General features: G+C 45.3%; 2 protein-coding genes, 3 long non-coding RNA genes and 2 pseudogenes across 8 annotated transcripts in view; 2 read left to right on the forward strand and 5 right to left on the reverse strand.

The window, feature by feature from the left end:
- Positions 1-348, forward strand: part of LOC136487349 (uncharacterized) — a 2,736-nt gene extending 2,388 nt beyond the window's left edge. For both annotated transcript variants that reach the window (XR_010767225.1, XR_010767226.1), the window contains one exon: positions 38-348. This is a non-coding gene — a long non-coding RNA (uncharacterized lncRNA). The remainder of the gene's footprint in view (positions 1-37) is intronic.
- A 1,393-nt stretch (positions 349-1,741) lies between these two features.
- LOC136487358 (uncharacterized) lies at positions 1,742-4,128 on the reverse strand. The gene is made up of 3 exons (XR_010767227.1): positions 3,513-4,128; positions 3,222-3,349; positions 1,742-2,098 (listed from the first exon to the last, which is right to left on the reverse strand). It is a non-coding gene; the product is annotated as an uncharacterized lncRNA (long non-coding RNA).
- Positions 4,129-41,502: 37,374 nt separating this feature from the next.
- LOC136458928 (uncharacterized) lies at positions 41,503-43,057 on the reverse strand (annotated as a pseudogene).
- Positions 43,058-47,667: 4,610 nt separating this feature from the next.
- Positions 47,668-53,349, reverse strand: LOC136487361 (uncharacterized). 3 transcript variants are annotated; one of them, XR_010767231.1, is made up of 4 exons: positions 52,804-53,349; positions 50,241-52,389; positions 50,023-50,135; positions 47,668-48,433 (listed from the first exon to the last, which is right to left on the reverse strand). It is a non-coding gene; the product is annotated as an uncharacterized lncRNA (long non-coding RNA). The 3 variants fall into 3 exon arrangements; XR_010767230.1 differs by having other exon boundaries at positions 47,681-48,433; positions 50,241-50,304; XR_010767229.1 differs by having other exon boundaries at positions 47,682-48,433; positions 50,241-53,349.
- Positions 53,350-67,937: 14,588 nt separating this feature from the next.
- LOC136536377 (probable leucine-rich repeat receptor-like protein kinase At1g35710) lies at positions 67,938-88,993 on the forward strand (annotated as a pseudogene).
- Positions 88,994-89,127: 134 nt separating this feature from the next.
- Positions 89,128-94,724, reverse strand: LOC136536369 (probable leucine-rich repeat receptor-like protein kinase At1g35710). Its single transcript, XM_066528691.1, has 2 exons — positions 91,283-94,724; positions 89,128-91,042 (listed from the first exon to the last, which is right to left on the reverse strand). Exons 1-2 carry the CDS (start codon positions 94,575-94,577, stop codon positions 90,675-90,677), a joined length of 3,663 nt encoding a protein of 1,220 aa, XP_066384788.1. The 5' UTR covers positions 94,578-94,724; the 3' UTR covers positions 89,128-90,674.
- A 299-nt stretch (positions 94,725-95,023) lies between these two features.
- LOC136458937 (leucine-rich repeat protein 1-like) lies at positions 95,024-97,898 on the reverse strand. Its single transcript, XM_066458841.1, has 2 exons — positions 97,553-97,898; positions 95,024-95,034 (listed from the first exon to the last, which is right to left on the reverse strand). Exons 1-2 carry the CDS (start codon positions 97,896-97,898, stop codon positions 95,024-95,026), a joined length of 357 nt encoding a protein of 118 aa, XP_066314938.1.
- Positions 97,899-143,964: the final 46,066 nt, after the last annotated feature.

The following is a 143,964-nucleotide window of genomic DNA, read 5'->3' on the forward strand; positions in this document are numbered from 1 at the left end:
ATATGCTGGGTCTAACATTTTTCTTGATGATTCTTAGGAGGAAGAGTACTATGCAAACAATCCGGATGAACAACGCCAACATGAACAGGCCGAAAATTCAAGCGATGTTCAAATAATAGAGACTAAAACTCCAAACCCTGAGGCCAGCACGAAAGAAGGGAAAGGAACGAAAGGAGGGAAAAGAACGAAAGGAACCGGATGTGAAAAAGGAACAGGAGCTCAAAATAGGAAAAGAGGACGACCGCCAATGAAATTAGTTGTCAATACTCCTCCTACTGTCGCAGATGAATTTAGTAGCGAATCTATCGCTAAACGGGTTCAAAGGGCCAAGCATCCAGAGAAACAACAGACCAGCCCTTTTAGGCCGTTTTAGAACTAATGTGCTGTCTATTTAGTAAGTTATATTTGATCTTTAGTTTGTCCAGATGGCTAGAACGATGTGTGTTCAGACCTAAACGATGTGCTGAACTAAATTCATGTGTGTTCAGGCGCAAATACTTAGTCAAACATTTTCTTCAGCAATTCCTGCAAATATTTCCGGCGGTAGACAAGGCTACCCTCTACAACAAACATGTGCCCCCATGGGAAGAGGTGTAAGTAGATGCAAAACGTGCACAATCGCAAGCAACACAGCTGTATAAGAAAATATATTCCCAGCACAACTTCTAAGCTGTGTATAATTCCAGTGATACATTCAAGGCAAACAAAGTACTTCAAGCCTTTGCAGCTTTTGCTGGGGCATGATCACACTTTTGGTCTGGAGCTTGACCACAGTCTATACCATGCTCCAGTTCCACGGTAGCCTTTTCTACAGCGGGTTCACATCTTTCAGATTTCTGGTACAGTTCCTCAAGCTTCATTTCAGAAGCAACCTAAACAAGTATAACCGGTTTGTCAAGTTTCCTAACAACGACATTCATGATACAACTGACTTGGCTACAAAAATAAGATGGAAAACTCAACCTGAGAACAATATAGGAACATTGTTGTAAACTACCCTCAAGCTAATTTGGGCAGTGGCTAAGAATAATGGAATAAATAAATTCATTCCTTACCGTTCCAAGCAAGCATGACTCACTGGAGCTGGTACCTTCTGTGTCAAAGATCACTTGATGTGAAGAGCTCCGAGATTCAGGATGCTTCTCTTCTATTCAAAGATCCAATAAAATCATCACAAAATTGCATCAGAGAAAGAAATCATTCAATCTGTTTGTTGAGAAATCCAAAGAAGCTTCATGTTTGAGTTGCATAATTCAGTAAAATTAAATAAGCAAGTACTTGATCTGTCTTAAAATATCAAACAAGCTAACTATATAATTATTTTCATCTACTTATCTTCAACCAAGTAGCTACCGCTAGTACGTTATTTCAGTTGTATGCGGTCTCGGAAGCTAACCATTGTACGCACAGCAATGTGTTTAGGCTCTATGGGCTACAGTATTGACAATCATTGGCGGACAACTGCTAATGAAAAAAAAGAACACACAGACAGTCAGTTATGAGCCAGCCTGCCCTGACATGGTACCAATCTACTATCGTATTGTCCACAGATCATATCATACATTCAACCATGAATTTAAGAGGTCTGCTACCAAGATAGTGCCAAAAGATTCATTGCAGACTCATGACACAATACAAAGAAGTTTGCACTTGCATAGAAACTGCATCATGATGAAACAGAATGAAATAGTAAGCATAGTATAAAATGGGAAAGAGAAGGTCACCTCAGTGGCGGATGTGGGATGCGGGATAAGGGGGGGCTAAAACAACAGAGATGTTGATTTGCACGAAGATTTAACGGTGAAATCAAGCTTTTGCTACAGTAATTAGCATTGAAATCAAGAAATTAGGGGGGCTGGAGCCCCCCAGCCCCCCCTTTGGATCCGCCACTGGGTCACCTCATCTTCCTAACAACATTCGCCATCTCCTCTCTCTTCTTCTTTGCTCTCTTGTGAGTACCAAGCTTCCACTTAGCCAACTTGAGTGCACGCTTGTCCTTCCCAACTTTGAGAAGCTCAGTGATGCATTTCTCATAGGGAGCAAAACCAGCAACCTCCCTAATCAAGCTTCTGACGAATGTCACCCTCTTGGTAGCTTTCTGAAATAAAAGGGCCATGACAAAGATATAAGACCATGATGCTAAAAAATAAAAATAAGAAGTCATTAACAACCAGAAAACATTAAGAAAAACTAAGATAGCATCATGTCAAAATTCCATCAACTGATTCAGGAAGTTGCATTTAGCGAGATGTTTTAGAAACAAAATCAAAATGTGACTTAGCTTATATGTCATGTCTCGCCAATAAATATCTGCCTCTAGAACTAGCGACATGAAGTAATGAAATCCTCCGATTGCCAAAGGTGAGATGAGACATGATGATCAGTATGAACTTTGGGGTTGCTTATTAGTTACAGTAATGATCCTGGTATCATTTTCACAAATGTTTTTAAACTATAGTTTTGCCATTCCCAAAGCACCACACCTAGCTTAGTAGACTGACCAATTCAGATCATTCAGCGACAAACTCACATTATGCCTCAATTTTACAATCCAAACCAGTCATAATGTAAATTAGGTAAAACTTCTGCTTAGAAATCATGTGCTAAAAAGGTGCATTTAGTGAGAAGTTTTAGAAACAAAATCACAATGTGACTAAGCTTTCACGTTATGTCTCACCAATTAATATCTGCCTCCAGGACTAGCAACTTGGAGTATTGGAAAATCTCCAGATTGCCAAAGGTGAGATGAGGCAAGAAACACAACAAAGCCGTTTTAAAAAAAAGGACTATTCAATGTACAAATGTTTCTACGCCCATAGTTTTTTCGTCCAAAAGCAACAGGCCTGTTTGACCTAACAATTCGGATTATTCAATCATCAAACCTCAATTATCTAACATTAATGATACACCAAAAGTAACATTGCAGTTCAAATACGCAAAACCAAGCAAGTCATCCACTAGAGTATGTAATCCAGCAGAATCCACCATACCAAAATGCCAATCTCTTACCAAGTCAAAAATAAATTATTGCACAAAACAGTCAGCGTTCTTTTATGTCCAATACACAAATCATAAATTCATAACCTGCAATTCAACTAAGATATATACAAGAAGCACAACACAAAATAGCAGGATTTTGCTCCTTTAGGCTAGATTACACCTACAATTGAGATCGCAGAGCAGTATTAAGAGATCGGAGACTTCGGAACGGATATTCTTACCCCTTGCGATCGGACGGGTGAAGCGGCAGCACTCGCTTGGTGACGACGTGTCCCTTGTTTATGCCAATAAAGAGACCTGACTTGGCCTGCGTCGGTGCCATGGCCGGTCTCGTGCTAGCTCCGCTGATCTAAAACGAACGCAATCGAAGAAACCAAATCGAATTAGACACAAAATGAAGCTGAGATGAAACGAACGCATTCGAAGAAACCAAATCGAATTAGACACAAAATGAAGCTGAGAGACTTGTAGCTTCGGGTGCAATTGGGATTGAAGACGACGCTTGAGGTTACCTGAGTGGGGCGCGAGCGAAACCCTACGCCGCAGGGCCCGGATCTCGCCTCCTCCACCGCCATCGCCGGATCTACGCGGTGCCGGTGTAGGAGCCCGACAACCCTCCTCGTCCTCCTCCATGGTGTCGATCCCCGCCATGGCTGCTGCCCGGACCGCCGCGTCCGCGAGCGCACTTCGCCGCCAGCACCCTCCCGCCAGCGGGGACGCCCACCGCCACCACGAAGGGGAGCGCGGACGCCGTCGGGCCGGATCTCGCCTCCTCCACCGCCATCGCCGGATCTACGCGGTGCCGCCGTTCACCAGGGACTGGTGAGGAGGGATGGTATGCCGTGGAAGCCGTAGCCCTGCCCTCGCACTCGCCACCGCAGCCACTGCCCTCGTCCTCACCCCGCCCGCCGCCACAGCACACAGAGAGAAAGAACAGAGCGACTGAGAGAGTGGGGCCGACCTACGTTGGTCCGAAGAGAATTATACGTGAAAAGACTATAGTACTTCAATCATCCCTACTACTCTAAACATTATTTTTCTACCATTGATTTACTGTTCTACCCTCAATTACGTAAAATAATTTCAAAAATAGAAAATTTCCCATTTTTTTTCATGTGCTAATCCCACTTTTTTCATGTGCTGATCCGATCAATTTTAGTATGCACCCGGAGCGTATAGTCCCATAATTTAGTACGCACTTGGTTCCTCCCGGTACCTCTTAAATTGGTTCCTCTTGGTTCCTTTGCCTTTTTTAGCCGTCGGATCGGTACTCGTGAGCCGTCCATTTTATGACAACCATTGAAAAAATTCTCAAAAAAGAAACTACATGTAAATATATCTTTGAGATCTCATTGAAATAGAATGTCAAACAACAGACAGGACACCTGAAGTGCTAACCAGTTGATATTGTCCAACTCCAGTTTTGGCCTGTGCATAGTTCACAAATTATGGCGAGGTCGCTTTACACCCACAGCTCTGTACAGATTCGTGGATACCTTGGAATACCACGATATTTGAGGATGGAATTTAATTAGCACCACGGGAAAAGTGTTCTGATTATCTCCTTCCCTAGCTATGCAATTTGACCCATCTTCCTCCATTGCCCTGTTCGCTTGGCTGATAAGCTATGACTAAAAATACTGTTGGCTGATTTATTGTGAGAAAAAAATATTATTCGTTGGCTGAAAAAGTACGGCTTATAAGCTAAGCGAATAGGGCGCATATCTCCATTGCCTGAAATGAAATCCAACGATAGAAATCATGAAACATAAATCCTGCCCGCCACCACAAGCACCCACCCGAATAAAAGTAACTTTTTGACAGAAGTGTCAATGTGGTCATGTAGTCATGCTTCACCAGCTGTGACACCATCATCCTGCCTAACATTGTGGCCGCCTGCATTGATCGATGATAAGTAAGGTACCTTACATCCTAACAACTGATACAAATATGTTAGTTGCACAGATAATAGGAACACAGAAAATGAAATTGAAACATGGTGTAATATCAAAATTTTCAGCTTCATTGACATAGGATCCAGGATACTGAAACTCAATCAGTTTGGCATATCAAAATGAAATATGTTAGTTGCACAGGAACTGTTTGATGAAATGCCCAACCGAAATAATGTCGCCTGGAACACGTTGCTTATGGGGTATTCACGCAGCGGCAATGCTACCCAGGGCTTGCGTCTCTTCGACAAGATATGGAACGGCTGGGCTGACCTGTGATGATGCAACACTCTGCAGTCTGCACTCTTGTTGATGCTTGCAACGAGCTGCCCCACCCATCTGCTGGCTATGCAATTCACAAGATTGTAGTGCAGAGTGGATGGAATGCAATGGCCGAGGTCAGTAACTCCCTGATTTCCCTGTATACTAAATTCAGTTTGCTTGGTGATGCCATGCGGATCTTTGAGTCCATGGAGGTGCAGACCATTGTATTGTGGAATTCACTGATGGGTCATGAAGCTTGGTTATGTAGAATAAGCCACTTCTCTCTTCAGAAGTGTACCTGAGACTACTGTCATCTCATGGACTGCAATGATCAGAGGACTTGCAAGGAACAGCTATGCTGATGAAGCACTCACTCTATTTGTTTGGCACATGAACACATCCATTCGGATGACTTCACATTTGGGTCTGTGCTGCATGCTTGTGCTACTGCGGCAAGGATGGTCCACTGTAGGGTATTCCAAAGTGGGTTTGCATACTACTTGTATGTGGCCAACTGCTTGATGGACATGTATGCCAAGTGCGGGGATGTGGAGGACTGAAAGGTGGTACTAATGTGTTCAGTGCCATCGTCAACGAGGACCTGGTCTCATGGAACACAATGCTGTTTGGATTTGCTATAAATGGATGGGCCAACGGAACACTGGTGGTGTGTGACAGTATGAAAGCCCGGTGATCAGACAACTGTCAACTTGCATGAAGGAGATGAATCTCTAGGTGGCATCATGATGAAATGAGATCAAGCTCTGAGGGTTATTTAATACATCATGTTTTCTTTTATGCGCTTGGTGCATTACTAAACAAGCTTACCTTATTTCTTGCTTGTTAGCCATAACATGTAATTGCTTATTGCCCGTAACATGTAGTTCTTCTCGATTGATGGAGCACACATGTAGCACCAATAACATATGTAACTAAATGTTTAATGATATCAAAATTTCTAAACTGATTTGTGTTGGTTGATAAATGTATAATTCAAAAGAGACCACTGTGACATAGTTTATAGTAATCATCTACTTTTTGATAGGCATTTGTGAGCTTACATATGCCATGCTTAAGGTTCTAATCATATAGAAATCTATTTGAAGAAATTTATTGTCCACACTGATTTCTTTAATATATGATCATTTTCATACAAAATCTTCTCTTTGTATGTGTTCTGAATCGATGTATATCTTTTTTGTTCATATTATAACTAAATAACAATTGCTGAAAAACATTATATTTTGCTATTGTCATGTATAACACATTAACACATGTGCAAAATTGAATTACCATGATCTTGATTTTGGCTTGGCTACCAAACATATCATGGCATTTTTGTTGCTTCCGTTAAAACGCATGTCATGACATTGTTTTGTTCCTGTTGCAACGCACGGGTATCATCCTAGTTGTTAAAAAAAATAGTGCCCTGAACCTTGTGATTATCAGGTGATAAATCATAAGTTGTTCCAAAAAACATAATAATAATGCAGGTAAGCTTTCAGTCCTGTAAACAAACCTAAGGACCATGTATATTGCTACTGGAAATTAAAATCCATCAATTATAAAGCTATTCAACTTTAGAATACTATGGTAGAAATTAATGTATTTGAGTACTGACCATAAAATCGTAGAAAGAAGAGTAAAATTTGAACAAATATATTGAATAGAGCTAGCTAATTGGATTGCAAGTGCATTCCTGTATATTGAACCAAGGTGTAATGCAAGATAAATATATATGCTGAGTCTAATTTATAGGAGAGCATACCTTTCATAGCATCAAGAATGTCTTGGATGATGCAATAAGAGGAAACATGCATTGCCATCAGGTAAGAATTTAGCAGATCCCAAAAATGAACCTCATGCTCGTAGCATCAGCAGGTGGCTTTGTGCATCCAACATAATTCACAATAGCGAGGCTTGCAAACAACCATATCTAAGGAAAAACGAAAATACATCTGTACTTTCAGACAAATAAGTTTCAAGAAGATGTATTTAGTAAAACAGTTCAGCTATTATGGCATCTTAAAATTGCGGGAGTATCTTTTGCACGTTATTCTTGGTCTTTTCTCTCTCATATGGAATTCACCATTACAAAACAATATATATGAGGGGACTATTAAGCATTATATGACAAGATACATAACAGTTCTCTCCTTGATAACTTGGGCACTCATCAAGTTGCACTTTATTTATGCTGCTTCCGTGTGCCACGAACAGAAATGACACGTGAATTAGTTTACACACTGGAAAACTGTCCGCAGATTGACAATAGCTTCGAAAGATGTATTCTGTAATGGCTCATTAGCTAATCTAGAAAAATCAATAGAATCTCAAACACAGTTAGTCAGAGGCCTGTTTTGGGGCCTCGCGGGATTGAAAAGAAACAGGAACAGATCTAGAAACTCTTCAATTTGGCGCAAATGGAGCACGACCAAAATAAATCAAAGGGAAGGAGAACATTTCATTGTAAGGTAAAAAAACAAACTAAAAATTCTATAGATATTTTATGCATAATGTACCTAGACTAGAGTATTTAATTCTACAGGACCATATGGGTATTCTCAATAGTGCAGTTCCTAGTTTGGTCAGTAAATTAGTATTGACACTCATTTAATAATATATATTGTTTAGGGAAAAAGTAGAAACAAGATTTTTGGCTGGAATCAGATCAAATCGAATTGAACAGCTATCTTCGGAGCTTACCCCGTGATTACCGTCGATGGTGCAGTTCTCTAGACCGTGAGTTTGAAGGCTGCCGTGCGCGTGCTGGCGGCCATCGTTGTCTCCTTGGTAGCCACGAACAGACGAACTACCCCCGCCACGTACATCATGGTACTGGTAGCTGCCGCCAATACCACGACTTTTGGATGGCCGCCATAACCTCGGCAGCAGCTTGTGCCGTGGATGCCGCAGCTGCCCGTCATGGACTACAGGAATCGAGGTCTGAAGGAGGACGCCGCGAATCTCCTGCTCGATGGAGAATGTGATGAGGTCGTATCTATGCTGCCCCTACCGCCGACGCCCCCTCTGCAGCCCTGCGTGCCAACGCGGCGATGAAGACGCACGGATCCCAGGGCACTCCTGCTCTGTGTTGAGGAGGCGAAGGCGCAGACGAGGGCGGGGCGGCAGCGGCGGGGGCAAGTCGAAGCGGGGAGGGGGCTCTTTCTTTACTAGAGAAGGGAGTAGCGTCGGCTCGCCTGCTCTGCCAGGCTTGCCTCGTGCGTCGGCGACGCGGCGCGGAGGGCGACGTCCGGGCGATGCGGAGGGAGTCCCGGTGGGGGAGGGCAGCAGGGACAGGCGGCGCGGAGCGAGGCGCCCGGGCGGCGCTCCTTCTCCTTCTAGGCGTTCCGTCCTCGGAGCAGTGAACGACGGCGTCGCGGGATGTGGCTAGGCGAAGGCATCGCGGGACGTGACACGGCGGCGGCGGCGGCGCGGGCGGGCGCTGGGACCGGGCGGAGTGCGTGGGGCGCAGGGGAGCTGAGAGAATAGATTGGGGGCGTGGCCCACATGTCGGCGCAAATAGGAGTTACGGAGGTGGCCTGGCCTAGCACGGGGAGTGAACGAGCTCTTTTCTCTTTTTAGAAGTAGAAGAGAAAAGTTAATGAAACTAACTTTGCTCAACTTTACTCATATTCAGCATGACTTGATTTCACAGAAATCAACAATAATTGTATCTTTCTGAAACTTATTACAATCTACCTTCAATTCTAATGTTTTGTCTATACCTTAAATAAAAAAAAAATGCTTTGTCTATATGGCTTTTCGGTTGCTGTTATGTGCAATTAGGGAAAACATATTATTGGAGTTGGCTGGAAGGAGAGAAGGCAAAAGAAAATGTAATCTGAATCCACATGAAGTTAGCATAGTAGAAGTTTCATTTGATCCCATAATCTGAAAACATATTATTAGAGTTCCGGCTTTAATTTGTTCGTTTCTTATCGATCTATTAATCTCGCTCTAGTACTTGAGATTTATTCTGTGCACGACACGTGTGCCGCTCTTTTGTTTAATGATGATAACCTACCTTTGCTACTAAATTATTTCATTCCGCTTATCAATTCGTGCATGTGCGCAGGGCGAGTACCGCTGTCGAGGAGTGCTTCAACAAGTCGCATGGTGGCTCCAGTGGCGGCCAAGCCTACACAACATTTCTACCAGACCTGGACTTTCACGTCAACGTGACTATGGATCGCTGGATCCAGCACCATCCCGTCCTCGATACGGCGACAACCATGTTCAAGATCACCGTCACCACTGAGCCCGACGATCGCGTCTACGATCCTTCTTCGTCCGGTCGGACAACTTCTACGTGGCTGGTTTCTCAAACAAGTATGTCAGGTTGTTCTCCTTGAAGGGATATTAGTATAGCTTGGCCTCTCCTATGCTCACCAGCGGTACCCTACCCACAACTAGATCTGCCCCTGCACAGGATGCCCAATCCATTGAGATCACATGGTTTGGTGTCATCACGGCACAGGGCGCCCTGTCCACTGTCAACCCCATCCTTCAGCCCGCGCGCCTGTCCATTGTCAACCCCATCCTTCAGCCCGCGCGCCTGTCCATTGTCAACCCCATCCTTCAGCCCGCGCCCTGTCCACTGTCAACCCCATCCTTTAGCCCATGACATGCGACTAGTACTGTTGTGACTAATTATGCCGGCCTATGTTTGTGTGAACTCCACTAAGCGGATGATGAATAAAATAAAATAAAGTGGAGACTTGAACCAAGCATTCTCTTTGTCAATTTGGTTTATGCTGATTTGTTGTGAGAGAAAAAATACTATTCCTTCGCTGAAAAGTACTGCTGAAGAACAAGACGTTCCTTTTTTTTCTTTTCTGTTTTGCATTAGCTTTCATATTCATCAGTGTGCTCTGTCTTTTACATGCCCTTGACGATATGAGCCTTGCTGCATACAGCGGTGCTCCTAGCGTGATACTGATCTCTTTTGTCATGGCCAAAGAATCTATCGTTTGAATTTTCTCCTCCTTGCCATTTAAAACTACAACATACCAATGCATTCTATTGCGATTCATCGGAATGGTAACCTGTAGTATTGAGATGTATTAGTAATAGTTTATTTTATAATATATAAAATGACAACATGTAATATGCTAAGAAATGTCATCTGCCTGCTTGTATGCTACATGGTGTGGCCGTGTGCGATGGTGGATGGTGGGCATGGAAAAGAATGGGCTGGCGGCTAAGCCCAACGCGGTAGGAGTACCTAGGACTCACGGATTCAGCTAGAGAAAGGCAAAATCTTTCCTTTTTTTTTTAGTTTTTTTTAGCTTTTTAGCGTTTTTTAGTTTTACTAGTTGGGTGCCCTTGCGTTGCCATGGGGTTTTCAAACAACACATGGGATTTTAAAAGAACAAGGCACATACACATTTAGTGTAAATTCTATAAAACATCAAGAATTATTTATAATTTTCATTTCGCATCGGCCTTGTCAAGAAAATAGAATTGTTCAGATCATAATCATTTGTATCACTAATTTTCATCCACGTTTTCTCTCAAAGTTAACCGCTAGCTTATAATGGCATAAAAATCCTGGCACTACAAACATAATGGTATATCTATGACAAACTTGTCTTACCAAAGTTACAAAGAGCAAAGTGCATGAAATCAAGCATCTGATTATCGGGAACTTTTCACCAGACCCTCGCTGATTAGAAAGGGCCACTCTTGTGCTTTGAGCTTGGCCAACATCAATCATGTGATGAATCAAAATTATATATGGCCATGCAGCCCGAGCCCGTCGGCCCGGCCCAAGGCCCATTTTTTTGGCCCCGACCGGCCCGCGCGGCGAGCAGGCCTGGGCTGGCACGACCTGGAGGAGCAGGTCGTGCCTGGGCCTTACCCCAGGCACGTGGGCCGGCACGGCACGACCCGCTCCTGTACAATAGGCCCGGTGGCGGCCCGGCCTGCCACCGGCCAGCACCCTCCCTAACCCTAACACCCCGTTCCCCAAATCCCAATCCCCACACGGAGGCGCAGCCGCAGGCCCTCGCTCCCTCCCCGAGACCGTCACCCCTCCCCTCGCCTCTGAGCCTAGTATCATCGGGAGGCGCCACTCCTCCCCCCGCCTCCGAGCCTCCCAGCACTCTCATCCCCGGCCGTCGCCGGAGCTCAATGACGGCAGGCCGGCCGAAGGCAAGGACGACGGCGACTGGGTCTTCCCTCTTCTCCTCCCTCCTCTCTCTCTCCGAGTGGTGCTCCTGAGTTAGGGATTCTGGCCATGGTGGAGGTCTGCATGGGGCGGCGGCGGGATTCCTGCCCTAGCCATGACCGAATCCGTCGTCCCCTTGGCCGGATCCGGCCTGTCGACACGCAGATCTGTGGTGCCATGGCGGGAGGCGGCTACGGCGGCGCGGTGGTGCGGTGGCGGGGCTATGGTGCAGCGGCAGCGCGGCGGCGGCACAGGAGCCACGCGGGCTACTCCGGTGGCCCTACTGCGCTATCCGTGGCCCAGCTGCTCCGGTGCCCGTAGCTCATGGAGCTGCGGGCGGCATCGAGGCTGGACCGATGCGACTACGGCGGTGGCTCGCTACGGGCTGCCAGTGCGCAAACGCCGCAGCCTCTCCCCCTCCGCATCCCTCCCGGCCTCCACTTCGGCGGCCGCGACGGCGGGGGGTCCTAGATCTAGGCCCAAGGGCAAGGTCGCCGCGGCCACTGCATCTCCGACTACTCGCGCTTCCTCCCCTTCCCCCTCTCTCTTGCTGCTCGCGCTTCATCGTAGGCCCGGGCTGGCCCGGCACGCTGGACTGGCCTGGCCCGATAAACGGCCCAACAGGCCGTGCCTGGGCCGTAGGTCAGGCATGGTGCCCGCCTCGGCACGGCCCGGTAGGCACAACGTGCCGTGCCGGGCCGTTGGACATCTATAATCAAAATTACCATATCTAAGATTTGGCAAGAAAAATTTGCCAAAACCTAGATAAAAATAGTTGTCATAGATTTAGTATGCCAATTGCGAGATATTAGTAAGTTTTGGTACCAAACCAAAATGACGGCCAAAATCTTAGCTTTGCCTAAGTTTTGGCAACCGAATTTTGGCCACCAACCAATCATGCTCCAACCTTGAGTTCTGTGCCGTTGGCTCCGATTCTCCCCCTCTAGACGCCGTTTCGGTCCTCTAGAGAGGACCATCCTGGCGAACTGGGCCTTGGGCGTGGGCCCAATGAAGTCGAAGAAGAGGCCCACGAAGAGAGTTGCGTGAGCAGGCGGCTTTGTACTTGAGGCCGGGTAGACGGTGTAGTGGAAGAGCAAGAGGTGACCGATGAAAAAGCGTCGGTAGCGTCCTGCCCGGCCCGGGTGGTGTGGCCCATGTGGCGGGCCGGCCGCCTCGCTTCAATGCCCCAATGCCGATCTCCGCTGTTGTGCGGTCGAGGGCGCCGCCGCCACCACGCATGTCAACCGTGTCGGAAGCAAGGTCCGCAGACCGCAGGTGCTCCGCTCTCCGGTCGGCAAGGGTTGTCCAGGAAGGCAGGAACTAGGGCTCGCACTCCCGCATCATGGGCAATAGCAAATATGGCAGGGGCGGAGAAAGTTCTGAAGCTAGAAAGTTCAGTTGTCGTTGTCTGACGGAGCCAATCAAGAACGGGTGCTGTGGCTACTGGCTAGATAGTTTTGTACAAAGCAAATATATGGTTCTGATCTTTAAAACTGAGGAACTGCAACTATGGATAGGCTTCGAAGCAGCAAGTGCCGAGGTGGACAAAATTTTTGAAAAATGGATGTAATAAAGATACGATATAGGCATATGGCCATACAAAGAAGAACTGCACACATCTGAAGAAAAACTATCCAAACAGCCACCCTGTGGTTTTCTTGTGTTTCGAAAATCATGCATTTCAAAGGAGCATGTAAGGTCAAAATCTCTTCCTTTTTTACTCCCCACAGCAACGCGCGGGCCTTATTCCTAGTACTAAATGACTTGTGAGCATGTGGACTTTTGGATTTTCCTAAATACTAAGAAAATTCAGTGGTGCATACCAACCTATGCTCCACAGTAGTATGCATTTTGTATACGGAAGTCCTGGATACACAACTGAATCAGAGATTGTTATTTAATACTCTTACAGCATGAAATCAGCACAAGAGTCAGGCCACGAAGCGAAGTGCCTGAAGAACCAATGAAGAGGCTAGGAACATGTCATTTCTTTATCAGAATTTCAAAAGAAAAGGGATCTTGTTCAGTTTCCACCAGAGCCATCACATTTATACCCAGAGAGATATACTAATTAATAGGCCTGTAAAAGCCCACATTACATCAATGGTGCGAGAATGCAGCACATAGATAAATATTTGTAAACAACAATAGCAGCTTAATATTACAAGGTACTGTCAAAGTTATAGCATAATGGAAGGGATGGTAATGTTTGTCAAAATAGCCCAGAATCTCGTATATCCTTGTCATGCAGGGTAACAGGTAGCCCGTTTCACCACTTGTCGGTTTACGCCTGGGCCTGGAAAAGGGGCATGAGTAGAAGATCGCGTTAAATGAATGATTATAACAACTGAATCAGTACAATTGGACATAAAAGCACAAAAGCATTACTCCATACCATCAAAGCAATAAACTGTTTTAGGATCACTACTAGTTTTCACTATTACTATAAAGCATTTTCGTAGATTTGCAACATGCCACTAGACTCAAGCGTTGCTTCTTGCCCATTCCCATCACATATGGGCACACATCGTCGAAATAAGTGCCTGTTAGTGGATATATTCGAAAAAAGGTATAAACTAATTTGTAAATAATATTTTAGTGTTCTTGTCGGGTTCATAAACCCGGGGTCCCTCATGGATCTGCTTCCCAGCGAAAGCTCAGCCCAACAGACGACATTGTGAACGACGCGCAACTCCTGGGCTGGCCCAAAAACCTAACGACAGGCCAGAAGGGCGATCTAATTTCCGACCGGAAGGCCTGGCCAAGAAGGAACGCCGCCCGCTTCCGACTCTGGCCCGGCTCTCCGACCGAAAGGCCTCGCTTTCGACTCCGGCCCTCCTCTACAACCGGAAGGCCTGGCCAACAACGCTTTCGACTCTCACCCGCGTCTCTGACCGGGAATACACTGAACCTTTGCTTACAGCTCTTCTCCGATTGGCACAGTCGGAGCCGACTGAGACCAACCGACCGGAGACGCCCGCTCGGTGAGGACCAGGTAACAGGCGGAGCAGGTAAAACAGGACACTCAAGTCAAACCACAATACCAAGGGCCCTACCCTATACACCTACAGTACCGACATGACATATCAGAAGGGTGCCCTGCAACCTTCCAGGCATGTCAGAACTCGAGCAGTGTTGTGGGCGCCGACATTTGCCCTACAGTGTTGTGGGCGCCCTCAAACTCCCATACTAGGCAAACACGGTAAAACCCCCTACGTGCCTCCGAGCATCAAACAGTATAGTAGGCACCGACATCTGCCATACCAGAAGAAGACGATGCAACCTCCCACATACATTTGACATTAACAGTGTTATGGGCGCCTACAATCATCTTATACTCGACGGCATGGGCAACAAGACTTAGCATAGCGTACACTCTCCCTCTCTCACTTGTAAGGCCATCCCCTTCATCTATAAAAGGGATGCGCTCTCTCTCAACAGGGAGATCCATCAGTTCACAACTCAACCAACACACACACACACACGATCCGAACGACCAAGGATCCGAACGACCAACAGACGTTCGAACACTTAGCGCATAGCGGAGCTCCCATCACTCTCGGCCCTTCAGACCAGAGTGTAAGGAAAATGGATCCTAGGCCCATTTACTTTAGATTTTGGTGTTTGATGACCAACACAACCAAATTGAACTAATGAATTTGCAAGTGATTGTTTTGTAGTTCATTAGGGTGCAAGACGTGACTTGGACGAAGGCGACGTGATGATCCGATGATCAACACCATAAGCAAGACCTTAGAAGCATAAGAGAAGACCCAAGATATTAAGCAAAGTCCAAGCACGAAGATAGGAACCAAGTCGGACGCAAGATGGCGAAGAAACGAGCTCACAAAGGTGACCGGACGCTGGACTGGATGCTGGCATGTAGCGACCGGACGCTCCGATCAAGAGGCTCGACAACAGAAGGCATCAGCAGCAGCGACCGAACACTGGTGGCAAATCGACCGGATGCAGCACTGCAGCGTCCGATCGAGTACAGAAAGGTTCTAGAGCGGCGAAATTGCGACCAGACGCGTCCGGTGGCATGTGACCGGACACTGGCAGCGTCCGATCAGTTGATCGCGGGTCTAACGGTCGGGACGACTGGACGTGTCCGGTTAGGACGTGATCAGCGGTCGGTCAGTAGCAGAAAAGCGAGATTTCGTCCCCAACGACTACTTTCTCAGTGGGGCTTATAAATAGACCCCCAACCGGCCATTTAAAGGGTGTGGAGCTAAGGAAACATATCAAGGGTGTTGATACACTATTTTAGTGATCTCTACTTGCATAGTGCTTAGTGATTCATTAGGTGATTAGAGTATGTGCTTTGCGAAGTGGTTAAGTTGATTAGACCACCGCTTATGTGCTTGCTCTAGGTTTAGGCCTAGTGTTTAGTGAGGTTTGCATACCTCTTACCACTTGGTGCTTATGCGCACTGTTGTTGTACATCAGAGAGGCTTGTAGTCTTGAGAGATCACACCAACAGCGGTTGTGGTGTGGCCACCACTGTGTACCGGAGGGAACAAGGCCCGTGGTGTTTCGGCCGGAAGCTTGATAGTGAAGACGGCGGGGAGCATCTGGGAGAGGCTTGCCGGAAGGCACGTCGGAGACCCACTTACATGTGGGGAAGGCCTGAGGCTATCCATGGAGCTATCCGACCGGGAGCTTGGCCCTTGCGAGGGATTCCTTGCGAGGGGCTCCAACGAGGACTATGGGAAAGCTTACGTACTTCTCGATACCTCAGTAAAAATACCAGAGTCGTCAATGAGAGTTTGCATATCTCTACCTTGGTCTTTAGCTTTTGCATTTACATTGATTGTATTACTCTTTTTGCGGTAGAGATAGCAACACACTAGCAAAACCATAGGCGCACATTTAGATAGTTTATCTTTTGCATTTGTTTTGCTATAGTTAGTAAAAGAGGCCATAATTTAGAAGTAAATTTTTAAGTTACCAAATTCACCCCCCCTCTTAGGCGTCACAGTCCCCTACAAGTGGTATCAGAGCCGGTTGGCTCAATTTGGACCTTTGGCTTAACCGCCGTTGAGCCGACGCTATTTAGAGTAATTGTGATGGATACCTCTAGGCCTCCATAGTTTGATGGCACTAACTTCCCCTATTATAAAGCTAGAATGGCTTGCTACCTTGAGGCGGTTGATTTGGGAGTTTGGAGAATCACTCGTGATGGGATGAAACCCATTAAGAATCCCGATAAACCCACAAAGAGTGAAGAAAAGGAAATACATTTCAATGCTAGAGCTAAGAATTGCTTGTTTGAATCTTTTAGCATGGATGTGTTTAACCAAGTGTTCACTTTAAATAAGGCACATGAAATTTGGTTAAAACTCCAAGAGCTCCATGACGGCACATCTAATGTCCATGAGCAAAAACATTGTCTAGCTAAATAAAATTATGATTTCTTTACAATGAATGATGATGATCTTGTTCGTGATATGTATTCTCGTTTGAATCTAATTATCAATGAGCTCCATTCAATAGGACTAACAAAGCTAGATGATGCGGACATCGTGAGGAAGATCATCTCTGTGCTACCACAAAAGAAATATGCAAGCATCATCACCATTCTTCATAACATGGAGGACTTGAGCACCATGACCCCGACCATAGTTATTGGCAAGATAGTGGCATTTGAAATGTCACGCAAGATGGTCAAGAAGAAGCCTCTTCATCAAGCAAAGGCAAAGCTCTCGCATGTAGCGAAAAAAGAAGATGAAGGGCAAGCAAGTTGAGACAAGCTCAAGCTCAAGCTCCTCAAGTGAAGATGAAGAAGAAGATGATGATGATGATGATGACGATTCAAGTGATGATGATCAATCTTCCTCCTCCACCTCTGACCTTGATGAAGAATCAATCAAACTTATCAACAAGGTGGAGAAGATGATTCAAAGGCTCAATGTCAAGGGTGTGCCCATCCAAATTCAAGATATTATCTTCACCAATCAAAGAAATGAGCAAAGAAAGAGAGGATGCTATGAATGCGGCGAGTTATGGCACTTTGTGGAAGTTTGTCCAAACAAGCCCACACCCAAGACAAAGAAGAAGGCATGCAAGAACCACGCCCTCACATCAAGAAGGACATGGGATGATTCTTCAAGTGAAGAAGAAGACCATCACAAGAGGCGAGGGCGCAAGCACTCATCATCAAGCTCTTCTCGTGTGTGCCTTATGGCACGAGGTAACGAAAGCTCATCCTCTAGTGAGAGTGATAGTGATGATGAAATGCCTTCTTATAATGAAATTGTGCAACAAAATCTTAATTATACTAAAGTTTGCACTAGTCAACAAAAGAAGCTCGAAAAAATAAAAGAAAAGCTAGATAGTTCACAAAAAACATATAAAACTTTGCTTGAACAATATGAGACATTTGCTAATCTCAATATTGAACTATCTACTAAAATTGAGCAACTTGAGGTTAGTGCAACAACAAATGCATACACAATCAATGATGAGAAACTTGTAAAGAAAAATGGAAAATTAAAAGAAAAGTTAGTTAGATCACAAGATGCTTATAAAAGTTTGCTTGCTAAAATGGAAACCATGTGCAAACATTGTGATGATCTAACTAATAAAGTTGCTAATCTTGAAGCCGTCGGTACAACCCCCACCAAGGCATCTAAAAAGAAAAGTTCTATCTTTAACATATCTAAAAAGGATGCTTCTACTTCTTGTAATGATTTTTGTTTAGACTCACCCTTGTGCAACCAAGTTTGTGTTGAGAAAGTTGTTGTAGATATACGCACACAAGATGTTGCAAAGAAGAATGAGCAACTCAAGCAAGAAGTAGCTCGCCTCACCAAGGACTTGACTCAAGAGAAAGGCAAGGCGAAGCAAGCCCAACTTCATCAAGATAACACCATCAAGGGAGTGAAGAAGCTTGATGAAGGACAAACTGTGGTTTGCTACATGTGACACAAGGAAGGTCACAAGTCCTATGAGTGCAAGGTGAAGAATGGGGGACGAGCAAAGAAGAAATAGAAAAAGCAAACAAGTAAGCTCTCGAACACCTACACCAACAAGGTGGACAAGAAGGCATCCACACCATACTTGTCAAAAAAGAAGAAAAATGACAAGATGGTGGCCATCAAGGTGAACAAGCAAGCCAACAATGAGGTCAAATAATTTTGGGTGCCAAAGGAAATTATTTTCAACATGAAGAGCACCAAGAAGGTTTGGATCCTGAAAGGGAAGTGAGAGGTCAAATGGACTTCAGGGAATTTGGAGACTTGGCAAAGTATGGATGCATTACATGGGGTGTATCATGATGGACAAAATTATTGCCAAGTGGGTTAGTGAATACTATGGACCCGAATTCCCCTTCCCATTACTCTTCATGCCTAGGTTTGCATTTGCATGCTTATATCTTTTGTCATGCATACACAAGGTATATCTTATGGTAGGCTTGCTCGGTTTCATTCTTATCCCTTAGAGCAATCCTACATGGTTTAAAATTGTTTAGGAGCACAACACATAGCTTGTCTTTCGATTGTTCATCTAATATGTGCCAAAGTCCAAATTGTAGATAATTTCTCCCGAGTATCACCTTCGAAAATGACTCTCACATTCATGTGATGTCATCTTTCAAGTGGTATTTTTTTACTTGTGTGCACAAATTTAGGGGGAGGTTACTCTACAAGTTGGATGCTTTGAGACTGACACCTTTTCAAGCTTATCATGTGTGTAGTAGTCTCATTACAAGGAAAATAGAGTCCCCGGAGTTAAGCATCATACTTCAAATATCCACCACCTATTGCAAGTGGTAGAAATCAAATTGGTTTCCACATGTGGTATTTCTAAACTGATATCATCATGTTGATTTCATTTTGATATTTATATGCTTTCTCCATGCCTTATATAGATTAAATTCCCTTGAGCAATAATTTGCCAATTATGCATATGCTTTGCCTTCTACCATATGTATGCATATAGTTAGGGGGAGCTTAATCTATATAATGTGAGAGTTAAATTTTGTGACCTATTCTACTCTACACACAAAGGATCACAAAGTTTGACCCTCCCTTATGCTACTAATGTCTTCCTTTTCGGTGTTTGATTCCAAAGGGGGAGAATTTAGAGGACCAAAAGCAATCATTAATTTATAGGACCAAAAGCTAGATCATAATAATTTACAAGTGGTAACGGTCTACAAGTGGTAATGGTCCGAGAAAGGGAGGATACTGGATTATGGATTAGCCTATGCAATAGGGAGAATTTGTAGGAAGCAAGGCTGAAATCCATAATACCACATGGGGACATTTGCAAGGGCAAGATAAGTTTTTATGTAGTATCTTTTAGTCTTACAAGTAGTATCTTTTAGCATCATATAACCTTGCCCCTTGCATTGCATCCTAGCAAGTAGATAGATTTTAAATTCCAATTTTTTATTATTTACTTGTTTTGGTCGTGTTGTCATCAATCACTTGGGGGAGATTGTAAGAAAAATGGACCCTAGGCCCATTTACTTTGGATTTTGGTGTTTGATGACCAACCCAACCAAATTGGACTAATAAATTTGTAAGTGATTGTTTTGTAGTTCTTTAGGGTGCAAGACGTGACTTGGACGAAGGCGACATCATGATCCGATGATCAACACCATAAGCAAGACCTTAGAAGCACAAGAGAAGACCCAAGATATCAAGCAAAGTCCAAACACGAAGATAGGAACCAAGCTGGATGCAAGATGTTGAAGAAATGAGCTCACAAAGGTGACCGGACGCTGGACCGGATGCTGGCATGTAGCGACCGGACACTCCGATCAAGAGGCTCGACAACAGAAGGCATCAGCAGCAGCGACCGGACACTGGCGGCAAATCAACCGAACGCAGGACTATAGCGTCTGATCAAGTACAAAAAGGTTCTAGAGCGGTGAAATTGTGACTGGACGTGTCTGGTGGCATGTGACCGGATGCTAGCAGTGTCCGATCCGTTGATCGTGGCTCTAACGGTTGGGACGATCGGACGCGTCCGGTCAGGACGTGATCAGCGTTCGGTCAGTAGCAGAAAGGCAGGATTTCATCCCCAATGGCTACTTTCTCAGTGGGGCTTATAAATAGACCCCCAACTGGCCATTTGAAGGGTGTGGAGCTAAGAAAACATATCAAGGGTGTTGATACACCATTTATTGATCTCTACTTGCATAATGCTTAGTGATTCATTAGGTGATTAGCGTAGGTGCTTTACGAAGTGCTTAAGTTGATTAGACCACTGCTTATGGGCTTGCTCTAGGTTTAGGCCTAGTGTTTATTGAGGTTTGAATACCTCTTACCACTCGGTGCTTGTGCGCACCATTGTTGTACATCGAAGGGGCTCGTAGTTTGCGAGATCACACCAAGAGCGGTTGTGGTGTGGCCGCCATTGTGTACCAGAGGGAATAAGGCTTGTGGCGTTTCGGCCGGAAGCTTGATAGTGAAGATGGCAGGGAGCATCCAGAAGAGGCTTGTCGGAAGGCACGTCGGAGACCCACTTGCACGTGGGGAAGGCCTGAGACTATCCACGGAGTTACCCGACCGGGAGCTTGGCCCTTGCGAGAGATTCCTTGCGAGGGGTTCCAACAAGGACTAGGGGGAAGCTTGCGTGCTTCTTGATACCTCGGTAAAAATACCGGAGTCATCGACGGGAGTTTGCATGTCTCTACCTTGCTCTTTAGCTTCTGCATTTACATTGATTGTATTACTCTTTTTGTGGTAGAGATAGCAACACACTAGCGAAACCATAGGCGCACATTTAGATAGTTTATCTTTTGCATAGGTTTTGCTATAGTTAGTAAAAGAGGCTATAATTTAGAAGTAGATTTTAAGTTGTCTAATTCACCCCCCTCTTAGGCGTTACGGTCCCCTACACAGAGTCTGACCAGACCTCTTGCACCCCCATCTTTCTCCCTTCCATTTGTAACCCCACAACAAACTTCGAGCATATGGGCTTAGGAATAAAGTCATTGATCGACTCAAACTGGACGTAGGGCACATTGCTTGAACCAGTATAAACCCTGTGTCATTGAGTGCTTGGCCATATCCGATCACAACGTACGACAAAACTATAAATGTTTACATATTGGTCACTTTCTGCACCAACAGTTGGCGCTGTCCATGGGGAAGACGCCGTACGTTCACACTTTTTGGTCTTCGGATGGCCCATTTTTCCGTCACCTTCACCATGGTGGGCTCAAGCGATATGACTCGCTTCGGCTCGCTAGAGTTTCCCACGCTCCCACCTGTTGGGATGTGGATTCCTCCCATCTTCGAGCCATCCCAGGCCTTCCTCTTTGGAAGCCTAGACTTCGTCGCCGACCGGCTCGGCATGCTGCACCTCCACGAGGAGGCTCTTGTTTCGACGCCCGTCGGAGGAGGCACGTCCTCCATCGGCTCTGGGACACCCGATGACTTCAACGACGAGGTGCATGCGCTTCATTCCAAGCATATGCTCTGCTCAAACCCCACTGTGAGTAATATACACTTTGTTATTTACTCACTATTTACTATCTTTCACCGATTCTCCGGAAGGACCCTGTTGTCCCTACCACGACCGCCATGCGACCGGTTCCCCTATGGCCTCGCGTCCCCTACAGATGTGTACTCCTGAGGGCTCCGAAGGATGCTGGTGCCGCCCCTTCTCACATCCAAATTCATGGGGATGGCGAGCTACGCTCCCGCCTCTTTTCACGACCTCCTAGATGACGATGTTGAGAGCGACAGATCCAGCATCAGTGACGTCGTGGCACCTAGCCACCCTCTATCCTAGGAGTGCGCTATGGTGGACGCCCTAGGATAGCCGCCGGTGGTAGTGGAGTCTCTACAGACCCACAGCCCTCTAGACCCTCGTGCGGATACCCTCGCATGTGGGCAGGCGCACAGTGAGGAGCTACGACAAAGACGGCAGAACCAGCCACCACCTACGCCAGCGCATCGCCCCATGCGCATAACCCTGCGAGTGGCGCCCGGGGTCATGCCCGCTAGGTCTAGCGCAACATCATGGATAGGGGGAACGATCCCCCATAGTTTGCTCGGGCTGGCCATAATATCACCGTGGCTACGATGCTTCTACGCGACCTTCCTGAGCCGAACAACCCCTAGGAACAGGTGATCCACCAGAACCTCCGGGCACTGGTGGAAACCACTACCATTCAACAGGCGGAGACCTCCACATTGCAACACCGGCTCATGGCCTCTCTCTCCACCAAGGGACTAGGGACGCACTAGATGAATCGCTACATCCGCTCACCGCTACAGCCACTACGCGTGACACAGGAGGGCGCAACTGCGCCACAGCCTGACTCGGCACCCGCTCCACACCGATCACCTATGCACGAATGCCTCGGACCGAACCAAGATGCTCGCTACGTAATCAACAACCGGCGTCGAGCCTAGCATGATGATGACGTCCATCGGGAGACATTGAGAGCAGACGACATGAGCTTCGACCGGGCCATCGAGGAGACCGAGGAGACGCACCCCAGGCATGGTCGCTGACCGGACGACCAGAGTCCTAGCCTGGATGGCCCAGGACCACGGCCTTTGACCAGTGCATCCAGAGAGCGCCGTTCCCATAGCGCTTCTGACCGCCTACCAACATCGCCAAGTATACCGGAGAGACGAACCCCAGAATATGGCTCGAAGACTTTCGGCTCGCCTACCGAGCCAGAGGAGTGGATGATGATCACTTCATCATTCAGTACCTCCCCATCTACATGGGGGAACAAGTTCGAGCATGGCTTGAATTCCTCTCGCACGACAGCATCCGCGATTGGGCGGACCTCAAGAGGGTCTTTGTTGGGAACTTCTAGGGGACGCATGTCTGCCCTGGGAACTCCTAGGACCTCAAGAGCTACCAGTAGGAGTCCAACGAGTCCCTACGGGATTACATCCATAGGTTCTCAAAGTGGTGCAACTCCCTTCCTAATGTCATCGACGCGAATATCATCAGCGCATTCCTCTCCAGGATGACCTGTGAGTCCCTGATCCACAAGTTTGGTTGCCTGAAGCCCTGATCCACCCATGACTTGCTCGACATCGCCACGAACCATGCCTCTAGGGAGGAGGTGGTTAGAGCGGTCTTCAACAGAGGCCGGAACAAGGGCAAGGCCAAGCACGAGGACCAAGATGAGGGTCCCTCCACATAGAGGGGCAAGAAGAACAAGAAGGACCGGCGCCGAACGACCAACTCCATGTTGGTCGCCGCAGCTGATCGCATAGGCAAGTAGCCCCAGTAGGGCCTGCCTGACCACTTCAGCAAGTTCATGGATAGCCCCTGCACCAAACACGCTTACCCCATCAAACACCTCTACAAGGACTACGAGCTCCTCAAGTGCTTCCTGCAACTGGCCGATGGGCCGAAAGAAGGAAAGGGCAAGGAGGCAGCAGCCAAGAAAGGAGGTGCAGCAGGCAAGGATGGGGACGGCTTCCTCGACCCTGAGGAATGCATCATGTTCTTCGAGGGATCTGATGCTGTCTACTCCATGCGCCAACACAAAGTGCGATACTAAGAGGTGTGCGTTGCCGAAATGGCCATCCCCTCCTTCCACCGCTGGTCAGATTCTCCGATCACTTTTGATCAGAGGGACCATCCATCCCACGTCGCCAGACTAGGGTGCTACCCGCTTGTCGTCGACCCCATTGTCCGCTAGAAGCACCTCACCAAGGTGCTGATGGATGAAGGCAGTGGCCTCAACATCCTCTACATCGACACCCTCGACGCCATGCGCTTCCCCCGGTCAGAGCTCCATCCGGTGAGCTCTCCCTTCCATGGCGTGAACCCAGGAGCGCAGGCATACCCGCTTGGGTAGATTGACCTGCCCGTCACATTTGGCGACCAAGCCAACTTCCGCTCGGAGGTGCTCACCTTTGAGGTGGTGGACTTTCTGGGGTCTTATCACACCATCTTGGGGCCACCATGCTACGCCAAGTTCATGACGGTCCCCAACTACACCTACCTAAAGCTGAAGATGCCGGGACCGAACGATGTCATCACTATGGGTAGCACCTTCTCACATGCCTTCACATGCGACCATGAGCATTTCAAGCTCGCCACTGCCGTCCTCAACTTGTTCAAGCTCCCGCAGCTCAGGGAGTTGTCGACCCCAGTAGTCCCAGATTGCGACAAGCCAAACTCTTCGACTGCCTTCCGCCCACTTGAGGAAACTAAGGCGGTGGGGATTGACCCTATACGGTGACCGAAGTGATCCGACCGGACGCCTACCGACTGAAGGACGACAACAGTGACGTTCTCACCAACACTTAGAACATCGAACAGTTATGTCGTTTCTTCCATTAAAAATTCGGTCTTACCGCTTTTTCATTCAACGTTCGCTCCTACAAAGCACCTCGGCCCGAACACTTTCGGCCTAGGTCGCTCGGGGGCTCCACAGAGGTGCCGTACCACCTCTCTTCTTGTTTACTATCATATGGTAAATACATTTTTTACCCCAATAAAAGCTTAGTCCATTCCTTTAATTATCTTACGTAACTTTGCTTCAACATTCCGATCGATCGCACCCCGCCTCTACCTATGGTTACGAGCAGCTAAGCCTCGCGGGCCACGCTCGGGCTCTTAAGGTTGTAGCATATGGGACGAACGGGTAGGTGCAAAAAAGAAAGAATAAAAATAAAGCTATGCTAAGGTAAAAATAAGGAACGAACGGGACAAGCTTCCTCGAACGAAGTAAATTCATCACTAAACAAAAATTGATGTATTCGTCAATACTAACTGTTCACATAGGGGCTCCCCCATGAACTTAAACTTTTACATCTACTAAACTACTGTTACTCTAAATTCCAACTGTGGCTGCCCGACAGCATCGACTGACGATGCGACCGGCTAAGGTAGGGGCTGCTCACTCTTCGGCTGGATGACACTCGGCTCGATCGGAGGCGGGGCGACATACGCTTCCAACCTAGGCTCCACTCCATCCATAGGCTGGGCAACATCCTCCTGGTGCGTGCCTTTGTTTGCACGACGGGCATCCATCACCCACTACACAGAGACTTGCTCGGCCACCAACTATGCGTGTGGTAGCAAGCCTTCCCCGAGTGAATGGATGGCCTCCGGGCTCTAGCCGTTGGCGTACCCGATGCAGATGGCGATGAAGTCTAGCTCCGGGTGGTGCGTCGCCACTGATGTCAGCACCCCCGATGTTCCGTAGAACATCCCATCGGTGATGAGCACCCGCACTTCGTCCGAGACCTCCGCCAGTCGGACGGCGGGCGAGCTGGTGCTCGGCGCCGTCCCAAAGACCTCTGAGACGATGACCTAGGCGACATTGCAAAGTTGGTCAAGCTCCCCCTCGAGAGCATGTTGCTCTTCAAGGGACTTGGCCAGTGCCTCTGCATTCTGGCCAATCATCGCCCTGGCTGTCTCTAGGTCCTGCTCCAGCGACCCAACCTTTTTGCCCAACTCTGGAAGAAGGATGACAAGCTCAGAAGCAGGCTAAAGGAAAAAACCAAGACATCAAAAGCAAAATGGATACATACCAAGGTGGGTGTTCTCAAGGATGGAGAGTCCCTCCTCCTACCGAGACACCTGCTCGCGCAATTGGGCATTCAACTCCTTAGTCCCATGCACCCAGCCCCAGAGCACGAGCACTTCCTGGTCGACTTCCGACCGGGCCTTCCGCTCTGACTCCAAGGTCTTCTGATCCATCTCTAGGGTCTCCAGGGTACTTTGGAGTGCCACCTTAGTCTCCGCCAGGGACTTCTGCAGTGCCACCTCGGTCTCCGCCTAGCGGATCTTCGCCACTTCAATGCCCCACTCGACGGCGGTCGCCCGCTCCGCCGCGAGCAGCTCCGCCACCCGTGCCTCGGTCACCTACACCGCTCGGTGTTGGGACTCATGGCAGGCGGACTCCAGCTTGTGCTAGAGCTCGGTGACCCGGGCATGCTCCATCTAAAGGAAATGAGACTTACGGCTCGATATCTCCTCTAGACCCTACAGAACAAGAAGTAAGCATGCTGAGGCAATCGACGAAAGACTAGGAGTCAAGGATGAACACAGAAAACTCACCTCTGTGACATGGGGTAGGTCGACCATGACTGCCTGCTGGATGGACTTGACCTGCTCCAAGGCCTCCTCTAGCTTCACCCTCGTTTGGGTGAGATCGGACTCCATTGCGAGTCCTCTCCCCCCAAGCATGTCCTAGAGCTGACACTCCTACTCATCTCGAAGGATGAACTAAACCTTCCTTGGGTCCTCGTGATAGGGCACACCAGGTTGGTAGCCCCTAGCCCGCTAGAAGGCCCGGCCGATGACCGAACCACCGCCAGCTCCTGCACCAGCGTCGGTGGCTCCACCTCATCACCTGCTTCGCCATCAAATGGGATCTCCACTACCTCGATTTCACGGGCCACCGGTAGACGTTCTGCCTTTGGCCTAGCCGCATCCCCCCTGGCACCTCCAACTCCGACCGGGAGGGTGAGCCGTGCGGCCCTCCACCCGACAAGGTAGGGAGCCCCATCTCCTCCTCCTCTTCCACCGCAGCCAGTGGGGGAGGAGCTACAAGGGTCACTGAAGGGTCGAGATGGCGGACTAGAGGGGGGGGGGGGGGTGAATAGTCTTTTCTAAAATTAATCGCGTCGGCTAACCAAAACAAGTGTAGAATTATAACTATCGGTCTAGCCAAGACTACACCCCTCTATCTATGTTCTCTAGCACCTTCCAAAGATACTAATCAAGCAACAAAGGTGCCGGGCTAGCTAGAGCTCACTTAACCAATTCTAGGAGCAAGGTTACGCAAACCTATGCCACTAGTACTTTAAGCAACAAGGGAGCTCCTACACATGCTAGTAAGCAAAAGCACAAAGCTAACTAAGCTCACTAGCAATGCTCAATAACAAGGCAACCAATGCCTAATTAAAGAGCGCAAAAACTTAGCTACACAAACTAAGCAATGTGACTAACAAGGTTACTAAAACCAAATTAGCCACGCAAGGGAGCTACTTCTATGCTACACAAGCAAGAAGGTAATTAGCAAGCTACATAAGCTATCTAATTACAAGAGCAACTACACAAGCTTAATATGTATAAAAGTAATTGCAAGCTTATGTAACGGGGATGCAAACCAATGGGAAGAATAAGGTTGACACGATGATTTTTCTCCTGAGGTTCACGTGTTTGCCAACACGCTAGTCCCCATTGTGTCGACCACTCACTTGGTGGTTCGGCAGCTAATTAGCATCACCCGCTAAGCCCGCACGTCGGGCACCGCAAGAACCTACCCCAGAAGTGAGGGTAGCTCAATGACACGCTTTACTAGAGTTGCTCTTCGCAGCTCCCGCGGGGTGAGCACAATGTCCCTCACAAGCACTTCTCCGGAGCGCCGCACAAGCTTCTTGCGCACTTCGACGGAGACCACCACCAAGCCATCTAGGAGGTGGCAACCTCCAAGAGTAACAAGCACCACTGGCTTGCAACTCGATCACCTAGTGCCACTCGATGCAACCTCACGATGCAATCGCACTAGAATTGCTCACTCACACAATCGGATGATCGCTATCAAGTATGTGTGAGATGGAGGGCTCCCAAGCACTCTCAAGCATGGACACAAAGTCCCCCAAGGTGCTCCCCGCCAGCCATGGCCGAAGGCCACTTCTATTTATAGCCCCAAGGGCTAAACTAGCCGTTACCCCTTCACTGGGCAAAAATCGGGCCGACCGGACGCTCCGGTCGTGTTGACCGGACGCTGAACCTCAGCGTCCGGTCACCTGTAGAAGACCACGTGTCCCGATTCCAACGGTCACTTGACCTGACCGGACGTAGCAGCTTCAACTGACTGGACGCTGAACCCCCAGTGTCCGGTCGTTTCCAGTAAGGTACCGACCTCGACCGAACGCGTCCGGTCACACTTGATCGGACACAGCCTAGCGTCCGGTCACACTCCAGCTTCTGCATCACCGTACGTCAGCCTGACCGGACGCAGCCTGCCAGCGTCCGGTGCTTTCAGACCCAGCGTCCGGTCAGTTGACCGACGCCAGCGTCTTCGAGATCAACTCGTTTTCACTTCTAACTTCTTCACCCTTGCTCCAATGTGCTAACCACAAGAACTTGCATCCGGCGCAATAGAAAATAGGCATTCCATTTTCCCGAAAGCGCCGAATCCCGCCGAGCTTGCAAAGGATGTTAGCCACTCAACTTGCCACGCCACTCGATCCTAGCGACAATGCAAAGTTAGATCACTCGAGTGGCACTAGATGACCGATATGCAAACAAGTTTGCCCCTCTTGATAGTACGGCCATCTATCCTAAACCCGGTCATAAACTTCTCTACACACCTATGACCGGTGAAATGAAATGCCCTAGGTTATACCTTTGCCTTGCGCATTCCATTCCATCTCCTCCAATGTCGATGCAACACATGCTCCAACATGATCAACAATGATATGATCCACTTCATATCATCACATGATCATATTGGTTCATCGATCTTGACTTTACTTGCTCTTCACCGTTGCCATCGTCCATCGGCGCCAAGTCTTGCTCAAGCTTCACCGCCACGCGGTCCATCACTCCAAAGCCTTCGACTTGCCCTTCACGCTTGCAACTAGTCCATCAAGCCAAGTCTTGTCTTGATCTTCTCCACCTTGATCACATGACTCAATGTCATGTCTCATGTGCATTTAAGCTCCTTCATCATCACATGTGTGAGCTTTGCAACATTTCTAAGCCATTTTCACCTTCATGGCATATGTTGCTCACACACATGTACCTGTGGACTAATCACCTGTGTATCTCACATAAACACAATTAGTCCACCTAAGTTGTCACTCAATTACCAAAACCAAACAAGGACCTTTCAGTCACCTCTGACCCAACCTCTACCACGGTCACCGGGATCACCGCCAACACCGTTGTCGCCGCTGCCATACTTGCGACCGGCTGTGAAGGCGCCGCCCCCAGAGGGGAAGGACGCACCGCCACCACCTTGCTCTCCCCACCACTTGTCATAGTGCGCTACAAGGTGGGCCTCCACTCCTCCCGCATGGAAGTTGGGGCAACACTCAACCCCATCAGCATCTGGCCCCTACCAAAAGGAATAGGTCAGTCGCTCAAAAACTCAACTACGAGATCGAAAAGAAACAAAGAAAGCATACCAGGGTGTAAGCGGTAGGGCTCTGAAGCCCTGACCCACCGGCGATGGGCCCGCTAGACAAGGACTGCTCTCAGGCCATGACCCATGCCCCCTGACTTCGACCGAGGGTGAGTCGACCCGACCGGCTCCCGCTTGGCGCGCGCGTTGTCATGATTGCTGGCTCAGGGAGCACCGACCAAAGCAACTGGTGGAGCATCCCCCCATTGTGGGTCGTGTGCTAGCGCCTGCCCCGACGATGTGTGGGTGCAAGGCCACTCCTTCGACTGCCTAGCCTACCCCGCCTCGCTCGAAGCAGGTGTGGACAAGGCCAGCGATGCCTCCGAAGAGCGCGATGACCGTGTTCGCTTTGCCTCCCGTTCGCCGACAGCGTCCGAGCTCGCGACGCGCTTCCTTGGCATGGGAACATCGCCTCGCCTCTTCACCTCACACCCACCGCTAGTAGACGTGGTCGTAGGATCACGATGCACCACCAAAGTCATGACCTCCTGACCCCTCTCATTCTTGGAAGAGCTTGCGTCGTCCCCCGCCTTCGTGGGGTCCTCCGACTCAAGCCTCAACTCAACGTCGCTCCTGTTTTCTAGGCCCGCACACGCCAAGCAATCTCCATCTCCTTCTCATGCTTCCATCAAGCCTTCTTGGCTTTCTTCTTCTTCCTCTCAACCGCCGCCTCCTTCCGGCCGGCCTGTTGGCCCGTGCCCTCTGGCCCCTTCGGAAGATGTGGCCAGGACTTGTAAACTCTGAGTCCCTATGAAACGATCAACTCAAAATCAAGATACAGGAGAGCAAAAGCGGAAAAGAACATGGAGGAGAGGGGAGCATACTAGTTTGGATAGCTTTGCGATGTGAAAAGGTCTGGGCTTTCCATCAAGGGTCTCTTTGGCCCTCAGCTGCAGCACCCGGTCGAGGCGACTCTAGAACTCATCGTTCGGTAGCTCCTCCAGTGACGTGCGGTTGGGGTCCGTCAGGCCGTTGTACATCCACATCGGCCGTATCCTTTCTGCCAGCGGGGTGACTCGATGGCAGAAGAAGGTGTGGAACACCCACACCCCGTCAAGGCCCTGCTTCACCAGCTTCTGGAGCTCTGCCCCAATGATCTCTAGCTTCTTCTCCTCCCGGCTAGAAGGGCCCCATGACCAACTATCCTACCTCTCTGGCCTCCTACCAGTGAAAGACAGGAATGGTGCCTCTGCCAGGTTCCTGATGTAGAACCATTCCTCGTGCCACCCCCTATTGGAATCGCAGGGGGTGTACACGGGGTATGATCCCAATGTGCTTGGTTTCTTCTGCAGCATGAAGCCCCTCACTGGTGTGACCCTGAGCAGCTTCCCCTCTGACAATGCTTGCCTAGAGAACATCCTCCAGAAGAAATCCACATGTAGCTCCATCCTGAGGAAGGCCTCGCACACGGTGATGAATCCGACGATGTGCAGCACCTAGTTGGATTGAGGTGCTGCAGCTCCAGGCCCCACTCATTGAGGAGCCCACATAGGTACCAGTGCGCGGGGTATCCTAACCCATGCTCATGGAAGGCAAGGAAGGAGACAACCTCACCGTCCCGAGGTCATGGGAAATCCTCCCCCACAGGAGCCCTCTAGTGCGCCACCTCCTTCGGCGACAGCACCCCCTTCTCTGTGAAGGTGACCAACACTGACTCCCTCACAACGAATGACCTTTAGCTCGACATTGCGCTCTAGATTCACGAATGGATCTGTGAGTTTTCTCCTCTCCCTCGCTCTCTCCTTTTCTCTCCTAGGAACCGCCAGGGCACTCAAATGCTCTTGGCAAGAAGGAAGAAGGAGAAGGGACGGCAGATGAGGAATAGGCAAAGGAACAGACCAAAAGCCCTCTCCCCTCCCCTTTTAAAAGGAGAAGGCACAGCAGTTGGGGAAACATGAGGGATTAGGGCGAAAAACCCTCTCTCTTCCCCCATTCAATGCGGATGGGAAACGATAGGATGCGCCCTGACCGATGGGACGCACCCTGCTCGATGGAACAACGCCTAGTTAGACAAGACGTGGCCTAGGTATGGCCCACCACTACCGCATGCTGGGTGTGAGAAACAAGGCGCCACTGCACGTAGGCGGCCCTTCACCTTCTAAGGCGGGACTTGGAAAGGCCCAACTATGGGATCTCCACCCAGGAGAAACCAACGGGCTTCCTGAGTCAACTGGATGACTCAGGCGAACACCGAGAGACAGGTAAGGAGCAGAGGGATGCCCCATGTGGGCCATGCCGACTCCGTCACGAACGACAAGCATAGATCCCGGTCGAACATATCCGATAGGAGCTCCTCAAACACCATCACTCGAGTCATCAAAGTAACATTACCAACCCCTACTATTTCTTTATATTTTCATTCATTCATCTGCTGTCATTCATACATTTATGCATGCATTCATCCCATACATCCAAAGCATCGCATATGCAGTTAAATGCATCACAACGCTCTGTGTTGCATCACGAAGCGGAAGTTGCCTCATTCAACATGAGCAACGACCGACCAGGGTTTCAAGGCCGGCCCATGAAGGGCTTGAGGCCACCTCGCATCAAACAGAGCCAAGGGAGAAAATGCAGACGAGCCCTGAGTGGCCCTCGCTCAGTTTGCTCCAAAGCAGACAGGGTCATCTCAACCTTCTCGTTCGATCCTAACCTCGAGCCATGCCCATAGAATATCCATTGAGGGGAGGCCAGTGGGCCACCTGGGTCAGTCTCCGGAACGACCCAGGCATCTGCCGGGTTGCGGGTTAAGGAGCAGTGGAATGCCACATGAGGGCTATGCCAACCCCGTCATGAATGACGGACCTAGATTTCACTCGAACGTGCCCGTTAGCTAGCTCACCAAGTGCGTCACTCAAGCCATTGAGGCAAGCGATGTTAGCTCAGCCCCTCCGGTTGTGAGAAACCACGGACGGGGTAACGCATGAAAACTTAACCAACCCCTATCAAGCCCAACAGGGCTCAAGGGCTCAAGACGCCCAATGCCTCGACACGCCCGACACCTAGATCCGTGACTTTGACTCGCCCAATCCCTCGGCACGCGCGGTGCCTGGGTCCATGACTCCGACTCGCCCAATCCCATGGCACGACCAACACCTGGATCTGCGACTCCGACTCGCCTGATCCCTCACCGCGCCCGACGCCTAGATCCATGACTCCAATTCGCCCGATCGCTCGGCTACACGCCTAGGTCCATGAGTCCATCTCGCCCGATCCCTCAACTATCCATCGGCTATGTGCCAATGCCTCGGCTGCGCCTGGGTCCGTGATTCCGACTCGACCGATCCCACGGCACGCCCGACGCCTAGATCTGTGACTTCAACTCGACCGATCCCTCACCGTGCTCGACGCCTGGATCCATGACTCCGATTCACCCAATCCCTTAGCTGTATGCCTAGGTCCATGAGTCCATCTCGCTCGATCCCTCGACTATCCATTGGCTACATCCAATGCCTCGACTACGCCTAGGTCTGCGACTCCGACTCGTCCGATCCCACGGCGCGCCCGATGCTTGGATCCGTGACTCCGACTCATCTGATCCCTCAGCTACGCCCGATGCCTAGATCCACGAGTCCATCTCGTCCCTTCGTGCGCTGACGCCTTGGTTAGCGACTCTGACTTGCCTAATCCCTAGATCTGCGACTCTGACTCGCCTGAGCCCTAGGCGCACCCGATGCCCCATTTGACGAAACTCTGTCTCACCCAGTTCCTTGGCTGCGACCAAACACCTGGGACCATGCTCCCAGAAACGATGGGTCAGAAACTGGAAAAGAAGAGGTTACGCCCATTAAGTACACACACACTCGCCCATCGAAAAAACCCTTCCAGGTGATTCTGCCCGAATTGCTCGGGGGCTACACCCGTGGGTGCGCTCATGCGCACCCGCTGTCAAAACAAAAACTCCATCGCTGGCAACACAAAAAAACCCTAGACGACTCTACCCGAATCGCCCGGGGGCTCGGGGGCTACACTAGCATGTGCGCTCGCGCGCACCCGCTGTCAAGACAAAAATCTCCTAGACGATTCCACCTAAATCACCCAGGGGCTCAGGGGCTCCTGTCGGGTTCATAAACCTAGGGTCCCTCATGGACCTGCTTCCCAGCAAAAGCTCAGCCCAACAGACGACGTTGTGAACGACGCACAACTCCTGGGCTTGCCCAAAAACCTAACGATAGGCCAGAAGGGTGATCCAATTTTCGACCGGAAGGCCTGGCCAAGAAGGAACGGCGCTCGCTTCTGACTCTGGCCCCCCTCTCCGACTAGAAGGCCTCGCTTCTGACTCCGGCCCACCTCTCCAATTGGAAGGCCTGGCCAACAACGCTTTCGACTCTGACCCGCGTCTCTGATCAGGAATACACCAAACCTCTGCTTACAGCTCTTCTCCGACTGGCACAGTCAGAGCCAACTGGGTCCAACCGACCGAGGATGCCCGCTAGGTGAGGACCAGGTAATAGGCGGAGCAGGTAAAATAGGACACTCAAATTAAACCGCAATACCAAGGGCCGTACCCTGTACACCTATAGTACTGACATGACATATTAGAAGGGTGCCCTACAACCTTCCAGGCATGTTAGAACCCGAGCAGTGTTGTGGGCGCCGACATTTGCCCTACAGTGTTATGGGCGCCCTCAAACTCCCATACCGGGCAAACACGGTAAAACCCCCTACGTGCCTCCGGGCATCAAACAGTATGGCAGGCACCGACATCTGCCATACTAGAAGAAGACGACACAACATCCCATATGCATCTGACATTAATAGTGTTATGGGCGCCTACAATCATATTGTACCCGACGGCATTGGCAACAAGACTTAGCATAGCGTATACTCTCCCTCTCTCACTTGTAAGGCCATTGTAAGGAAAATGGACCCTTGGCCCATTTACTTTGGATTTTGGTGTTTGATGACCAACACAACCAAATTGGACTAATGAATTTGCAAGTGTTTGTTTTGTAGTTCAATAGGGTGCAAGACGTGACTTGGACAAAGGCGACGTGATGATCTGATGATCAACACCTCAAGCAAGACCTTAGAGGCACAAGAGAAGACCCAAGATATCAAGCAAAGTTCAAGCATGAAGATAGGAACAAAGCCGTATGCAAGATCATGAAGAAACGAGCTCGCAGAGGCGACCGGACGCTGGACCGGACGCTGGAAGAAGCGATTGGACGCTGGACCGGAGGCTCGACAGATAGGCATCATCAGCAGCGATCGGACACTGGCGGCAACCGACCAGACGTAGGGCAGCAGCGTCCGATCGAGTACAGAGAGGTTCTAGAGCAGTGAAACTACGACCGGACACGTCCGGTGGTAGGTGACTGGACGCTGGCAGCGTCTGATCAAGTGTTCGTGGCTCCAACGGTCGGGACGACCAGACGTGTCCGATCAGGACGACTCAAGCATCCGGTCAGTAGCAGAAAAGTGAGATTTCATCCCCAACGGCTACTTTCTTAGTGGGGCTTATAAATACAACCCTCAACCAGCCAAATGAGATGTGTAGAGGTGTGGAAACATACCAAGGGTGTTGATACACCATTTTAGTGATCTCCACTTGCATAGAGCTTAGTGATTCATTAGGTGATTAGCGTAGGTGCTTTGCGAAGTGCTTAGGTTGATTATACCACTGCTCATGCGCTTGCTCTAGGTTTAGGCCTAGTGTTTAAGTGAGGTTTGCATACCTCTTACCACTCGGTACTTGCGCGCACCATTGTTGTACATCGAAAGGGCTTGTAGTCTTGTGAGATCACACCAACCGTGTTTGTGGTGTGGCCGCCACCGTGTACCAGAGCGAACAAGGCCCGTGGTGGTTCGGCCGGAAGCTTGATAGTGAAGACGGTGGGGAGCATCCAGGAGAGGCTTGCCAGAAGGCACGTCGGAGACCCACTTGCGTGTGGGGAAGGCTCGAGGCTATCCACGGAGTTACCCGACCGAGAGCTTGTCCCTTGTGAGGGATTCCTTGTGAGGGGCTCCAACAAAGACTAGGGGGAAGCTTGCGCGCTTCTCGATACCTCGGTAAAAATACCAGAATCGTTGACGGGAGTTTGCATATCTCTACCTTGCTCTTTAGCTTCCGCATTTACATTGATTATATTACTTCTTTTGTGGTAGAGATAGCAACACACTAGCAAAACCATAGTTGCACATTTAGATAGTTTATCTTTTGCATAGGTTTTGCTAGGGTTAGAAAAAGAGGCCATAGTTTGGAGTTAGATTTTTAAGTTGCCTAATTCACCCCCCTCTTAGGCGTCATGGTCCCTCTTTAATTGGTATCAGAGCCGGTTGGCTCAATTTGGACCTTTGGCTTAACCGCCGTTGAGCCGACGCTACTTAGAGTTGTTGGGATGGATACGTCTAGGCCTCCGCACTTTGATGGCACTAACTTCCCCTACTATAAGGCTAGAATGGCTTGCCACCTTGACGCGGTTGATTTGGGTGTATGGAGAGTCACTCGTGATGTGATGAAACCCATCAAGAATCCCGAAAAACCCACAAAGAGTGATGAAAAAGAAATGCATTTCAATGCTAGAGCTAAGAATTGCTTGTTTGAATCATTTAGCATGGATATGTTTAACCAAGTATTCACTTTAAATACGACACTTGAAATTTGGTTAAAACTCCAAGAGCTCCATGACAGCACAAGTAATGTCCGTGAGCAAAAACATTGTCTAGCTAAACAAAATTATGATTCCTTTACTATGAATGATGATGAGCTTGTTCGTGATATGTATTCTTATTTGAATCTAATTATCAATGAGCTCCATTCAATAGGATTAATAAAGCTAGATGATGCGGACATCGTAAGGAAGATCATCTCCATGCTACCAAAGAAATATGCAAGCATCATCACCATCCTTCACAACATGGAGGACATGAGCACCATGACCCCGGGCATAGTTATTGGCAAGTTAGTGGCATTTGAAATGTCACGTAAGATGGGTCAAGAAGAAGCTTCTTCATCAAGCAAAGGCAAAGCTCTTGCATGTAGCGAGAAAAAGAAGATGAAGGGAAAGCAAGTTGAGACAAGCTCAAGCTCAAACTCCTCAAGTGAAGATGAAGAAGAAGATGAGGACGACGATGATGAAGAAGAAGATTCAAGTGATGATGATCAATCTTCCTCATCCACCTCCGACCTTGATGAAGAATCAATCAAATTAATCAACAAGGTGGAGAAGATGATCCAAAGGCTCAATGTCAAGGGTGTGCCCATCCAAATTCAAGATCTCATTTTCACCAATCAAAGAAATGAGCAAAGAAAAAGAGGATGCTATGGATGCGGCGAGTTGGGGCACTTTGTGGAAGTTTGTCCAAACAAGCCCACACCCAAGACAAAGAAGAAGGCATGCAAGAACCAAGCCCACACCTCAATAAGATCATGGGATGATTCTTCAAGTGAAGAAGAACACCATCACAAGAGGCGAGGCCACAAGCACTCATCATCAAGCTCTTCACGTGTGTGCCTTATGGCATGAGGTAACAAAAGCTCATCCTCTAGTGAGAGTGATAGTGATGATGATTTGCCTTCTTATGATAAAATTGTGCAACAAAATCTTAAATATGCTAAAGTTTGCACTAGTCAACAAAAGAAGCTCAAAAGTTTAAAAGAAAAGCTAGATAGTTCACAAGAAGCATACAAAACTTTGCTTGAACAATATGAGAACTTTGCTAATCTCAATGTTGAACTATCTACTAAAATTGAGCAACTTAAGGCTAGTGCAACAATAAATGAATGCACAATCAATGATGGGCAACTTGTAAAGAAAAATGAAAAACTAAAAGAAAAGTTAGCTAGCTCACAAGATGCTTATAAAAGTTTGCTTGCAAAAATGGAAACCATGTGCAAACATTGTGATGAGCTAACTAATAAAGTTGCTAATCTTGAAGCCGTTAGTACAACCCCCACCAAGGCATCTAAAAAGAAAAGTTTTATCTTTAACATGTCTAAAAAGGATGCCTCTACTTCCTGTAATGATTTATGTTTAGACTCATTTTTGTGCAACCAAGTTTGTGTTGAGAAAGTTGTTGTAGATACATGCACACAAGAGGTTGCCAAGAAAAATGAGCAACTCAAGCAAGAAGTAGCTCGCCTCACCAAGGACTTGACTCAAGTGAAAGGCAAGGCAAAGCAAGCCCAACTTCATCAAGATAACACCATTAAGGGAGTGAAGAAGCTTGATGAAGGACAAACCATGGTTTGCTACATGTGCCACAAGGAAGGTCACAAGTCCTATGAGTGCAAGGTGAAGAATGGGGGAGGAGCAAAGAAGAAAGAGAAGAAGCAAACAAGCAAGCTCTCCGACACCTACACCAACAAGGTGGACAAAAAGGCCTCCACACCATACTTGTTAAAGAAGAAGAAAAATGATAAGGTGGTGGCCATCAAGGTGAACAAGCAAGCCAATAATGGGGTCAAACACTTTTGGGTGCCGAAGGAAATCATTTCCAACATGAAGAGCACCAAGAAGGTTTGAATCCCAAAAGGGAAGTGAAGTCCGATGGACTTCGAGGAATTTGGAGACTTGGCAAAGTATGGATGCATTTCATGGGGTGCATCATGATGGACAAAATCATTGCCAAGTGGGTTAGTAAGTACTATGGACCCAAATTTCCCTTCCCATGTTAGGTAACTAGATTCAATTTACTTCAATTGGTATTTGATTTAAATTTTCCTACATTTGGTATCTTTTAGCATCTAGTTACTATTCATGTCTAGGTTTGCATTTGCATGCTTATATCTTTTGTCATGCATACACTAGGTATTTCATATGGTAGGATTGCTCGGTTTCATTCTTATTCCTTGGAGCAATCCTACATGGTTTAAAATTGTTTAGGAGCACGACACATAGCTTGTCCTTCAATTGTTCATCTAATATGTGCCAAAGTCCAAATTATAGATAATTTCTCCCGAATATCATCTTCGAAAATGATTCTCACATTTATGAGAAGTCATCTTTAAAGTGGTATTTTTTATTCTAAAATCAATGCGCATGTTTCCAACAAGTATTCCATACTTGTATGCACAAATTTAGGGGAAGGTTACTCTACAAGTTGGATGCTTTGAGACTAACATCTTTTTTAAGACTATCATGTGTGTAGTAGTCTCATTGCAAGGAAAATGGAGTCTCCGAAGTTAAGCATCATACTTTAAAGATCCATCACCGGTTGCAAGTGGTAGAAATCAAATTGGTTTCCGCATGTGATATTTCTAAACCAATATCATCATGTTGATTTTATTTTGGTATTTATATGCTTACTCCCTGCATTATATAGATTAAATTCCCGTGAGCAAAAATTTGCCAATTATGCATATGCTTTGCCTTCTATCATATGTATGCATATATTTAGGGGGGAGCTTTATCTATATAATGTGAGAGTCAAATTTTATGATCTATTCCACTCTACACATAAAGGATCACAAAGTTTGACCCTCCCTTGTGCTACTAATGTCTTCCTTTTCGGTGCTTGATTCCAAAGGGGGAGAATTTAGAGGACCAAAAGCAAGCATTGATTTGTAGTAATGGTCCAAGAAAGGGAGGATAGTGGATTATGGATTAACCTAAGTAATAGAAAAACTTGTAGGAAGCAAGGCTTAAATCCATAATAGCGCATGGGGACATTTACAAGGGCAAGATAAGTTTCTATATAGTCCTACAAGTAGTATCTTTTAGCATCATATAATCTTGCCCCTTGCATTGCATCCTAGCAAGTAGGTAGGAACATTTGCAAGGGCAAGATAAGTTTCTATATAGTCCTACAAGTAGTATCTTTTAGCATCATATAGTCTTGCCCCTTGCATTGCATCCTAGCAAGTAGGTAGTTTTTAAATTTCAAAATTCTATTATTTGCTTGCTTTGGTCGTGTTGTCATCAATCACCAAAAAGGGGGAGATTGTAAGGAAAATGGATCCTTGGCCCATTTACTTTGGATTTTGGTGTTTGATGACCAACACAACCAAATTGGACTAATGAATTTGCAAGTGTTTGTTTTGTAGTTCAATAGGGTGCAAGACGTGACTTGGACAAAGGCGACGTGATGATCCGATGATCAACACCTCAAGCAAGACCTTAGAGGCACAAGAGAAGACCCAAGATATCAAGCAAAGTCCAAGCATGAAGATAGGAATCAAGCCGTACGCAAGATCGCGAAGAAACGAGCTCGCAGAGGCGACCGAACGCTGGACCGGACGCTGGAAGAAGCGACCGGACGTTGGACCAGAGGCTCGGTAGATAGGCGTCATCAGCAGTGACCGGACGCTGGCGGCAACCGACCGGACGTAGGGCAGCAACGTCCGATCGAGTACAGAGAGGTTCCAGAGCGGTGAAACTATGACCGGACGCGTCCGGTGGCAGGTGACCGGACGCTGACAGCGTCTAATCAAGTGCTCGTGGCTCCAACGGTCGGGACGACTGGACGCGTCTGATCAGGACGACTCCAGCGTCCGGTCAGTAGCAGAAAAGCAGGATTTCATCCCCAACAGCTACTTTCTCAGTGGGGCTTATAAATACAACCCCCAACCGGCCAAATGAGATGTGTGGAGCTGAGAAAACATACCAAGGGTGTTGATACACCATTTTAGTGATCTCCACTTGTATAGAGCTTAGTGATTCATTAGGTGATTAGCGTAGGTGCTTTGCGAAGTGCTTAGGTTGATTAGACCACCGCTCATGCGCTTGCTCTAGGTTTAGGCCTAGTGTTTAAGTGAGGTTTGCATACCTCTTACCACTCGGTGCTTGCGCGCACCATTGTTGTACATCAGAGGGGCTTGTAGTCTTGCGAGATCACACCAACCGCGTTTATGGTGTGGCCGCCACCATGTACCGGAGGGAACAAGGCCCGCGGCGGTACGGCCGGAAGCTTGGTAGTGAAGACGGTGGGAGCATCCGGGAGAGGCTTGCCGGAAGGCACGTCGGAGACCCACTTACATGTGGGGAAGGCTTGAGGCTATCCACGGAGTTACCCAACCGGGAGCTTGGCCCTTGCGAGGGATTCCTTGTGAGGGGCTCCAACGAGGACTTGGGGGAAGCTTGCGCGCTTCTCGATACCTCAGTAAAAATACCGGAGTCGTCGATGGGAGTTTGCATATCTCTACCTTACTCTTTAGCTTCCGCATTTACATTGGTTATATTACTTCTTTTGCGGTAGAGATAGCAACACACTAGCAAAACCATAGTTGCACATTTAGATAGTTTATCTTTTGCATATGTTTTGCTAGGGTTAGAAAAAGAGGCCATAGTTTGGAGTTAGATTTTTAAGTTGCCTAATTCACCCCCCTCTTAGGCGTCAGGGTCCCCCCTTCAGGCATCCCCTTCATCTATAAAAGGAGATGCGCTATCTTCCAACAGGGAGATCCATCAGTTCACAACTCAAACAACACACACGATCCGAACGACTAAGGATCCCAACGAACAATAGACATTCGAACACTTAGCGCACAACGGAGCTCCCGTCACTCTCAGCCCTTCAGACTAGAGTCCGACCGGACCTCTTGCACCCCCATCTTTCTCCTTCCGTTTGTAACCCAATAGAAAACTTCGAGCACCTGGGCTCAGGAATAAAGTCACCGACCGACTCAAACTGGACATAGGGCACGTTGCCTGAACCAATATAAACCCTGTGTCATTGAGTGCTAGGCCATATCCGATCACAACGTATGTCAAAACTACAAATATTTACGTGTTGGTCACTTTCTGCACCGACAATCCTTTTCTCCAACAACCTAAACAACATACAGACTCATCGTCGGTCATCATGCAAACAGCTCTGCGTATCTGAAGTCAAATAGTTAAACCTAAAATGCCACAAGTCTCAATAAAACACAACAAACAAAGAAAGCACACAAATAGCATGCGAATTGCAATGCACAGCAACAAAAGAAAAGCCATTGTGATCTTGGAATTCAGAATTTAAGGAAACAAGGGATGAAGGACTACCTCTTTTTTTTTTCGAAAGATCTGTTACCAGCTTTCATTTATAAGAGAAGAGCAGAGCAATTACATGTCTAAAAGGCGCAAGGAGCGCCCATTTGCATGGCTTCACAGTTCATTGAAGGCCACACCACCCCTACAGTTCAATAGCTCAATTTACACGATGCTTGTAACAGCTAAAAATAAGATAAACATCTATACTATTGGTCCAAACGGCGCAACTCCTGGTAGCTGCGCCGGCGATGGTAGCACCATTTCCACGCCTTTGTTTCCAGCGCGTAATGCAAAAAATTAACAGCTATCGGCCCAAAGTACAAGACTAATGGTAGCGAGACCCAAAGTACAAGACTGATCGATGGTAGCGGGAAAGGGTGTAGAAAGGAAATGAAGCAAAATACACCTAGGCACATACCACGGATTACGAATGCAGCAGCTGAAGACGTACAGGACGAGGGGACTAGGTCCCGGTGCACGGCCAAACAGGCTGCAATTATCGACTGCCGTTGACAAGCTGTCACTACCGAGGTGGTATTGCACAATCCTGCTGCCAGTGAAGTAGACAACATTGTCACCCTTGACCGTATGCAGTATCTTGGAGGAAACACTTATGTTCCTCTGTTCCATGAACAAGGTATTGCCTCCGAGGCTTTTTATTGGGACAAACCTTTGCAGCACAAGGTCTGCTAGTTTGTAAACGAAGATTTACGTCCCAGATAAATCAAAGTAGTTACCAAGCACCAGGATCTCTGAACCACACTCTACCAGGCCTAAATTAGGATTGGGGAGATTGTCTTTAGGGACTGTGGCGATCAGCTTTGGCGGTGGCAGCGCCCGACCTCCGCCCGCCCCATCCTGCTGCACAGGTGGGTCGATCTGGAGAACCTGGTGTACACGTTCTCCGAAGGGAGTGTGCAGCACGTACAGCTTGCCTTGGCCGGAACGACAATGGAAACCTCATTTCGTGTTCCCAGCTCGACAGAGTCCATTGCTGGTCCAGGGGGTAGCAAAGGCCGCACGGCCTACCCCAGGAAGTGCAAGCATGACGGTCATGGCTCCGGCGGCGTCGAAGGAAACGGAAGCCTCCTGATCCTGTACTGAGGAGGACAGCCGTGGAGCTGCGGGCCCAGGTGCGGGAGGAGCGTCCCTAGGGGTGGAAGCTCCGCGAAGTCGCCGATGAAAGGGTGGAGGAGGCGGACGGCGCCGCCGTAGTCCGGGTCCGGGTCCCGCACTAGCAGCAGGAGGCCGTCGACCGAGTCGACGCCCCAGTAGCTGTCGCCGAGGAGCGGGACCCGGGCGCGGACCAAGGCACCCGTGTCGAGGTGGAGGAACCGGGCGCACCCGCCCAGGGCTGGGTGGCCGGGGTAGATGCGGTGGCCCTCGGGAAACATCATCCAGCGCCGCGGGTGGAAGCGCCGGTCGGCCAGGCCGCGGCCGCGCGGGGAGTCGGCGCCGGAACGCCAGCTGGTGCAGACGGCCCGCAAGCGGACGTAGTCCAGCAGGTCGCCGCAGGCCAGCACGCGCCACGCCACCGCGCGGATCAGATCTTCGGGCAGCGACGCCCAGTAGCGAGGCCCGATGTCCCAGGTGCGGCGGCGGCGCTTCCGCGTGCTGGTGGCTCCCGGCGCCGCCGGAGGTGACGACATCTTGCTTGAGTTCGTCGATCCGATCCGATCCTGGCCCCCGTGTGATCACCGATCCGATGCACCAAGACGGCAATCGGGATCGGGACAGAGAGAGAAGAACACAGGACTGAAATTCTCGCTTACGACTTGAATCCCGATTCAAACCTCAAAGCACCGTGACCGATCGATCGGCCCGGCAGGCCGACCAGCCGTGACAAACCCTAGCTAGGCCTTAACGGCAGAATTTGCAAAAATATTAGATGAGGCCATCGCTCATTGACCGGCCTATGCGCCCCGTCGCTCGATGTCTGACGCGTGGCGGTGAAAGAAATCAACGATCTCTGCACTCGTCCGCGGCTCCTGAAGCAGCTCGCTCCTCGGCGACAGCTTTATCATAAGCCTGGTTCTCTGATTGAAAAGTCATTCCAACTTTAGGAGTCATCAAATTTTGCGCAGCTTTATCAATCACCTCCTGTACATATCAGTTGTCAATTAAAGTTGTACTATAATAAAGCAAAATATCAGATATTCTGTCAACTTTATTATGTATAATTTTATTATTACCTCATCACGTACTTCATCCTCCATTAATCCAGACGTGTTATCATGGCCATGAACACTGCCGTCGCCATGGGCTGCCATGGTAGAGGTGTCCCCTCCGTCCTGGTGTGCCTCTAACGGGATGTCGAGCTCCTCGGTGCCGCTACTGGCATGGCCGTGCCGCACCTGGTGCTCAATACCCTCGCCTAACGTGCGCTCGTTGGGATGCACGGAGGAGCTCGTGCCGACGTCGTCCATATGGCCATGGCCTTGCCTCCGCAGGAAGCTAGAGTACGCGCCCTTACGGAGGAGTTCGTGCCGACGCCGTCCATGGCGTCGCAGGAAGCTGGACGCGCCCTTGCAGAGGTCGTGCGGACGTCGTCCATGGCGTCGCCCTCGCACGAAGCTGGACGCGCCGCCATTACGGCAAAGAACTTCTGTGCCCTAACTCGATCTGTTGCGACTGCGCTCGTATCGGCCAGGCAACCGCCCCGGGTCGTGGACTTCGCTCGTATCGGCCAGGCACTCGGCGAGCCGCTTCAGGAGCCGCGGACGAGTGCGGAGATCGTTGATTTCTTTCACCGCCACGCGTGACATCGAGCGACGGGGCGCATAGGCCGGTCAATGAGCGATGGGCTCATCTAATTTTCCCCCCAGAATTTGGGGAAGGGAGCTAGAGATCGAGGTCGTCCGGCAAAAAATTGTTTTGTATTTTGTAGGACGCAAAAAATGGTGTCTTTTGATTAACTACAGGTTGTACCTGCAGAAAGCTACAACGCACTGGCATATGCGTTCTACTGTTCGCCGACGCTCTTCGCGCTCCTCCCCGTCGCCCCAAAGCACAAGGCGGACGGGACTTGCGACGGCAGCCCAGCCCCGTATCATTGCTGGTCAAGTCGGAGGTAGTTTTGCGTAATGGCACGACCGCGGGACGCCTGACCTTCGCGTCGCGGACCGAGGCTGCTGGACCTTCGCGGCCGGTCGGAGACCGTTGGGACCCTTGGCTTGCCGGGGTAGCTAGGTCGTGACAAGTTATCTGGCCAAAGGTGCACTGGGCTGGGTTTCGTTGGAGCTTGGTTGAAGACAAAAAGACTTCGATTCTAGGCTAGACGAAACTCTTTCAGCAGCGTGGTAGCTGGCGAAGAGTGTCCTCAGGTGCGCCAGTGCCTGCTCTCTGTTGATCAGCAGTCTGAGTAGGCCATGATATCCATCGCGAGTTCTGAAGAAATCCAGGCACCCAGAACCAAATGACACCAGAGTGGATCGTGATCTCCATTGAAGGCTGAAGGAGAACAACATGCCATACTTGTTGGAGAACCCGACCAAGTAGAGTTTGTTCGACCAGACGAAGGAGATGCGGTTGTCGGGCTCGGCGGTGACGGTGATCTTGAACATGGCCATTGGCGCATCGCTGAGCTGCTGGCGCTCGAGGACGGGATGGTGCTAGATTCAGCGATCCGCGGCCACGTTGACGTGTAAGTCTAGGTCGGCTAGAAGCGTCGCGTAGCTTTGGCCGCCATGGGAGCCACCATGCAATAGGTTGAAGCACTCCTCGATGACGGTACTCGCCCTGCGCGCATTCATGAATTGATAAGCGACAGTGGCGGCCCTAGGGGCGGTGGAGGCCTGGGAGTCCGGGCGGAACAAGATATCCTCAGCGGCAGCGATAGAGGACTCCGACAGAGGCGACGACCATGATCCCAATGACGGCGGCTCCCTATGAGCGGCAGAAACCTTGGAATCCGATGAAGCGGAAGCGGGTCGTGTCGGCTCACGTCTGATCGGCTAGTGTTGCGGAAGCGGAAGCGGAAACCTTGGAACCTTGAAGAAGCTTCTGACTACCGCAACTGTTCTAGCTCAGCCAGACATTGAAAAGCCATTTTATGTTTATTGTGATGCGTCTAGCATTGATATTGGGTGTGTACTGATGCAAGAAGGCTGAATTATTGCTTATGCTTCTAGACAACTCAAGCGTCATGAAGAACATTATCCTACTCATGACTTGGAGTTAGCAGCCGTTGTTCACGCACTCAAGATCTGGCGTCATTATCTGTTGGGAAGTGCTTGTCATATCTATACTGATCACAAGAGTTTGAAGTACATTTTTACCCAGTCTGAATTGAATTTGCGTCAGAGAATATAGTGAATTGATCAAAGATTATGATCTAGAAGTTTATTATCATCCAGGCAAAACGAATGTGGTTGCAGATGTTCTCAGTCGTAAGTCTCATTGCAATTGTCTTATAGTAAGGCCTTTTGATAGTACTTTGTGTCAGGAAATGAAAAAGTTAAATTTAGAGATCATTCAGCAAGAGACTTTAGCCAATATTACTGTTGAATCCACTATTCTGAGTCAGATTGTTGCTGCTCAGAAAGAAAATAAAGGGATAGCTCATATTAGAGAAAGAGTTGTAACTAGAAAGGCTCCGTGTTTTTGGATTGATGATGAAGCAATTCTGTTGTTCAAGAATTGTCTGGTAGTACCAAAAGTTCCTGAGTTACGTTTCGGCAGATCCTCGATGAAGCTTCTCTATACATCTAGGAAGCAACAAGATGTATCAAGATCTGAAGCAGATATTCTGGTGGACTAAAATGAAGATAGAGATTGCTCGATACGTAGCTAAGTGTAATACTTGTCAACGTGTGAAAGCTGTCCATCTGAAACCTACATGACCACTGCAACCTTTACCTATTCCATCTTAGTAGTGGGATGATATTAGTATGGACTTTATCGTGGGTCTGCACAAGACGTCTAAAGATTTTGATTCCATTTGAGCCATTGTTGATCGTCTTATCAAGATAGCACATTTTATATCCTGCCGCAACATATGCCAAGTTATATTTGGATCGAATTCGAATGCGGAAACCTTGGAATCCGATGACATAGGAAGGAGAAGCCGATGACATCGGAAGGAGAAGCGGAGAGGCCCGGTGCATCATGTCGTAGTACGTTATGATGAAGGATTATATTGAGTGATTAACAGTTACTAGTTCGTATCGGGCACAAAGTAGGTCCAAGAGTTACAACGTATAAATAATGAGCTCAGTCAGCTATGTATCACTTTGGACCAAACAGAAATTTCATCAGTGTTATAAAAAATCAAAAGATGCAATCATATAGGCACACAAAGACATGTCAGCCAAAATTAGGGGGAATAAAATGACAGTTAACAGTTAGGTCCAAGAGTTACAACTATAAACCATGAGCTCAGTCAGCTCTGTCTCACTTTGGATCAAACAGAAACGACTTTGGTGTTATAAAAAACAACAGTAGCAATCCTATATGCACACAGAAGACATATAGTCTCAGGAGGGGCAGTTTCTATAAACGTACTGTACTGACTCTATAATCGCATTCGCTGTGCCTTTCCCAAGGCTAGGATGCAAATCCACCATAAACTGATCCTTCTGTATCTTCAACAATCAGAACAGTACGTACATCTCCATTCCTATAAAACAAGATACATATCCAAGAATTACATATATTGTTATGAACCTTAGTACCTTAGTTCATATCAGGGAAAGGGAGGATAACTATTGCCAAGAGGAAGGCCGGGTAAAGTCGGTGTGGAGGGATATTAGAATATTTGGAGATAACTAGATTGTTTCTTGTTCATTCCTTTTTTTTCCTCTCTCGGCCGTTTACAAGATATAAATAGAAGTTCCTGAGTCCTACCTCCTCGATTCTCTCCTAGCCATTAACTTCTTACAGTACTCCCTAACCGGCAGCCTACTGCCATTGATTGCATGTAGCTGGCTGTGCATGCGCCTCTCTAGTTTTTAACCCCTAACTGGCAGCTTAACTGCCATTGATTATAGCATGCACCTCCTGGATTATCGTTCTGGCTGCATCTTGAGCCCTGGGATGCCTTTGGTACTAGCGCCCCCACATCACATATATAGTTCCAAAATTATTAATATAGAAAGCATGGGCTGTGAGAGGGCAAGTATAAGGACTCTCATGAATCATGATAATAGGCTCTTAAACAGACAAGCTTGTGCGCATTATTAGCAATGAGAACTGGCACCAATGTGGCCACTATGCCGTCAAAGAAATTAACTGAAACCATGCCATGAGGGTGGAATTTTAATTTCATTATGCTATTTCCATATATAATAACACGCCATTATAATTATGAATAAGTTGAAGTTCCACTTCAGAAGATTTACAAAATTGAAATATAGTTTCATGACTGGACGCCAAGACATATTCCAAATCAGACCTGGCAGTGCACGAGAGAGGTAAATGCAAGAGTAAATCTATCTATACTCTATACTATAAAAGAGCGAAGGAATTGAAAAATATCTGTTATCTGAAAATTCCTACCCACCCTATATTTTAACCCTTAGATGTGATTTGAGATCTTGATCTAAGGCATAATAAACATCATTACCTCCTAACAAGTGGGCCACATGTTACAAAACGTAAGATTTTTACGTTCCTGCCATACAATTCCATCGCCAGCGTTGTTTTTTTTTCACCGAGACAATTTTATACCCACAGGTACCCACTTCCGAACGGTCACAGCGTCTTTCACCGAGACAAAATTCTACCCGAGACTAAATTCTACCCACCTACGCTTCCTGCGGCGTCACGTTCGTTGGTTTCCCGCGGCACGGAGTCACGCATGCGAGATCAGAAAGTTCGTCGGGTTCCCGCGGCACATCGATCAGGGCGTCACATTCGTCGGTTTCCCGCGGCACGGAGTCACGCACGCGTGATCAGAAAGTCCACCACATCCTTCCGGGCCTCGGCATACAGCACGTGTCGTGAATGCATGTCCAGCAGTAGCTTCATCTGTGGGTCTCCAGCGGCCGGCACCGCCTTCACGTCTGTAGCTGTTGACCTGCCGTCGTGGACACCTACAGCTCTCTGCCTGACACATCAGAAGCGAGAAGTTTGATTAATGCAGGTATACAATTTTTTATTTTTGTGTTGATATGATCTGATAAAGATTGATTATGTTCTATTAAAGATTGATTAATATAATCTGTGTTGCATGTTTATTAAAATTATTTTGAACTCTCTTTCAACTACATGTTTCTAAAAAGTAATAATCTACTCTTTTTCGACTTGCAAGTTGCAAATTATTCTGAACTCTCTTTCAACTACATGTTTCTAAAAAGTAATCTACTCTTTTCTGACTTGCAAGTTGCAACTAAACCTGAATTGCTTAAATGCATTTATCTTTAATTTTTTGTTTCACCATTGCTTTAAAATTCCTTGTTTGCAGTGCTCCATATTAATATAAACAAGACAACCCAAACCTTGTTATGGCTTTGACCACAAGACAAGATGGTAATCTGACCACAAGACAAGATGGCAAGGTTCAAGGTGATATGTTATTTGTTTTTTTAAAAATCAGTCTATGTGGATTTTTTATTTCAAAATCAAATAACATTTTCGTATATTTGTTAGAGGATGGAGTCGGCTTGGAGAATAGAAATTCAATAGGATGTAAAAGGAAACGTGAAGCACAAGCTATTGATGTAATGACTTGATGTCGAAAGACGGGTTAGAAGCCGAGAATATCAGCGTAACTATCGTGCACGGTTACGGGCTAAGGCTGTTGGTAAACAAAAAAACACTCTGATCCTAGCATGATAATAGCGAAACAACCAGGTTTGATTTAAACTTATGTTAATTATGTTACTACAATACTATTATATATTATAAATGTGTAATAGAATTAATTGCAATGTGAAACAGAACAGACTAATGTGCAGTCTAATGATAAAGAGGCAGAAAGACGGGCTAGAAATCAGGAATATCAACGTAACTATCATGCAAAGTTAAGGGCTAAGGCCAGTGCTAATGAAGAATATCATCCTAATACAAACATGATGATAGCAAACAACAATGTTTGATTACAAATTTGAAATATTACTGCAGTACTATTAAATGTTATATATTTGAGGCAAAACACACTTAAATGTGAAACAGAACATACTGGTGTGCAGCGTAATGATAAAGATGCAGACGCAGAAAGACGGGCTAAAATTCGGGAATATCACCGTAACTATCGTGCAAAGTTAAGGGCTAAGGTCAATGTTAACGAACAATGTCATCCTAATCCAAGCATGCTGATCGCAAACAACACAAGTTTGATTACAGATTTGGTTACTGCAAGATTATTATTAAACTCATTGGTCTAATGTTAATAAAATATTCAGCTATTTATAATAATATATTATTGTGTTTAGGTACGATTGAAATTGTGAAACAAGAGAATCTTGCATATAGCAACCAAAAACCTAGCTGTGCCACTCAGTTCGCCTCTCGCACAGTTTTTCTCTGACTTGTTAAACCAGAATGTTTATTTGGTCAAGCCAACGAAACGAAAAAAACCTTATAAAGAATAACACAGGGACAAATTGGAAGTAACGTCGTGAAGCCACAAAGAATCAAGGTAGGGAGTTTTAGATTTCAAATGAACAAACAATATGCAAGAGACAGAATGCACACCTTTCCAAATGTATCATGGTCACATAATTCCACCATGAGCAAATCATGCAGTGCATCTTGTACAATGAATCAAATGTCTGGTTTCATATTGGATTTAGCGTGCCTATCACAACCTGCAATAATACTAAATTATGAGAGCCTTGAAAAAAAATATATGAACGTACATAACTCTAAGATTGAAAAAGATAATAACCCTTGTCTTCTTTTTGGTTTCTCACCTCTTTAAGTACAGGACCACAAATGGGTCTGCCTTGCCTCCAATGTACATAGGTGGCAAGTACTCTGCAGAGATGACCGTTACAGAAATGACTCCTCAAATAATATCATTTTTTCTCTGATTAGGTAGCGTGCCCGTGCGTTGCTACGGGATAACTAACAATTTATACTAAAAACACATGGATCGCACGATAAGATAACAATACTGTAAAAATTAAATACCAACGTTAAAGTGACATTTAATCCAAAAAGCAAAGTTTATGAATTTAACACAGTTACGGAGTGCGCGGCGTCGCAGGCTCACAAGCTCTACTTTATAGACTTTTCCGTGATGCGGCTAAGATAATGTTTTATATTGGCAGGAAGAAATCTCCGATATCCATTTCTTTCATTATAATCTATTTATCTGGACAATGTTTGTAACCGTACCCTCACCTCAAACATATATGTTTATTCAGACAATATTGCAAAGCTACCAAAAACTGTAACCGTGCCCTCACCTCAAACATTGTCCAGATAAATGGATTACAATGAAAGAAATGGATATCGGAGAATTCTTTCTGCCGATATAAAATATTATCTTAGCCATATCATGAAAAAGTCTATACAGTAGAGTTTGTGAGCCTGCGACGCCGCGCTCTCTGTGACTGTGTTAATTTCATGAACTTTGCTTTGTGAATTAAATGTCACTTTAACGTCGATATTTAATTTAACAGTATTGTTATCTTATCGTGCGATCCGTGTGTTTTTAGTATAAAAGATTTAGTTGTCCCGTAGCAACGTACGGGCACGCTACCTAGTTGAATATAAAAGGAGAGAACTGGCTGCATTCATACATATAATGGACGTCAGTTAAGGTTTTGTTTGAATTAACTCAGTTCGTGAACTAATAGTAATAACTAAATGTGGCATATATCGAATTCTGTGTTGCTACGGGAAATATTCGTTTATGAAATTATAGAAGGTTCACCAGTCTCACCATGTATAACCTGCACATTTTTTATTTGGCACCACTGATGTTCTCAAGGAGCAGCCACTTTTTAATTTCAGGTCTGCATGCTGGAAACACTAAAATTAAGGGCCAACCTCATTGAGTCGTCTTACTTGATCTTTGCCAATTTTCTTGCTTGAGCTTTGCGAACAAATTATACCATTGGCAAAGACTAACACATAAAGAGGTAGAAGTTGCAAGAATAAAGCTAGGTGGCCTACTATGCACCCAGCCTAAATTTAATACCCTCTAAATTATGGACAATACCATATGAACTGTTGTAACCGACATGTTAACTCCATCATGTAGTACACCTAAGTATTGAACATGCACATGCATAGTTTTTTTTATCATAGAATATATTTTTGTCCTATGAGACAACATAATTTTTTTTCTAAGTGACAGCATAGAGCCCCAAAATATTAGACAGAAACTCTCATTTTACTATCTCTGCATCTGCTAAAAATTTAACTGAAGTTTAGTTAATCCATAGAATAATTTGGATTGTGCCTTTTGTAATGCCCCAACAATTCTTTTACCAAGCATGATTATTGTTTCCATGGATGATTATTGTTTCCTTCCATGCATGTGGCCTTAGGTGATCGATTTGTTTCCTTCAAAGCAGGCGGGGATCGCAGGGATGACAGTTTCTTTTTCTATCACGCGGGGTATCGCACGGCCGGAAGGGAGGAGCGACCCAAAAAAAAGTCGCACCAAAAGAGGTTGGCCAATTTGAATTCTGTGTTAATTCTCTTTCCTTTTGCTCGTTGCCATGTATGCTGGTGCATGCAAACATGCAATGTGTATATGGATAGCACAATAATTTTCTACTTCCTATTTTGCCGTGATTCCTCTATCATATGACAGGCAATATTCAATCAAGGAGAATGGCATGCGGGAGATGTCGTGGGATCGCAGGCGTGGGCAGACGGACGAACCAAAACAAATGTCACACAAAAAAATATCCACACTTTGTTCTTTTTAGTTTCAGGAGATTAACATCATATCCATTAGACTCGGTGTTGAGAACCTTCTCCAATGAAGTTAGTTGAATCTGATTACCAAAAGGATTAGGAACCCCTACATGCTTAGCATAAGGGTAGTAGAGGTTCACCAGGTGAACCTGAGGAACAAGGAAACATGCAAAATCATTAACTTCACTGCAAGAAAAAAAATTGAGTTCAGTATATACAGCTTGAATGGCAGGTGTTGCATGTGTAGGAGCTGGCCACAGGAACCACAGATGTTAAGAGATAAGTTTTGCAACTGTTACATGCTTGAGGTACATGACATTATTAGCTACAAAGTTTTACTCTATTTACCCTCCATCCAACACAGATATATCAAAAAGTGATGATGGTGCTAGGTTCTGATTCTATAAGACATCCTATCCATACCTACATATACATGTTCTATGTATCTCTATAATCTACTAATTCTCGCGCATAACTTCGCTTTCAGTTTGACTAGATTAGTGACCAAATACAAAAACTGAATATGGTAGGCATATTATTGCTAACAAAAAGAGATTAAAGGGGGGAAATGGACATTTAAATGAAATTAACTGAACTTACTACGAAATAGAACGCGGCAAGAAGACACGAGCCGCTGGAGCAACACTGGACTCGCCGAGTAGGAGCCGAAGGCGCCCTCGTCACCTCACAGACGAGAAGGAGAGCATGCCCTGGCGGCCTTCGGACGACGCAGCCAGCAACGACAACCTGCCCAATGGCGCGGCCCTGTACCGGCGGCCAGCAGGCAACGTGGCCAGACCCGGTTCAGATCTACCCCGGCGTCCTGCAGGCGGATCCACCAGCTCCGGTGGACAGCCCTGGGCGACGCAGCCAGACCCGGCGCAGCCCTGCCCCAGCAACCTGCGGGCAGATTCACCAGCTACGGCGGCCAGCTATATGGGCAACGCGGCCAGACCCGGCGAAGGAGCTCTGCCCGGCTCAACTTCTTCACCGGCGGCAAGAACTGGGACGCGCGGCCAGCCTCGGCGGTGGTGCTCTACAGAGCAGGGTGGAGTACGGGCAGAAATGGAGGAGAGGAGGTGGAGAGAAATGGAGAAGACATTGAATTGGGATGCGCTGCTGTAGAAAAATTAGATGCTGACAGAAACAATTATGGACGCTTGCCACTTGCTCGCTGCTACCAGGGTCTATGGGCTTTTGGTCCAATTAGAATTAGAAAATAAAATATATACAAATACAAAGTTGGTAAAAAAACGGAATAAAAAAATCATTAATAAGGAAAAAAACATGATTGGTGTGTCTAATAATACCTTACCTGAACGATATGAAATTCTACTCTAATGCCCCAACATACGCACAATATAAAAATTAGCGACGAATTATAAATTATAAAAGTTTATAAAACATAAAATTTTTAATATAAATAAAAACAAAAAATGCAAAAATAAAAAATGTTGGTTTTTAAAAAAAAACATGGAAATAATATGATAAGATGATAAGGGCAAACAAGCTAGAAAATGGCAAATAAAAACAACAAATATCTTCTATACACGTGCCGCACGTGCATGCTAACTAGTAGTAATTAATGCCTACAAATTGAATAAAAATTCCAAAAAAGCAATAGATCATACATCTTGTTCAAACACAAAGCAATCCAAGCAATAAGCGCGTGCACTTCTTCCTTACTCCTTGTCCCCACCGATGGTCCTCCTAATGCCGTGTTTTTCAAATTCCACAGCATGATAGCTATCTGCACTTCTTTGTTGACTCGAAGTCAACAGCTCGTGACGTTCCACTAGGAGATCAAGCGCTGCACACAGCCATTTATTAATTATTCCAGAAGGAACAATGCAAGAACTTTCAAGATTCATCGACGGCACAACACTACGGCTCATGTCCTAGCCATCCAGGCATTCAATCATTCGAACACAACTAGTTCTCCAATGCAGATTACCTGTACTAATGCATCTCATGTAAATGGCTGTCCTTTGATGACGGCTTTGCAATCTGTATCGGGTGACTCATTCGCCCTCATTGCAGCACACTGCTGTTAATAAATTTGCTCTTTATAAAAAAAAAAAGTCTTGCCGGCCATTCCACTGACAGTCCTAATGCCGTGTTATCCATGCACAATGTGAATGTGCTCCAGATTCCATGACCACGAGTCCACGGTCGTCGTCGTCAACCATGCTGCACTTGTTTTTTCTTAAGCAAAACTCATCTTTATTCAAAAGCATGAGATCAGTGATATCACTATCCACAAGAGAAGTTACAAATCGAAGTTTGGAAGGGGATCAGACCGGACACATGGCTTACTCAGGTTCATTCACAATACTATATCACTACAATAGAACAGGCAATCACTATTAGATCATCACTGTCGGATATGCGATAGTGATTCAATGATGGGTCATAAGCCTAGGATCCGGAAAATATTGGGGGAAGTCATTTACCCAGCAGGGATCCGCATAACCACCAATTAATTGCTTCTCCACTGTTGGATCCACCTACCACCGTTAGTTCTGGTTACAGCATCTTCAAGGGTTTCCAAAACATACTCTCAGTCTTTTTTTTTGGCAAGATTGAAAAAATTAATCTCCCTATCTCAACTCTCAGTCTTTGCGCACTTGGGGAAATCATCCAATCGCGCGGAAATATACGTGTGCTTATCATCAGCCAACCGGAGGTGGAATGATGTGAAAAATAATAAAGAGTGGAACAGGGTTGTTAATGCAAATGTACAAGAGAGAAAGAAAGTATAAAAGTGGTTGGGGGTGATTTAGAAATAGTATGGGATTTCTGATGCAAAATTGTCTTCTATATTTTAAGAACCCAATAAAAATGGCAACATATCATGTGCAAACCAACTAACTTGTGCAAACTTAGAAACTACCAATCAGGACCACTTGATGCTGATCCAATGAATGGGGTGAGGGGGCTTGAGCGCAAAAAAGGATGGCGGGTGGAGGGCTTAAGCGTAAAAAAATCTCACCTCTCACCCTATTTATTGGATCAGTCTCTAGTGGTCCTGATTGGTACTTTTCAAATTTGCACAGGTTAGTTGGTTTGCACCTGATACATTGCCAATAAAAATACTCCCAACTTTGTTTAGGCACCGAAAAACTCATTGATGTACCAGAGTGCTTTTTTGAAACTATTAGAGATGCTCTTATAAAACATGCATCTGGACGCATCCCCTACTGGCCACTAGTAGTCCCACACAACTATCGCGCTGTACGGCTTGACTTGATCTTAGGCAGCCGATATGTTTATTATATGGTTAGTATTGTTAAGATTAAATAAATTGTGATCAATTAGTTAATCCCGTCAATAGCAACGGTTAATTACGGTTTAATGTAGAGACACCTTTAGATCCTGTAGAGACACCTTTTCATCAACAGACAACTGCCCATTGGGCTTATATAAATATTTGTATACTGTTCATCAATCAATACACAGTCATTTTCATCCATCGTCATTTTTCCTTTCAACACGTTGTCCGCGCGCTCACCACTGACGTTGAGAGGCAGAAAGGAAGGAAAGGGACTTCACTGGAGACTTCGCCGGCGTTGCAGTAACTCAAGGTAGAAGATGGCCAACCCCATACCTTCCACGAATGCCATGGTTGACTCCATCACCAACGCGGTGGAGTCCGCCATCCACCGTGGTCACCAAGCCGGAGGCCTTCGCCGCTACATGCTCAAGGCGCCATCCAGCGTGTCCTTCGGGACGTCTCGGACCACCGTATCCCCCCTCGCTGCTTCCATGGCGTTCGCACTGGAGGGAGCAGTGGCCGTCGTCCGTCATCGCCGCGCCCGGAGCCCCATTCCTCGCCGCGCCCTTCGTCCTTGCTGCAGTTCGCCCCCGGTGTCTGGCCGACGCATGGCCTTGCCATGTTCATCAGGCGCGTGGGGGCGCCGCCGTAGATGCCACCGATGCCGTCGTCGCTGCCAAGGCCACCGGTGACGCTGCTGCCACCACCACCACCTTTGTCGCTGGCCACGCTTGTGCTGCCATGGAACGGAGGTGGTGGCTCCATGGCCGCACGCCATGGCGCCCCTACGCTCCCCACCCGTAGCGCCGGCACGGAGGCTTGGCCATCCGGCTTCGCCTATGACATCGACGTCGCCCTTCCACCACCACCTCCACCGTCCGGGTGCTCCTACGCCGACATGGCGGCCAACCGCCGCCAAGCCCAGCACTGGAACGCCCTCCCGCACGGCAACACCCTCGGAGCCGGGTTCGTCTCCTCCTCGAATGAGGGGGAGGCGGTTCCCCGCCTCTGAGCAGCCTCGGAAGGACCGGTGGGGGCGTATCCGCCATTCTCGGCTCGCAGCGATGGCCCTTGTGGCCGGAGCTCGCTGGGGACAAGCGAGGTTCGCCCTGCCGGGCGGCCTCCATGGCCGGAGTATGGGCTTCGGCCCCAATTCACCATGAGAGGAAGGGGAGGAGGGAGAAGAGGCACATGACGACGTACGACACCAGCTGGAGCGGCACCAGAGGCGGCGGCTGCGGCGGCGGCTGGTGGTTGGGTCGGTTAGGGTGCCACCTCTTTATAGGCCATTGGCAGGGCCGGGCAGGTGGGCCGAAACGACGGCCCAGGCCCAGGTTACGGCCTGGTGCCGGCGCGCCCCTCCCCTCCCTGGCTCGCAGGGCCGCGCCTGGCTGGCCGCTGGTCTACGTGCCTGGCCGGCCGGCTGGGCTGCGCGCCCTGCTAGGCCAAAATTGCCTAGGAGATTTTTATTTCTTTGTTTTTTTTGTTTTTCAGCAGTAGTACAATTAATTAGCATATGATTTAGCTAATTTATTTTTCTGCAAGAACATCAGTTTACCTGTATTGTTTGATGTTGCTCTGTACCTGCTGTACATTGTCATTGTATATAAATGTGGTTTGATCTTATTATATTACAATGCAATCTATGATTCTATTATATTTTGGAGTATGTTGGTGCACCCAAACCCAATTTTGCACCCCATAGATATTACACTTGTGACTTTGATTATTAAATTAGAATATGTTAGTGCACCCAAACCCCCTATTTTGCACCAACATATATGTTGCATTTGTAATTTTATAATAGAATTGGGTATGTTGGTGCTCCCAAACACCTTTTGCATCACATACATGTTAAATTCGCTAGTGACTTAGATGCAATTTAACAAAATTATCCACAAAATTAGAAAACTTTAATTACTTTAGGTTTAAAATTGCAATATATATTTTGATTATTTTAGTTAATTAACACAAGATAATGGAGTCTATGGCATTTGCTGCATTTAATTCCTTGTGAATTGTCCTGCCTAGAGACCGTACCATAGCAGTGATCAAATCACCCGTTACTAAGAGGTCTACATCTTGTTTCTCTGAAACTTGATGATTACCTACACTGTATTTTTACCCAAAATAATGGTTTTGAATTGTTATAAATGGTCTACATCCACATGATGATTACCATTTTCATCATATTATTTTGCTATAACACAAGATGGTAGACTCCTAAGCAATGGCTGCGTTTAATTCACTTGTGAATTATCCTGCCCAGAGACCGTACTTAGGCAGCAATATATTTGCCTACCATAAAGATCTACTCTTTGTCTTTGACTTAGAGACTATCTGTCTTGTGTATATCAAAAATTTATGATGATTTGTTGTATAGTCTTTGTATGGTGTAGAATGTTGGCCTATGAAAAGACGACATGTTCAACAGATAAGTGTCGCGGAAATGCGTATGTTGCATTGGATTTGCGGTCATACAAGAAGGGATCGAGTTCGGAACGATGATATACGTGATAGATTAGGGGTAGCACCAATTGAAGAGAAGCTTGTCCAACATCGGTTGAGATGGTTTGGACATGTCCAACGGAGACCTCTAGAGGCACCGGTGCGTAGTGGAATCCTAATCCAGGATAGTAACGTGAAGAGAGGCAGAGGAAAACCGAAGTTGACTTGGGTAGAGGTAATAAAAGGAGACTTGAAAGGATGGAAGATACCCAAAGACTTAGCCATAGATAGGAGTGCTTGGAAGACAACTATTCATGTGTCTGAACCTTGATTGCTTCTGCTGGGTTTCAACTCTAGCCTACCCCAATTTGTTTGGGACTTAAAGGCTTTGTTGTTGTTGTTGTTGTTGTTGATTTGTTGTACGGTCTACATAATTTTGTGATTACCTACAACACTCCAAAACTATGATAAGATATAAACTTTAAAAATATTGCATTTAGTATTACAACATTACCATGTTGATTTTAATTTACCATACGGTAAATTAATTCATCCATGTTTGTCCACGTAGGATCATGGCCACTAAGGGGTTCGAGGAACTCGCGTTAAATGATAGCAATTACCCTACATGGGCTTCTGATATCAAGATAGCGCTTGCATCTCATAGTCTTTTGGCTACAATTCAGGAACCCCAAACCGGGGTTGTCCTGCAAGATAAGCATACCTATACTGCTTTAACTCTGCTACGGTTTTATATTCATAATGACCTTAAATCTGAATACCTTATGATTGAAAATCCTCGTGAATTATGGATCGCTCTTAAAGAACGATATGAACAGCAAAAGGAACTTATTTGGCCTGAGGCCAATCATGAATGGAATCATTTATGTCTCCAAGATTTTAAATCTATGGCAGACTATAATCACGCTGTTCATAGGATTTGTTCTAAGTTGAAGTTTTGTGAGAAAGAGCCAACGGATGCAGACAAGATAGAGAAAACACTCTCTACTATGCTTCTATCTGATAGTCTTGCAACAGCAATACAGGGCTCATAATTACCACCTTTATTCCTAGCTTATTCATACATTGACTCAGGCAGAAAAACATGATGAACTTCTTTTAAAGAATCATCATAAGCGCCATGTTGATTCGACGCCTCTGCCTGAGGTTCATAACATACAGAAAAATACAAGGAATAAGTTCAATGGATCTTTTCTAAAGAACATAACTGGTAAACACAAACATAACAGGAGACAAAGGCCTAATTCAAATAAGAGGAAGAAGGACAATGCGAAATCAAAAAATGACAATAAGTGTCATAGATGTGGAGATTTTTCATATTTTGCCAAGAATTGCCGTGCACCTAAGCATCCGATTGCTTTGTACCAAAAGTCCTTAAAGGAGGTCAAGCCAGCAGGAGACACAAGATATGAGGCACACTTCAATCTTGCATCTAAGGCTGTCCCGAAAGAGGGTTGTTCCAATCAGGCCCCAAAAGTACAAGTGAACAACAATTCTCTTAACATTGAAGAGAACCTTCCATCGATGGATAACATGCTCCTAGACTTTGATTCTGGAGACATGTTTGGAGATTTAGAGTAATCTCGGTCCAACATTTGATATCTCACTTGATAAATGTTGTAATAGTTTAAGTCATACAAACATATAGTTGTTTTTGGGTTGTATTATTTAGTGTGCTTGAGAGTTGTACAACCTTCTTTATATTGTTGTTAAGTTGTACCAACTCATTGATATTGTAATATCATACTCTTGTATTTGATATTCAATATATTGCATGTATAACTCTATATATTACATTTGAGTATTTTAATTTTATTTGTTTTACATATAGATGTCTATTGATCTCAATCCATAGGAGGAAGAATTATGCCTTATGTACTCATGTACCTAATGTTTTCCTAAACGGTAAACGGTCTTTACACGGTCGCCCTTCGTTTAGCGTTTAGGCTGTTTACACGGTGTTTAAACGAAGTTAAACGGTCTAAACGGTTTTATACTTTTAAAAAAAATACATATAATTATATATGTGCATGTAAAAAATCAAGTATTCTAGCATTTATACATATTTATCCGAGTAAAAATCAATTATTTTGGTATGTATATATATTTATGCATGTGAAAAGAACCAAATATAGATATTTATGCATGTAACATATCAAGTGTACACATTTATAAATATAATAAACTTAAGTGTACAAATTTATCCATACAAAACTGAACTAGATTTACCTCGTGTTCGCCTAAACGGCCGTTTAAACAGCTGTTTAGCCCGTTTAATGCTGTTTATCTCCGTTCCATTTAGCCCGCTCAGGCCGTTTTTTTCCTTTTTCGACCATTTAAACAGTCAACCGTTTAATTTCCGTTTACCCCCTAAACAAAACAGTTACCACCGTTTATCGTTTACTGGCCGTTTAATCCGTTTAGGCGAACACTGCATGTACCACAAACTCTATATTTAGAGAGATAAAATATTTCTAGACTCTTAAGAAAAGAGAAGGAAATATTATGACCATTGCTGGTCGCGATGCGTTAATAGTTGGTTCAGGAAGAGCCACTATTACCCTTCCTATAGGTACACAAATTACGATGGAGGATGCCTTGTTGTATCTCGACTCAACTCGTACCCTTCTAAATTTTAGAGACGTTTGTAAGAATGGTTTCCATCTGGAAACACATATGGATAATAAAGAGGAATTTCTTCTCTTTACCAAACTTACTGGATATGACAAATAAATCTGTGAAAAGATTTCTTCACTCCAAACTGGATTGTACTTAACATACATAAAGCCCATAGAATATGTTGCTTATAAGATAATTTTTCAAGATGTCGATACATTCCGAAACTGGCATGATCGACTTGGGCACCCTAGAATAGGGATGATGAAGAAAATTATCGGCAATTCCATTGGTCATGATATAGAAAATGCAAAATTTCCCTAAAATAAAGATTTTTGTTGCACTACTTGTGCAACTAGGAAATCAATTTTAAGACCATCATATCTTAAAATTCGAGCTGAACCACTCAAATTCCTTGAAAGAATTCAAGGAGATATTTGTGGTCTGATCCAACCATTGTCAGTTCGTTCAGGTACTTCGTGGTATTGATAGACGCATCTACTAGATGGTCTCACATGTCTCTTTTATCGACACGCAACCATGCTTTTGCCAAAATAATGGCTCAACTTATTAAGTTGAAGGCACATTATCCTAAACATCGGATTCAATCTATCCGAAAGAACAATGCTGCTGAATTCTTATCCCATGTTTTTAATAATTATTGCATGGCATTGGGAATTCAGGTTCAGCATTCCGTTCCATATGTACATACTCAAAATGGTTTGGCTGAATCGTTGATTAAAAGAATCAAGCTCATTGCAAGACCTTTGTTGATGAATTGCAAATTGCCTACGTCGTGTTAGGGTCATGCAGTTCTGCACGCTGCCGACCTGATCCAACTACGACCAACTGCATATCATGAAACATCCCCTTTACAGTTAGTACGTGGGAATCCTCTGAGTATTTCCCATTTGCATAAGTTTGGGTGCGTAGTATATGTACCCATCTCACCACCATAATGTACATCGATGGGTCCTCACAGGAAACTGGGGATCTATGTGGGATATTCATCTCTGTCGATCATTAAGTACTTAGAACCTCTAACAGGGGATCTATTTTAAGCCCGGTTCGCTGATTGTATTTTTAATGAGGATCATTTCCCGGCATTAGGGGGAGAATTGTACCAAAAGGAATGCCAGGAAGTTGGTTGCAATGCAAAAGGTATTTCATTTTCTGATCCACGTACTACAGAAACTGAACTACAAGTTCAAAGAATTATTGATTTGCAAAATATTGCAAACAATCTGCCAGATGATTTCTCTAATTATAAAGGTGTTACAAAGTCTCTCCATCCCGCAAGGAATGTGCCCGAAAGAGCGGAGGTACCTAATAAAACCACTCACCCCCAAATTAGCAATAAGAGGGGGAGAAGCACTTCCAGAAGGCAAGATGTCGTTGCTGGCAAGCAAAAGAAGACTGGAAATGCAACTCAACCTTTAGTTGAAAGATACCTAGAGGACATACAATGTCCTGTGGATAGAAGTGATCCACAATCTAGCTCAGTTATGCACATAAACACTGAGGCTAGAACATCGGAAGACCCTAGATCCATCGTTTTGGGAAGTCATGATGAATCTTTAAGGGTAGACAAAATCGCTATAAATTTCGTAGAAACTAGAGAGTCTTATAATCGTAAGTCCATAATAGTCGACATTTATTTTTCTGAACAAATTGCAAATATCCTTCAAACTGATTCAGATCCTAAGTCTGACTGAGTGCCAGAAGCGCTCGGACTAGGATAAGTGGAAGGTAGCAATTGAAACAAGGATTGCCTTGCTTTATAAAAGGGAAGTGTTTTCGGCTGTAATGCCAACACCCCCTAGTATCTTCCCTATGTGATACAAATGGGTTTTTGTTCGTAAAAGGAATGAAAACAACGAAGTGGTGAGATATAAAGCAAGGCTTGTGGCACAAGGTTTTACGCAAAGACCTGGTGTTGATTTCAATGAAACTTACTCTCCGGTAATGAGTGGAATAACGTTTCGATACTTAATATCGCTGGCAGTACAAAATCGTCTATCGATGCAATTGATGGACGTAGTGACCGCATATTTGTATGGGTCATTGGATTCTAATATATACATGAAAGTTCCTGATGGAATCAGTATACCGAATCCCAAGGCAAATCACAACATGTATTGCGTAAGTTACAGAAGTCATTATATGGCTTAAAGCAGTCGGGTCAAATGTGGTACAATCGGTTAAGTGAATCCCTTAAGTTGAAGGTATACACAAATAATAATGACGGCATATGTGTCTTCATTAAAAAATCATCAACATGATTTTGTATCATATCGGTGTACATTGATGATCTTAATATCATTGGCAACAAACCCGATATTAATGAAGCACGTCATCATTTAAAGACAGAGTTTGAAATGAAAGATTTGGATCAAACCAAAATTTGCTTGGGTTTACAACTTGAGCATTTTCATTCTGGTATATTTATATACCAAGCTGCCTATTTTCAAAAGGTATTGGAGAAATTCAATATGGACAAGTCATATCCAACAAAACCCCTGATGGCAGTGAGATCCATAGATATTAAGAAGGATCTTTTTAGACCATGGGAAGAAGAAGAAGAGATATTGGGACCCCATGTCCCATATCTTAGTGCTGTTGGAGCACTAATATATCTTGCTAATAGCACCCGACCGGATATTGCATTCGCAGTAAATTTGCAGGCAAGACATAGTGCTGCTCCTACCAAACGTCATTGGGTAGGAGTGAAAACCGTTTTGAGATACCTCAATGGCACTAGAGATCTTGGATTATTCTATAGTAGAAATCAAGATCCAATTTTGTTAGGATATACAGATGCTGGTTATTTATCGGATCCCCACAATGGCAGATCACAAACAGGCTTTGTATTCTTGCAAGGTGGAACAACAATATCTTGGAAGTCTTCAAAGCAGACTTTGGTATCTACTTCCACCAATTATTCTGAAATAATTGCTTTATATGAAGCATCACACGAATGCGTATGGCTTCGCAGAATGATAAACCACATAATACAATCATGTGGTATTGGTGCACTTGAGACACCAACAATTATCTTTGAGGATAATTCAGCATGTGTTACACAAATGGAATCATGTTATATTAAGAGTAATATGAATAAGCATATTATTCCCAAGTTATTCTATCCCCATGAGCTCTAAAAGAATGGAGAAATTAAAATCTTGCAAACTAAGTCATGTGATAATCTAGCAGATTTATTCACAAAATCTCTACCATACTCCGCATTCCGTAAATGTGTTGAGGGCATTGGTATGAGAAGACTTAGAAACTTGCAAGAATCAGGGGGAGAATCCCTCTAAAATATAACATGTTTTCAACATCACATTACACTCTTTTTTCTTTATATGAGTTTTACTCTTCTAGAGTTTTCTCACATAAAGTTTTTAATGAGGTAATGCTAACACATAGTAAATGTCATATTATCTATTTTTCCTCATAGAGATTTTTCGAAGATAATATTTATGACATATTGATCTCTAATCAAACTGTTTTTAGACTATGTCTTTGGGAATACCTAAAGGGTCTATTAACATTGGAGTTACATATATCATGGTGTTTCTCCTTATTTTTCCCACTAGGTTTTAAGGAGTTTTGCCTGGTATATCGGTATACTTTGGTTTTTTTCCACAGGGTTTTCCAAAGCTTCAAGATGATGACTTATGAACAAACAAAGACGTCTATGGGAACCAATTGATCAAGGGGAGTGTTAAGATTAAATAAATTGTAATCAATTTATTAATCCTGTCATTAGCAACGGTTAATGATGGTTTACTGTAGAGACACCTTTAGATTCCATAGTGACACATTTTCATCAACAGACAACTGTCCATTGGACTTATATAAATATTTATACACTGTTCATTAATCAATACACAAATCATTTTCATCCATCGGCATTTTTCCTTTCAACAAGTATGATACATGTCCTAGTAGAACTTAGTACATAAGAGCATCTGCAGGAGTTTCCAAAATCCATTCCCAATCTATATTTTTTGAGAATATTGAAAAAAAACTGCTCTACAACAACTCCCTATCTCAACTTCCAATCTTTCACTTGGAAAAATTTTATCCATATGCTCGTTATTCAGCCCATCAAGGAGAAATTGAGTGCTTGACTGTTCATGGTCTTGAGATGGTAGCCCGTTTGGTTGTCTTGGATTGTTTTATTTTCTTGCTGCTATTGTTTCTCATGATTTACTTATTAAACAATAATTTACATGGAAATAATATTTGATTATCTTCTAGTGTACGAGAAGTTGTAGGCGGAAGCAAATTAGAAATTGCAGATGAAATAATTTACAAAACTTCCAACATTCAAACATGGTCATCGTCTAAGAAGTGTCTTTTTCTTACTCCACTTGCCTGAAGCGGTCGTCGCGACCATGGAATCTACTAGGGGTGTGTTTGGTAGAGCTTATTTACCAGTTTCACAAAGCTATTTTCAGCTTTTCCTACCAAACGGGTTCACATGAAATAGATTTTCTCTAAAACCTGTTTTTTCAGCTCCTCTCACATGCACAATTCTCTAGGTGAAGCTAGATAAAGCTGAAAATACTAGCTTCTTCTAGCTTTCTCTCTACTATCTTTCATGAAAAGTTGTTTTACTAAACGTTTATGAAATTAGATTCAGCTCTTCTGATAAAACTGTTTTTAGAGCTAAAACCAACAAAAACTAATTCATTACTAAAGCTAAGCTGTACCAAACTCTTGACCGGAGTCCTCATGACTGAAGGCGATCGAGGCCAACCCAGCGGCATGAATCCACACTCAGCTTTTACGCTGCTATTGATCGACTGGCGCACCAGCCCGCCAGCAACGACCACTCCACATGCACGCTCGTCGGTCATCGTTCATATACACCGTGCCGCGGGGCCCCTGGAGTGACTGATGACTAGTGAGCTCCCTTCCAGCTACTCAATCAAGATCAACATGACGAAGCCAACCAGGCACCTCACCGTCGTTCTCACGGTCCTATTCATGCTAGTAGACCGGGAATCTGCTCGTGGAAATGGAAAGTAAAAACAGCAGCTGAACAGTCTGGGAGCATGCGGGCGGCAGCTGTACCTGGGAGCATGGGATGGGGACGCTGGCTGAATTTCCCGTCCACGAATCTAACTCTTATAAAGATAAACCCCACTAGCAATTTATCTTACGATACAGTGTCCACATCAACATCCACTAGAACATTCCAATAGCACATTTAACTATCTCGCCATACAAAATATCCACATCAGCATCCACTGACACATCCAACTAACACATACTATTATGTCTTTATTTAAGCTATTTACATTACCAAACCATATTATTTACTAACATATATTTAGTTATCCATATCAGAATGCTAAAAATAATCCACTAACGTATATTATGATATTTATTCAATTATATTAATAAATATAAGTAGTATAATGTCACCAACGATTTCCACAACAACGCGCGGGACGTTCTTCTAGGAATTACAACTTGGGAGACCATCATTCCGCATACAACAAAGCGTGTCACTGCATGTCCAGAGGAACGACGTAAGATGGTGGTTGGGTTAGGTCATTAGGCGTACGTTAAGAGGTAGTTACGGTTTTTTTAGAATTTTTTTAGAATGGGCCAGCGAATAACACTACTGTCCGCCTGTCCGGTTCCTGTGTCAATGGATTTTTGTTTCTAGTACTTTTCGAACATGATCACATGATGAAGTATGTAAGTTGTAAGACATGCTGGGAACTAGTTTATTTGTGCTCGTCCTGGCCTGGGCCGGATAAACTAGTAGTAGTATAACTACCAAAGTCCTTCAAAGATTTTTATCTCAAGTCAAACAACCGTAAGTTTAACTAAGTTTATATAAAAAACAACAATATTTGTGATATTAAATAGATACAATCAGATTCATGCATATAATGCAATATGTCTTTAAATTTATTTAGTGTTATATGTGTTGATAATCTTCCCTTCAAAAAATATGCATGGATAATCTACTCTTTAAAGTTGGTTAAACCTAAAATATTTTAGCTTAGAACAAAACAAGAACTTCACTCTTTGCTGGACGAGGGTAGCTAGAAGTACTACCGCATTAGGCCCTGTTTGATTTCCCCCTCCTAAACTTTAGTCACCTTTAGTCACTGGGTGTTTAGTTTGATTGACTAAAAGAGACTAAAAGAGACCTTTTACTCCCTTTTAGTCAGGGTGTTTGGCTCCAATATGATTAAAATGTGAGGTTTAGTCCCTTTTAGCAACAATTTGGTGACTAGTTGATGAAGCCCATTTAGTCCTATTTATTTATAGTGTTTGGGTGAAAAGTGACTAAATGAGGCTAGATTAAGCTGACTAAACTTTAGGAGGGGCTGACTAAACATGCCCTTAATCATGCATCCACAGATGCCGTTCACGATGGTTCGCTGCTTGTGCACCTCAAGCAATACCATAGCCCTCCCTTTCGTGGGTGGACTAGCACCGCGACCATAACAACCGCAAATCCAGAATGGGATGACAAATCGAGCTTTACCAAGGCTTGCCATTTTATTCCATGTCAAAAATCACGTAATTGAACCATCATACCTTCTCAGCACACCAATATACCTTATATACGGATTAGGTTTAAGCCAAACTTAGAATAATACTCCCTCCATTCTAAATTATAAAAATATTTTGACTTTTCTAGATAAATTGGTTTTGCTATCTAAATGCATAAAAAAGTCATGTATCTGAAAAGTCAAAACGTCTTATAATCTGAAATGAAGGGGTAGTAGAAGTTAGAGTATGTTTTTTTTCCTTAGACATGTTGGTTCTCTGCGAAATCTAATCAGTTCGGTATGTTTATCATGATAAATAGTTGGTTTGATTTCGATGCAATGATTTTAACCTATTCATTTTGTTTGTTCTATCTATGACAAGGTTTGATTCTCCAACAATTTGTTCTAGTGGTGGAAAACCATAATCTTATTTTGGGGGTTTTTGTTAGCCGTTGTTTTTTTCACTCGTTACTAGATATAATCTAGCGGCAAGTGGATTTTGGGGCCATAAAAGTCTCGCATCACAATGGTGTTTGTAGGTGCCCTTTTTATCTCGTTGTTCTTTGATTGCGATTTTCAAATTCTGACAGACGACGGATAATCGAAGAAAGAAGATAACTATATCAGTTTTTGATGTACTCTATTTTTATGCTCATTTTGTGACAAATTATCCATCTTTTATAATAGTATAATCATTTTTCTTGATAAATAGCCGATATAAGACATTCTTTTAAGCGTTTTATTAAAGAACTCGGAACTTCCCTTTTATCGAGAATGAGAACCGGCATCGCACGCTATACTTGACCAAAATGCATGTGCACGCCGCGCTCCGCTCTGCCACCCGGCCAATGCCGACGCCACCACCCGCCCACGCCCGCCTCCTCCTCGCGGCCCCACTCCTCGCCATCCTTGCCCTCGCCGTCGTCGCTGCCAATGCCAATGCTGCGACGCCGCCGTCGCCAGCCGACGTGCTGCTGTCGTGGAAGTCGAGCCTGGGCAACCCGGCGGCGCTGTCCACGTGGACGAACGCCACCCAGGTCTACATCTGCACCACCTGGCTCGGGGTCTCCTGCGACGCCGCCGGCCGCGTCGTGTCGCTCCGTCTGCGCGGGCTCGGCCTCACGGGCGGCCTGGACGCGCTCGACCCGGCCGCGTTCCCGAGCCTCACATCCCTCGACCTCAAGGACAACAACCTCGCCGGCGCCATCCCGGCGTCGTTCTCGCAGCTGCGCGCTCTGGCCACGCTCGACCTGAGCAGCAACGGGCTCAACGGCACCATCCCGCCGCAGCTCGGCGACCTCTCGGGCCTCGTCGAACTCCGCCTGTTCAACAACAACCTCGTCGGCGATATCCCTTATCAGCTGAGCAGGCTCCCAAAGATCGTCCAGCTCGACCTGGGGTTCAACTACCTGACTAGCGCCCCGTTCTCACCGATGCCCACGGTGGAGTTCCTCTCGCTCTCCCTCAACTACCTCAACGGCAGCTTCCCGGAGTTCGTGCTCAGGAGCGGCAACGTCACCTACCTCGACCTGTCGCTGAACGGCTTCTCCGGTCCGATCCCGGACGCGCTGCCGGAGCGGCTGCCGAACCTGCAGTGGCTCAACCTGTCAGCCAACGCGTTCTCCGGCCGGATCCCAGCGTCGCTCGCGAGGCTGACGATGCTTAGGGACCTGCACCTTGGCGGCAACAACCTTACTGGCGGCGTCCCAGATTTCCTCGGGTCCATGACGCAGCTGAGGGTCCTTGAGCTCGGCAGCAACCCGCTCGGTGGGTCGCTCCAGCCGGTTCTTGGCCGGCTCAAGATGCTGCAACGTCTCGTCGTCAAGAACGCCAGTCTGGTATCCACTCTTCCGCCGGAGCTCGGCAGCCTCAGCAACCTCAACTTCGTCGATCTCTCAATTAACCATCTCTCTGGGGGATTGCCGGCGTCTTTCGCCGGGATGAAGAGGATGCGGGAGTTCGACATATCGTTCAACAACCTCACCGGCGAGATCCCAGGGCAGCTGTTCGCGAGCTGGCCGGAGCTCATATCCTTTCAAGCACATACGAACTCTTTGACCGGAACCATTCCACCTGAGGTCGGCAAGGCGACGAAGCTGATAATCTTGTACCTCTACAGCAACAACCTCACCGGCGAGATCCCGCGGGAGCTCGGCGAGTTGGCTAACCTGGCTGAACTGGATTTGTCGGTGAATTGGCTCAGCGGACCGATACCAAGCTCGTTGGGCAACCTCAAGCAGCTCACAAGATTGGCACTTTTCTTCAACACGCTTGACGGAGCGATCCCATCGGAGATTGGGAACATGACAGAACTGCAGATCTTGGATCTGAACAACAACCAATTAGAAGGTGAGCTGCCTTCCACCATCTCGTCTCTCAGAAATCTCCAGTACCTCGCCTTGTTTGATAACAACTTGAGCGGAACCCTACCTCCGGACCTTGGCAGAGGGCTGGCCCTGACCGACGTGTACTTTGCTAACAATAGTTTCTCGGGTGACCTGCCACGGTACCTCTGCGATGGCTTCGCGCTGAATAACCTCACAGCGAACCACAACAACTTCAGCGGCACGCTGCCACCATGTCTACGGAACTGCTCTGAGCTGTACCGGGTGCGATTAGATCAGAATCACTTCACCGGCGACATCTCAGAGGCGTTCGGTGTCCATCCCATCTTGGACCACTTGGACGTCTCAGGGAACAATTTCACGGGGAGCCTGTCGTCAGATTGGTCACAGTGCACCCGTCTCACATCTCTATTCGTCAATGAAAACCGCATATCTGGCAATATTGATGCATCCTTCTGTAGCTTGTCTTCTCTGAGGTCACTGGATCTCTCAAATAACCAACTGAGTGGGGAGCTCCCAAGCTGTTGGTGGAACTTGCAAGCTCTGGAATTCATGGATTTGTCTAGCAACATCTTCTCTGGAGGATTTGCAGGCTCAGCGACCTATGATTTGCCTCTCCAATCGCTTCATCTTGGTAACAACAGCTTCTTTGGAACTTTTCCACCTATCGTTCAGAAATGCATGAAGCTAAGAACACTTGATATTGGGGACAACAATTTCTTTGGTGACGTCCCGTCTTGGATTGGAACAGCTATTCCTCTTTTAAGGGTTCTCATACTTGGATCTAACAATTTCACTGGTATTATTCCGTCGGAGCTGTCCCTACTTTCTAATCTTCATTTACTTGACATGGCCAATAATAACTTCATTGGATCCATTCCGAGATCAATTGGCAACTTATCATCAATGGAACAACCATTCATGGTAGAAACTCTTCAAAATCACGATATTCGTTTCCAGCTTAAATTGGTACAGCAGAGCCGGGTTTCCGTGTTTTCAAGGAGGACTACTCCTGAACCTCCGAAGTCTCAGGATGAGTATCGAGCTAGAGTTGGCGTACTCTGGAAAGGCAGTGAACGAACTTTTCAGACAAGTATTGACTTCGTAACAGGCATTGATTTATCTGGCAATTCACTTTCTGACAGCATCCCCGAAGAGATAATGTACCTTCAAGGTCTCATATTTTTGAACTTGTCAAGAAATAATCTGTCAGGCAGCATTCCACAAGGAATTGGCAGGTTGGATCTCTTGGAGTCCCTTGACTTATCGTGGAATGAACTTTCAGGTGTTATTCCTCGGAGCATTTCAAATCTGTCTTGCCTTAGCACGTTAAATCTCTCGAATAATCACTTGTGGGGTGAGATACCCACAGGAAGACAACTTCAGACACTTGATGATCCATCGATTTATGGAAACAATTTGGGGCTCTGTGGCTTCCCTCTGAGCGTAGCATGTTCCAACAGAGATAAATCTGAGATGACCAAAGGCCGTAAAGAAGTTACATGGTTATGTTACTCTGTAATTCTTGGCTTCGTTTTTGGTTTTTGGCTTTTCTTTGGAGCTCTAGTTTTTCTGGAGTACTTGAGATTTTTGGTTTTTCAGTTTGCTGATAGCTTAGGAAAGGTTACGCAAAGGTTTGTCTACTCGGTGTCCGGATGAAAAATCTTCTCTTTCACACCTAAATTTTTTGTTTTCCTTTTATTTCTCTTTTTTTCATCCTGAAAATAGCAAGAGAATAAAATTAAGAAAGGGCAGAAAGCAGATGACGTGCCTTCTGATTAACAATTGCCTACCAATATTTTTTGTCACTTGATGCAGTTGTGTCGATGCCATACCCCCGGTACCCCGACTTTCATATTGCCGACTACCTACTCCGGATCAGAGACGGCCCGAAGGCCCACGACGACCCTATTCAAGGAAGAATATCTCCGAATTGCGCAAGACTCCGACTAGGGCACGACTCCTTAGGTTGTAGCGCAAGTTGGTCCCAGATATAAATAGCTAGCAATTCTCCGTATTGTAATCATCGATTCTTTCATAGACCTAGCCACATTGTAATCGCAATCTCGCCGAATACAAGCAACACAAACAAGTAGCAACTGGACGTAGAGCTTTTACCCGCTTCCCGGGGGCACCGAACTAGTATAAATCTCGTCTCCATCTGTGATTGTTCTTCACACCAAGCGGGGTTCCCCAAGAACCAAATATCTTCCGGTAAAAAAATGGACAGAGGCACACCAGGTAGGGAGATCTTGCACGAAGACCGATCATGCCGATCATCAACAAGGTTTGGTACCCAGATCCGGTGCATTCCGACGCCGCTATGGCACCTTTCTCTGTCAGATCTGCGATTATGGGCAACTATTACTCATATTCACAGATCAATTCTCTGTCCCACGATGTGTCACCGACTATCCACTTCAGGAGTTTGGTGTTCGAACACTAGGGAGATTTCAATCTACAGCTGACAGGGAACTATGATCCCGACTTGACTCGTGCTGGCCACGAAGTATTCACGTCATTCAGCCATATTCCTGAGGATCTTGTCGATTATGCCGCTCTTCTCGATCTTGACTACGACGGCGCAGGAAGACAACATTCAGATCAGGATGCTCCTAGGAACTATGGGGGCCCTGGCACAAGAAGGAACACCATTGGCGACCATCATCAAACAGGCACAAGACCTGGCCGATCAGGCTAAACAACGCCTGGAGGCAAAGGCGGACGCACCTTCTAAATCGACCAGATCCCAATTGTGTAACTGGAATCCACGCCCCGAGAGATCTAACCGATCAGTGGGCAACCGGTACAATGCCCCTCCTGGACGTCGAGACCTCAGGCCCGAGTTGGATGCGATCCGAAGAGGTCGGGATGCCCAAGCGATGCTCGATGCAAATCGGGCTCAACATTACGGCACCAACCTCGAGTCTCGGTGACTGATTATTGCGCATTCGCCCCGAATCTACGGAGGGTCGTTTGGCCTCATAAGTTCAAACCTGGCTCGATTGAGAAATACGACGGGACCACCAATCCAAAGGAGTGGATCAACATCTACTCTATGGTCATCGAGGCAGCATACGGTGATGATTATGTTAAAGCCAATCACCTCTCGACTGTCCTATAGGGCTCGACCCGAACATGGTTGATGAACCTACCCAAAGGTACCGTTCAGTTCTGGGCTCATCTGTGCCAGATGTTTGAGGCCAACTTCCATGCAACATACACCTGCCCCGGTCAGGAGGATGATCTGTTCGCATGCATACAGAGACCTGATGAATCTCTTCAGGATTTCATTCGACGAGGGATATCTGCAACACGATTCCCGACATGATTGAAGATCGGGTGATCGTAGCCTTCAAGCAAGGCTGCAAGGATGAAAAGACCGCCGAGAAGCTAGCCACTAAAACCCCTAAAACAGTGACTGAGCTCTACAAGATCATCGAGGCAATGGCCAAGGCAGCTGATGCCCGAGCACGAGTGCACAGACAACTCAACGCCTCTCGATCAGCGGAGGATAAGAAGAAGCGCAAGAACGAAGACACCAAAATCCTCACCGCCGAAAAGGGAAAAGCTCTGCCCCGATGCCAAGGTAAACCCGATGACCTCCCTGTTTATTGTCCTGATCATCGTTCCACCAAGCACTCCTTCGTGGAGTGCTCAGTGTATAAAAAGCAAAAACAGAGGAGGAACAACAGCGTAGTGTCAAAGCACCCGGCCATCAGCAACGGCACGATCAGAACGTTCACGTGGCAGAAGAAGACGAAGAGGTCATCCTGCCCGAGAACGAAATACTCACCATCTATGGTGGCACAGCCACCCCGGCTTCCATGACCAAGCTGAAACAAGTCCAGTGGCAGATGAGCAGTACCCAACCATCGGAAAGAAGGCTCAAGTGGTCAGAAGTCCCCATCTTGTTCGACTTTAGGGATCATCCCCGGAATCTATACGATGGCCCACTGCTCCCATTGGTTATTAAACCATACATCAGGAATTACAAGGTCGGACGAACCTTAATCGATAGTGGCAGTGTGCTCAATCCGCTCTTCGCCAATACATACGACAACCTCGCGTTGCCTAGGAAGGCTCTAATCCCAGTCAAGGAACCCTTCTATGGAATAATGCCAGGCATGTCAGCTTATCCACTTGGAAGGATCGACCTCTAGGTTACCCTACATGATGGTGAGAACCTAAGGTCTAAAATCCTTACTTTCGAGGTGGCCGACTTTGAGTCGGCCTACAACTGCATTCTGGGAAGACCATTCTTGAAGAAATTTATGGTTGTGGCCCACTTCGCCTACTCGGTGCTGAAGGTGCCCAGGCCCCATGGTCCCCTCACTATATACGATGACCGGAAAGGTGTAGTTGCATGCGACATGAAAACTCTCGACCTGATCAAGCAGTTTAGGCGGGTTCTCGTAGACCCGGCTGAGCCACCATCAAAGCAGTTAAAGACCACATACTCGACTGTTATGACAACACTAGCAACAACACTACCTGCACCTGCCATAGCAGTCCCGGTTGTGGCCAAGCCATCAATTCTAGAGGCCGAGAGTTCTAAAGTGGCTGAAGCCAGGTCCAAGGCACCTATCCTACCACAAAATCAGATCTTGGCACTGTCTCAACCTCAGGCTCCAATTCCCTCTGAAGTTCCGATCCCAATGATCTCGCAATCCCAATCTCCAGAACTCTCGTAGTCTCATACGCCGAAGATCAACGTGGTCAACTCTAAACAAGCGGCGGTCGTGGACAAGCCAGATAACACTCCTCAATCTAACGAAGTCACAACTGGGACCAGACTACCAAGCCTATCACCATTGATCCGACAAATCCCGATAAGGTCACCCATATCGGGACCAACCTTCCTCCTCAATAGGAACTCGAGCTCATTGCTTTCCTCCGGGCGAACAAGGATGTGTTCGCTTGGGAACCATCAGACATGCCCGGAATCCCTAGGGAGGTAATCGAGCACAAATTGGGTCTACCAACTGGCGCATGACTAGTCAGACAAAAACAAAGACGCTATACACCCGAGAAGCGAGCCGCCACACAAGATGAAATCAACCGACTACTGAAGGCCAGTTTCGTACGAGTGGTCCCCTTCCCACAGTGGTTAGCAAACCCCATCATGGTCAAGAAGCCTAACGACACATGGCGGATGTGCGTGGAGTACACCGATCTAAATAAAGCATGCCCCAAGGATGAATATCCCCTTCAAATGATGGATCAAATTGTAGATTCAACCTCCGGATGCGAATTGCTATCTTTTTTAGATGCCTATTCAGGGTATCACCAAATTAGCATGTGCATACATGATGAGGAAAAAACTATATTTGTAACTCCTTTTGGTGTGTACTGTTATATTAAGATGCCTTTTGGCCTTAAGAATGCTAGTTCTACGTATCAAAAATTTGTTCATATTGTTCTTGAAGGCCAAATCGGCCGCAATGTGGAAGCATATATTGATGATATTGTTGCTAAAAGCAAATTCCAAGGCGATCTGATCACTAATCTAGAAGAAACTTTTAATAATTTATGTAAGAACAAGATGACGCTAAATCCTGACAAATGTTCTTTTAGCGTTTCATCGGGTAAGCTGCTCGGGTATTTGGTGTCTCATCGGGGCATAGAAACTAACCCAAAAAAGGTCAAGGCTATCGATGATATGCAGTCTCCATGCAACAAAAAATAAGTCTAGAAGCTAGCTGGCATGATGGCAGCCCTAAGTCGATTCGTATCCAAGTCAGGCGAACGAGGTATGCCATTTTATAAATTATTAAAAAAGCATGACGATTTTCTTTGGAGTGAACAGACCGAGGAAGCATTTCAGGCATTCAAGCAATACTTGAAACAGTTACCTATACTTATTCCTCCGAAAGATGGCAAAACCATGCTCCTCTATGTAGCTACAACTCCCACAGTTTTTAGCACGGTCCTGGTGGTCGAGCGTTAAGCCGAGAAATCAACAAAACAACACCTTGTGTATTTTGTGAGCGAAGTGCTACATGATGCTCGATCCAGGTACCCTAACATTCAAAAGTTAATCTATACCATATTGATATCTTCTCAAGAGCTTAAGCATTTTTTCTTAAGTCACAAGATCAAAGTAGTTTCTTCGTATCCACTTGGTACCATTGTTCATAATCGAGCTGCCATTGGTAGAATCGCTCAATGGTCAGTCGAGTTAGGCCAATATGACATAAAGTTTGTACCTAGAACTGCGATCACATCACAGGCTGAAAGGTCTAAATATGGCTAGAGAGGGGTGAATAGCCTATTAAAAATCTACAAGATCACTAGAGCAATTTGATTAGTATGACAAATAGCGAATTGCAAACTTGCTCTAGCTCTACAAGAGTTGCAAGCCACCTATCCACCAAGTCTAGTTACTATGATCACTAGGCACATAATTTGCTAAGTCACTACTCACTAAGAGCTCTCATACTTGCTACACTAAAGATCTCCACTAGATGAACTTAAACTACAAAGCAAGCTCTCAATTCTAGCTACACTAAAAAGCTTGCTACAACTAGTTTACGGGAATGTAAATGAGTGAGTAGGGTGGTTATACCGCCGCGTAGAGGAGTGAACCAATCACAAGATGAATACCAACTCAATCACTGGGAGAATACCAAAGGGCAAGAGACAACCAATTTTTCTCCCGATGTTCACGTGCTTGTCGGCACACTAGTCCCCATTGTGTCGACCAACACTTGGTGATTCGGTGACTAAGAGGTGTTGCACGAACCTTGTCCACACAATTGGACACCGCAAGAACCTACACACAAGTGAGGTAACTCAATTACACGAGCAATCCACTAGAGTTACCATTTGGCTCTCCGCCGGGGAAGGCACATGACCCTCACAATCACCAGGAGACGCCCACAAATAATCACCAAAATGTGCCAGTCCTCCTCCGCTGCTCCAAGCCGTCTAGGTGGCAGCAACCATCAAGAGAAATAAGAAATCCGCAGTCACAACGATCCCCAAGTGCCACTAGATGCAATCACTCAAGCAAATGAACTTGAAATCAATCCCAATCTCACTATGATGATGAATCAAATGATGGAGATGAATGGGAGGTGTTTGCTTAGGCTCACAAGGTTGTTAGGAATATCAAAGTAAGAGAGTCAACCCCAAGCTGGTACCTATCTATTTATAGAGCCCCAAGACTCAAAGAGCCGTTGGGCACTCTCGGACTGACCAGACGCACTTACCGGACGCACCCATACGTCCGGTCGGCCAGCGTCTGATCGCACCAATGGCCGCCACGTGTCCTCGTTTAAACTTCAGCCATCAGATGCCAATGGTCACTTAACATTCAATGCGCAATCAAACAATCGACCGGACGCGCCGCTTCAACGCACCATACGCAGAGACACGCCGTGTCCGTTCGATTATAGTAAGAGTCCAGAGGCATTTTTCATCGACCAAACACGTCAGGTCACGAGTGACCAGACGCGCCTGGGAGTCTGGTCAGCTCCCCATGTCTCTACCTGCGAAAAACCTGCCGACGTCAGTGTACGTCAACCGCGAACTGACGCAGCCCCTACGCGTCTGATCGCGCGTTGACCTCTACGTCCGCTCGCCAGAAGAAGTGACCGGACATGCCGGTCAGGGCCAGAGCCAGCATCTGGTCCTTCACCTCGCCCTCAGTCAGACAGCGCTGCTTCGCTATAATTGACCAGACGCGCCCGGGGTGAGTTCGGTCACTCCGCGGCCAGCGTCCGGTCATGGACTGTCTCCTCTTTTTCTTTTTCTATGTCCACAACCACTTCACCCTTGCTTCCAACTTGCTAACCACAAAGTGTAGAGCTAGTGTGCATGAGTGTTAGCATTTTTCAAAGCATTTTACAAGGGTCAAGGTTAGCACACTAGGTTCCTAAATGCATATGCAAAAATCAAGTCACCTAGTGGCACTCGATAAACCATTTAGCCAAAGATTTCTCCTCTTTATAATATGGCTATCGATCCTAAGTCACTCACACCCTCTATGGTGTCTTGAGTGCAAAACAAAAATCTATCTTATACCTTTGCCTTGATCTTCTCGGTTTTTGTTTTTCTCTTTCTTCTTTTCCAAGTTAGAGCTTGATCATCATCAACACTTGTCCATCTTCATCGCCATGGACCTCACCTTGCTCACTCACTTGGATTGCACCAACCTAGCTCATCTCACCACTCATGACAAAGGTTAGTGCTAGGTTTCATCAATTATCCAAAACCAAACTAGTGCTTTCACATGCTCTAGCTGATTTTGTTGCATAATGGACAAATCCAGAACCCGAGGAGGTGGCTCAAAACCCCGAGCATTGCCTAATGCTCTATGATGGAGCAAAGTGCAAGAATTGCGTAGGGACTGGTGTTGTCTTAATATCTCCTAAACGGGATGCCATGAGGTACGCAACTCAAATTGAATTTTATAGATCCTACTCCAACTAACAACATTGCCGAGTATGAAGGTCTGTTAACTGGTTTACGAATTGCCATATCCTTGGGTGTTAAGCGACTGCTTGTGAAAGGGGATTCGGAAGTAGTCGTTAAAGAAACCAGCAAGGATTATTGAGCAAGAAACGAGAACATGGTCGCATATCTACTATCATATAGACGATTGGAATCTAAATTTGATGGGCTCGAGGTCCAATACATCTCGAGAAAACTAAACTCAGATGCTAATACGCTCGCTAGCCGGGCAGCTAAACCACAGCACCTACTAGGAGACGTCCTAGTCAAAGTGCTAACAAAACCATCTATCCCGATGTCAAAGTCAGGTCCAAACCCCACGCTTGATCCGTCAAGCGACGAGGCAATACTCAACGAATTCCTTGGGAAGTCTATGCTGGGCGATACGGCTCCTGCTGTCGCTCTAGTTGGAAACGAGGAGAACTGGATGGATCCAATCTGGGCATACCTCACAAACTAGGCTACTCTGGTCGATGATACGAACATAGAACGAACCAGCCATAAAGCCATGGGCTATCAAATGGTAGATGACAACCTCTACAAGCGAGGGCAAAATGGGGTTCTTCGCAAGTGTATCACCTAGGCCAAAGGCATTAGTTTGCTCCACGACATCCACGAAGGAATTTGTAGGTCCCATGCCTCTCACAGAACGCTGGTCGGGAAAGCTTTTCGACAAGGATTTTACTGGCCTACAGCGCTCGCAGACGCCACTGAGTTGGTTCAAACATGTGAAGCTTGTCAGTTTTTTAAAGGGCAGATTCACCAACCTGCTCAAGCATTAAATACGATCCCTTTGTCCTTTTCCAAGTGCTCGGGGTGGCTATAGATTTCTGATTGTAGTGATCGATACTTTCACAAAGTGGGTTGAAGCTGAGCCAGTAGGCCGGATAACCAAAGAAAATATAGTCAAATTTTTGCGGAGCATTGTACTGTGTTTTGGCGTACCGCACCAAATACTTTTGGATAATGGTACACAATTTACCAGCAAAAAATTTGAGAATTTTTGTGAAAGACATGCCATCATGCATCATCGGTCCTCAGTCTATCACCCGATGACCAACTGTCAAGTAGAGCGTGCTAACAGAATAATTCTGCAAGGGATCAAGACCCGTATTTTTTATAGGCTTAGTGCCTACGATAAAAATGGGTCGAAGAACTCCCCACAGTTCTATGGGCAGTGCGCACTACAGCTAACCGAGCAACGGGTGAAACGCCATTTTTCCTTGTGTATGGGGTTGAAGCTGTCCTTCCCCCTGAAGTCCGACTAAACTCGCCCCGAGTAGCAATGTTCTCTGAAGAAGAGCAAGTTGACTGTCGTTATATCGACCTAGAACTCCTCAAAGAAAACCGTGATATAGCTGCATTCCGAGTCGAGAAATACCAGCAAGCCCTTCGTAGATATCATAGCCAGCGCGTACATGGCCGGGCGCTTAACATTGGCGATCTGGTACTCAAACGAGACCAACGCACAAAGGATAAAACAAATTAACACCCCTTGGCAGGGTCCATACATCGTAGTTGATATAGCCCGACCAAGCGTATACCAACTAGTAGAGATAGACAGGGATATGCTCCCGAATACGTGGAACATGGATCAGCTACAACACTTTTATGCATAATAAACTGCGTTCCTGATGTTCTGTTTCTCAGCATACAACCCATATAAGTGTTTCATTTGTTGTTGATTTTATTTCTTTGTTAGTAGTAGTTTTCTTGAGCATATATGCTCGGGGGGGCTGGGGTTAAGGCTGTTCAATTACGGCTACCTTTTCTCGACTAGTCTTCTACTATTTATTCAGTTAACCTACTCATACCCAAATAAATAGTCAGGAGCTATCATTTTGCTATTCACTGGTCTGCAAAAATTCTCAATCATGCTAAGCCTAAATCATGCAAATGGCATCGACTCACGGTGCACAAACCACTCGAGTTTAGCTACTACAAGTCTGAATGTTTGCATAATGAAGGATTTAAATAACAAAAGAAAGAAGAATTGTGCAAGACTAACAAAGTAATCTTACAATATTGTAGGGACAGGTAAATGTTTTCATTTTTTTCTTTTCCTCGCCACAAATTGACAGGTCCAGCTTTGTTAGTCTATTCAAGTATTAAAAATAGCTTGACAGCCGCAATGTAAGTTAGTCACAAAGCAAACTATCACTTTTTTATTCTCAAAATAGAATTGATGATTTAGTACACTGTGAATAATTTACAAACACCTTGTACCCGAGTTGTGAGTAAAGTTCTAACCTGACTCGAGGCTATGAATCAACTCAGTAACTAGGACGGCACTGCTAAAATTATCCCGATTTCGGATTGTGTCCACGTGTAAAGCGTGTCGTGGCTCTGATCGCGGTGACTCGAATACGGGACAGTTTGAAAAAATGCGGATAAACAACAAGATACTCATCGGGAACTAGTCATTTCATTGATATAATTCGTGAACACGGATTTACAAATGATTAAACTGGAACCCTACTCTAAGGCGGATGAAGCAGGCGCCACCTTGGATTGTCACCAAGCTGCTTACAGGGCATGATGATGAGATGGGAGTAGCCTAGCTCCTCGACGGCGACCCACCGCCTGCAGGCTCGTCCTTCGCCTCTTCCTCCTCCCCCTCGTCTACCTCCTCCTCCTCGGTGGCCTTGTCCTCATCGTCGCTGCTGAGGACCACCAGGCCACCATCCCCTAGGATGCCAATGGCTTCACGATTCAGCTCGACAAAGAGCTTCTCGCAATCTCCTTGTAGCGGCTCGTGTCTGGCCAGTCGGCGGCACAAGGAGTCGAGGGCCCGGGGACGACGGAGATGGCGGAGGCGACATGAGCGGTGGAGGCAACCAGGGCGGCAGTGGCAGTGCCCACCGGTAGGGTTGAGCCTTCTAGCTCGTCCTCGTCGGAGAGCTCGATCACCACCTCCGGTGCAGATGGCGCCGGCTAGGTCAGGACCTTGGCCAGAAATCCCGGCAAAGCGACTTCATCGACCCTAGCTTCCCCACCTGGGACCGCTGGGGTTGGAGCTACCGGCGTCATTACCAGCGGCAGTGCTGCCACCGGGACTGGGGCTTCAGAGGACGTTGGGGATGGAGACACGGGAGCATACGTCGGAGGTGATGGCGTACTACTCGCCGCCGCCGCCGTAGCCAATTGGCCAGGTGACTACGCGAGTAGCAGATGCGTCACCTTGTGAGGACGTTTGAGGCCGGCGGTTTTCTTCCTCATCTTCGCTATGAGATTTCAAAATAGAGGTTGCAGATTCATCATGAGCAGGCCTAATTAAATAGGACCAAGCCGCCTTTCTAGAAATCTCAACCGCCATCTCAATTAAAAAGGAATTAAATCTCCACCACACACATTCACAGGGAACTGAGCCGACGCAGCGCTTCGACTGACAGACGACTGCGCGTCCCCTGGCTTGCATGTGAAACGGTATTGGCAAGATAGGATGACCCAGGGATGGCACTAGAACAAGCTCATCTCCCAACAACGCATCTCTCTCGGCCTACCCAAGATTGGGTCTTAAGTCGCGATCGGCAATTTTGGGTGGCATCTAATCACCTGGATCTCAAGCCAACCGACTAAGACAATCCTGACTACACATAGACGGTCGAGTTGCATTTGACAGACAAGCTTGGGGGCTTATATCGATGCCATACCCCCGGGTACCCCGACTTCCATATTGCCGACTACCTACTCCGGATCAGAGATGACCCGAAGGCCCACAACGACCCTATTCAAGGAAGGATATCTCCGGATTGCGCAAGACTCCGTCTAGGGCACGACTCCTTAGCTTGTAGGGCAAGTTGGTCCCAGATATAAATACCTAGCAATTCTCACTGTTGTAATCATCGACTCTTTCATAGGCCTAGCCATATTGTAATCTCAATCTCACCGAATACAAGTAATACAAACAAGTAGCAACTAGACGTAGGGCTTTTACCCGCTTCTCGGGGGCACCAAACCAGTACAAATCTCGTCTCCATCTGTGATTGTTCTTTGCACCAAGCGGGGTTCCCCAAGAACCAAATATCTGCCGATAAAAAATACCGACAAGCTGTTACAGTTTTTTTAAAGGAAAATACTTGTGTGAACCAAGCAAAAATGATTTTTTTTAATTTTAACACTTTTTGGAAACTAATTTTAAATATAACAGAGTCGGGGTTTTTTAAAAAACTAACACTTTTGGCCGCGCCTATTGCCCTGGTGCGGCCAAATGCCTGTGCCGCGCGCATGCATGGTGGCGCGGCAGAGGGCTGGCGACCAGAATCGCTGACCGCTGACGGGGCAGGGCCTGTCGTGCCACCAATCTTGGCGCGGCAGTGCCGCGCCCTGATCTGTGGTGCGGCAGAGGCAAATAAAACCCCCGCCGCGTCCCGCGTCCGCTAGTGGCCGAGTAGCTGCTGTTGCCCGAGTAGCGCAGCAAGGCCGCCTAGCCGTCGCGCCAGCCCTCCGCCGAGCATGCCGGCCACCGCGGCCGCGTCTAGCCGCGCCAGCCATCCAGCCTACCAGCCTACCAGCCGCGTCTGCCCACGCCAGCTAGCCCACCGCCGAGCACGGCATGGCCGCCGTGCCCACATGCCGGCGTGCCACCCCCTTCGGCCACGCACGGTGGCTGCCCGCTGAGGCCTGCGCCCGCGCCTCCTGGCCCGGTCTAGCGCGCTGCAGCGAGGTACTCCCCTAATATAGTTAGTATAGTTAATAAAGTTAGTAAAATTATTAAAGTATAGTTAGTATAGTTAGTAAAGTTAGTTAGTTTAGTTAGTATAGGTAATATAGTAAGTTAGTATAGGCAGTAAAGTTATAGATGTTGTAGTTAGCCTTGTATAGATATTAATATTAGATTAGTTAGTATAGTTATAGTTAGAATATGTATTAATATTACTATGGACATTACGTACGACGATTTCGATGACTTGATGAAGTTTCTTGAAATGCTTTTGCAGATGGATTGTTGTGTTAGAGTTTTGTATGGAGGAAGTGTTAGGAGAGAAGATGGTATGTTTGAGGATATGTGAGAAGAATTGGAATGGTTTGATGAACCTCCTAGCTTCAATGACCTTTGTGTCCGTTTGAATGCAAAGTTTGGCGGTGATTTCACACTATGATCATGGGCCAGAATTAGCGAAGCGCAACAGTATGTTCCACCACCACCTTACACAGTGACTGAGCTTGAGCATCTAAGGTCCAAGAACGTACCTTTCAGGGCTGTTCCGAACTATAGGGATGTCAGCATGACGGATATGGCAGTTTGTGACACCGGTCTCTAGATGTGTAGGAATTCATTGTACAACCATGACAAAGAAACCCTTAGGAAGGGGATGATATTCAACACAATGTCAGAGATAAAACTCTTCCTTCAGGACTATGCTGTGTACCACCATAGGCCATACACCGTCACTCATTCGGACCAGGTGATTTCATATTGTGTTCGTATTGCATAACAAGTAGTTCAAATTTTGCAATGCTACATAATGTTAATCTGAATATTATTAATTTGAATACTCTAACCCTTTGTTTATCAATTTGTAATAGAATGGCCCCTCCCACGCCGCACCAGCTATACCCCCTTCTTGAGGTGGAGTACGATGACCCCCTTATTGCACCAGACGACGAGGTTTCCAAGAGGCGTTCGAGGGATCCTTACATTCCTGGGACTTAGTTCATTACGTCGAACTTATGTCGAATGAATATTATCGTCGAAAACTTGCAGACTCATAAACCAATGAAAATGTTATGTGGCAACTTGTCGTCCATTTTTTTGCTTCATGTTCGTTTCAACTTGCGCACGATCGCGACAGCACTTGTAGTTTTGTACAGTACCGACAACAACTCAGTTGAAGTTGGATATTGTCTGTCCGCGTCACTGCCGCGCCGTGGACTCTGGCGCGGCAGAACCTAGGCTATGGCGCGGCCGAACCAGTGGGCTACGACGCTGTATTCGAGATAATTTCACCCGATTATGTTCGTTTTAGAAATTTTGAACGCATGATACAAAGAGATGTGATCACTTAAGATCGATCATGGGTAATTCGAGTACATGATACATGGGTACAATACATCAGTAGTTCAAATGGAATATAAGACAACACAATGGAATTTCTACTACATAGCTACATTGATCATTAATAAAGCATGGAACTAACAGACGGTGCAATAAAAAACCCTCAGTTAGAAACACACTGAGTAAGCAACTCGTCGTCCGAGTACCAATCCTCAACCACAACCCTGTTGCTGTGGCTAGGCTCACCTGCATTGCCCTGATCTGCCTTTCGCCTGTAGTAAGCGGCCTCCGCTTCATCTGCAGCCTCTACGGCCTGAGTGAAGAACACGTCGTCATCCTCCCTTGCCTCCTTTCTTGCCCTCTCCTCCTCTAATGTCATCCGTCTCTCCAATCCCCATTTGACAAGCCCAATATCGATCAGGTTACAAATACCGTGTTGTATAGCAAACTCACGCATCTTGTCTTTGTGATGTTTAACGAAAAGGTTGACGTAGTCAGGTTCATATCCCCTCTTTCGTGCAATTACTTGCTTCCCCTTCAGTTCATCCAAGAACTTAGCTTGACCATCATAACATTCCCACCTGCATTTTCTAGTGCTCTGTTCAAACGATAAATTATATCATATATGTCTTAGCAAAACAAAAAGAAAGTACGATTTCATGGTTACCACATAAATAACCAACCTCATCATAGTCAATCATATGGCCGCAATAATGGCCTATTCTAAGCTCCGAAGGGACTAGACCGTAGTTGGATTTAACACCACATTCGCACTTGACTGGCGGTGCTTTGTAAATTAATCTTTCTTTCTTCTTTTGCTTTATTTTTGGAGGTTCTTCAGGCCATTTGTTCTTAGGACCATACAACCACTCCTTGAAACGACACTTCGTCATTGAATATACCTAAATAACGTGACATTAGTACATAACACATATAGCTCAACATTTCACCACATACACTTTGCACTTACTTCATGCTTGTTTGGATACACAAACTCCAATGTATTGTCAGGGTTTATCACGGCTCGGTCTCCGCAATGGCACAGAGGAGGTTCCTCGAGTTGTCTGCGGCTAAGTGCTTCTCCTTAGCCATCATTGGAGGGGGGTTAGGGGGAGGTGGAACCCACTGCTCGAAGTGCTCTCGTGGATGTCGCCCTCTCCACCAATCGTCGAAAAGGAGGTACCTGGGGTCAAACTTGTCTGCACCGTCGATCCACTGAAAGAAAAAGCACCTCTCATGGACCTACACAATAAAATTCCAACAAAATATTAGTAACCTAGTAATACCAATGAAGAAAAAAAATATACAGAAATAATTACTTACATTAAAACGACTGCATGTGTAGAAGCAACGAGCCGCTGTGTCCGGATGTCTCGATTGAAACACGTCGGCCGGACGACCACAGTCACAGTTAGGGATAGGGAGTTCAGGAGGGACGAGGGCATCTTTGCTAGACTCGTCGGGGTACAATTCTCTAGGACGACCTCGTTTTCGCCATAACTGCTCCCGAAACATGTCTTTCATCTAATAAAACGGTTCAAATTAAACATAAATCAAAACAACGCAAATTAATGTAAAATATAATCATTTGCAATGCAACTAAAATAATATAACCGACAATTATAACAACAAAAAAATACATGGTATACATACTTCTAACTAAATAATTAACCTTAATATTGACAAAATCAAACTAATATCTTCCTTCAAACCGTAGACCATAGTTCCCAAACATAATTTTTCTCTCATAATATTCTATCCATCATTCAAAAGAAAATAAAATGTGCGTCATTACCTTGAACGAGGACGAGGAGAGGCGGAGGCGGCCGGGGAACGGAAGGGAAGGGAGGGAGGCGGCAATGGAGGGCCGGGCGGGGGGGGGGGGGGGGGGGGGCTGTCGGCGTTCGTAGCGCGGCGGCCGGCGTGCTAGGCGGCGGGCGGACGCGGGCGCGGCGGTCAGGCGGCTTTGCTGCTCGGGCAGCGGGACTGGCCGCGGGGGGTTTATTCGGCTCTGCCGCGTCACGGATCCAGACGCGACACTGCCGCGCCAAGATCGGTTCTTCGACAGAGCCCTGCCACGTCACCGGTCGCGATTCCGGTCGTCGCCACGTCAGCCCGCTGCCGCGCCACCATGCATGGCGAGGCACAGGTATTTGGCCGCGCCAGGGTAATATGCTCGGCCAAAAGTGTCAGTTAAAAAAAACGACAGTGTTAGATTTAAAATTAGTTTCCAAAAAATGTTAAAATTTAAAAAAAAATCGCAAAAACTAAGGTAGCGTTTGGTTGAAAGAAAAGGTGGAGCGGGATGGTCCTGACTCTGGTTTCTGAGATGGGACGAGAACGAGACGGATACATTGTCTGTTTGGTTAGTGGAATGCGATGATCCCTATTTTTTGTTTGGTTGGAAGGATAAAGTGAGATGGAGTGATCGTGTCTCGTGTTTGGATGAAGAGATAGGAATAGGATATCTTGATATTGTCACCTTCCACATAAGCTGGTAAAGTTACCTCCTTTCTTTTATATTGACAGCACAATGGTAATAAATAGAATGACTTACCATTGCCGTGCCTAACCATTGTATGACAAGAAACGGGCAATGTTAATATGCAAGGTGGGTTGTTCATGAGCCCGTGAATAAGTTTAATTTTGCAGAAAATCTATGTAACAACTGAATAATTTATGAACAATCATCATCACTTGATAATTTGAGCCAAATAATAGGTCTAGATCAAATATGTCTCTCTCCGTCTTCTCTTCTATCTTCTTCTTCCTCCGTCCAACCTTGATTCCGAGAAGCCGCTCGTGACAGATTGACAGTGGCGAAACGACCGAGGGAGTTGATGAGGAAGACATCCAGAGCTTCAATCGAACACTGCTGGGTTGTTTACAGTATCCATCGTTCTTAATAAGGTACACGAAACCACTTCCTAAATTCATTTTCTTGTGTGTATGTTATCAGCCTGTTCGCTTGCTCGTATCTTGCCTATAAGTCATAGTTTATCAGTCAATAAATGATATTTTTCTCTCACACCAAACCAGACAACGATATTTTCAACCATGACTTATAAGCTAAACCAGCCCAACCAGTGTATATTATGGGTCACCGTCAGGCGATCAAACCAGTGGCAAATCGTGCGGCCGTGCACTTCTTTCCTGGAGGGTCCCCACCGATAGTCTTAATGCCGTGTTTTTCAAATTTCACAATGTGCTAGTCCATATATGCACTTGTTCCTTGACTCGAAGTCAGTCTTGCCAGCAATGTCCATTCCACTGACAGTCCTGCAGATGCCGTGTAATCCACAAAATCCATGACCGCCAGTCCACGGTCGTCGTCAACCAAGCTGCACTCGGGTTTCTTAACCGTATGTCAAGTGGCCTTCAAACTATCACCTTTTATATATATATAAAAAAAGAACAAGAAAAAAAAATCCTTCACTGGTTTCCAAGGCTGAAACCGAGAGGCGAGAGTGCCATGGCAGATCTCGCACGAGGATCCCAGACCCTTCTCACATACCTCTGCCTCTGTCTCCTGCTACTATCATCCTCAGCCCACCTGGCGCTGGCGATGAGCATGGACCTCGACAACGCCGACGACTTGGACATTGATGACAGATTCTCTGGCGAAGTGGCACCGGCACGGCGCCTCTACGGCAACGGCTTCACCGTGCAACAAAACAGTAACACCTTCTCCAACAGGTCCGGTTCGGCCTTCTGCAGGGCTGTTGTCCCTGCAGATACTGGACCTGTTCAACAACCAGTTCACCGGGGAGCTACCGGACTGACTGCTGGTGGGAGATGCAGGCTCTGCAGTTCATGGTCCTCTCAAACAACTCCTTCTCAGGTAAGATCCCTGAAGCCCCATCGACCCACAACTGTTCTCTAGAATCGCTCCATCTTGCCGGCAATAGCTTCACTGGAGAATTTCCAGCTGTCGTCCGGGGATGCCAGCAGCTGGCCACTGTAGATATTGGGAACAACAGGTTCCATGGTGATATTCCTGGCTGGATTGGAAGCGATGCTCCAGCACTGAAAATCCTTAGACTTAGTTCGAACAACTTCACTGGTCAAATTCCTCTGGAGTTATCACAGCTTTCACAACTTCAGTTGCTAGACTTGGCCCACAATGGATTGACAGGATTGATCCCAATAGAGTTGGGAAACTTAGAATCCATGAAGCATCCGAAAATTAATTCCAGTATAGGATCGCTAGATGGGTCCACCTATCAGGATAGAATTGACATCATCTGGAAGGGACAAGAGCTGATATTCCATAGAATACTTGAGCTGATGATAGGCATCGATTTGTCAGGCAATTCACTGTCGCACTGCATCCCTGAAGAGTTAACCAATCTCCAAGGCCTCCGATTTCTGAACCTGTCAAGAAACAATATGTCATGTACCATTCCTAAAAACATTGGTAGCCTCAAATATCTTGAGTCCCTTGATCTTTCCTGGAATGAACTTTCAGGACCCATTCCTCCAGGCATGAGTAGTTTGCAGTCCCTTAACACATTGAATCTCTCAAACAACCATTTGTCAGGCAAGATACCTACCGGGAATCAACTTCAAACACTCATAGACCCATCGATTTACGGCAACAATCCTGACCTCTGTGGACCTCCTTTGAACATTTCTTGCCAAGATCCGTCACACGCATTTGATGAGGGAAATGGCGGAGAATGCCAGGACCAATGGCTGTACTACTGTTTGATCGCTGGAATTGTTTTTTGATTCTGGCTGTGGTATGGGATGCTCTTTTCCATTACGAAGTTGAGGTATTCTGTTTTCTTGTTTGTTGATCGCATGCAATACAAAATTATGCAAAAGGTGCGGCCTATCAATCATTTTCTTTCGAAAGAAAAGAGTGATCCATCTTCCGTACCTATGTTTTCTACAAGTGATACAAGCTGAAGAATGGAGTAATGATGTCATCTCTACTATACTTAGCAATCCAATCTTCTCTTTTTTTTTCTACCCTAGTACAGCAGGAGATTTGCTGCCTTTCTTTGTATGCTTTAAGATGTAATGCTGAGAGGAGGCCAGAAGGATTATAGTCAACTGTTGTATGGCAATTTCAGTAAAAACCTCATTATATGTTTAAGGAGATTTGCTGTCTTTTTTTGTATGCCTTTCTGATATGATATGTTTAAGAAGTTCTTACTTTTTTGTACTTGATTCATTTCTACTACTGTTATGAAAAGAATATGTATATGAAATTATTTTCAAGAAGTGGCATAGATATACCCGTCATCCATTCAGGGAAAACTTATGCTGGGAGCTGTACTTCCATCGTCGAAAAGATTCAGAAAGAACTAAGAACTTATCATGCACAGCCAGAAAAGGGTAAGGAAAATAAAGTGGCAATAGTTTATCTTAGCTTGCTGCCTTCTGATATCTATATTCAGTTACATATTTAGCCCTTCCCATTAAATGGAGCAATAAATAATAAGTATGGCAATAAAGTAAAACACCTAAGTTCACTACAGACTAATTCTTGCAATTGGCGACTTCCATAATAATTTCATAGTGTATCTACCAGTTCTACCAATAAACTTTCCGAGTTCTTGTCTTTGGTACTAGAACTTGAGAAACTTAAGGCTCTAGAACTGTTGGAGTTTCTGCGCAGGTATATATTGCTTCTGGTAGTATGTTAGTTTGCTTACTAGGATCTGTCGGGACGGTCCAGAAAGATATGCCTGAGTATGCGACGAACATGTACAGTTTCTTCTGCAATGTCCAATATGTCCTGTAGTAACAAATCATCTTCTGTTGAAGAGGGGATAGCAAGCAGAGATGTTAAGAGGTCACCAGGATGCGAGGAGCACAAGAGGTACTTGAGCATTCAGACATGTTGAAGAAACAAACAGTCAAACATAGAACCCTAAACTACCCTGGTCTTCCTCCTCCTCCCAAAATTCTAGCTATCTGATTGTGCCTTGCTGTTATCCAGCTAGTTGGGCGCTGCCAAACGAAGCTAGATCGTTACAGGCTGGCAGCCGATCCTAGCAGATGCACCACAAAAAGGTACTCTCACCTGCTGATAGCAAACTGGATTCCTCAACCACGTTGAGCACCAGCATGATAGATGTTGGGAAGAAGTTCAAAAGAATTATAGTCGGTGGTTGTACTGCAATTTCAATAAATAAATATAGGTCACTTTATATGCACCTGTAGGGTCTTTTTTTTTCTACCGGTAATGACCATTTTCTAATCGCCGCTACCCTACTTGGTTCTACAATTATGTGGGCGCTGTAGCCAGCAGCACTTGTCCTGATTCCTGACTTCCATGGAAATATTGATGCAGCATGTACATGAACTGTTCAAGTAGTGAGACATCTGTGCAGTTTTTTTTTTTTGTATGTGTGTGTGTGTGAAGGAAAATGGCAAGAGCTCTGCCTTGCATTTAAGTAGGAATAGAAGTAGAAAAACACAATCTGGTCACAATGTGCGGTATCATCTCAGAGAAAGCACTTGTCATATTTGAGAAATAATAAGCAAAGTGGCTGTAGAACACCTCTTACAAGTTACAACTTGTGGTTTTCCACTATCTACCCTACAGTTGCATGTTTAGCCCCTTGACAGGGGGGAAAACGAACATCAGCATAGTAACAAATTTAATACAGCTAACTTTGTGTACATATAGACTTCTAAGTATCTCCAGAATAGTTTCGTGGTCTATCACTATGCAGACTGAGAGAAAATTAGTCCTCTCAAACTGTATCAAAAAACAATACATTAACTACAAATTTCACTTGTTGAGCTTCAAACCTTTGCACAGGCAAACATCACTTCTGGTAGTCTGTTAGCTTGCTTACTGTGATCTGTCTGAACGGTTCAGAAAGATAAGCCTGAGTGTGCGCTGATATCTCTTGAGCAACTGATCGCATGGAAGGCCGCGATTCAGGATTTGCCCGTGTGCAAGCGAGCACGATTCTGACAACGAACACAATTTCTTCTGCAAGGTCACCCGTTGGAGGTTCCAACCGCTGGTCTAGTATGTCCTGGAGTAATAAATCTTCTTCTGTGGAAGAGGAGATAGCCGACAGGGAGGTTAAGAGGTCACCAGGATGCTTCCCCATCATCACCTCCAGAGCAACCACTCCAAAGCTGTAAACATCGCATTTCTCTGTGACGTTCATTGTGTATGCCAATTCTGCAAGAGTAAAACCAGAGCTGCCACAAGTTAGTATGCTGCGTCGTGATACATCATCAAGCAAAGTGCCTCAGTAGTTAGTGCTAATGTAAACATCTAAATTCATAACATTACTTTTCGGCAATAGGAAGGATCTTAGTTGTTACTGGTGTACTTAATAGCTCAGATCAGGTGTTCTGTATTCAAGTAAAATCTGTAAAACTATATGCTCCATGAACAGTAAGCAGATGCAAGATTTACCTGGAGCCATATAGCCATATGATCCTGCTACAGAAGTCCAGTTTGTAGAAGCAGAGCCAAGCAGCTTCGCCGTGCCAAAATCAGACAGCCGCGGCTCAAATTCCGACTCAAGCAGGATGTTGTTCACAGTGATGTCACGGTGAACAATGGGCTGGCTACAGTCATGGTGGAGGTAGGCCAGGGCATGAGCAACTCCCTGGACCACCTTCACCCTCCTGCCCCAGTCCAGCTTCTTCTTGCCCTCTTCCCCGTACAATGTCTTCCCCAAGCTGCCCCTCTCCAGGTACTCATACACCAGGTACATGTAGTCTCCACTCGTGCAGAAGCCATGGAGCTTGACGATGTTCCGGTGACGGACCTCTGTCAGTGCCTTGATCTCGTTCTCGAAGCTCTTCCTGCTCACTTCTGATATGTCTCCTGTCTCAGCCACATGGAAGCGCTTCACGGCCACGACCTGCCCACTGGGGAGCTCAGCCTTGTACACGCTCCCAAACCCGCCTTTACCGATGCAGAAGAATTCATTGAAGCTGTCGGTGGCATTCACGATGTCGAGGAATGTGAATTTCACTTCCTTCTCCCAGATCACGGATTCATATGGATCGTTTGTGCTTGCCTCCAACACTTTCTGTTCCCTGGGTCTCCTTCTGTATGCTAGGATGAGGCAAGCAACAACGCCTGCCAGCAACACTGCTCCAACTACTGAGAAAACTATTTCAATGACCGTTCTCTTGTGATGCCCTGAAGCGGAGCTGCGGTCGCAAGAAGGAATGCCTTGCACATTGCCGCAAAGCCCTAGGTTCCCAATGTAAGCCTCAGCCGAAGAGTTCTGGAAAGCATTGCCCAACGGTATTTCACCAGTGAGCTGATTGTAAGAAAAATCAACAATCTCCAGGCTCGACATGCGAGAGAAACTTGCTGGAATTGAACCATTGAGCTCATTGTGTGACAAATTCAGTTTCTGTAGGTTCGCCAGCTTCACAAGATTTGAAGGGATAGGACCGGACAGTGAGTTACTGCTCAAATCAAGCAGGGTCTGCAGCTGAAACAGGTTACCGATCTCACTTGGTATCTGCCCTGATAAATTGTTCTTGCTCAAATCAAGATAGGTTAGTGAACCAAGATTGCCAATGCCCACTGGTATGGTCCCATTAAGCATGTTCCCTGACAAATCAACTTTCTGCAGTTTGGAATTGTTGCCCAAACTTGTCGGAATCGGCCCGGAAAAGGAGTTATGGCTCAGGTTGAGATTGAACAAGAAGTTGAGATTACCCAGCTCAGGTGGAATAGCTCCTGCCAAGTTGTTCGCAGCCAAGCTGAGATCCTTCAAGCTTGTCATGTTCCCAAACGCCGCTGGAATGGCGCCTGATATGCTGTTGCCATCCATCTTCAGGCGTGTGATGTTGGTGCATTGTCCCCAATCATCTGAAAGCCGACCAGTCAGCTTGTTCCCGGAGATGTCCAGGTAGTCCATGCTGGGGTGGACCCCGAACACCTCCGAGATGTCGCCGGTGAAATGGTTCCCCTCCAGCCGCACCCGATACAGCTCGGAGCAGTTCTTCAAGCACGGCGGCAGATTGCCGCTGAAGTTGTTGTGGTTCGCCGTGAAGTTATTCAACGCGAAGCCGTCGCAGAGTCTCTGCGGCAGCTGGCCGGAGAAACTGTTGTTGGCGAAGCTCACATCGATCAATGCCAACCCTGCGCCGAGGTCCGGTGGAACGGTACCACTCATGTTGTTGTCGAACACTGACAGGTACTGGAGGTTCCTCAGCAACGAGATGGTGGAAGGCAGCTCGCCTTCCAGGTCGTTGGTGTTGACGTCCAAGATTTGCAGCGCCGTCATGTTGCCGATCTCCGGCGGGATCTTGCCGGTGAGCTCGTTGAAGAAGAGCGCCAGCCGCGTGAGTTCCTTGAGGTTGCCGAACGAGTTTGGTATCGGTCCGCTGAGCGAGTTCACCGACAAATCCAGTTGAGCCAGGTTCACCAACCCGCCGAGCTGCGACGGGATCTCGCCGGTGAGGTTGTTGCTGTAGAGATACAAGATTAGCAGCTTCGTCGCCTTGCCAACCTCAGGTGGAATGGTTCCGGTCAAAGAGTTCGTCTGCGCTTGAAAGGATATGAGCTCCGGCCAGCTCGCGAACAGCTGCCCTGGGATCTCGCCGGTGAGGTTGTTGAACGATATGCCGAACTCCCGCATCCTCTTCATCCCGGCGAAAGACGCCGGCAATCCCCCAGAGAGATGGTTAATTGAGAGATCGACGAAGTTGAGGTTGCTGAGGCTGCCGAGCTCCGGCGGAAGAGTGGAGACCAGACTGGCGTTCTTCACGTCGAGACGTTGCAGCATCTTGAGCCGGCCAAGAACCGGCGGGAGCGACCCACCGAGCGGGTTGCTGCCGAGCTCAAGGACCCTCAGCTGCGACATGGACCCGAGGAAGTCTGGGACGCCGCCAGTAAGGTTGTTGCCGCCAAGGTGCAGGTCCCTAAGCATCGTCAGCCTCGCGAGCGACGCTGGGATCCGGCCGGAGAACGCGTTGGCTGACAGGTTGAGCCACTGCAGGTTCGGCAGCCGCTCCGGCAGCGCGTTCGGGATCGGACCGGAGAAGCCGTTCTGCGACAGGTCGAGGTAGGTGACGTTGCCGCTCCTGAGCACGAACTCCGGGAAGCTGCCGTTGAGGTAGTTGAGGGAGAGCGAGAGGAACTCCACCGTGGGCATCGGTGAGAACAGGGCGCTAGTCAGGAAGTTGGACCCCAGGTCGAGCTGGACGATCTTTGGGAGCCTGCTCAGCTGATAAGGGATATCGCCGACGAGGTTGTTGTTGAACAGGCGGAGTTCGACGAGGCCCGAGAGGTCGCCGAGCTCCGGCGGGATGGTGCCGTTGAGCCCGTTGCTGCCCAGGTCGAGCGTGGCCAGAGCGCGCAGCTGCGAGAACGACGCCGGGATGGCGCCGGCGAGGTTGTTGTCCTTGAGGTCGAGGGATGTGAGGCTCGGGAACGCGGCCGGGTCGAGCGCGTCCAGGCCGCCCGTGAGGCCGAGCCCGCGCAGACGGAGCGACACGACGCGGCCGGCGGCGTCGCAGGAGACCCCGAGCCAGGTGGTGCAGATGTAGACCTGGGTGGCGTTCGTCCACGTGGACAGCGCCGCCGGGTTGCCCAGGCTCGACTTCCACGCCAGCAGCACGTCGGCTGTCGACGGCGGCGTCGCAGCATTGGCATTGGCAGCGACGACGGCGAGGGCAAGGATGGCGAGGAGTGGGGCCGCGAGGAGGAGGCGGGCGTGGGCGGGTGGTGGCGTCGGCATTGGCCGGGTGGCAGAGCGGAGCGCGGCGTGCCCGTGCCCGTTCGTGCGGTGAGGCGGGCAGGGAGGGCCGGACGGGGGGGCGGTGAGGCGGTGAGCACGTGGTGGTCTTGACTCTTTGAGCTCGCGGCGCGCGCGGGCGCGGCTGGCTGGCGGTCAATGCTGTGGGTTGACTTGCGAGCACATGCGGTGCTACGGCTGGGAGGAAGCGGAGTGAACGGGAAAAGGACCAGCGGCGCACATGCATTTTGGTCAAGTATAGCGTGCGATGCCGGTTCTCATTCTCGATAAAAGAGAAGTTCTTTAATAAAAACGCTTAAAAGAATGTCTTATATCGGCTATTTATCAAGAAAAATGATTATACTATTATAAAAGATGGATAATTTGTCACAAAATGACCATAAAAATAGAGTACATAAAAAACTGATATAGTTATCTTCTTTCTTCGATTATCCGTCGTCTGTCAGAATTTGAAAATCGCAATCAAAGAACAACGAGATAAAAAGGACACCTACAAACACCATTGTCATGCAAGACTTTTATGGCCCCGGAATCCACTTGCCGCTAGGATTATATCTAGTAACGAGTGAAAAAAAACAACGGCCAACAAAAACCCCCAAAATAAGATTTTGATTTTCCACCACTAGAACAAATTGTTGGAGAATCAAACCTTGTCATAGATAGAACAAACAAAATGAATAGGTTAAAATCATTGCATCGAAATCAAACCAACTATTTATCATGATAAACACACCGAACTGATTAGATTTCGTAGAGCGCCAACATGTCTGAGGAAAAAAAACATACTCTAACTTCTACTACCCCTTCGTTTCAGATTATAAGACGTTTTGACTTTTCTAGATACATGATTTTTTATGCGTTTAGATAGCAAAACCAATTTATCTAGAAAAGTCAAAATATTTTTATAATTTAGAATGGAGGGAGTATTATTCTAAGTTTGGCTTAAACCTGATCCGTATATAAGGTATATTGGTGTGCTGAGAAGGTATGATGGTTCAATTACGTGATTTTTGACATGGAATAAAATGGCAAGCCTTGGAAAAGCTCGATTTGTCATCCCATTCCGGATTTGCGGTTGTTATGGTCGCGGTGCTAGTCCACCCACAAAAGGGAGGGCTATGGTATTGCTTGAGGTGCACAAGCAGCCAGTGGCGGAGCCTGAAGTAAAATAAAGGGGGGGCCATTTGTCAACTGAATCTACATGTACATAAGTAGTGAACAAAATTAATGCAAGTACTTAATAATTAAGCCACAGTGTACAAAATACATTTGACAATACAATAGCTGAGCATAAAAAATTCTATAAAAAAGCAACATAAGATATCGATTGACAACCCCAATATATATTACTCAATTAGCAATTCTAATACACATACTATGTAGAATTTATCGATTGAAAAATTAGGAAGGAAAAAAGATAGAAAAATCAACAAGACTCAAAACGGTGCATAGCAACAGAAGCAAAGAAAACAGACTAATGGAGTAACGGCTGAGCCGAGCAGGTGGGACCACTGGTAAATAAATTGCTTTTTTATTTTTTAGATTGAGGAAATGCTACACGATTTCTATGTCTATGTAGAGACATGCATGCCTGACCCTGGCTGCTGGCTTACAATCCATACAGACTTAGGGCGCATGCAAACGTACTGCTAGCTTGCAGACTTCACAGCTCATGCATGGACAGGGCCTTCAGCAAATCACGGAGGCAAGGGGGGGCCATGACCCACTATGGCCACCACGTAGCTCCGCCGGTGCAAGCAGCGAACCATCGTGAACGACATTTGTGATGCATGATTAAGGCATGTTTAGTTAGCCCCTCCTAAAGTTTAGTCAGCTTAATCTAGCCTCATTTAGTTACTTTTCACCCAAACACGATAAATAAATAGGACTAAATAGGCTTTATCCAACAAGTCACCAAATTATTGCTAAAAAGGACTAAATCTCACATTTTAGTCACTTTGAAGCCAAGCACCCTGACTAAAATGGAGTAAAAAGGCCTCTTTTAGTCACTCAAACTATACACCCAGTGACTAAAGGTGACTAAAGTTTAAGAAGGGGAAACCAAACAGGGCCTAATGCGGTAGTACTTCTAGCTACCCTCGTCCAGCAAAGAGTGAAGTTCTTGTTTTGTTCTAAGCTAAAATATTTTAGGTTTAACCAACTTTAAAGAGTAGATTATCCATGCATATTTTTTTGAAGGGAAGATTATCAACACATATAACACTAAATAAATTTAAAGATATATTGCATTATATGCATGAATTTGATTGTATCTATTTAATATCACAAATATTATTGTTTTTTATATAAACTTAGTTAAACTTACGGTTGTTTGACTTGAGATAAAAATCTTTGCGGGACTTTGGTAGTTACTACTACTAGTTTATCCGGCCCAGGCCAGGACGAGCACAAATAAACTAGTTTCCAGCATGTCTTACAACTTACATACTTCATCATGTGATCATGTTCGAAAAGTACTAGAAACAAAAATACATTGACACAGGAACCGGACAGGTGGACAGCAGTGTTATTCGCTGGCCCATTCTAAAAAAATTCTAAAAAAAACGTAACTACCCCTTAACGTACGCCTAATGACCTAACCCAACCATCATCTTACGTCGTTCCTCTGGACGTGCAGTGACGCGTTTTGTTGTATGCGGAATGATGGTCTCCCAAGTTGTAGTCACTGGAAGAACGTCCGGCACGTTGCCGCGGAAACTGTGGGTGATATTATACTATTTATATTTATAAATATAATTAAATAAATATTATAATATATGTTAGTAAATGATGTGGTTTGGTAATGTAAATAACTTGAATAAAGACATAATGATATGTGTTAGTTGGATGTGTTAGTGGATGCTGACGTAGATACTTTGCATGATGAGAGTTGAATGTGCTAGTGGAATGTTCTAGTAGATGTTGATGTGATAGCTCGACGAGGCCGGACAGGTCACCGAGCTGCGGCGGGATGGTGCCGTTGAACCCGTTGCTGCCGAGGTCGAGCGACGCGAGGGCGCGCAGCCTGGAGATGTTGGATGGGATGGCGCCGGCAAGGTTGTTGCCGTTGAGGTCCAGTGTACTGAGGCTGCCGCTGAGGCCAAGATCCCGGAGCCGGAGCATCGTTGCGGCGCCGCCGTTGTTGCCGGCGACGCCACGCCATGAGCAGGTGGGAGTGGCGCGGGACCAGGTGGACAACGCTGCCGTGTCGCCGAGGCTGGACTTCCACGCGAGAAGGGCGCCCCGCTGTGACTGCCAGGTCGCCGCGGCGTTGCATACTGCCGGGACGATGGCTACTAGCATGAATAGGACCGTGAGAACGACGGTGAGGTGCTGGTTGGCTTCGTCATGTTGATCTTGATTGAGTAGCTGGAAGGGAGTCACTAGTCATCAGTCACTCCAGCGGCCCCGCGGCACGGTGTATATGAACGACGACCGACGAGCGTGCTCGTGGAGTAGTCGTTGCTGGCGGGCTGGTGCGCCAGTCGATCAATAGCAGCGTAAAAGCTGAGTGTGGATTCATGCCGCTGGGTTCGCCTCGATCGCCTTCAGTCATGAGGACTCCGGTAAGAGTTCGGTACAGCTCAGCTTTAGTAATGAATTAGTTTTTATTTTGTTGGTTTTAGCTCTAAAAATAGTTTTACCAGTGGAGCCGAATCTAATTTCATAAACGTTTGGTAAAACAACTTTTCAAAAAAGATAGCAGAGAGAAAGCTGATTGAAGCTAGTATTTTCAGTTTTATCTAACTTTATCTAGAGAACTGTGCATGTGAGAGGAGCTGAAAAAATAGGTTTTAGGAAAAATCTATTTCATGTGAACCCGTTTGGTAGGAGAAGCTGAAAACAGCTTTGTGAAACTGATAAATAAGCTCTACCAAATACACCCCTATTAAATTCCAAGGTCGCGACGACCGCTTCAGGCAAGTGGAGTAAGAAAAAGACACTTCTTAGACGATGACCATGTTTGAATGTTGGAAGTTTTGTAAATTATTTCATCTGTAATTTCTAATTTGCTTCCGCCTACAATTTCTCGTACACTAGAAGATAATCAAATATTATTTCCATGTAAATTATTGTTTAATAAGTAAATCATGAGAAACAATAGCAGCAAGAAAATAAAACAATCCAAGACAACCAAACGGGCTACCATCTCAAGACCATGAACAGTCAAGCACTCAATTTCTCCTTGATGGGCTGAATGACGAGCATATGGATAATTTTTTTCCAAGTGAAAGATTGGAAGTTGAGATAGGGGAAACCAAACAGAGCCACTTCTAGCTACCCACGTCCAGTAAAGAGTGAAGTTCTTGTTTTGTTCTAAGCTAAAATATTTTAGGTTTAACCAACTTTAAAGAGTAGATTATCCATGCATATTTTTTTGAAGGGAAGATTATCAACACATATAACACTAAATAAATTTAAAGATATATTGCATTATATGCATGAATCTGATTGTATCTATTTAATATCACAAATATTATTGTTTTTTATATAAACTTAGTTAAACTTACGGTTGTTTGACTTGAGATAAAAATCTTTGCGGGCCTTTGGTAGTTACTGCTACTAGTTTATCCGGCCCAGGCCAGGACGAGCACAAATAAACTAGTTTCCAGCATGTCTTACAACTTACATACTTCATCACGTGATCATGTTCGAAAAGTACTAGAAACAAAAATACATTGACACAGGAACCGGACAGGCGGACAGCAGTGTTATTCGCTGGCCCATTCTAAAAAAATTCTAAAAAAAACGTAACTACTCCTTAACGTACGCCTAATGACCTAACCCAACCATCATCTTTCGTCGTTCCTCTGGACGTGCAGCGACGCTATGCGGAATGATGGTCTCCCAAGTTGTAGTTACCGAAAGAACGTCCAGCGCGTTGCTGTTGATATTTATTAATATAATTAAATAAATACCATAATATATGTTAGTGGATGATTTTTAATATTTTAATATGGACAACTAAATATATGTTAGTAAATGATGTGGTTTGGTAATATAAATAGTTTAAATAAAGACATAATGACATGTGTTAGTTGGATATTTTAGTGGATACTGATGTGGACATTTTGCATGACGAGATAGTTAAATGTGCTAGTGGAATGTTCTACTGGATGTTGACGTAGACATTTCGTATCGTAAGATAATTTGCTAGTGGGGTTTATATATATAGGCCCCGTTCGGCTTACCCCATATTTGACTTGTTCTTTTAGCTAGAACAATATTTTTCTCTCACAACAATTCAGTCGTAACAGTGTTTTTCAGCAGCTAAGATTCAGACCGGAGACAGAGAGAGATTCGTGGACGGGAAATTCAGCTAGCGTCCCCATCGCATGCTCCCAGGTACAGCTGCCGCCCGCGTGCTCCCAGACTGTTCAGCTGCTGTTTTTACTTTCCATTTCCACGAGCAGATTCCCAGGCTCCGCGTCCGCGTGCCGACGTGAATGGCTGCAGGGACGCGTCACGCAGGCGTCCAACCGGGGCGCGTCCGCGCGTGGCGACGGCCGAATGGCAGGGCGTGCGGTGCGGTGCTCGGCGCGGGGAGCGCGCAGCCGCAGCCGCAGCGGTGCTCGCGTCCTGCTCGGGGCTGTGTCCACTAGCCGTCCAGCCGACAGCCCGACACATGCGTGACGCTGATGTGTGATGATGATGCAGTAGTCTTGGGCTCTTCCGCTCTTCATTCTTGGCTGTGTCTGTGTGCTTTGATTGGGATACTGCGGCAAGTCAATGAACCATCTCCCAACTAATAGAGCCAGACTGGTCCACTCTGGACTGCTGCCAATACTTAATCTAGAGGCAGTACCTACTACACTAGTATACATACTCCTAGATTATTTCAATTAGGCCCCGTTTAGATCCAAATTTTTTTGGATTTTGGCTCACTGTAGCATTTCGTTTGTATTTGGTAATTAGTGTTTAATTATGGACTATTTAGGTTCAAAAGTTTCGTCTCGCGATTTCTCAATCAACTGTGTAATTAGTTTTTTTTTCGTCTACATTTAGTACTCCATGCATGTGCCGCAAGATTCGATGTGACGGATACTGCGCAAAATTTTTTGGAATCTAAACAGGCCCTTAGACTCTTTTGGGATGGATAATGACCGTCTTTTGTTTTGTTTTTTTTTGGTACTAATGTAGTAGTACTAGTTTATCTTGGTGTTTTGTTTTCTTTGCTGCTATGTACTGCTATTAGTTTATATCGAGCATCGACAAGCGGAAACTGGCCTAGAAAACTTAGGACTACACGGTGGTTTCTCTATAAATTTAGGCCTTTGTTTAGATGTTCATGAATCCATCTCAATTCGCACCAGGGACGAAGCTAGGAAAAAATTTAGGAGGGGCTGAACAACGGTAATTAGCAAGAAAAGTGGTTCAGTAAATCTCAGCCCCTCCTACCTCTACATCTACAGCTGAAATTTCAGGCGACGGCTCTACGGGGCTTCGCTTGCTCGCGAGCGGTAGGGGGGGCTGGAGCCCCCCTAGCCCCACCGCTAGCTCCGTGCCTGATTCGCACCAGTTTTGATGGAAGATTTAGAGCGTGTATGGTCAATACGATAAATTATGACATGACAGATCAAACTTTTTTTAAAGGGTGTTTAATTTAGAGACAAATGGGATAAATCCATCTCTAAAAGAGAATATTCTCCCAATAATTAGGGCGGTTCGTCTCTGAAATTAAACAGCCAGATTCATCCCACTACAATGAAGTCTTCCTCCTTCATGACCTCCTCGTCTCTGCCTCACACCACCACAAATTAGCCACTGTCGTCGTCGGCACCAGTGTATTGTCTCTGGCACCAGGGTGTGGCCCTCCACCCTCCGCTGTCCTGTGGCAGAACCTCCAAAGTTATAGGGCCCACATGCACCTGTCACTGTCCGACGACCTTTGACATCTATGCATATGTTTCCATGAACTTAAAAAGACTGTCGGGTGTCCTCGGGGAACCTCGAATCATCCACAATTTCCGAGCAGGATCACGTTACAGAGTCATGCAGTATTACAACATTTATTCAATTATCAAAACCAGAGTAAAAACAGCGGAAGTCTTACAATAACATAATTTACAAAACAGTAGTTTCAAACCTCGCAACTAGGTTCGATGTTTATTACAAAACGAAATAGTGGAGTGGCATTATAATATAATACAAAACACACAATGAAACTGCCCTGCCCAAGGGCCACACATTTATTTCTCATCATCAGAACGAACGATAGTCATGCAGCACGATCCAAAATAGATCTGCTCATGAGGCTCACCTGCAACAAGGGGTCAACGAACCCTGAGTACAAAAGTACTCAACAAGACTTAACCGAAATGAAAACTGATAGAACTCAGGAATGCAGGCTCGGGAATTCAAGGTATGGTTTTAACAATAATCAAAGTTCTTTTGCATAAAAGCTCTTTAATAAAATTCTTTACTTCAAAGGTAAAACTTTATAAGTACCACATATGAATCTGCCATGATCCGTAATGAGATCATGAACTTCATATCAATCTTTTTCGCAAATCTTTCTCAAGTTCCAGTTATTAATTCTACGATGATGAACAGTGAGTTGAGTCTCCATAACCGAGGAGCAACGACGATTCGAACCGATTATAAACCCAGCTGGGACTTCCAGACCACACGACATATGCAGGTCCCTGACCTACATATACCAACCTACCCTTGGATCCTCTAAAACAAGAACGGGTCCGCGCCACCCGAGAACACAGTACTCCACCATTCCAGCCCATGGCCACGTGGGTACACGCTATTCCCGCCATCTCTCCACTCCCAGTGCGCGAGTAGCCATTCTCGTAATAGAATTGCCAAGTTCAGGCTTACCGGAGTATGTGGTTAGTACTACAAATTCTCACCTCATGCAATTCAACAACGGACGTGCCTTAATCGACACAGGCGGAAAGAACCCGCTCACAAGACCTCCATGTCTGGTGGCTCACACTCACCGAGTCCGCCCGGTCTAGATTTATTACTCCACATTCCCATATCACATGTTAACATAATTAACCAATGTTCTATTTAAAACTTGCAGGTGACAGGCAATCACCTAACTTTTATCGTTCTATGCATAGCTAAGCAAGACTAGGCATATACGAGTTTAAAACTGGTAATATGGTAAATATGGAATAACAAGGGTGGTAATGCACCAATTAGGCTTTTACTTAACTCCTAATCACTTAATGCAGTAACGGAAAGCAAAAGCGAAATTAATTTGTAAAACACAAGGTAGGGTTGTATGCATCCGGGGCTTGCCTTCGTTGACGGAAAAGTCCGGCTCCTGCGACGTTACACAAGTATTCGATCCGACCTCAACAGACAGATTAGCCTCCTCAACAGCTTGATTAACTACCACGTTTTCACCTTCGTTCACTACACGTAATAACAATGCCATATTTAACATGATGCGGAATACGAAACATGATGCTCGATGATGGATACAAAAATTAACAAGTTGAATACAACTTTCCTTCGTGGTACAGTTGCAAGTCAAACTAATCAAACCTTTTTCGCAACACCCAATCAATTGCCAAGAATCATTATCAACTAATGATCCAAGGTCATTACTCAATCAAAATTTCAAACAAAACCTAAATCATTAAAGGTTACTATTTGCTTTTATGAATTAATTATTTAATTCAAAATTATGAAATAAATCAACTTATTCAAATTGAGCTCAAAATTTTTGTAAATGTTCATTACATGATAACTAAGTGGCAAAACAAATTTCATAATTTTTGGACAAGTAAATAAGCCTAGAAAAATTATGAAGTCATTTATTAATTAATTGAGCAATTTTTATCATACCCCAAAAATACTGAAAATCAATATTTCAAATTTTTTTAAATACTATACATCTCAGAGAAGTCACACAAAAATTTTCATAATTTTTGGAGCTCTAAATAAATTTACACAAAAATAACAAAAACAGACACTATTCATTCAAATATGAAAATAGAAAAAAATCCATTTGAACGCTGAGTCACTGACATCGGACCCCACATGTCATCACCTACCTCCCGCGTGTTGACTACGACGACGACGGCGCTGACCGGCGCAAACTCACCGACGGTGAGTCCAAAGGCGACGGTCATGGTACTAAAATGGCCACATCATCACAGCGCATCAACTGAAGGCACTAGCTAGACGAATTACTACGAGTTATGAGCTTGGCGTCGGCCATGGCGGACGTGGTGGCTCGGCGACGTTACGCCGGCGACAGGAGTACGGTAGCAGTTAATCAAAGGGCACGGGAAGCATCAGGAGCTCACCATGAACACTACGGAGCAGAAAGCAAGGCTGGAGAAGCAGCGTAGACGCGGGTCGACGTGAACAGCAACGGCGGCGGAGCAAGGAGCGTCGGTGACGGTGTGCCGGCGACTGCAGTGGACAAAATGGCCAAGCAACAATGAAATGAGCACTACAGCATCGAGACGAAGCCAAAGGTACACCAATCAAGGGCAACGGCTCACCGACGGGCTCTGGCCACGGAGAGGCGCATGCGATGGTGAGGTTACCGGCCGCGAGGAAGAAGGCGATGAAACTCGAGTTCCCGGTGAAGACAAGCCAAATTGGTGGGTCAGATGGACGCACAAGGTTTAGGCGGAGCTAGAACTAGCTTAACAGCGACGGTGGAGCACGACAACGACGGCACGGGCTCACCGGAGTGGAGCAGCGGCGACGGGAAAAACAGAGGACGAAGAAAGAAGAACGGCGGCGGCTCCAGAGCTTTATAGGGCGGCCAAGGAAGCGCAAGGAAGCCACGACGAAGCCTTCAGCGCGCCAACGCGACGCCCAGACGGCCACGCGAGCGACTAGAAGCAAGCCGAAGCTCGCCGGCGGTGTAGCGCAAGCGGTGGACACTGTTCACAATAATTACAAGTTTGCCATTCGCCAAATTTCACAAATTACTCTCAAATTTTCATAACAACTCAAAAATCTCCAAAAACAAAAGTTGTTCAAAATCACAAGTTCTACAACTTTACTTTTATAACCATCTCCTAATTCGGTCTAGATTTTGAAATGAACTTTTGAATTTGAATAGGGAAATTTAACGAATTACGCCTTTTTGAATTACTCAAAATTTTTCTAAACAACTTGAAAAACTCCAAAGATAAACTTTGCTTAACTAGTCAAGCTCTACACTTTTGCTTTTGGGCCCAACCCCAAAATATGCTTAGATTTTGAAATGGATTTTCAGGGTAGGGTTTAAATGTCGAAAAGCGGGGTTTTCTCGAAAAATAATTCAAAATCCAAACAAACTTTGAATTTGAGTCAAACAATACAATTCAACACATACCACATGAATATAAACTTGTTTTAGTGCATGCATCTCAAAGTTTTCATCAAATGCCAAATGATTTGCAATGCAGATGATGACATGTCAGGTTTTAATATTTTAAACACCCGAGGTGTTACAATCCTTCCCCCTAAAAGAAATCTCGCCCCGAGATTCAAAGCCATAGAGTAAGTAATGGAAAAGGAAATATGTCAATCCAAAAACATCCAGAACTTTTCCATAAAACAGCTGAGGTTCTTTTACAAAACACAACTTGTAGTAACCGAGCTCAACTAACATTATTCTATTCTATAATGACGCTAGAAACTCTGGAAACTTTTCTAACAAGTAATCTTCTGATTCCCAGGTAGCTTCCTCTTCTGAATGTTGATTCCATTGTATTTTATAGAACTTGATTGTCCATCTTCGAGTAACACGATCTTTCTGATCTAACACTCGGATAGGATATTCGGAATAAGTTAAATCTGGTTCTAGTTCTACTCCTTCAACTTCAACATTCTGTTCAGGCACTCGGAGACACTTCTTCAATTGAGAAACATGGAACACATCATGCACAGCTGCGAGATGTTCAGGTAATTGCAAGCGATATGCCACTTTTCCATACCTTTCCAAAATTTGATATGGTCCAATATATCGAGGTGCCAACTTTCCTTTAACACCAAAACGGTTAACTCCCTTCATTGGTGATACTTTCAGATATACAAAATCTCCTTTGTTAAATACTAATGGTCTCCGTCTTCTATCCGCATAACTCTTTTGACGGGATTGAGCTATCTTCAAATTATTCTGTATTTGCCTAACCTTGTCTTCTGTTTCTTTCACAAGGTCAACTCCAAAGAATCTTCTTTCTCCAGGCTCAGACCAACTCAATGATGTTCTGCATCTACGACCATAGAGTGCTTCAAATGGAGCCATTCTAATGCTTTCTTGATAACTATTGTTGTATGAGAACTCGGCCAAAGGTAAGCACTCATCCCACTTATTGGAATAGTTAAGGACACAACACCTTAACATGTCTTCAAGTACTTGATTGACTCTTTCAGTCTGCCCACCAGTCTGCGGATGATAAGCTGTACTATACAGAAGTTTGGTACCCAATGAAGAATGCAATTGTTTCCAAAAGTTGGAGACAAACTGTGTACCCCTATCTGACACAATAGTCTTGGGTATTCCATGGAGACTCATGATTCTTGCTAAATACATTTTGGCATATTGGATCGTAGGATATATTGTCTTGACTGGAAGAAAATGTGCTGACTTAGTGAGTCGATCTACAATAACCCATACTGAGTCAAATCCCTTTGATGTCTTGGGTAGACCAACAATAAAATCCATACTTATATCCTCCCACTTCCAAGATGGAATAGGTAATGGTTGTAATTCACCAGCAGACCTCAAATGTATAGCTTTCACCTTTTGACAAGTATCACACTTTGCTATATATCTAGCAATCTCTATTTTCATTTTAGTCCACCAGAATCTTTGCTTCAAGTCATGGTACATCTTGTTACTTCCCGGATGGATTGATAACCTAGTAGTATGTGCCTCATCTAGAATTGACTGCCGCAACTCAGGAACTTTTGGTACCACCAGGCGATCCTTGAACCACACCACATCTTCATCATCTATGTTAAAGCATTCCGCTTTTCCATTCTTGACTTTTTCCTTGATATGGGCTATACCCTTGTTTTCCTTCTGAGCAGCAATAACTTGATCTCGAATAGTAGCTTCAACAATTATGTTGGTCAAACTTCCTTGTTGAATTACTTCTACATTCAACTTCTCCATTTCTTGGCATAAATTCAAACCCATTGTTCTCACTATCACACAATTGCAATAACTTTTGCGACTGAGAGCATCTGCAACTACATTTGCTTTACCAGGGTGATAATGTACTTCCAAATCATAATCCTTAATTAGTTCTAACCATCTTCTTTGTCGCATGTTCAACTCTGACTGAGTGAAGATATACTTTAAGCTTTTGTGGTCGGTATACATATGACACATATTACCAAGCAGGTAATGCCGCCAAATCTTTAGAGCATGAACCACAGCTGCTAACTCCAAGTCATGAGTCGGATAATGTTCTTCATGTTGCTTAAGTTGCCTAGATGCATAGGCAATGACTCGGCCTTCTTGCATCAACATACATCCAATACCAATACCCGAAGCATCACAATAAACATCAAATGGCTTCTCGATGTCAGGTTGGGCTAATACTGGTGCAGTGGTTAACAATCTCTTCAAAGTCTAGAAAGCCTCCTCACAATCTGATGACCAGACAAACTTAACTTGGTTCTTCAACAATTCAGTCATGGACTTTGATATTTTAGAGAATTCTGGAATAAACCGACGGTAATACCCCGCCAATCCAAGAAAACTCCGAACTTGATGAACTGTGGCTGGCGGTTTCCAATCAAGCACATCCCTCACTTTGCCGGGATCAACTACAACTCCTTCGGCTGATAAGACATGTCCAAGAAATTGCACTTCCTTAAGCCAAAAATCACACTTGCTGAACTTAGCATATAGTTGATGTTCTCTCAAGCGGGTCAGAACAATTCTGAGATGTTCCGCATGTTCTTTCTTAGTCTTGGAATATACTAAAATGTCATCAATAAACACCACTACAAACTTATCTAGCTCAGGCATGAATACTGAGTTCATTAGATACATGAAATGAGCTGGAGCATTTGTCAAACCAAAAGACATTACCAAGTATTCATATAATCCATATCTTGTGGTAAATGCCGTTTTGGGAATATCTTCAGGCTTTATCTTAATTTGGTGATACCCTGACCTCAAATCTATCTTGGAGAAAACTTTGGCTCCAACCAATTGATCAAAAAGCAAATCTATCCGAGGTAATGGATACTTATTCTTGATGGTCACTTCATTCAACGGACGATAGTCAACGCATAACCTTAGGGTCTCATCTTTCTTTTTCACAAAAATTGCCGGACATCCCCAAGGTGATGAACTAGGTTGGATAAACCCCTTCTCAATCAATTCTTGTAACTGAGTCTTCAACTCGGCCAATTCCTTAGGTGGCATTCTATAAGCTCTCCGAGAAATCGGAGCTGTTCTAGGTTGTAACACTATATTGAACTGTACATCCCTATCGGGTGGTAGACCGGGTAAATCTTCTGGAAACACATCCGGAAATTCACACACTACCGGAATATCTCTAATCTCTTTGACAACAGTCGCACAAATCTTGCCCACTGATCTTCTTAGGGTTGGAAGTTGAATGAGAAGTTGAGAATTACTATCAGGCAAATTTACTCTTAAAGTCCTATTCAAAGCATCTATAACAGCCTTATGCTGATACATCCAATTCATTCCCAAGATTACATCTATATCCTGATCCTTAAGGATAATCATGGTAGTGGGAAAAATATGCCCAACCAGGTTTACGGGTACCTGGTATACCATTTCCTTAGTACACAGACGTCCCCCGGGCGACTGTATAAAGAAACTTTCCTTTGTTGCCCCAATTGAAATTTCATACTTTATGACAAATGTTCTATTGATGAATGAATGCGATGCGCCAGAATCAAAAAGTATAACTGCAGGGTGATTGGCGACAGGAAACATACCCATCATCACTGGCTCTCCTTCAGGAATTTCCCTGGCTTGAATATAGAAAACCCTTCCTGTCTTCCTCTCATCTTTGCCCTTCTGAGCATTCTAATTGTGGTTCTTGTTTGGTGCTTGACCCTATTGTTGATTGGCAGGAGCCTTCTGATAATTTTGATTAGCCTGCCTAGGATATGGACATTCCCTGGAGAAATGACCAGTCCTTCCACAATTGTAGCACGGATAGTTGTGACCCTGGGATGTTGGAGCATTGCCACCAAGAGCATTGGTTGACTGTGAGTTCGGATAGGTTATAGCAGGACGGACATTTGACTGTTGCCCGGCTTGGAACTGCGGCGGACGATAAGGAGGACGATAATGGTTTACTGGATGATAAATCACTCTCTGCCTCTTTTGGTTTCCACCAAAAGGTCCAGACGGCACATTCTTTTTCTTCTTGAGCTCCTTATGCTGCCGATACTTTGCCTCTGAAGCAATTGCAATATTTACTGCCTCATGATAAGTGATATTGGTACATGCTGTCATCATTGTCTGCAGTTTGGTATTCAGACCTCTCATGAACCATTTCTTTTTCTTGGCATCCGTATTGACATGTTCAGATGCATACTACGACAGATGATTGAATCTTCCCACATACTGCATAACCGTTTGATCCCCTTGCCTCAAAGCAAGGAATTCATCTAGTTTCATAGACATCACTCCTTCCGGGATATAATGGGCTCTGAAAGCAGTGCGAAATTCTGTCCAAGTTAACGGAACGCCTGTGGGTTGCATGGCCATCAGATTTGCATACCAAGCACCAGCTGCACCTCTAAGTTGCTGGGCAGCAAACACCGGTTTCTGAAACTCTGTGCAGTGAATAAGATCAAATTTCTGCTCCATGGTCCTAAGCCAGTCATCAGCCTCTAGTGGTTCATCTGCCTTGGTGAACACCGGGGGTTTGGTATCCGTGAAATCCACATAGGTAGCCTCATGCCTATTATGATTGCGGCCACGGTTTCCATGTATCTGATTCTGATTTCTTTGAGCCATCTCATGAAGCAAATGAGAATTTTCCACAGTCACATTGACTAATGCAGCGATAGCATCAGCCAGATTGGTCGGCATTGGTGGCGGGTTGGGGATATCATCATCATCTTGTGAAGTACCAGGAATATGTGATCCCCACGTACGACGCATCTGCTCATAACAAACCAAACTTTATTCACATGTCTTTATTGAATCGTACCAAAGCTTACTCTAGACACATTACACAGAGTTTACTAATGTACAAACAAACCCACGAGTACGAAAATAGAACTACGTAACTTAAACTAGAGCTACTATTATACAACTCTACTCTTTGCCTCAATTTCTTCAAACTTCAGGCTCGGTATCCATTCCGGAATTATTACCGCCTGCATCATCACTTTCATCGATCATTACTAATTCTTCAGGATCTTCTTCTTCTTCCTCTCCCGATTCATCATCATCGGCAAGGATGACACCGGGGTCCATGGCATCAGCTTGAGGCTCATGATTCGAATTTAGTAGATTGCTAAGCCTATGAACTTCCTCATGTAGATAAGTATTATGTTCTTCTAAATCTTCTGCATAGAATTCTAGCTCATGATTTCTAGCTCTAGCTACATTTTCCCTATGCCAAGCCTCATTTCATCCCTCCACCGTACGAACTAACATGCTTTCGCAGTTCCTGTGTGCGGTGGTGAGACGCCTCAATTGATCCTGTAATTCTCCTACCTGTATAGCATCCAAAGCCCTATCTCTAGTAGCTTGTGCTAACTCTGCAGAAATCCTATGTATCTCTGCCTAGGGATCAGGCCTAGAACTGCTACTGCTAGCACCATCATTTCTAGGGGCAAGTTGGTGACGAGGAACTCCTTTGGGTCCAGTGGACTTACGGGGCGTCATCTTGGCACGAGCCATACTGTAGGAAACCAATTTAATCCAAGTAAGACCATTTGATCAAAATCCAAAAAGTAGCTAGGATGGATTACATTCCTCAAACCAGACTCACTACTCAACTCCAGACTAAGAGGTGAAGGAAGTAACGAGTGAATTATTCATGATGCATGAATCGTTCTTATGAACAGAAACATCACAGTTTATAATGCACATAAACAACATTTATTTTTATATAGGGCATAGTAAGATTACTACTCCACCACACAAGACCCTTTTAATCAAATAAGGAATGGTGAGAAAGAAATAAGATAAGTCAGAAGCAATTTGGACCAAACTATCAAGTTAAATTTAGTCATCCAAATCATTTTGAAGTTTTTGTAAAACAATACAACAAAAACCTTGTAACGATCGCTCTGATACCATTCTGTGGCAGAACCTCCAAAGTTATAGGGCCCACATGCACCTGTCACTGTCCGACGACCTTTGACATCTATGCATATGTTTCCATGAACTTAAAAAGACTGTCGGGTGTCCTCGGGGAACCTCGAATCATCCACGATTTCCGAGCAGGATCACGTTACAGAGTCATGCAGTATTACAACATTTATTCAATTATCAAAACCAGAGTAAAAACAGCGGAAGTCTTACAATAACATAATTTACAAAACAGTAGTTTCAAACCTCGCAACTAGGTTCGATGTTTATTACAAAACGAAATAGTGGAGTGGCATTATAATATAATACAAAACACACAATGAAACTGCCCTGCCTAAGGGCCACACATTTATTTCTCATCATCAGAACGAACGATAGTCATGCAGCACGATCCAAAATAGATCTGCTCATGAGGCTCACCTGCAACAAGGGGTCAACGAACCCTGAGTACAAAAGTACTCAACAAGACTTAACCGAAATGAAAACTGATAGAACTCAGGAATGCAGGCTCAGGAATTCAAGGTATGGTTTTAACAATAATCAAAGTTCTTTTGCATAAAACCTCTTTAATAAAATTCTTTACTTCAAAGGTAAAACTTTATAAGTACCACATATGAATCTGCCATGATCCGTAATGAGATCATGAACTTCATATCAATCTTTTTTGCAAACCTTTCTCAAGTTCCAGTTATTAATTCTACGATGATGAACAGTGAGTTGAGTCTCCATAACCGAGGAGCAACGACGATTCGAACCGATTATAAACCCAGCTGGGACTTCCAGACCACACGACATATGCAGGTCCCTGACCTACATATACCAACCTACCCTTGGATCCTCTAAAATAAGAACGGGTCCGCGCCACCCGAGAACACAGTACTCCACCATTCCAGCCCATGGCCACATGGGTACACGCTATTCCCGCCATCTCTCCACTCCTAGTGCGCGAGTAGCCATTCTCGTAATAGAATTGCCAAGTTCAGGCTTACCGGAGTATGTGGTTAGTACTACAAATTCTCACCTCATGCAATTCAACAACGGACGTGCCTTAATCGACACAGGCGGAAAGAACCCGCTCACAAGACCTCCATGTCTGGTGGCTCACACTCACCGAGTCCGCCCGGTCTAGATTTATTACTCCACATTCCCATATCACATGTTAACATAATTAACCAATGTTCTATTTAAAACTTGCAGGTGACAGGCAATCACCTAACTTTCATCGTTCTATGCATAGCTAAGCAAGACTAGGCATATACGAGTTTAAAACTGGTAATATGGTAAATATGGAATAACAAGGGTGGTAATGCACCAATTAGGCTTTTACTTAACTCCTAATCACTTAATGCAGTAACGGAAAGCAAAAGCGAAATTAATTTGTAAAACACAAGGTAGGGTTGTATGCATCCGGGGCTTGCCTTCGTTGACGGAAAAGTCCGGCTCCTGCGACGTTACACAAGTATTCGATCCGACCTCAACAGACAAATTAGCCTCCTCAACAGCTTGATTAACTACCACGTTTTCACCTTCGTTCACTACACGTAATAACAATGCCATATTTAACATGATGCGGAATACGAAACATGATGCTCGATGATGGATACAAAAATTAACAAGTTGAATACAACTTTCCTTCGCGGTACAGTTGCAAGTCAAACTAATCAAACCTTTTTCGCAACACCCAATCAATTGCCAAGAATCATTATCAACTAATGATCCAAGGTCATTACTCAATCAAAATTTCAAACAAAACCTAAATCATTAAAGGTTACTATTTGCTTTTATGAATTAATTATTTAATTCAAAATTATGAAATAAATCAACTTATTCAAATTGAGCTCAAAATTTTTGTAAATGTTCATTACATGATAACTAAGTGGCAAAACAAATTTCATAATTTTTGGACAAGTAAATAAGCCTAGAAAAATTATGGAAAGTCATTTATTAATTAATTGAGCAATTTTTATCATACCCCAAAAATACAGAAAATCAATATTTCAAATTTTTGTTAAATACTATACATCTCAGAGAAGTCACACAAAAATTTTCATAATTTTTGGAGCTCTAAATAAATTTACACAAAAATAACAAAAACAGACACTATTCATTCAAATCTGAAAATAGAAAAAAATCCATTTGAACGCTGAGTCACTGACATCGGACCCCACATGTCATCACCTACCTCCCGCGTGTTGACTACGACGACGACGGCGCTGACCGGCGCAAACTCACCGACGGTGAGTCCAAAGGCGACGGTCATGGTACTAAAATGACCACATCATCACAGCGCATCAACTGAAGGCACTAGCTAGACAAATTACTACGAGTTACGAGCTTGGCGTCGGCCATGGCGGACGTGGTGGCTCGGCGACGTTACGCCGGCGACAGGAGTACGGTAGCAGTTAATCAAAGGGCACGGGAAGCATCAGGAGCTCACCACGAACACTACGGAGCAGAAAGCAAGGCTGGAGAAGCAGCGTAGACGCGGGTCGACGTGAACAGCAACGGCGGCAGAGCAAGGAGCGTCGGTGACGGTGTGCCGGCGACTGCAGTGGACAAAACAACCAAGCAACAATGAAATGAGCACTACGGCATCGAGACGAAGCCAAAGGTACACCAATCAAGGGCAATGGCTCACCGACGGGCTCTGGCCACGGAGAGGCGCATGCGACGGTGAGGTTACCGGCCGCGAGGAAGAAGGCGATGAAACTCGAGTTCCCGGTGAAGACAAGCCAAATTGGTGGGTCAGATGGACGCACAAGGTTTAGGCGGATCTAGAACTAGCTTAACAGCGATGGTGGAGCACGACAACGACGGCATGGGCTTGCCGGAGTGGAGCAGCGGCGACGGGAAAAACAGAGGACGAAGAAAGAAGAACGGCGGCGGCTCCAGAGCTTTATAGGGCGGCCAAGGAAGCGCAAGGAAGCCATGACGAAGCCTTCAGCGTGCCAACGCGACGCCCAGACGGCCACACGAGCGACTGGAAGCAAGCCGAAGCTCGCCGGCGGTGTAGCGCAAGCGGTGGACACTGTTCACAATAATTACAAGTTTGCCATTCGCCAAATTTCACAAATTACTCTCAAATTTTCATAACAACTCAAAAATCTCCAAAAACAAAAGTTGTTCAAAATCACAAGTTCTACAACTTTGCTTTTATAACCATCTCCTAATTCGGTCTATATTTTGAAATGAACTTTTGAATTTGAATAGGGAAATTTAACGAATTACGCCTTTTTGAATTACTCAAAATTTTTCTAAACAACTTGAAAAACTCCAAAGATAAACTTTGCTTAACTAGTCAAGCTCTACACTTTTGCTTTTGGGCCCAACCCCAAAATATGCTTAGATTTTGAAATGGATTTTCAGGGTAGGGTTTAAATGTCGAAAAGCGGGGTTTTCTCGAAAAATAATTCAAAATCCAAACAAACTTTGAATTTGAGTCAAACAATACAATTCAACACATACCACATGAATATAAACTTGTTTTAGTGCATGCATCTCAAAGTTTTCATCAAATGCCAAATGATTTGCAATGCAGATGATGACATGTCAGGTTTTAATATTTTAAACACCTGAGGTGTTACATGTCCTCTGGTTCTCCTCATATTGGAGCATAGTTCTTCTTTCCACCACCTTTTGCATGTTCGTGCACCACTGCCTCAATGGCAGCTTGTCTCCTCGGCGTCGCTACAAGCTCCCCTCGTTGCTTCACTAGGCATGCACAGCTCTAGTAAATGCCAAACTCCATACGCGAGGAGCAGACTCTCCGACTACTGCCACCGTAGGGAGTGAAGCATGAGCACCCCTGAAATGGAGAACAACAGTAGGAAAACTCAAATTCCCACTTTCTCAACCATCATTTTTGGAGATGAATAGTCAAATTGGTTCACAGTTGATCAAGTAAGATTTGTGTGAAAATGATCAGGCCAGGACTCACCATACTCACAATGTAAGATGAATTTTGCTAGAACATGGCCACAGACAATTGGGCTGGGACTCACCATGGGAGACAAAATTTTTCATGAACATGGCCAAACCAGTTGGAAGTTCATGGCATCACAGAGGAGGCTAATAGTAGATCACAGTTGGCAATAACCATCGTTCGTCCCATCCTTCTTCACTCTCTTTATCAAACAAAGAACTGGAATGGACCAATACCATGAAAAGAGCAAGTGGGGTCATTCCATCCCTAGAATCTAGGATGAGGAGATCCCATCGTCCTTTGTCGCGAAACCAATCACATGATTAATGTTCTGGTTTGTATTAGCTTTTATATATTTGGATTGATAGGTGAATTTGTTTCTCTCAATGCATAGTTTCATTTTTACTATTTTATGGGCTTACTTCAGCATTTTATTCTTGTATAGTGTGAAATTGTATCAAAATTAAGTATTAGCATACTAACCACCTCCCAAAAAAGCGATACCAATAATTTGTATACATGGTTGAGGAAGAGGGAGAGGAAGGAGATATATATATATAAAGAGGGAAAAGAAGATGAGAAAGAGAAGTAGCAAGCCTCCCTTAATTGTGCATCCTAGGTCCACCACTGCAAGAATTGGAGCAGCTATATACCATAATGGCAATCCATGCCACAACTTAGACTTAACTCAGGCACCACGATGTGCTTTCTTATTTGCTGAATTCTAGTGCCTCAAAGACTTATAGACCCAAAAAATTTAGAACCAACGTTGTAACACCCTCGGTGTTACACCGTAAATCGTTTACTAAAACATATCATGAGCATCATGTTTATGTGTTAATGCATGTGATAAAGTGTGTAGATCAATTTCTGTAACTCAAAACGATCAACTAAAAGGCGAAACGAAAGTTGATTCGATAGTCATGTTATATCACTTAGGGTTTAAAACGAATTTTTATTAAGCAAAAATGCTATAGAACATATATGAGTCACCTTAATAAAGTTGGAAGTACAAACTTTGTAGATGACAGTGAAATACTTGTGGTCAAAAAATGATATTACTAGCTAATATTTCCACTAGCTTAGAAATGGCAAATGAAAATCAAATTCAGCTCAAAACTTAGAAATTTTCAAGTCTGCCAACAGTTAGACACTGCTATGTTTAGCAATTTATTGTGAGAGATTGGGTTAAGTAGTGGTGTAGTGTTATAGCTCGATTTGGTAGTCTCATGTGCCATCTTAAACATGGTGAAGATGGTCTAGGTCGTAAAGCAATCGTTTGGTCGTGTTGAACGCTTTAAAATTCGTGCGTGTCACTGTCTCGGGTTGGTTGGCGCCGGGTGCGTGGTCACCGCGAGGCCCTCTCACGCCGCGCATATGGCCGAGTTCCGTGCAGTCAACCGTGCCGCCGCGCTTGGCTGGCCAAGCCGCCTAGGTTTGGCCGAGGCCAGCCGCAGCAAGCCGCTGGCCCCGCGCCCTGCTGCTCTGCCTTGCACTGCCATTTGGGTGCCGCCATGGGCCACGCTGCGCTGCCGTCGCGTCCGCACTACCGACGCTCCTCGCGTCACGTCGCTGCCGCTGCCGTCACATCATCGTCACATCTGCGTTGGTCTATTGCATCTCTGTGTTGTTGTCGGCCCTGTGCGTGTCATCTCTGCCATGCGCACGTGGGCGAGTCACCGTCGCCATGCCATTTATGGCACTGCGGTGCGCAGGCCACGCCGGTCAGACATGAGCACACGTTGTCCATAGTGCCGGTGCATGGGCCTCCCAAGCTCGTCGCTCATGTCCCGCCAAGCCAAGGACGAGCCGAGCCCACTGCCGCGCTCCATTTCTCTCTTTCTCTCTTCTCTCTCTGCTTTATGCCGCCGTCGAGTTGTGTGATGGTGAGCCAGAGAGCGAGCACCTCTCATCAATTCCTCGTGCTCACGTCTCTGCCCTCACGCCCCCTCTCCAGCCGACCCCACCCTGCCTTGACTCGTGTCATGCCGAGCTCCAATTTTGGAGCTTTGCCCGCCGCCGTGCCGTTAAGGCCCATCACCACCCGTGCCATGGCCAGCCTCCACCACTTCACCCCACGCTAATTCCTCTGCACCACTAGCTCACCTTGGCTCCCTCTCCACCATGCGCACGCCAGTGGGAGCGCTACCGCCTCCCCACTGCCACTGGCACAACCGTGTCCGCCGTGGCTTATCGCCGTGCTCACAGTGCGCACGTGGCCAGCACTGCTCAGGTAGTCGTCGACCAAACCACAACTTTGGCCTGGTTTGCGGTGTGCTCTGGTGCTTATCCCCAATCTCTTGTCCTGTTAGCACTGTGGCTCACCGGAACGCGATTGCCGCCGTTGTAGGCCATCCGCCGCCGGGGAGAGCCTGCTTTGCTTCACCCCCATTCATGCCACCACCGCCCATCACTTTGTGTCGAACCCTAAGTGAGCATCGGTCTCGTAGATAGGTTAGCATGGGTCCCGTGTGGCCGGCGCAAGCGTCAGTGCCACCGTTGAAAGGTCCTAATGGCTAGAGGGGGGCGAATATCCTATTAAAATTTCTACAACAACACTTAATAAACCGGTTAGACAATTATGAGGCGAAGCAAGTGTTGCGCTAGCCTACTAAAAATACAAGCCACCTACCACAATTCTAGTTTGTATAGTTTCTATCCACACAATGGCTATGGCACTACACTAAGTTAGTGTGCTCTCAAAAGCTAACTAAAGAGCCACACTAACCAAACTAACAAGCTCTCACAACTAGCTACACTAAAGAGCTTGACAACTAGTTTTCGGTAATGTAAAGAGAGAGAGCAAGATAGTTATACCGCCGTGTCGAGGAGTGAACCAATCAATCACAAGGATGAATACCACTGAAGACCAATCACCTCAGAATCAAATAATGACACAATAATTTTTTACCGAGGTTCACTTGCTTGCCGGCAAGCTAGTCCTCGTTGTGGCGATTCACTCACTTGGAGGTTCACGCGCTAATTAGCATCACATGCCAAACCCTCAATAGGGTGCCGCACAACCAACACAAGATGAGGATCACACAAGCCACGAGCAATCCACTAGAGTACATTTTGGCTCTCCACCGGGGAAAGGTCAAGAACCCCTCACAATCACCACGATTAGAGCCGGAGACAATCACTAACCTCTGCTCGACGATCCTCGCTGCTCTAAGCCATCTAGGTGGTGGCAACCACCAAGAGTAACAAGTGAATCCCACAGCAAAACATGAACACCAACTGCCTCTAGATGCAAACACTCAAGCAATGCACTTGGATTCACTCCCAATCTCACAAAAATGATGAATCTATGATGGAGATGAGTGGGAGGGCTTTGGCTAAGGTCACAAGGTTGCTATGTCAATAAAAAATGGCCAAGAGAGTGAGCTAGAGCCAGCCATGGGGCTTAAATAGAGAGCCCCACGAATAGAGCCATTGGGCTCCTCACTGCACTGAACACGGGGCGACCGGACGCGCCGGTCGATGTGACAAGACGTAGGACCCCACCGTCTGGTCGCCCGATACTTGCCACGTGTCATCGGTTACAAACGCTGATCGCCCGATCTTCAACGGTCATCAGTACATTTAAGTAGTGACTGGACACGCTGCTCAAAATGACCGGATGCACCAACACCAGCGTCCGGTCATTTTCAGTAAGGTACCAGAAGCGAAAAATCATGACCGGATACGTCCGATCATGCCCGACCGGATACACCCAGCATCCGGTCACTCAACGTCATCATACGTCATACTGACCGGACTCAGGTCCTGAGCGTCCGGTCATTTTTCGCACCAGCGTTCGGTCATGAGACCGAAACCACGCGCTCACTACTGTCACTGATCGGATGCGTTGGTCCCTCCGAGACCAGTGTTCGGTCACTTACAGTGACCTCCATCTTTTCTGTATAGAGCGCTGGTGGAACTGTCGGACTGTCCACACTCTACAGGCGGACACTCCATCGGTGAAGTTCCTAACCCTTGCTCAAATGTGCTAACCACCAAGTGTATCACCTTGTGCACATGTGTAGCATATTTTCACAAATATTTTCAAGGGTGTTAGCATTCCACTAGATCCTAAATGCATATGCAATGAGTTAGAGCATCTAGTGGCACTTTGATAACCGTGTTTTGATATGAGTTTCACCCCTCTTAATAGTACGGCTATCGATCCTAAATGTGATCACACTCACTAAGTGTCTCGATCACCAAAACAAAATGGCTCCTACCATTTATACATTTGCTTTGAGCCTTTTGTTTTTCTCTTTCTTCTTTTCAAGTCCAAGCACTTGATTATCACCATGGCATCGTCATCATCATGTCATGATCTTCATTTGCTTCACCACTTGGAATGTGCTACCTATCTCATGATCACTTGATAAACTAGGTTAGCACTTAGGGTTTCATCAATTCACCAAAACCAAACTAGAGCTTTCAATATCCCCCTTTTTGGTAATTGATGACAACCCTTTCACAAAGATATGAATTGAATTTCAATTGAATCCATATTGCTTGCCCAAGCATTTTTACCATGTGTAAAAGGATATGGACAAATTTCATGAACCCCAAATGGTAGCAATTGCTCCCCCTACATATGTGCTAAGAGTTTGGATTGTAGCTTGCACATACGCTTAAATAGGAAATATAGGAGACAATGTGTACCAAATGATGGTAAGGTATAAAAGACGGACCTTTGAAGCATGATACCAATTGAAGTGTACCAATATACCATCCTTAGCACCATGGTTAGCTCGATACCACTTAGAAATGAAATCACTAGATAACCTATGCATGCTAGTTTTTCATTTCATCATTCAAACCTACAACTAGCATACACCACACAAGCATGGATATTGAAATTTACAACTTGTGCCATGCAAGCAAACATATGAAATGCACATTCAAATGCACCATACAAGTTCATGAGCTTGCTCCCCCTACTTATGTGCTTAAAATTTTAAGTGATTCCTTTCCTTTGTCATATCTCTCCCCCTATGTCAAATACTCCCCCTATCACTTATATCTTTATTTCTTTCCTCCTTTGTTGTCTTTTCACTATGAAAGCATCTAGGCCCCTAGTAGGGTTTTAGTGATTAATGACAACACAAGATTACTATGACTAACGTGTGTTTTGCAGAGGCAATTAAGTTAGGTCATGGTAATGGAGATCGATTGGGCAATCAAGGTGGTCATGCCCCTACGATGGAAATCATTTTGGTTTTCAAAGGATGGACGACAAGGTTAAGGATGGACTAGTTCTAAGTGTCGATTGGGGTTGAAGAGACACTTAGAGTAGTTTCGGACTTTGTTTTTCCTTTGGCCGTACTATTAAGGGGGGTATGGATGGGTAGCTTGACCTAGGTGAGTCTAGTGAGTTAGGTGTGGTGCACACTTGTTAAAACTAGCGCTAGGTAGCTCCTACATATGCCTAAGATCCAATGGAGAAAACTTCATTCACGTATGATCGAGAGTTGGAAGTGAATGGAGGGTCAAATACTGACTAGACGCTGGCTTTGGTGTGACTGGACGCTGGCGCAGAGTCCGGTCAGTTCATTTGACTAAGGTAAAATCGTTCGGTGTGACCAGATGCTAGAAGGTCAAGTGACCGGACGCTGAGAGCCAGCGTCCGGTCGTTTCCAATAAGGTTCCAGAAAGGGAAAATCGTGACCGGACGCATCCAGTCACACTGTAAACACTAGAGTTCGGGGTATACTGACCAGAGCGTCCGGTCACCCCGCAGAGGCACATAACAGTTCATTTTTTAGCCAATGTTATAAATACCACCTCCACTCGTGTGTGGGGGTACTTTTGCTCATTCCAACAGCTGAGAAACACCTTAGAGAGTGCTAAGAAGAGCAAGGTCCTAGTGAGGTGATTGAGATTTGAGAATCCCAAAGAGAGCCCTCATTAGTGAAGATCAAGAGTAGCAAAGTGTGCATCCACCTTCTCATTAGGCTTGACGTGGTCAAGTGAGAGTTCGTGCTTGTTACTCTTGGTGATCGCCATCACCTAGACGGCTTGATGGTGATTGGGAGTTCGGTGATCACCCGGTGGAGTTTGTGGGTGACCCAACTCAAGTTGTGAGCGGTTGTGGGTGATTCACCGCGACGGAGTGTCGAAGAATCAACCCGTAGAGAGCACTTGATCCTTGCGCGGATCAAGGGGGAGCTACACCCTTGCGTGGGTGCTCCAACGAGGACTAGTTGGGAGTGGCGACTCTCCGATACCTCGGCAAAACATCGACGCATTCCTTCCTCTCTATTTACTTTGAGCAATTCAATTCATGTCATTACATTCTTAGAATTGCCATGCTAGAGTAGGATTGGAACTTAGGTTGCAAGTCTTTTGTGCGGTAGAACAATTAGGAACACTTTCTAGGCACAAGGGGTTAATTGGGCGAACCATAGGATTTAATTATTGCGAAAAAATTTAGAATTAGCCCAATTCACCCCCCTCTTGGGCATCTTGATCCTTTCAATTGGTATCAGAGCCTCGTGCTCATGTATTTTGGCTTAACCGCCTAGAGCAAGATGTCTCATGGGGATGGACCTCCTGCTATCTTTGAGGGAGATGACTTTCCTTATTGGAAAATTCGCATGGAGGCGTATCTTGAGGTTCTAGATATTGGTATACTTAGAGCCACCTCACAAGGCTTCCCAAAACCTCAGGATGCTACTAACCTACAAGGCGATGAGGTGAACTATGAGAAGTGGAATACAAAGGCTCGAAACACGATCTTTAGAGGTCTTTGCAAAGATGTGTTCAATCGTGTGAGGAACCACAAAGACGCTCATGCACTATGGTCGGACATTTATGCACTCCATGAGGGAACTAATAGTGAGCGTGAGGAACGCTACATCTTGTCATGAAAAAGCTCAACTCTTTTGAAATGCTTCCTAAAGAATGTGCTAATGAAATTTATTCACGTTTGAATGTTCTTGTAGAGGAAGTCAATGGGCTTGGACTTACTCAAATGCAACCATCTGATGTTGTAAGAAAGATCTTGAGTGTCCTCCCCATTGACAAATATGGGCATATTGTGATCATGCTACACCAAGGTGATCTTTCCACAGCTACACCGACGCAAATCTTGGAGAAGATCAATACTCATGAGATGTATATGCACATCACACCTCAAGATGGCTCATCCTCTACAAAGAAGAAAGAAAAAGATTTAGCATTCAAGGCTAGCCAAGAGAAGGGCAAAGCAAGACTTGAGTATAAGAGCTCAAGTGAAGATGAAGTTGATGATGAAAGTCTTGCTCTCATGGTGAAGAAGACCACCAAGATGCTAAAGAAGCTCAACAAGAGTGGCATCAAGTTTGATGGCAAGAAGAAGTTCTTCACAAGCTCTAGAAGGAAGCCAATCTCCGAGATAGATTGCTACAATTATGGAGAACTTGGTTATCTAGCTCACCAATGCACAAAGCCCAAGAAAGACAAGTTCAAGAACAAGAACAAGGGCAAGAAAGATGACTCAAGCAATGAAGATGAAGATGAGAAGAAAAAGAACAAGCCATACAAGAAGAGAGATGGCAAGAAGAAGGACTTCCACAAGAAGAAGAGGAGTGGAAAGGCTTACATCGTCGGTGATTGGCTCACGAACATTGATTCATCTAGTGGATCATCCGATGATGAAAGTGACAACGAGAAGGTGACTGCCATTGCTATTGACCTACCATCTTCACCGCCTCCACCACCATCATCCTCTACACACCTATGCCTTATGGCCAAGGGTGAACGCAAGGTATCACATGATGATGATAGTAGTGGTGATGATCATGCTCATAATGATGATAGTGATAGTGATAGCGATGATGAATATGAGTCACCTACTTATGATGATCTTGCTAAATTACTAAAGAAATACACTAAGATCATTATAAAGACTAGAGCTAAAAATGAAAAGCTTGAGATTAAGAATGATTCTCTTTTAGCTAAATGTGAGATAGCCGAAAAGGCTAGTGTTGAGCTTAGAGAAGCAAATGATGCTATGTCATCCAAACTCAAGGAGCTCAAATCTTCTAAGAAAGAGCTCAAAGATAAACATGATAAACTTGAGTGGGTGCACAAAGAGCTCGTAACTAGCCATAACAAGCTAAAGGATGAATATACCACTCTTAAGGTTAATCATGATACCCTTGTTATTGCTCAAGAATTTTTACCCAATGAGCCACATGATGCCACTAATGATGTTGTTAAGATTGATATAGCTACATCATGTGATGATCTAATTGATGAGAGCATTGAGCAAGGATCTAGTGGCAAAGGCAAGCAAGTGGTTGAGTGCAATGACTATGATGAGTATGTCAAGCTCAAGCATGACAATGAAAAGCTAAAGAAAGAGTTTGAAGAGTTCAAAACCCACAACACCATTGTGCTAGAAACTCTTGATCATGATGGCAACTTAATTCTTGAGAATGAGAAGCTAAAAGAAGAAAACAAGAAACTCAAGGAAGAAAGAAACAAGGTTGCACTCAAGGAAGATAAAAGTAGTGATGTACTCAAGGAAGAGAACAAGAAGCTCAAGTTAGAAAAAGAGCATCTCAAGACTGGATTGAGCAAGTTCACTAGAGGCAAGTATCTTCAAAGTGAGCTCCTAATGAACACTATCATGAAGATGGATAGAAGTGGCATTGGGTACATGGCAAACAAAGAGAAGAAGGCTCAAGCTCAACAACAACAATCAAAGCCAAAGCTAAAGAGATGCTTTGAGTGTGGACAAGAAGGCCACTTTGCTCACTGAGTGCCAAACTCCACCACCACAACCCTTACCCAAGCATGCTAGACCCTTTGCTTTCAATGCTCACTACATGCTTAGAAAGGATTCTAGTGGAAAGATGAAAGTTATGTTCTTAGGACCTCCCAACAAGAATAGGCCTAAGAAAATTTGGGTTGCAAAGTCACTTGTTGAGAAGGTGAAGGGCCCTCAACAAGTTTGGGTTCCTAAAGCTTGATCTCTTGTGTGTAGGTGAACTACAAGACCGGTGGAAGTCATTGGGTTATTGATAGTGGTTGCACACAACATATGACCGGTGATCCTTGTATGTTCACCTCACTAGATGAAGAAGTAGATGGGCAAGAAAGAATCACATTTGGAGATAACTCAAAGGGCAAGGTCAAAGGATTAGGCAAAGTGGCAATATCAAATGATCATTCCATCTCCAATGTGCTATATGTTGCTTCATTGAGTTTCAACTTGCTATCCGTTGGACAATTATGTGATCTTGGCTTCCAATGCTTGTTTACCGAGAAGGAGGTTATTGTATCCAAGAAGGATGATGATCATGTGATATTCAAAGGATTTAGATACAACAATCTATATCTAGTGGACTTCACCTCCGAAGATGTAAACTTGAAGACATGCCTATTCACTAAAACAACACTTGGGTGGCTATGGCATAGAAGACTTGCTCATGTTGGGATGAGCTCACTCAAGAAGCTTATGAAGAATGATTTGGTGAGAGGGTTGAAGGATGTGAAGTTTGAGAAGGACAAGCTTTGTAGTGCATGTCAAGCCGGCAAGCAAGTGCAAATACCCATCCAACAAAAGCTTTTATGTCAACCGCAAGAGTGCTAGAACTCCTTCACATGGATTTATTTGGACCAACAACATACAAGAGTTTGGGAGGAAATCTTTATTGTCTTGTGATTGTTGATGATTATTCAAGGTATACATGGGTATTCTTCCTTCATGATAAATCCGAAGTTGCATCTTGCTTCAAGAAGTTTGCCAAGAGAGCACAAAATGAATTTGAAGTGAAGCTCAAGAAGATAAGAAGTGATAATGGGAAAGAGTTTGACAACACAAACATAGAAGCTTATTGTGATGAAGTTGGAATCAAACATGAAGTCTCCGCAACATATACTCCTCAACAAAATGGTGTAGTTGAGAGGAAGAACCGGACATTAATCACTCTTGCTAGAACAATGCTTGATGAGTACAACACCCCCGAAGCTCTATGGGCGGAAGCAATCAACACTGCATGCTATGCATCCAACCGCCTATTCCTTCAAAAGTTTCTTGGCAAGACACCTTATGAGTTGCTCAATAGGAAGAAGCCGAACGTCTCCTTCTTTAGGGTGTTTGGTTGCAAATGCTACATCTACAAGAAGCGACAACACCTAGGGAAGTTTCAAAGACGTTGTGATATTGGTTTTCTTATTGGTTACTCATCAAAGTACCAAAGCATATAGAGTATTTAATCATGCCACTGGCTTGGTTGAAGAAACATATGATGTGGAATTTGATGAATCTAATGGCTCCCAAGGAGCACATGAGAATCTTGATGATGTAGGTGATGAACCATTGAGGGAAGCTATGAAGAACATTCCGGTTGGAGACATCAAGCCTAAAGATGATGAAGATGATGTACAAGTGATTGATCCACCTTCTTCATCAAGTGTGCCACAAGATGATGAAAAAGATGGGAGAGTAGAAAATGAAGATACTCATGTCTCCCATGAACAAATGGTGGTACAAGCACAAGATGTTGATGCTCCACAACCTCCCCCTCAAGTGGTCAATAGAAGAACTACACCCCTACTTCAAGATCATCCACAAGATCTCATCATAGGGAGTCCATCAAAGGGTGTAATGACTCGATCTAAAAAACTTACTTCATTTATTGCTCATCACTCTTTTATCTCTTGCTTTGAGCCTACTAAGGTAGAAGAAGCTCTTCAACATCCGGATTGCATAAATGCCATGCATGAAGAGTTGAACAACTTCACTAGCAATGAAGTTTGGACTCTTAAAGAGCGGCCAAAAGGTGCAAGAGTCATTGGAATAAAGTGGGTGTTCCGAAACAAGCAAGATGATCAAGGTGTTGTTGTGAGGAACAAGGCAAGACTAGTTGCAAAGGGGTTCTCTCAAGTTGAAGGTTTGGATTTTGGAGAGACCTTTGCCCTGGTTGCAAGATTAGAAGCCATCCGTATCCTCCTTGCATATGCATCACATCATGAAATAAAACTTTATCAAATGGATGTGAAAAGTACTTTTTTAAATGGCTTTATTAATGAACTAGTCTATGTTGATCAACCTCCCGGGTTTGAAGACCCTAGATATCCTAATCATGTTTATAGGTTGTCCAAGGCACTATATGGGCTTAAGCAAGCCCCAAGAGCTTGGTATGAGCACCTTCGGGACTTCCTCATTGAGAAGGGCTTCATCCATTGGGAAGGTCGACACCACACTATTCACCAAGAAGCTTGATGGGCATATCTTATTTGTCAAGTGTATGTTGATGATATCATCTTTGGATCATCAAATGAAGATTCATGCAAAGAATTTGGTGAATTGATGTCGAAGGAGTTCAAGATGTCAAGGATTGGAGAGCTTACATTCTTTCTTGGTTTTCAAGTCAAGCAAATGAGAGAAGGGATTTTCATCTCTCAAGAGAAATACACTAATGATATTCTCAAGAGATTCAAGATGGATGAATGTAAGCCAATCAAGACTCCAATGCCAACCAATGGACATCTCGACCTAGATGAGGGAGGTAACCTGGTTGATCAAACTCTCTACCACTCTATGATTGGTAGCTTGTTGTATTTGACCGCATCTAGGCCCGACATCATGTTTAGTGTGTGTATGTGTGCTAGGTTTCAAGCTAATCCTAAGTAAACTCATTTAATTGTCGTAAAAAGAATCCTTAGGTATCTTAAGCACACACCAAGCATTGGCCTTTGATATCCCAAAGGAGCTAGATTTGAATTAATTGGCTATTCCGATTTAGATTATGTCGGATGCAAAGTTGATAGAAAAAGCACATCCGGAGGGTGCCATTTGCTTGGTAGATCACTTGTGTCTTGGTTCTCCAAGAAACAAAATAGTGTGGCTTTGTCCACCGCCGAAGCGGAATACATTGCCGCGGGTGCTTGTTGTGCACAAATACTTTACATGAAACAAACTTTGCTAGACTATGGTGTAGTTCTAGATAAAGTACCTCTTTTGTACGACAATGAAAGTGCGGTAAAACTTGCAAATAATCCGGTTCAACACTCTTGCACTAAGCACATAGATATCCGCTATCACTTTCTTAGAGATCATGTTGCTAAAAATGATATATCACTAGAAGGTGTAAGGACCGAGGATCAATTAGCGGATATGTTTACTAAACCGCTAGATGAGGCAACATTTTGTAGATTGCGGAATGAACTAAATGTGCTTGATTTTAGTAACTTCACTAAAAATTGAGTTTGTGTTGTCCCTTGCATTGCATTGTAATATACAACATGTTTAATGCTTTATAATGCATATAGGGCTTGTCTAACATGGTTAAGATAACCGCCAAAAAGCGTGTGAAGAAGCTTAACCTTGGATCAAACTTGACAAGCAACTAGATTTACTTTCAAGTATTGCATTGCATATGCATGATTGTTGTTTGTCGTTTGTCTTCAAATTACCCTTTTATTGCCTACTTTCTTAAAAAGAATTATAGCCTAAGGAAAAATATTTTGAAAAACTTGAGGATTTGAGAGAGGTCACTCACATCAGTCCCAATTGGTGTTTATTTGGATCTTATTGGAGTTGGGACTTGATTGGGAATAGGCAGCGCGAAGGAATTTGAAGATTTGCTGAAGAAGAGTGACCGGACGCTGCACTGGACTCTGATGTCTAGCATCCGATCAGTTCATAGGAGGTGAACATGCTACCAAAGGAGTGACCGGATGCTGAAACAGTGTTTTTCCAGCGTCCGATCAGAAGGTGCTTCAGCGTCTGGTCGATGATGAAGACGTCAAGGCTAGCTGACCGGACTCTAGCTACGTCTGGTCGGTGTCCACCGGACACGTCCAGTCACGATTCCAGAGGATTTGGACCTCTCTGGAATCGACCGGACGCTGGGTGGTAGCGTCCGGTCACTACCACCGGAGCGTCCGGTCAGTAGAAAACGTGCGGCTTATGGTTTCTTTTCTCCATTTCCTTATCTAAGTCATGGGGGTCACCTTATAACCTAATCTATGTGCCGTCTTACCCTACCCTGCCTCCACACCGTGCTGACATCACCACTCCCACGCCTCCACGCCGCCGTCCCTGCCCTAGCCGCCAACTTGTCGGATCCGCACACCGCCGCCGCTAGCACGCGCGCCGCCGCCGCTAGCACGCGCGCCACCGCCGCTCGCCTGCGCACCACTGTAGCCCGTGCACACGCCGCCACTTGTCCTCGTGCCACCGCTACCTCCTTGTTGCCCATGTGACACCACCCGCACGCCACCTGTCCTCGCACTAGAGCACGGCCGCGCTAGGTGCAGCTCCTCCACGCCCGTGCCCTGCCAAGCACCACTACGCTGGTGACCCACTACAGAGCCACCACCATTGACAAGCTTCTAGCGCTGCAGTGCCCTAGCTCCACCACCAAGCAAGCCTGTAGTGCCCTACATTGGAGCCTTGCCAGTGATTTCAATCGCCAGTGCCGCCGATCCACCACTGCAACCCTAACCCTAGCCATGTCGGTGTTTTCCCACGGATTGCTTCTCTTCTTTTTGGATCGCCGGTTCGTCAAGTAGCATGCCCGCGTTTCAATTTCGTACCTAAATTGCTTGCTTCCTAAGGTTTTGCATCTATTAGATATATATCATATGTATCAGTATATCCTTCTAATCCATCGTGCAGTGAGTCAGTGCCATTGAGATCGTGTGGCAGTTGTTAGTTAACTCGGGGCCAAGCTCGCGAGTAAGGATTGAGGCCAAGCCTCGAAAGTGTCAGCGGCAGTTGATCTTCGACAGAGGCAGTTGTTTCTTTGTCAAGGGCAATTGATTCCTCTTTGATCCATCAGATGGCTCGGACAAAGAATGTTAGAGGTGGTCTCGGTGATGAGGATTGGAGGCCCCTACCTCGCCAGCCTGCAGATCCTAAAGGTAAGGTGACCAAGAAGCTGGCAGTCAGGAAGTGCAAGTATCTAGATGCAGATATAGCGAGAGCCGCCGTAGTTGCAAAGGCCACAGAGCATGCCGAGAGAGGAGGAGCTCGTAGTGGAGTTGTTATTGTAGATCATCTGTCACCAGAGACGTAGGGTAGACTTGAGCGTATTGAGCATCTTCATGGTGGTCCACCTAGGACTGTCATGATGCAAGGATGACGTCTTCCCATTGTGGAGCCGCAGCCTCAGGGGGAGTCACAGCAGGAGCCACAGTAGTAGCCCCCACCAGCAGAGCTGACAGAGCAGACTTAAGAGGGTCAGCAGGCCGAGGAGATAGAGCAGGCACCTCAGCCATAGCTTCGCCGCTCTGGTCGTACTTGTGCCCCAGTCACGCCGAGGGCTGACACACAGCGCAGGGGTTCTCGTCCACCGCCTAGACCACAGGGTCCGCCTCCAGTGACCCATCTTGACTTGGGGGCTGCCACGGCCAAGCAGGTTCAACAGCTAATATTTGTTGATTTTGAGGTATGGTTTCCGCCGAGGAGGGATGAGAGAGCTTCAGAGTGCTTCTACACTCCACTACAAGAGGATTTCTACAATGCCTATCTCAACAGTGGGGTAGTTTTCAGATCTTAGAGGGTGTGCCACATTGACTCTATAGTTGCAGCAGCTAGAGAGCACATTCGCCCCTACCTCACATATCTACCAAGGTTATTAGGTTTGATTGGACGGACCGGACTATATGTTCCATCTTGGGTTCGGCAATTCTATGCTTCCCTCTAGATTGACCCGCAACATAGATATATTCACTTCGCATTCGGAGGAAGAGACTACCGCCTGACAAGCCAGAGGGTTAGGGAGATACTGAGACTTCAGGAGCAGTTAGTCAGACTTCATGAGGTGTGCTATGGCCAGACAACACCCCCCAGACGCCCTCATGGTGGCAACATGCCCCCTACTGACTTGGTCTGTCATTGTTTCAAGGAGCCTTTTGGCGAAGGGTCGAGGAGGAACCCCAGTGACCTTAACCCCACTGCTCATGTGCTTGAGGCTATTATGAGGAGGACACTGCTTCCTAGGATGGGATACAGAGAGGGCTTGACACGTATACAGTTGTGGCTGATCAACTCCCTAATGTAGCAGACAGTCTTTGATATTTGGGATCTTATCCTGTCAGAGATGGAGGACACTATAGCTAAGGGCTTTAGAGGACACAGGCAGTTACCTTATGCTCACTGGATCACATGGCTTATCCATAGGGCATTCATAGTGAGGCCACCAGAGATGCTTGCTGAATACAGTGGTGCCACCACAGAGTTTCCTGCCTATAACATGACATAGATGATCAGGCACAGTACACCTACAGCACCTAGTCAACTGCGTCGACGTCCTGAGGTGCCAGAGTCTGCAGCCCAGCAGGATGATATTATCAGGGGCATTGCAGCTACTGAGGAGGAGGAGCTTGCTCAGTAGGAGGGTGTAGTCGTGAGCGACCCTAGTGATAGTTCTGATGATGACTACCAGCTCGTTCCTTGGATGCCTCCACAGCGACATAATCATGAGGCTGGTAGTTCTAGCTCAGCACCACTTGCCCCATAGACAGACCCTGCTCTCCTTGCTATACTTGAGCGGATGAGGTAGGACCATGCACACCAGGCTCAGGAGACAGCTGCTACATTTGCATAGTTCTAGACTTGGCAGGATGAGTTCCAGCAGCAGCAACAGGCAATCCAGCAGCAACAGCTAGCTATTCAGCAACAGACTCAGGCTCTACAGCAGCAGCAGCAGGCCATGCATCAATAGTAGATACTCATGTAGCTGTAGCTTCTTAGATTTATGCAACATGTAGTCACAGCTATGGGGGCTCCACCGCCATAGCCTTTGCCCCAGCTTGGTTAGGCAGCCACTACTTCGATGACTCCAGCGTTATAGCCTAGTGGGCTTTAGAGCCAGGGATAGCCACCAGTGCCGTTTGCTTCTCCTACAGAGCAGGTGTCCCAATACTTTGCTTCACCAGCACTAGCCCTACAGTTCACACCTTTTCAGATAGGCTTCACACCGGCTAGGACATCTTCGCTGCTTGTGGCAGAGACCACCGTGTCCAGGAGCCTTGGTGCTTCATTCAGTGAGTTGACAGGGATGCCTACTCCTCCATATCTACATGTCCCAGGTCCTTCTACTGTTGCACCAGTCACCGGGACTATAGAGACACTCCCCTCCTTAGTGGCATCATCAGAGCCTACTATAGTCCTACCAGCTCAGTCTACAGCAGCTCCAGTTCCTGATCTGACCTAGACTACTATAGCACCGATTACAGCTACAGAGGGTCCGACTGCTCAGAGCTCAGGGTCAGATGATGATGGCACCTAGTTTCAGTTTGCTCCTCGTACTTCAACGCCCGGCTCGTCCGCTGCAGCCCTGCCGACCGACCCTTAGGTTTTGGTGTTTGACACCAAAGGGGGAGAGGGATCGAGTATGATAGATTTAGGGGGAGCGATGTATTTAGGGGGAGCTTAGTTATCTTATTAGCTTATATATTACATTTGGAGTTTTTATGTGTGATACACTATTATGCATTCATCGTGTGTTTACTTTCATGCATTGAACTTTATATATGTGATAGTGATATCTACGTGACCGTGATATATGACATGTGTGCTCTCTACTTTAAATTATTTATATGTCATATCACTTATGTTATGCTCATTTGCCTTTGCTTCCACGCTTTACTCCGATGCAAATGAGCTTTATTACTTGTACTCATGCTTATTTCATATCTTTTGAGTACATCATGTTGGCTTGGTTCATATAAGCTTGACTAACACCTTTGTTCTTATTGACAAAAGCTTATATGATCCAAGCATGTTAAAAACCTCAACTCTTTCACATACTTGAGGTGGTATTGTCATCAATCACAAAAAGGGGGAGATTGAAAGCATCTAGGCCCCTAGTAGGGTATCGGTGATTAATGACAATACAAGATTACTATGACTAATGTGTGTTTTGCAGAGGCAATTAAGTTAGGTCATGGTAATGGAGATCGATTGGGCAATCAAGGTGGTCATGCCCCTATGATGGAAATCATTTCGGTTTTCAAAGGATGGACGACAAGGTTAAGGATGGACTAGTTCTAAGTGTCGATTGGGGTTGAAGAGACACTTAGAGTAGTTTAGAACTTTGTTTTTCCTTTGGCTGTACTATTAAGAGGGGTATGGATGGGTAGCTTGACCTAGGTGAGTCTAGTGAGTTAGGTGTGATGCACCCTTATTAAAACTAGCGCTAGGTAGCTCCTACATATGCCTAAGATCCAATGGAGCAAACTTCATTCACGTATGATCGAGAGTTGGAAGTGAATGGAGGGTAAAATACTGATCGGACGTTGGCTTCGGTGTGACCGGACGCTGGCGCAGAGTCCGGACAGTTCATTTGACTGAGGTAAAATCGTTCGGTGTGACCGGACGCTGGAAGGTCAAGTGACCGGACGCTGAGAGCCAGCGTCCGGTCGTTTCCAGTAAGGTTCCAAAGAGGGAAAATCATGACCGGACGTGTCCGGTCACACTGTAAATACTGGAGTTCAGGGTATACTGACCGGAGCATCCGGTCAACATGACCGGAGCGTCCGGTCACCCCATAGAGGCACATAATGGTTCGTTTTTCAGCCCATGTTATAAGTACCACCTCCACTCGTGTGTGGGGGTACTTTTGCTTATTCCAACAGCTGAGAAACACCTTAGAGAGTGCCAAGAAGAGCAAGGTCCTAGTGAGGTGATTGAGATTTGAGAATCCCAAAGAGAGCCCTCATTAGTGAAGATCAAGAGTAGCAAAGTGTGCATCCACCTTCTCATCAGGCTTGTCGTGGTCAAGTGAGAGTTCGTGCTTGTTACTCTTGGTGATCACCATCACCTAGACGGCTTGGTGGTGATTGGGAGTTCGGTGATCACCCGGTGGAGTTTGTGGGTGACCCAACTCAAGTTGTGAGCGGTTGTGGGTGATTCACCGCGACGGAGTGTTGAAGAATCAACCCGTAGAGAGCACTTGATCCTTGCGCGGATCAAGGGGGAGCTACACCCCTGCACGGGTGCTCCAACGAGGATTAGTGGGGAGTGGCGACTCTCCGATACCTCGGTAAAACATCGCTGCGTTCCTTCCTCTCTATTTACTTTGAGCAATTCAATTCATGTCATTACATTCTTAGAATTGCCATGCTAGAGTAGGATTGGAACTTAGGTTGCAAATCTTTTGTGCGGTAGAACAATTAGGAATACTTTCTAGGCACAAGGGGTTAATTGGGCTAACCATAGGATTTAATTATTGCGAAGAAATTTAGAATTAGCCCAATTCACCACCCCTCTTGGGCATCTTGATCCTTTCACACTATATTAGTACACTAATATCTTTGTTTTTCTCCCCATAGTACTAATATCACTAATATCTTTGTTTTTCTCCCCCTTTGTCATCAATGACCACAAAGGTTCAAAATATAGATAGGTTGAGATTATCAATGTCAATCAATAGGGTGAGAATCATTTTCTCAAATTTGGTTCAAACTAGAATACTTAACAAAGATATTTTACTCGGTTTGATCCAAGGACAAGCTTCTTCACACCTCCAAATAAGGGTTATCTTGTACCATGTTGAGTTAAACACTTAGAGCTTATTTTCTAGATCAAACACTAGGTTTACAAGCACACAAACATGTCATATTCTACCACTAGATCAAAATAAGCATAGAAGCAATAGTGGTACCATATAATCATCAAATTCATTTGATTTTTATGAATGAGCCTATTAAATATGAAAGATGCCTAGATGCACTAAACATGTCCTTAGCAAGGATGTATGCCATGCCAATAAACTTTTACCATGGATTGCTCGAAGGAGAGTCATGTCATATAAGTGGGGGTGCATCAACACATATTTGAGAAATCCAATATGTTCAACTCATTCCTTAGCTTGCAAAACCTTTTTTCATCCAATGGCTTGGTGAATATATCAGCAAGTTGATCTTCGGTGCCTACACTCTCAATGCAAATGTCCCCTTTTTGTTGATGATCTCTTATAAAATGGTGGCGGACATCAATGTACTTTGTTCTTGCATATTGAACCAGATTGTTGGTCAACTTGATTGCACTCTCATTGTCACATAGCAATGGCACTTTCTTGAACTTGATTCCAAAGTCACTCAAAGTGGCCTTCATCCAAAGTATTTGTGCACAACAACTACCGGCGGATATGTATTCGACTTCGGCGGTTGATAATGCAACACTATTTTGCTTCTTTGATGACCAAGAAACAAGTGATCTTCCCAACAATTGACATATGCCTGAGGTGCTCTTCCTTTCAACCTTGCATCCCACATAATCAGAGTCGGAGTAACCAACTAGCTCAACCTTTGCTCCTTTGGGGTACCATAAACCAACATTTTGTGTATGCTTCAAGTACCTCAATATTCTCTTTGTAGCCTTAAAATAATTTTCTCTTGGTGAGGCTTGAAATCTTGCACACATGCATACACTAAACATGACATCCGGTCTTGATGTAGTCACATAGAGTAGGCTTCCAATCATAGACCGATACAATTTTTGATCCACCATATTACCACTTGCATCACTATCCAAGTTGCCATTTGTTCCCATTGGTGTGCTAATGGCTTTGCTAGCACTCATGCCAAACTTCTTGATCATATCCTTAGTATATTTGCCTTGACTCACAAATGTACCATTCTTCAATTGCTTGATTTGAAGACCAAGGAAGTAACTTAACTCTCCAATCATGGACATCTTAAACTCATTAGCCATCATCTTTCCAAATTCTTCACAAAAATCTTGATTGGTTGATCCAAATATAATATCATCTACATAGATTTGCAACACAAATAAATATTTTCCAACCTTCTTGATGAAAAGAGTGGTGTCAACCTTGCCCATCATGAACCCTTTAGAGAGTAGGAAATCCCTCAATCTGTCATACCATGCTCTAGGTGCTTGCTTCAAGCCATACATTGCCTTCTTCAACTTGTACACATGGTCGGGCTTCTTGTCATCTTCAAAACCGGGAGGTTGCTCAACATATACTTCTTCATTGATGTACCCATTGAGAAATACACTCTTAACATTCATTTGATAGAGTTTGATGTTGTGGGCACAAGCATAGGCTAGCAAGATTCTAATTGCTTCCAATCTAGTAACCGGGGCATATGTTTGTCCAAAGTCAAGACCTTCAACTTGTGTATATCCTTGTGCTACCAATCTTTCTTTATTCCTTACTACTATCCCATCTTGATCTTGCTTATTTCTAAAGACCCATTTGGTTCCAATCACATTTTGTCCCTTTGGTCTTTCTACCAATTCTCATACTTGATTTCTTGTGAAGTTATTCAATTCTTCATACATAGCATTCACCCAATCAACATCCTTCAATGCTTCATCTATCTTCTTTGGTTCAATGGATGACACAAATGAGAAGTGCTCACAAATGAAGCCAATCTTGATCTAGTTTGCACACCTCTTAAAATATCACCAATGATAGTGTCCAATGGATGATCCCTTGCAATATTGGTTGGTTGGAGAATTGGAACTTGATTGCTTGCACTTGCTTGATCATTAGGTTGAGATGATGTACTAGCCACTTGACCTTATTCATTATCATGAAAACCACTTGTGCTAGCTTGATTTGTATCATCTTGCACATTTGAGTTAGAGAGCACTTGCACTTGATCATCTTCATCATCACTCACTTGACTAGGCCTCAATTCATCAACATCCATGTTCTTCGTGGCATTTAAAAGTTGAATGCCTCTAACATCTTCCAAGTTTTCATTCTCTTCTTGTGAACCCTTGGTTTCATCAAATTCAACATCATGAACTTCCTCAAGAGTACCACTTTCCAAATTCCAAACTCTATATGCTTTGCTTGTAGTGGAATAACCAAGTAGGAATCCTTCATCACATTTCTTGTCAAACTTGCCCAATCTAGTGCCCTTCTTCAAGATATAGCATTTGCAACCAAAGACCTGAAAATATGCAATGTTGGGCTTTCTACCATTCAAGAGCTCATATAGTGTCTTCTCTTTCAATGCGTGACAATAGAGGTGGTTGCTACAATAGCAAGCCGTGTTGATAGCTTCGGCCCAAAAAGATTGACTCACATTGTACTCACTAAGCATGGACCTTGCCATATCAATGAGTGTTCTATTCTTTCTCTCAACAAGACCATTTGATTGTGGAGTGTACTTGACCAAGAATTGATGTCTAATTCCAAATTCATCACACAACTCATCAATTCTAGTGTTCTTGAACTCACTACCATTGTCACTTCTAACTCTCTTGGTGGTTGTTTCAAACTCATTGTGAATGCCCTTGACAAATGATTTGAATGTTGCAAACGCATCAATTTTGTCCACTAGAAAGAATATCCAAGTGTATCTAGTGTAATCATCCACTATCACAAAGCCATATTTGGTACCACCAATTCTAGTGTATTGTGTTGGCCCAAATAAGTCCATGTGCAATAACTCAAATGCTTTACTAGTGCTCATCATGCTTTTCTTAGGATGGGTGTTTCCAACTTGTTTGCCGGCTTGACAAGAGCTACAAAGCTTATCCTTCTCAAACACAACATCTTTCAAGCCTCTAACCAAGTCATGCTTAACCAATCTATTCAATTGTTTCATTCCAACATGACCAAGCCTTCTATGCCATAACCATCCTATGCTAGACTTAGTGAACAAACATGTAGATAATTTAGCTTCACTAGCATTGAAATCAACCAAGTATCGATTCTCATATTTAAGCCTTTGAAGATTAAATTAGAGCCATCTACACTTATGATTTCTATATCATCTACCCCAAATATGCATTTGAATTCAAGATCACACAATTGAGCCACGTATAGCAAGTTGAAGTTTAAGCTCTCTACTAGCAATACATTGGAAATGCTCATGTCATTGGATATTTCAATCTTACCAAGCCCCTTGACCTTGCCTTTGCCATTGTCACCAAATGTGATACTATCATAACCATCATTGCCATTGGTGTTGATTGAGTTGAACATTCTTGCATCATTGGTCATGTGTTGAGTGCACCCACTATTAAGAACCCAATACCTTCCTCTGGCTTTGTAATTGACCTATAAAAGAAGATCAATTCTTTTTAGGTACCCAAACTTGCTTGGGTCCTTAAAGGTTAGCCACTAAGCTCTTTGGTACCCAAATGACTTTCTTCTTTGAGCACATCCATGGTTTACCAATGAACTTAGCCTTTATACCATTTGCACCCTTGGTAAGTGAAAGGTCCTAATGGCTAGAGGGGGGTGAATAGCCTAATAAAAATTTCTACAACAACACTTAACAAAATGGTTAGACAATTATGAGGTGAAGCAAGTGTTGCGCTAGCCTACTCAAAGTGCAAGCCACCTACCACAATTCTAGTTTAGATAGTGTCTATTCACACAATAGCTATGACACTATCCTTTGTTAGTGTTCTCTCAAAGGCTAACTAAAGAGCCACACCAACCAAGCAAGCAAGCTCTCACAACTAGCTACACTAAAGAGCTTGTCAACTAGTTTGTGGTAAAGTAAAGAGATTGATCAAGAAGGTTATATCGCCGTGTAGATGAAAGAACCAATCAATCACAAGGATGAATAACAATGAAGACCAATCACTTCGGAATCAATGATGAACACAATGATTTTTTACCGAGGTTCACTTGCTTGCCGGCAAGCTAGTCTTCGTTGTGGCGATTCACTCACTTGGAGGTTCACGTGCTAATTGGCTTCACACGCCAAACCCTCAATAGGGTGCTGCACAACCAACACAAGATGAGGATCACACAAGCCACGAGCAATCCACTAGAGTACCTTTTCGCGCTCCGCCGGGGAAAGGTCAAGAACCCCTCACAATCACCACGATCGGAGCTAGAGACAATCACCACCCTCCGCTTAATGATCCTCGCTGCTCCAAGCCATCTAGGTGGCGGCAACCACCAAGAGTAACAAGTGAATTCCACAGCGAAACACGAACACCAAGTGCCTCTAGATGCAAACACTCAAGCAATGCATTTGGATTCACTCCCAATCTCACAAAGATGATGAATCAATGATGGAGATGAGTGGGAGGTCTTTGGCTAAGCTCACAAGGTTGCTATGTCAATGAAAATGGCCAAAGGTCATGAGCTACAGCCGGCCATGGAGCTTAAATAGAAGCCCTGACAAAATAGAGCCATTATACCCCTTCACTGAGCATAACACGGGCTAACCGGACGCTCCGGTCCAACTGACCGAGCTGACCAAACGATGAACCCTCAGCGTCTGGTCATTTATAGTAAGGGTTCAAAATGTGTTTTTGCCGACCGGACACAGCCCAGCGTCCGGTGCTTAACCCTAATCACTATGCTGACCGACAGCATGACCGGACATAGCCCTTCAGCGTCCGGTCGTAGAGCGACCCAGCTGAAAGGTCCTAATGGCTAGAGGGGGGTGAATAGCCTAATAAAAATTTCTACAACAACACTTAACAAAAGGTTAGACAATTATGAGGCGAAGTAAGTGTTGCGCTAGCCTACTCAAAATGCAAGCCACCTACCACAATTCTAGTTTAGATAGTGTCAATTCACACAAGAGGTATGACACTACTCTATGTTAGTGTGCTCTCAAAGACTAACTAAAGAGCCACACCAACCAAGCAAGCAAGCTCTCACAACTAGTTACACTAAAGAGCTTGTCAACTAGTTTGCGATAATGTAAAGAGAGTGATCAAGATAGTTATACCGCCGTGTAGAGGAGTGAACCAATCAATCACAAGGATGAATAACAATGAAGACCAATCACCTCGGAATCAAAGGATGAACACAATGATTTTTACCGAGGTTCACTTGCTTGCCGGCAAGCTACTCCTCGTTGTAGCGATTCACTCACTTGGAGGTTCACGCGCTAATTGGCTTCACACACCAAACCCTCAATAGGGTGCCGCACAACCAACACAAGATGAGGATCACACAAGCCACGAGCAATTCACTAGAGTACCTTTTGGCTCTCCGCTAGGGACAAGGTCAAGAACCCCTCACAATCACCACGATCGGAGCCAGAGACAATCACCACCCTCCGCTCAATGATCCTCGCTGCTCCAAGCCGTCTAGGTGGTGGCAACCACTAAGAGTAACAAGCGAAATCCGCGGTGAAACACGAACACCAAGTGCCTCTAGATGCAAACGCTCAAGCAATGCACATGGATCACTCCCAATCTCACTATGATGATGAATCAATGATGGAGATGAGTGGGAGGACTTTGGCTAGGCTCACAAGGTTGCTATGTCAATGAAAATGGCCAAAGATATGAGCCACAGTCGGCCATAGGGCTTAAATAGAAGCTCCCACGAAATAGAGCCATTGTACCCCTTCACTGGGTACACTGCGCTCTGACCGGACGCTCCGGTCCACTTGACCAGACCCTAGACTCAGCGTCCGGTCCATAGATGGACGCCACGCATCATCAGCTTCAAATGCTGTTCGTCTGATTCTAACGGCTATGAAGTTGACCTGACACTCCGGTAAAACTGACCGGACGCTGAAGCCTCAGCGTCCGGTCGAGTACAGTAAGGGTTGAAAACTAGTTTTCCTCGACTGGACACGTTTGGTCCACCTCGACCGGACACTGCCTAGCGTCTAGTGGTAAACCCTAGCCTCTGTACCGCTAGTCAACACGACCGGACGCAGGCAGTCAGCATCCGGTGCTTTTGGATCTAGCGTCCAGTCACATGACCGACGCTGGCATCACCTCTGTTTTCACTTCTAACTTCTCCACCCTTGCTCCAATGTGCCAACCACCAAGTGTATCACCTTGTGCACATGTGTTAGCATATTTTCACAAATATTTTCAAGGGTGTTAGCACTCCACTAGATCCTAAATGCATATGCAATGAGTTAGAGCATCTAGTGGCACTTTGATAACCGTATTCCGATACGAGTTCCACCTCTCTTTATAGTACGGCTATCAAACCTAAATGTGATCACACTCTCTAAGTGTCTTGATCACCAAAACAAAATAGCTCCTATGGTTTATACCTTTGCCTTGAGCTTTTTGTTTTTCTCTTTCTTCTTTTCAAGTTTAAGCCCTTGATCATCGTCATGCCATCATCATTATCATGCTATGATCTTCATTAGCTTCTCTACTTGAAGTGTGCTACCTATCTCATGATCACTTGATAAATTAGGTTAGCACTTAGGGTTTCATCAATTCACCAAAACCAAACTAGAGCTTTCAATCTCCCCCTTTTTGGTAATTGATGACAACCCTTGCAACTTTTGATCCACCATGTTTCCACTTGCATCACTATCCAAGTTGCCATTGGTTCCCATTGGTGTGCTAATGACTTTGCTATCAATCATTCCAAACTTCTTGATCATGTCCTTGATGTACTTGCCTTGACTCACAAATGTACCATTCTTCAATTGCTTGATTTGAAGACCAAGGAAGTAACTCAATTCTCCAATCATGGACATCTCAAACTCATTAGCCATCATCTTTCTAAACTCATCACAAAATTCTTGATTGGTTGATCCAAATATGATGTCATCAACATAGATTTGCAATACAAATAGATCTTTTCCAATCTTCTTGATGAAAAGAGTGGTGTCAACCTTGCCCATGGTGAACCTTTTAGAGAGTAGAAAATCTCTCAATCTCTCATACCATGCTCTAGGTGCTTGCTTCAAGCCATACAATGCCTTCTTCAACTTGTACACATGGTTGGGCTTCTTGTCATCTTCAAAACCGGGAGGTTGCTCAACATATACTTCTTCATTGATATAACCATTGAGAAATGCACTCTTAACATCTATTTGATAGAGCTTGATGTTGTGAGCACAAGCATAGGCTAGCAAGATTCTTATTGCTTCCAATCTAGCAACCGGGGCATATGTTTCTCCAAAGTCAAGACCTTCAACTTGAGTATAGCCTTGTGCTACCAATCTTGCTTTCTTCCTTACTATTATCCCATCTTGATCTTGCTTGTTTCTAAAGACCCATTTGGTTCCAATCACATTGTGTCCCTTTGGTCTTTCTACCAATTCCCATACTTGATTTCTTGTGAAGTTATTCAATTCTTCATGCATATCATTCACCCAATCAACATCCATCAAAGCTTCATCTATCTTCTTTGGTTCAATGGATGACATAAATGAGAAGTGTTCACAAAATGATGCCAATCTTGATCTTGTTTGTACACCTCTTGAAATATCTCCAATTATAGTGTCCAAAGGAAGATCTCTTGCAATATTTATTGGTTGGAGTATTGGAACTTGATTGCTTGCATTTGCTTGATCATTTGGTTGAGATGATGTACTAGCTACTTGATCTTGATCAATATCATGAGAGTCACTTGCACTAACTTGATTTGTATCATCTTGCACATTTGAGTTAGAGAGCACTTGCACTTGATCATCTTCATCATCATTCACTTGCCTAGGCCTTAATCCACCAATATCCATGTTCTTCATGGCATTTGAAAGTTGAATGCCTCTAACATCTTCTAAGTTCTCATCCTCTTCTTGTGAGCCCTTGGTTTCATCAAATTCAACATCATGGACTTCCTCAAGAGTACCATTATCTAAATTCCAAACTCTATATGCTTTGCTTGTAGTGGAATAACCAAGTAGGAATCTTTCATCACATTTCTTGTCAAACTTGCCCAATCTTGTACCTTTCTTCAAGATATAGCATTTGCAACCAAAGACTCGAAAATATGCAATGTTGGGCTTTCTACCATTCAAGAGTTCATATGGTGTCTTCTCTTTCAATCGGTGACAATAGAGGCGGTTGCTATAATAGCAAGCCGTGTTGATAGCTTCGACCCAAAAGGATTGACTCACATTGTACTCACTAAGCATAGACCTTGCCATATCAATGAGTGTTTTATTTTTCCTCTCAACAAGGCCATTTGATTGAAGAGTGTATTTGGTCGAGAATTGATGTCTAATTCTAAATTCATCACATAACTCATCAATTCTAGTATTCTTGAACTCACTACCATTGTCACTTCTAACTCTCTTGATGGTTGTTTCAAACTCATTGTGAATACCTTTGACAAATGATTTGAATGTTGCAAATACATCACTTTTGTCCACTAGAAAGAATACCCATGTGTATCTAGTGTAGTCATCCACTATCACAAATCCATATTTATTTCCACCGATACTAGTGTATTATGTTGGCCCAAACAAATCCATGTGCAATAACTCAAATGCTTTACTAGTGCTCATCATGCTTTTCTTAGGATGGGTGTTTCCAACTTGTTTGCTGGCTTGACAAGAGCTACAAAGCTTGTCCTTTTCAAACACAACATCTTTCAAGACTTTAACTAAGTCATGCTTAATCAATCTATTCAATTGTTTCATTCCAATATGACCAAGCCTTCTATGCCATAATCAACCCATGCTAGACTTAGTGAACAAGCATGTAGACAATCTAGCTTCACTAGCATTGAAACCAACCAAGTATAGATTCTCATATCTAAAGCCTTTGAAGATCAAGTTAGAGCCATCTACACTTATGATCTCTACATCATCTATTCCAAATATGCATTTGAATCCAAGATCACATAATTGAGCTATGGATAGCAAATTGAAGTTCAAGCTCTCTACTAGCAACACATTGGATATGCTCGTGTCATTGGATATTGTAATCTTACTAAGCCCTTTGACCTTGCCTTTCCCATTATCACCAAATGTGATACTATCATAACCATCATTGCCATTGGTGTTGATTGAGTTGAACATTCTTGCATCACCGGTCATGTATTGAGTGCACCCACTATCAAGAACCCAATGCCTTCCTTCGGCTTTGTAATTGACCTACAAAAGAAGATCAATTCTTTTTAGGTACCCAAACTTGCTTGGGTCCTTGAAGGTTAGTAACCAAACTCTTTGGCACCCAAATGGCTTTCTTCTTTGAGCCCATCCATGGTTTGCCAATGAACTTAGCCTTTACACCATTTGTACCCTTAGTAAGCATATAGCATGAATCAAGCTTAATAAATGATACATTAGCATTTTTGTTCTTATTTTTGCATTCTTGCTCTTTGTGACCAACTTGCTTGCAACTAGTGCAAAACCGACCATTGTTCTTCACAAAACTAGTCTTGTGGGGAGCAAAGGCCGCTTTTCCTTTCTTGGGGGTATAGCCTAATCCCTCTTTGTAGAGAGAAGCTCTTTGGCTACCCAAGGCCATAAGCAAGCGGTCCTCACCACCATAGGCCTTAGCTAGGTTGTGAGTGAGCTTAGTGACCTCCTTCTTGAGGTTTTCATTCTCAACCGCTAGTGAGGTATTACAAGTGAGACCATCACTACTAGATGAGGTAGAACTAGAAGTGCTACAAGAAGGGTTAGTAGTAGCAACAATGATAGGCATAGATAGTGATGTATCAATTAAATCACAAGTTACACCTACATCACAAGTTTCAACATGCTTCTTTTTATCTTGTTCATTAAGCAAAGTGGAATGAGCTTTTTCAAGCTTTTTGTGAGCCTTGCCAAGCTTCTCATGGGCTACCTCTAGCTTCTCATGAGTTGCTTTGAGCTCATCAAGGGCTTGCTTAAGGGCTTTTACTTCCTTATTCAAGCTCTTGCATTCCCTTCTCTTAATGTCAAAGTGTTCTTTAGCATCTTCTAGCATGTCAAATAATTCATCTTTAGTAGGTTCATCATCATCACTATCACTATCATTTTCACTTTCATGTTCATTATTATCAATGTGTTCTTCATCACTTTCATCATCACAAGATTGTACCTTAGTGGCCTTAGCCATGAAGCATGATGAAGATTCGAAGAGAGAAGGCTTCCCATTGATGGCAATGCTTGCAAGAACCTTCTTCTTGGTGGTCTTGTGATCATCACTATCATCATCATCATCATCACTTGAGGAAGCATCACTATCCCAAGTGACTACATATGAACCACCCTTTTTCTTCTTGAAGGCCATCTTGTCCTTCTTCTCTTTCTTTTCCTTCTTGTCCTTCTTCTTGTTCTTCTTGTTGTCATCATCATTGTCATTATTGTACGGGCATTGAGCAACAAGATGATCTTTGCTTCCATACTTGAAGCACCTTCTTGACTCTTCTTTGTTCTTGAATGAAGATTTCTTTCTTCTTGCACGATAGCCCTTCTTCACCATGAACTTGCCAAATCTCTTGACAAATAGAGCCATCTTCTCATCATCATCATCATCCCATGAATCATCTTCTTCACTAGAGGTTTCTTGCTTGGCTTTGCCCTTGGATGATGTGGCTTTGAATGCCACGCTCTTCTTCTTCTCATCCTTCTTCTCATCTTTCTTCTCCTTCTTTTCTTCCTTC

Source organism: Miscanthus floridulus, chromosome 1 (genome assembly GCF_019320115.1).
Source record: "Miscanthus floridulus cultivar M001 chromosome 1, ASM1932011v1, whole genome shotgun sequence".
Taxonomy (NCBI): domain Eukaryota; kingdom Viridiplantae; phylum Streptophyta; class Magnoliopsida; order Poales; family Poaceae; genus Miscanthus; species Miscanthus floridulus.

Coding starts and splice junctions, on each gene's coding strand:
- LOC136536369 (XM_066528691.1), bottom strand. CDS start 94,577: ATGCCGACGCCACCACCCGCCCACGCCCGCCTCCTCCTCGCGGCCCCA. Junction 91,043..91,282: donor ATATGGCTATATGGCTCCAG/GTAAATCTTGCA, acceptor TTACTCTTGCAG/AATTGGCATACACAATGAAC.
- LOC136458937 (XM_066458841.1), bottom strand. CDS start 97,898: ATGCTAGTAGCCATCGTCCCGGCAGTATGCAACGCCGCGGCGACCTGG.